General features: G+C 34.8%; 8 protein-coding genes and 4 pseudogenes across 11 annotated transcripts; 6 read left to right on the top strand and 6 right to left on the bottom strand.

The window, feature by feature from the left end:
• The first annotated feature begins 10923 nt into the window (after window positions 1–10923).
• On the top strand, window positions 10924–13068 carry LOC120216632 (26S proteasome non-ATPase regulatory subunit 14 homolog). Of its 2 annotated transcripts, XM_039213987.1 has the most exons (5): window positions 10924–11122; window positions 11371–11548; window positions 11719–11800; window positions 12666–12691; window positions 12722–13068. In XM_039213987.1, the coding sequence occupies exons 1-5, from the start codon at window positions 10981–10983 to the stop codon at window positions 12786–12788; spliced, it is 495 nt and encodes a 164-aa protein (XP_039069918.1). In that variant the 5' UTR covers window positions 10924–10980; the 3' UTR covers window positions 12789–13068. The 2 variants fall into 2 exon arrangements, with proteins under 2 accessions (XP_039069918.1, XP_039069919.1); XM_039213988.1 differs by lacking the exon at window positions 12722–13068 and having other exon boundaries at window positions 11719–11853; window positions 12666–12697.
• A 3682-nt stretch (window positions 13069–16750) lies between these two features.
• On the top strand, window positions 16751–20741 carry LOC120216654 (probable protein phosphatase 2C 12). 2 transcript variants are annotated; one of them, XM_039214007.1, is made up of 9 exons: window positions 16761–17039; window positions 17306–17477; window positions 17956–18109; window positions 18190–18253; window positions 18651–18758; window positions 18946–19071; window positions 19438–19673; window positions 19863–20065; window positions 20165–20741. In XM_039214007.1, exons 1-9 carry the CDS (start codon window positions 16839–16841, stop codon window positions 20188–20190), a joined length of 1290 nt encoding a protein of 429 aa, XP_039069938.1. In that variant the 5' UTR covers window positions 16761–16838; the 3' UTR covers window positions 20191–20741. The 2 variants fall into 2 exon arrangements, with proteins under 2 accessions (XP_039069937.1, XP_039069938.1); XM_039214006.1 differs by having other exon boundaries at window positions 16751–17039; window positions 19863–20741.
• Window positions 20742–22926: 2185 nt separating this feature from the next.
• On the top strand, window positions 22927–24146 carry LOC120216653 (BRI1 kinase inhibitor 1-like). The gene has a single exon (XM_039214005.1). It carries the CDS (start codon window positions 23066–23068, stop codon window positions 23999–24001), a length of 936 nt encoding a protein of 311 aa, XP_039069936.1. The 5' UTR covers window positions 22927–23065; the 3' UTR covers window positions 24002–24146.
• Window positions 24147–30808: 6662 nt separating this feature from the next.
• LOC120216652 (protein WEAK CHLOROPLAST MOVEMENT UNDER BLUE LIGHT 1-like) lies at window positions 30809–35219 on the top strand. Of its 2 annotated transcripts, none has more exons than XM_039214004.1 (3): window positions 30809–31111; window positions 32196–33016; window positions 33212–35219. In XM_039214004.1, exons 2-3 carry the CDS (start codon window positions 32216–32218, stop codon window positions 35072–35074), a joined length of 2664 nt encoding a protein of 887 aa, XP_039069935.1. In that variant the 5' UTR covers window positions 30809–31111; window positions 32196–32215; the 3' UTR covers window positions 35075–35219. The 2 variants fall into 2 exon arrangements, with proteins under 2 accessions (XP_039069935.1, XP_039069934.1); XM_039214003.1 differs by having other exon boundaries at window positions 30809–31120.
• Window positions 35220–37160: 1941 nt separating this feature from the next.
• LOC120216760 lies at window positions 37161–38707 on the bottom strand (annotated as a pseudogene).
• Window positions 38708–43361: 4654 nt separating this feature from the next.
• On the top strand, window positions 43362–44387 carry LOC120216759 (annotated as a pseudogene).
• A 12160-nt stretch (window positions 44388–56547) lies between these two features.
• Window positions 56548–59295, bottom strand: LOC120216651 (abscisic acid 8'-hydroxylase CYP707A1-like). The gene is made up of 9 exons (XM_039214002.1): window positions 59007–59295; window positions 58589–58910; window positions 58251–58400; window positions 57904–58152; window positions 57619–57708; window positions 57423–57501; window positions 57209–57315; window positions 56997–57115; window positions 56548–56830 (listed from the first exon to the last, which is right to left on the bottom strand). Exons 1-9 carry the CDS (start codon window positions 59204–59206, stop codon window positions 56731–56733), a joined length of 1416 nt encoding a protein of 471 aa, XP_039069933.1. The 5' UTR covers window positions 59207–59295; the 3' UTR covers window positions 56548–56730.
• A 31841-nt stretch (window positions 59296–91136) lies between these two features.
• LOC120216650 (coenzyme Q-binding protein COQ10 homolog, mitochondrial-like) lies at window positions 91137–95479 on the bottom strand. The gene is made up of 5 exons (XM_039214001.1): window positions 95382–95479; window positions 94895–95242; window positions 94584–94779; window positions 93603–93734; window positions 91137–91535 (listed from the first exon to the last, which is right to left on the bottom strand). Exons 2-5 carry the CDS (start codon window positions 95209–95211, stop codon window positions 91413–91415), a joined length of 768 nt encoding a protein of 255 aa, XP_039069932.1. The 5' UTR covers window positions 95212–95242; window positions 95382–95479; the 3' UTR covers window positions 91137–91412.
• Window positions 95480–97770: 2291 nt separating this feature from the next.
• Window positions 97771–98607, bottom strand: LOC120216758 (cold-regulated protein 28-like). The gene is made up of 3 exons (XM_039214097.1): window positions 98495–98607; window positions 98162–98356; window positions 97771–98064 (listed from the first exon to the last, which is right to left on the bottom strand). The coding sequence occupies exons 1-3, from the start codon at window positions 98603–98605 to the stop codon at window positions 97771–97773; spliced, it is 600 nt and encodes a 199-aa protein (XP_039070028.1). The 5' UTR covers window positions 98606–98607.
• A 1644-nt stretch (window positions 98608–100251) lies between these two features.
• LOC120216756 lies at window positions 100252–104305 on the bottom strand (annotated as a pseudogene).
• Window positions 104306–110976: 6671 nt separating this feature from the next.
• LOC120216649 lies at window positions 110977–113639 on the top strand (annotated as a pseudogene).
• Window positions 113640–113919: 280 nt separating this feature from the next.
• On the bottom strand, window positions 113920–118134 carry LOC120216648 (THO complex subunit 5B-like). The gene is made up of 8 exons (XM_039214000.1): window positions 117752–118134; window positions 117368–117658; window positions 116856–117192; window positions 116145–116482; window positions 115790–116046; window positions 114930–115521; window positions 114723–114851; window positions 113920–114486 (listed from the first exon to the last, which is right to left on the bottom strand). The coding sequence occupies exons 1-8, from the start codon at window positions 117977–117979 to the stop codon at window positions 114220–114222; spliced, it is 2439 nt and encodes an 812-aa protein (XP_039069931.1). The 5' UTR covers window positions 117980–118134; the 3' UTR covers window positions 113920–114219.
• Between the last annotated feature and the right edge of the window lie 26045 nt (window positions 118135–144179).

Raw genomic sequence — 144179 nt, 5'->3', positions numbered from 1 at the left:
TCTTTACAAAAGTTAACTTATGAAACTCTAATGCTACGTGTTTCAAATAAATTGAATTTAGAGCCCCTAAGTGGATTTAGGCTATCTTATCAGAGAAATGGTAAAGTTTATTTGTTAACCAACAATGAAGATGTTGAACGATTCATTGCTTACATTAGTGTTTCACAAGATGATGTTACATTGTATGTTGTTGAACCTAGAAGTAGTATTGTTGGGTCAGTAGCGGGTAGTAATCAACTAAGTTTTTCTCAAAACCCACAACCTTTCTCTAATCCAAATCCCAATCAACTTTCAGCACCAAATTCCGGTTTTCGTATTGACCAGTTAGACGATGATGAGCCAACAGAAAAAATTGTGAGTACTAGTCAGTATTCGAAATTTGGTCTTGGTCAATATCCGGACTTTGATATTGGTCAATACACGGATTTTGATGATGTTTCAGAAGAAGAAACAGACCATGTGTGTAATGATTTTAATATTGGTCAATACCCGAATTTTGATGATGAAACACCCGTTGCCGAGGAAGATGTTGTTGATGATAATGAGGAGGAAGTTACGACTGTGAATGAACATGTTGAACATCCATTCTGTAATTCATATAATCCTGAAGAAGAAAAAGAAGAAGAAAAAGTCCCCGAAGAAAAGAAAATGCCACGGGAGTATAACTGGAATATGCCAGAATTACTTCAGTTACCGGAAGAAGAGTTGGCAAAGAAAGCAGTTGATTGTTACACAAAAGTTATTCGTGTCAAGAAAGATGATTGTTTTGATACAAAGGAAGACTTGAAGATAGCTTTGTATACGAAATGTGTGGAAGATGGCTATCAACTAAAAGTTAACAAATCAAGCAAAGATCGTTTCGAAACAAGGTGTATGATTGACAAAAACTGTACGTGGCGTATGATTGCAAAGAGAATAAAAGATTGCAAAATGTTTCAAGTTAGGACTTTTATTGATAAACATACATGTTCAAGAACCCAAGTTTTTCCTCACCATAGACAGGCAAACAAAAAGGTGTTGGGTGGTTTTCTGGCTGAGTTAATGTTTTTGAATGGCAGGGTATATCGGGGACATGAAATTATGACTGACATGAATGCTCGGTTCAAGATTAGTATATCATATTCTCAAGCTTGGAGAGCCAAATGTTATGCCTTGGAATTGTTGAGGGGGTCGCCAGAAGCATCGTTTGCCCAACTGCCGGCTTATTGTCACAATTTAAAGCTGAAAAATCCTGGGTCGGTAACTCATATCAAAACAGATAGAGATGGACGCTTTGAGTTGCTGTTTATCGCCATTGGTGCTACGGTTAGTAAATCAATATAATTTTGTTGACTCATTTTTGTTAGTTACATGCATTTCACATTTAAATGATTATATTTCTTGTGTATATTATTTTGTAGATTCGTTCGTTTATTACTTGCATGCGCTCAGTTATTATAGTTGACGGAGCACATTTGAAAGGTCGATACCTTGGAGTAAACTTATTAGCAGTAGCCATGGATGCTAACAATGGGATATTGCCAATAGCTTACGGGGTTGGCAAATCTGAAACCTCTGATTCATGGACATGGTTTATGGGGCATCTTAGGGATTGCATAGGTCCTATTAGCAATCTGACAATCATATCCGATAGGGCAAACTCAATTGACAACGCTGTTAGAAGGTGTTTCCCAGATGCTTTTCATGGACTTTGTGGTGTTCATTTGTATAGAAATCTAAAATCAAGGTCTGCTGGTATAAAAAAGCACAAATGGACATACTGGAAGGCTGTAAAAGCTTATCGGGAAGTGGATTTCAATAAGCATATAAATTGTTTAAGACGTGTTTTGCCTCAGTGTGCTCAAACACTAGAAGATGTCGGGTTTGAAAGATGGTCAAGAGTACATCAACTTGGAGCAAGATATGGTTTCATGACGTCTAATAGTGCAGAATCAATCAACGCTCTAAGTCGTCATTCCCGGAAATTACCCATTACTATGTTAATGGAGTTTTTTCGAGCCTCTATTCAACAGTGGTACTACAAGAAAAGAAACCATGCATGTATTATTTCTTTGAATTCGTAACTTATCATATTTATATATTTTACTAAGTATTGTTTATTTAAATTTACAGGAACATTGGAACATCGTGTTACATCATGGACTGAAAAAAAGATAACGAAACGTGTTGTGAAGTCAACGTCATGGAGAGTTGAACCATGTTCAAACACTTTGTTTCAAGTACTGGATAATAACTTAAATGGGCTAGTCGATCTAAATGCAAAGACGTGTAGTTGTATGAAATGGCAAACATCTGGTTATCCGTGTGGCCATGTTATAAAAGTTGCTCTTCATTTAAACCAAGATGATTCAAGCGCATACGCTATGGATTGCTACACTACAGAAGTTTATCGACAGACTTATGCCGAGATTGTCTACCCTATTCCACATCCTTCTGAGTGGGACATACCAGATGACTTACAAACAGTTTTGCCACCAGCCATGGACAGAAGGCTACCTGGCCGACCAAAAAGTCACGATCGTATACCGTCTAAGGGTGAAGAGAAGAAGAGATCGACATGTAGTCGGTGCAAGGAAAGTGGTCATACAAGGTTGACATGTGGATCACCAGTGCCATCAAAATCATCTTTTCCTCTACCAAAATATGGATCCTCATCAAAATCCAAAGCTCATATGGTGTCAAGCAAAAGGCAACCATCTTCAAAATCCCAATCACAATTGGCTTCACCTTTTGGGACTGTTAACTTAGGTGATTTTTAAATGCAAACGTTGTATTATGTGGATTTTATGTGTGAACTTTTAACATTTTCAGTTGAATTAATGACTCAGGCCAACCATTTTGACTTAACCAACTCTTGTTATTCAGTTGTTATCACTATTAGGCATGCATTTGACTATCGCAACACGGAAATTACAATCGCAACGAGAGAATCGCAATGCGAAATGAAAATCGCATTGCGATTCTCTCGTTGCGATTTTCATTTCCGCATTGCGATTTTCATTTCGCATTGCGATTCTCTCGTTGCGATTTTCATTTCGCATTGCGATTTTCATTTCGCATTGCGATAGTCAATTTTGCCTTCAACATAATGCAGATTGAAATCAACAAAATCAACCATTACATTTCGCAATGCGGAAATGAAAATCGCAACGAGAGAATCGCAATGCGAAATGAAAATCGCAATGCGAAATGAAAATCGCAACGAGAGAATCGCAATGCGAAATGAAAATCGCAATGCGAAATGAAAATCGCAACGAGAGAATCGCAATGCGAAATTAAAATCGCATTGCGATTCTCTCGTTGCGATTTTCATTTCGCATTGCGATTTTCATTTCGCATTGCGATTCTCTCGTTGCGATTTTCATTTCGCATTGCGATTTTCATTTCGCATTGCGATAGTCAATTTTGCCTTCAACATAATGCAGATTGAAATCAACAAAATCAACCATTACATTTCAATCAATTAAACAAGCACAAATAAGAATTATATTTGCATCAATTACACAAATCAACTTTTACAAATCATCTTTTACAAATCAATTAAACAATCAAAAAATAAGCAATAATTCTTATTTCCGATCATCTACTATTGAATCAACTTTTACAAATCAATTAAACAATCAAAAAACAATCAATTAAACTATTGAATCAACTTTTGCAGCCATACATCATTTTCACGCAGTTCACTTCTGAGATTAACCTGCAGAAACCAAACATTTGCTCAAACAACACTTTCTACACATCTAAAACCTACAAACAGCAAATTATTGAATTCTAGGTACTTAACCAAACATTTTCAAACCAAAAGTATATAAACTTACCAATTGTTTATGGATATTTTTATAACGCGGATGCAGGTAGGCAGCGTCTCGTATATATCGATTTAGCCATATAATGCCGAAACCACAAGCCTACTGCAGCTCTATCTCTATCGGTGGGAGGTAGATACTTGATGCTTCCCGTCGTCAAACGCTCCAACGCCAAGCATACGAGAGGACCACAATCTCCTCTGGCTCCGCTCGTTTTTTGTGGCGCGGTCTCGTCTCTAATAACTGTAATATTGAGCTTCTTTGGCTTCTTGTTTCCAGAACGAGTCCAATAATTGATCGCATCCAAGAATTTAGCCAAATGAGAGCTCCATCCCTTAATAACATCTCTTAAATCAGCCAATGATATGTAATTTATCATGCTGTCATACACTATTGTCTTAAGGGATGGGAGCTGAAGCTCGACGAGAATCCAATGTTTACGTTCCAAAACAGGGATAAACACCTGCAATCATAAGTAATAATTCATTCATTTGCGCACTTATTTCATAAAACCTTTAAACTCAATCTAAAATAAATACTAACCTTATCGACCTCCCACCATGCAGGATAAAGTTTAGCTTGTCCATTGCCCAAATCAAATGATTCATTTCGTGCATTCTTCAAGTGAACGGCGTGAAAAGACGTCGGCATAATTGTATATCGTATATTTTTATTTTTCTTAAGTTTTCTTATTATTAGAAGACGTGTCACCCACGCATCGATATGCTGTTTTACAAAAAAAGACATATATTAGTGACTTACATAAATTTAAAAAAAAATTAATCAAATTGAAATATAAGAAAAATATAAGACTTACCCCCCCCATCGAAATAGCCATTGTCTTCGACCCCTAATAATACGCCCCACCAAGACCGATCAAGCAACAAATAGATATCATCGGTGAGCTTGCATATGTCAGTGAAACACCCCTGGCTCCGCTCATGTAGATAAAAATCAACAGCGGTCTTAGCCCAAAGGGTGTTATCCAGAATTGTGTCCGGTAGTTGTTCCCTCTCCTCTTCAGATACCGGTATGGTACTGGCCGGTAACTCATACAAGAGCCAACTTGAATCCATCATGTCCGGCACGTCAGAGGGTTTCTCAAGAAGCCTACATATGACGCCATGTGAATCGGGCTCTTGAATGGTGGGAGGGACCTCTTCAATGATGACAGTGGCCTCTTGAACGGTGGGAGGGGACTCTCGAGGAATGATAGGGGGGGCCTCTTCAACGATAGGAGTGGACTCTTGAGGGATGACAGGCGAGTCGGGCTTCTTCTTGCGGTGTCTTCGCACTATTGGGGTGTACGGAGACTTAATAGCACGTGCACGCTGTCTGATGCGTGAACTCCGTCGTGCAAGCATAACCCGACGTAAAGCATCCACTCTATCGGGCCGCTAAATAATTAAATACAAAAATCAGTAAATAAACAGACATGATATTTAAACAGTGAAAACAAAGACAAATATGTTTCAAACTTGCATTGTATTCACCCAAGTCATTATTCTATCATAGTTCACAAAATGCATCAGATAACAAAGAAAAATATGTTTCAAACTAATACCCTGAAGTTAGTATTTGTCTTTGTTTTGTCTTTTGGTTGAAAGTAAATTTATCCATTCAAGTTTCAATTTGCAGAAGAAGAAATAGTTTACTTTCGCAACACGAAACTTAAAATCGCAACGCGAAACCAAAATCGCAACGCGAAATGAAAATCGCAACGACAGAATCGCAATGCGAAATGAAAATCGCAACGAAAGAATCGCAACGCGAAATGAAAATCGCAATGCGATTTTGGTTTCGCGTTGCGATCTTGTCGTTGCGATTTTGGTTTCGCGTTGCGATTCTGTCGTTGCGATTTCATTTCGCGTTGCGATTTTGGTTTCGCGTTGCGATTTTAAGTTTCGTGTTGCGAAAGTAAACTATTTCTTCTTCTGCAAATTGAAACTTGAATGGATAAATTTACTTTCAACCAAAAGACAAAACAAAGACAAATACTATTTCACAGTGTTAAAGAATACACAGTTTAGCAGAATTGGCAGCAACCGAACAAATTTACTTTCAACCAAAAGACAAAACAAAGACAAATACTATTTCACAGTGTTATAGAATACACAGTTTAGCAGAATTGGCAGCAACCGAACAAATTTACTTTCAACCAAAAGACAAAACAAAGACAAATACTATTTCAGTGTTAAAGAATACACAGTTTAGCAGAATTGGCAGCAACCGAACAAATTTACTTTCAACCAAAAGACAAAACAAAGACAAATACTATTTCACAGTGTTAAAGAATACACAGTTTAGCAGAATTGGCAGCAACCGAATAAATTTACTAAGCAATCTAAGTGAAATGGCTAATCTAAGTGAAATTACGAGTAAATTTATCATTAAGTTAAATATGAAAAATCTTAAACTTACCTCGTTGCGTAGAGTATGAACCTCATTCTGCAACGATACTATCATCTCACGTAGAGCGGCAACCTCACCACGTAAAGTTGACACCTCCACACGCCATGCACCATCGTTATCGCGTAGAGTACCGATCTCCTCACGCAAGGCATTGACCTCATCACGTAACTCCCTTGACTCATCCCGTTGAGGTGGAGGTGGAGAACAGGGAGATAGGAGTCGTGGCATCTTTGCCGGTCGCCTATCATGAGGTGATGGTTGAGAAGAGGCTCGATGATGTGACGGGATAGGTGATGGCTCTCGTTCTAGAGGTGTATAGTCGGGTCGATCGGGTGATGGCTCTAGGTGAGGTGATGGCTCTCGAATTGGAGGAAGTGGATGCTGCTCATCATCCGTGCCATCAAAAAATTCTGACTAGCTTGCCACCAATCAGTGGCAAGCTCTTCCTCCGTGGGTGTCAGTCTTTGTAATGGAATGTTAGCCTCCTAAAATATAAAAACTCAAACAAAGTTAAACGTCTACTATTAATAACTTGTTTATATATTATATGAAAGTATTTGTGTTAACTTACATTATTTATTGTGGCATATGGTATTAAGTCTTCCCAATCCAACAGAGTTTTCCTCTTCCAGGAAATAGCCCTGGGAATATCATTTGACGTTTTTATTGCATATGTACGCATGCTGGGGAAAGCCTCGAATATCCAAATCTACAAACAATATAATAACAAAATTAGTAATTGTTAAATAATTAATTATAATTTTAGAAACATTATATAGAAATTCTTACCTTAAAGGCCCAAACAAAGCCTGACAAAGTGTATTTGGACCCATCGCCCCGCAAACTTTTGCGGTCATCAAAGGCAGACGACAACTTAGTCCAGGTAGCTTTCCATATATACGAACCCCACGGAAACAGATTCCATGCATTCAGGTCCTCTACCAATATTATTAGCTCCCGATGAATAGGTTGTCTGGCCTCTCTGCCTAAAAAGCCGGCATACACAAGTAGTAGAAGGCATACTCGGACAACATCGACGTCATCCATCCGAGTGAAACCAGCTTTCTTATTAAACAATTTCTTCAGGTCGTCGACATGTAGGTTCGGCTTCTCCATTGACTCATCCGGAAAAACCCGGGATAACCATGATGGGCGGGCGATATGACGAGTGTACCGGCCTACATCATCGTGTCCGAATCGTAGACCAGTGATTAAGCAGAACTCCTTCCGCCCAAAACAAGTATACGCTGGTGGAAAATGAAACCATATCTCTTCCTCACCACGTTGTATACTGTCGGGTAGATTTGATGTCATGGTCTGAAGCCACAAATGGGTCAAATTAGCATCTCCACCCGGATGCTGTACTCTCAGCCATGGCCCGAAGCAGGTTTCCTCAAACAATTGTCTTTGAGCAGGTGAAAGCTTCTTTGCAATTGTAGTGGCCAGGCTGACTTTATTTCTCAAGGTCAATTGAGCCGAAAAAAATTTCTACAAAAACAATAAACATACCAAGTTAGATATACCAAAAACTACACTGTGAAGATATACCAAAAACAATAAACATAAAAAGTAGTAGTTTATTCTTGAAACTAAAATTTGCAACACTGTTTTGTCTTTTGGTTGAAATGAAAATCGCAACGAGAGAATCGCAACGCGAGATGACAATCGCAACGAGAGAATCGCAACGCGAAATGAAAATCGCAACGAGAGAATCGCAACGCGAAATGAAAATCGCAATGCGATTTTGGTTTCGCGTTGCGATTCTCTCGTTGCGATTTTCATTTCGCGTTGCGATTCTCTCGTTGCGCTTTTCATTTCTCTCGTTGCGACAGTCATTCTCTCGTTGCGATTTTCATTTATCTCGTTGCGACTCTTCTGCAAATTGAAACTTGAATGGATTGCATTACTTCAACCAAAAGACAGAACAAAGACAAAGACAAATACTAACTTGAAAATCGGAACGAGAGAATAGCAACGCGAAATGAAAATTGCAACGACAGAATCGTAACGCGAAATGAAATCTAAGTGAAATGGTTAATCTATTATTGAAATGACCAGTAAACTTATCATCAGTTTCAATATGAAAAACCTACAATAATGCAAACATTTCAAAATAAAAATAATTAAAAAAACTAACCCTCGGAGGTTGATTTTCCATTTCTGAATATTGTGAGGGATTTCTGACCGTGAATGGTTGTGAGGGATTTCGCCGGAGATGGGGACGGAAATCTTCGGAGATGGGGACGGATTTCTTCGCCGTAGAGAGTGAGAGATGGAGATGGGACTGAGTTGTGATTTTAGGTTTTAGGTTATTAGTTGCGATTACGGGATTTTGTCTTAATATTCTTTTTGTAATTTGAAAATAAAATACGCGTAGCGATTATAATGGCGCTTTAAATATCGCGTTGCGATTTACGGATACGCGTTGCGATTTTATGTATTATCGTTGCGATTTACGGATACGCGTTGCGATATACGGATACGCATTGCGATTTACCCATACGCGTTGCGATTTACGGATACACGTTGCGATTTATGTGTTCGCGTTGCGATTTTCATATTCGCGTTGCGATTTTGGAAAATCGCAATGCGAATTTGTACTATCGCATTGCGATTTTCAAGAATCGCGTTGCGATTTTGGAAACTGATTTGCGATTCTGGGGATCGCGTTGCGATTTTTATTTCGCGTTGCGATTTTGTTGGTCATTTTGGCAAATCCAAAAAAAGTTGGTTAAAATCGTATATTATAACTTTTTTTTGGTCACTGAGGCGATTTTCTCTTTTTTTTTTGCCCCAACAGGGCAGCCCAAAAAATGCTAAATAGGGTACATACTTTTATTTTGAGATCTATGGAATTTTTATAGTGCATAAACTCATCAGGGTGAGGTAACAAATTCTAATAAAAAATATATTTTATTGAAATATGATGAGTTCTAACAAAATATATTTTTTTATTAAAATTTATCAAATCAAGATAAAATATTTGAATACAAATATTTTTATTAGAATTAATCATTTCATCGTGATAAGTTCCATAAATATTGTAAAAAAATGTTATGTATCCTAAAAAAAATTATACTTTCACTATTTTTCTAAATAATTTACCAATTTACCCTATTGGAGGAGGAAAAAAAAGAAAACTGAATTAGGTCATTTGGTATTAATTTGAAGCCAAATTTTTGATAAAATATTTCTCGCTACAAAACAATGGCGGATAATGGATATGCACTACGATTGGCTGAAAGTTTGTTTCTCTTATAACGAAGACAAAACGCCTGATGTAAAAGGTTCATGCACTGTAGGAAATATATAATTAATCAAAGATTCATGCACCGTAATAAATATTATAATTAATTTTTATAAAAAAATTCATACAGTTTGATATCGCTTAGATAACGTTTCAAGTTTGAATTTTTGAATATACAGAAAATCCTTGTTAAAGACTCACCTACTAAAATCATGTGTGCGATGCAGATTAGTCTGGATTAATCAAGGCGAAGCTCTGAAATTGAGAAGACAACTAAAAAAATATTAATTATTTATAAAAAACATTATAGTACATGACCAATTGTTTATTTCTGTAAGTATGCCGCAATAAAAAAATAAGTATATTAATGATAAGAACCTTAATTTTGAGAAAATATTAGTGAATTTTTTTTTCAACAATGTCAACTGAATTTCATTAATAAAATTGGTGGAATCAAAATTACAACGTAAAATTGGAGATAGTAGTCATCAAAAATTAATACATAAAATTAAAATATTAAGCTAAAAATACGAAGAGAATGAATCTTTCCAAACATCAAAATAATCTAGTAACCTTAATAAAACTCATTATCTCTGTCGAACGAGACATTTTATGATGTGATAAAGGAGTGGTGATCGAACCAAACAATTTGACTGACTGCTTTGTTATATAATTCTGATTATATCGGCAAACTACCATTTACAAAAGAGGGGATCTGACAAAACGTAATCACCGATAAGCCAACCAGAAAACAAATGCCGTGAGGATCTTTGTAGAAGCACCAACACGATCGCAAAAGTATGCGAAAACTTATTGAAAATCATAAGGAACGTGCCACAAGAGCAGAGAAAAAGTGTGTCACAAGGATAGAGATTCTTATTTAAAAGTGAAAAAACTCAAGGAAAAAAGCAAAGACATAATATGAAAAGGAACAAGAAAAATAAAACTCACCGGCGGTCGGCAACCAATATTAAGATTGGTGCCGCCGTCGGTTAAACAACAAACAAAGGGAGAAAAGAAGACGACACAAGAATATTGAGAGAACAAAATTAGGTTAAAGAAAATAAAGGCTAATTAGCGAATTAAGCTAAGATTGTACATGTTTAAGAAATTATTATTACTATTGTTGTTGTTATTGGAAGTATGTTTCAGAAATTAATATGGCTTGATAAGGATATATTTGTTGTTGTTGAACTAATCAAAGAAAGAAAACGTAAATAATGTGTTGATAGTTTTGGTCAGGCAGGGTGGCTTGATTCAAGTTGGTTCCAGCCCTCCCAAAATTAGGTCTAAACATTGCCGGTCAAACTCTGCCTTCAAAAACAAAGAAGAAGCCCATTAAGCCCGAACTGTATTATTAAGCCTAAAGTTATTTTAGCCTGCTTGATTGGACCATAAAATATTTCAATGGAAGCCCTTTTTTGGGCCATTTAAGTTCTCCGTTTATACACCGACGAGGATTTCATTTGTGTTTCTTCCAAAGAAAAGTTTTCCGAAAGCTCCGCCCAGACAATGTCAGGCATGGAGAGACTGCAAAGGATGTTTGCCGGTGCTGGAGGCGCTTTGGGTCATCCGCCACCTGATTCGCCGATTCTCGATTCGTCGGAGCGAGTCTATATCTCCTCTCTCGCCCTTCTCAAAATTCTCAAGCATGGTATTTCCCTCTCTCTCTTCTCAACCTCTGCTTGTGTGGAGTTCTTATTTTACTAGGGCTTTGACTTTGTTTAAAAAACTATACTGTTCTCATTCTGCATTTTTTGAGGTTTTTTATTTTTATTTATTTTATTATTCTTCTGTCGTGTACTTGTCTACAAGAACCTTTTAAGGGTTAAAGAGTTTAGCTTTTGCGGAGGCTTGTTGTAATTGCGTTTCTTTATTTGGTTGATTTGAACATTTTTTTAGGGAGAGCTGGAGTTCCCATGGAAGATATGTGTTTGATGTTGGCAGAGTTTATTGATGAGTACACTGTGCGTTTCGTGGATGTCTTTGCAATGCCACAGAGAGGTACTGGTGTTAGTGTTGAAGCCGTGGATCATGTTTTCCAAACAAATATGCTCGACATGCTCAAACAAACAGGAAGGTATTGTCTACACTCATATCTCTGTGTTCGTTGATACTAATTTATAATAGTTGTTGGAAATAACCCAAAATTTGAAGAAATTGTATTTGTACGACAAGATTAGGTGACATTGTCTTCTATGATCACGTATTTCTCCAGCTGGTTGCTGACCCTTTTGCCTGTTGCTGCAGGCCAGAGATGGTGGTGGGTTGGTACCATTCACATCCGGGATTTGGCTGTTGGCTTTCTGGTGTGGACATAAACACGCAGCTGGTTGTGGTTAACATTTTTGCTTCCTGCTGCATCACGCACATGCTAGTGAACTAGTATGTTATTGTTGCTTAGAAAAATTTCCTCTTTGTCATGGGTTTTTATGTCTCTGGTTGATGTTAATACCTTGTTTACAACTCATTATTCACATCATTCTTATACTTAAAAATGAAATGAAAAAATATTGATATGTAGCTCTTATATTAAAATTCCTTTACTTTTCAATTCTCCCTTTTGTTTTTCATTTTCGGAGAGTAGGAGAAAGTGATTGTGTTGTTGGTGGGGCGGGTGTCAAGGGTATAGGGCTGCTTGTCAACTCTGTCATTAAGGTTTCATTCATGTAAGGAATAGGGGAGGAAAGACGTCATTTTGGACAGTGCTCTATATTTATTGTGATTCATGGCTAGGTAGTCCCCACTTAAATTGATTTTTGTCAAGAATGAAATCTTATTGGAACTGCACGGTTCATCCTTAGAAATTTTTAACTTCCTTGGGGAGCCTGTTGATAATTTAGGTCCTCTAGATACTAATACATGTCCTATTAGTACCCAGAATGCTGCTATGCCATTTATTGATGCTTATTAGTAATCAGGTTTGACACAAACATGGTGTCACTTTCTGCCTAGTATCATGCCTTGTGCGATGTTTCAAAAATATTTGAGTATATAACAGCTTATAAGCATCATAAAGGCTCGAAAAATTAGTGTAGATTTCTGAATATTTTACTGGTACATATACTAGGTCCAAAAGTTTTACCTATCCTATTCCATATAGTTTATGTTTTAAATTTCAATGGTGTATATTAGATATATATTTTTAGTTAACCATTGTGATCAATGTTGGGTGGCCTGTCTGCCACTGCTTGCAGAGTTTTGAAGCATTGAATCAAAGGGCCGTTGCAGTGGCGGTGGACCCAATTCAGATTGTTAAAGGGAAGGTGGTGATTGATGCATTCCGTTTGATCAACCCACAAACCATGATGCTTGGCTAAGAGCCACGTCAGACAACATCCAATTTGGGGCATCTTAATAAGCCGTCTATCCAAGTGAGTGCCAAAGGAACATTGTATGTGTTTTTCGTAATAGATTCATTGCCATGGGGACTGATCTCAATATTTTTCATTGCCAAGCATTGATCCATGGACTAAATAGGCACTATTATTCTATAGCCATTAACTACAGAAAGAATGAACTTGAAGAAAAGATGCTGTTGAATCTTCATAAGAAGAAGTGGACAGATGGACTGACACTTCGGCATTTTGATACCCATTCGAAAACCAATGAGTAGACTGTTCAGGTCAGTGAGGGCTTTAATGTGCACTTTAGGGTGCTGAACCCTTGGTTGTTTATTTGTAAGATAGCGTATGAATTTATGCTGCCCCTCATTGATATGAGGTACTTGAAGGGAAGAGGAACCTAAGTGCAATGAATTTTTCTTACAATGAGTTCTCCATTTTGAAAAAAATGGCATTTAGAATAGTTGCTTAAAAAGTTAAACTGTGAACTCCAAATAACTAATTTCTTGTTATATTGAAAATGGTCTTCCATAAGTTATGATGGTGGTTTATTTTGACTTGTGCAGTAAATGCTGAATTTAGCTGTAAAATACAAGAAGACAGTGCAGAAGGAAGATGAATTACGCCCTGAGAAGCTGGCAATTGCAAATGTTGGTCGACAAGATGCCAAGAAGCACTTAGAGGAACATGTCTCAAACTTGATGTCCTCAAACATAGTTCAGACTTTAGGAACTATGCTTGACAGGGTCGTGTTCTAGACTGTTAGCGTCTGTATCATCTTTTCAAGTTCAGGAGTTGAATCTATATTGATATCATACATTGTCTGTCAAGTGCATTGTTTATGTATTTTTGACAATTTAAAACGACTACCTGCCCGTCTAATTATTTTTTTTGTTCATTTTTCTCATTGGCTCCCGCTTTGCGTACGTGGGAGTGAAGGGATATATTGTTTCAGCTAGTAATTTGGGTAACTGTTTGAGGTTCTGGGTCTGTACAAGATGAACAAAAGGAAGGCTCAATCCATTTGCCTCAATCCCCAACCACTGAAGTCCATGTGGTTCTTGGTGAATGTCTGTGTTCCCAACGTCGACAAGGTTGTGATTCTGTTTGGTAGGGACATGAATGATTACTTGCCTGATAGACTCTGTTCTAACATAAGCAATATGCAGTGATTTCACTGGTAAGGGCGTAAGGCTCCGAACTTGTGGTATTTATACGGACAATGAAAAATTGTTTATTGCACCGTAAAGGCCAGACATCCTGAGACTTGAAGACGTAACGTTGGACTTGCCAATAACTAATGTCGTGACATGCTTAATACAACGTCGTAACATATTTAATGCAACGTCGTGACATTCTCTATTGTTTATGCAGAACGAATAAACATTACTTCGATTTTCTTTTGGCACGAAGGGAATAATTTGCCAATAACTAACGTCATAGCTTTATTTATACAATATTGCAACATTCTCTACTGTTTGCACAAAAAACAACTAGACATTATTTTGACCATCTTTTGGCATATATGAACTACTTTTTTCGATTAAATAATTAAGAAAATAACTTCAGTGACCAAAGATGCCTTATAATATACGATTTTAATCAATTTTTTTGGATTTACTAAAATGACCAACTAAATCGCAATGCGATCGATAATTCGCAACGCGATCTCCGGTATCGCAAATCAGTTTCCAATTCGCAACGCGAACATCGACTATCGCAACGCGAACTTCGACTATCGCAATGCGATAGTCCAAGTTCGTTGCGATTTATTCCAAATTAGCGTTGCGATAGTCGAAGTTCGCGTTGCAATTTATTCCAAGTTCGTTGCGATAGTCGAAGTTCGCGTTGCGATTAATTCCAAATTCATTGCGATAGTCCAAAATCGCAACGACTGGTGGTATTGCATTTGTTTCTTAAGAATTTTCTCTAAAAATATAGTATTCGAGCGGACGTATCGAAGACACGTATTACCACGACCACGACCCGAGATTAGGAACGAGGCACTCACCTTGTCTCTTCACCCTGACTCTGTTGACATTTAACCTAGTAGCACATGGTCGCGTATTATTTAATGTAAGAGGAGATTAGGAACCCAACACCGTCTAGCTATGCTATCTTATGCACTATGAAGCACGGGGACGGCAAAAGAGCCCCGTTTCAAGTACCCAATACATTTCTGGGATACGTATCGAAGACGTACCACGGTGATAGGGTATGGCTGAACGAATTTAAGGACGGTCAAAACGTTTTGGGGACGGCTCCAAGGATTATTCGACAAAAAATAACCGTAAATGAGAGATAAAAAAGATTGAAGAAAAAAAAGTGTGAACGAGTTGTGCGGACAAGGGTCTGGTCTGGAAATAAGTAAATAACAAACAAAAATGAAGAATAATAGTTTATAAGCATGCGAAACAGTTTTTGCTGTGCAAATGGAGAAATAAAAGGAAGAAACGGTCACCTGGGGAAGAAAAAGAAGAAAAGCTGCGGGAAGAGTTAAAATAAGATTTACGAAATTTTTGATATAATTTCCAGTTGATCCTTTATCTTTCTAGGGCTTTCGAATATGGAAACAAAATTTACATTTTCAAATTGAACACTCAAATTAATTTAGTGGTTTGGGGAAAAATTCAAATGTTAGGATTTTAATTAGGTGTTACACTAATTTTCTATGAAATATTGATTTTATTTATGATTTTTTATCTATTTATAATTTTAAATTTTTTTATATGTCGTATCCTTATCATCTCTGTACCGTGTACTTTTAAAAATTATCATTTTTCGTCTCGGCCCCGTATCCGTCCGTATGAGTGCAACATAGCTTAGGCATGTGCCTGAATTTTGGGTACTTGAAGCTTCTACTAAGGTTGTTTAGCAAGAGATATACATAGTGAGTCATGTTGGATAAGGGTAGGATTGTCGTGGTCTGAATTTTGTTGACAGATAAGTGATAGCTGGAGCTTGACTGTTATCTAAATTTGGGTAGACTTGTAAAGGAATGTCTAGATTCTATTGTTTTCTTCTCGTCTACTTTACAACTTTATATTAATTTTAAACTCGAGCCATATTAATTTTAACCAATTATATTTTGACACGACCGATTATAATTTAAATAATTAAATTATTTTTCGTTTCAAAATTAATTTAAAATTTAGAGTTTTAAATTTTAAAGTTCTATATTTCAAAAGGTTTTCAAAACAATAGATTATTTTGAAGTTCTACATACTCAAATCGATTATAACTTGTTTAAAACAACAACAAAATTAAGTTTTCGAAAATGGATTTAAGTTTTTCGAATGAAATAGAAATACTTGAAGTTTTAAGACATTCCAATCAGATGAGATCAAATTATAACAAACAAATATAAAATTTGACATGCCAAATGATTTAACATTCCTGCATAATAGTTATATCACGTATGGCCTTACTGGGGTAACGAAATGATGATTTAGGTATTTGTTTCCGAAAAATAGATAAAAATTAGTAAAAATCATAATTTTATTTAAATAAATTTAATACTAATAGACATATGCTAAAACATTTATAGAAATAATTTTATGTATGTAAATTATGAAATGATTATAGATAAGATAATAAATGGAGAAATGGGTAAACGTGTGGCCCACGAATATATCCAGTTGTAGGGTGAAGTCGAGAAAAGACCCTTTCATTTTGTATCAATTGACTCTTCAGAAATATCCCGCAGCTCGTGGTATATATTTTTTTTTTCATTTTTTTCCGGTTTTGATGTAAAATTGATCGTTCAAATTTCATGTTAGTTTTATCTTCAATGTTTTGTCGAAGTTCTCGGTTGTTACCCCCGCCGTTTCCGTATGTATATCTCAAAGTTGATCATTGATCGATTCAATTCTTTGTTTTGGTTCCTTCGCAATTAGGTTTGGTTGTTGAAGCTTTCTTTGTGTGTTTTTCAGATTTGGTTAATGGAATTCATGGAAAACTAGAGACATTGCTTTAGTAGGAGTTTTAGCTACTGGAGTGGTTATTGGATTTGGAAATTTAATTACAATGTCCTCGAAAGGCGAACATCAAACGGTGCCTCTCTCGGTTCTACTGAAACGGGAATCAGAAAGCGAAAAGATCGAAGATCCCGAGATTTTACATGGACACGCGAGCCAGAGCAAGAAAGGTGAAGACTTTACATTGCTTAAAACAGAATGCCAACGAGCAATGCGACGAGATGATGTTGCCACATTCTCAGTGTTCGGGGTATGAATTTTCTGTCTCTCATACTAACTATATATTTGCTAACCTGATTCTAAATGCTCGAGCAAAATCACCTAACTTCGCAATAAAAACCTCAGTAGAACTATTCCAAAAAAAAAAACTCAGTAGAATTGCGTCTCTTAGTTGTATTGGTGTTATTATCTGTACAATTGGTTTAGTTTTGTACAAATATAATCGTCCTTCAACTTTTTGCTTTTGGAAATCCTTTTAATAGGTTAGCTTGCTAAATATGTTTTTTTCTTTTATAGCTCTTTGATGGACACAATGGGTCTGCTGCTGCTATTTACACAAAGGAGAATCTCCTTAATAATGTCCTAAATGCTATTCCTGCGGATCTTAATAGGGATGAATGGGTTGCTGCACTGCCGAGGGCTATGGTTGCAGACTTTGTCAAAACAGATAAAGATTTTCAAGAGAGAGGTATGAGTTCTTTTTTGTGTGTAAACATATCCTATTATATGTTTAATAGGATAACCTTTGGATCAAAACGTAGTATTTTTCTAGATAAAAAGTTAGTTTTATTAGATTTGTACACTTATTTGTCTCTGCATTTTGCTTTATGTGAGGTCCATGTAAGTGGGGGTTACTGGTTGGTTGTGTATTTTACATTGGAACTTTTTGCTTTCTCTTGTATGGTAAAAGACATCAAACATATTTGTAGATATTTAATTATAGATCAGTTTGTCCTATATTTGTATGATTATACTTAAGCATCTACTTTTATGTGCATAAGCACATAGTTTCTTCACCCTTTAAGTGGGAATTGAGATGAAGAGAGACATATAGTCAAGTAGGTATTTTTTTTCTTTTATTTCTTAAAATTTTGGGTAATAACTTCTTGTTGGGTTGTATTCTGCATATTTAGTAATTTATATACATGTTATGTTTCTCTTTCCAGCAAAAACTTCGGGAACTACTGTAACCTTTGTGATAATAGAAAGATGGGTTGTAACAGTTGCATCAGTTGGTGATTCCCGTTGTATATTTGAATCGGCTGAAGGTGATATATATTACTTGTCAGCTGATCATAGGCTTGAGTGCAATCAAGAGGAGTAAGTTATTAACATAGTGTTTACCGTATTTTAAGAGTTTTTCTAAATCAATATCTTACTTTCTGTTTTCATCTTTTTAGGAGGAAGCGAATCACAGCAAGTGGTGGTGAGGTTGGGCAGTTAAATACTGGTGGTGGTGCACAGGTATTTCCCCTCCCATTACAATCATGCATATTATTTTTGAGTTGATTAACAAAAACGCTCTTGATTCTTAGCCATTTCTTTCCATATGTGAAACTTATTGCCCTCAAAATATATTCAGGTGAATGGATGCACTAACACAATACTTGGAAAACAAAAGCTAGTTTCAGAGTTTACATTACTCTATAGTGAAAATGTACCATGAATAACTTATAAGATAATTGATGTGAACCATAGGACTCCTCTGTAAAACTAGTTTCAATGCAGATTTAAATATATGGTATTTATATGCCTGATAAATTGGTTCTTCATAGAGAATTTCAGTATCTGCAATCAAGGACAGAAATGTATTCAATTAATTTATGTATCAAGGTGGGTGACTGGTAACAATATTTTGTAGATTGGTCCTTTGAGATGTTGGCCAGGAGGTTTTTGTCTTTCACGTTCTATTGGCGACATGGATGTTGGGGAGTACATTGTTCCTGTTCCATATGTAAAGCAAGTAAAGGTTCGTCTTTCATATTCTGATTGCATGCTGGTTTTTCTGTTTTTTAATTTTTACCCTAACCAGTTTCCTTTGAAAAGGTGCTAGCTGTTTGACCAATCTAGTTCCACACTCCTCCCTATGAATTTAGAAAGCCTTTTGTTTAATTGTTATTCGTAATAAATTTGACGTACTGGTTTATTTTCTGCAGTTGTCTACAGCTGGTGGTAGGCTAATTATCTCTAGTGATGGTGTTTGGGATGTGTTATCAGCCAAAGTAGCTCTTGATTGTTGTCGTGGAATGCCACCAGATGCTGCAGCTGCACAGATTGTGAAAGTATACTCCTGAATTACTTTTGTTCTCACAATTGACTTGTCCAAGGGGATAGGCTTCCCATGCACCTTGGTAAACCTGACTTTATTTGGACAGGTCATTGGACAAGGGTTTTTTTATTAATAAATATTTTTATTTAATTATTTTAAAAATAAAAATTTTAAAATCTTACTTGTGGTCTGACAGGTTGTGTGGACCTCGTGCAAGGATTTTATATGTTCATCCGAGTCCAGCCTATGGGCACATCTAGTCTATACTATGCTCTTCAAATGTTGCTACTGGGAGCACAATGCCCTTCTGGTTTTGCAATATGTTTAGTATCAGTCTTCTTTCTGAACGACTTCCGATTCCTTGGTCCCCACTGAACAGGAAGCTGTACAGGCAAAGGGTCTTCGAGATGATACAACCTGCATTGTTGTTGATATCTTACCAGTGGAGAAGCCACCTCCTCCTTTGCCACCCCCAAAGAAGGCAGTAAAAGGTAAGTTGAAGTCCATGTTTCGCAAGAAGCCATCTGAATCATCGTCTCATTCTGATAAAGAATATATGGAGCCAAACATGGTGGAGGAACTATTTGAGGAGGGATCTGCTATGCTTTCAGAAAGGTTTGTGCATATAATAATTCTTTATTTGTTCAGATATGAAATTTGTTCTTTGTGTGTCAGATCAAGCTTCAGGCCTGTAGACTTCTTTCTTTTCAACCCATTCTGTGGGGAATATAGGTTGCTATGAATGAGGAGCGTATTAAGTACTTTAGAGTTTTATCTTATTAGGAACATTTCTGTTGGATGCAGGTTTAATACAAAATATCCTGTGTGCAACATGTTTAAGCTGTTCACGTGTGCAGTCTGTCAATTAGAGATGAAACCTGGAGAGGGTATTTCAATTCATGCTGGCACATCTAATTCATTAAAGTTACGTCCCTGGGATGGTCCTTTCCTCTGCACTAGTTACCAGGAGAAGAAAGAAGCCATGGAAGGGAAAAGACCTTCAGGAAGTAATGACAAAACTCTCACATTCCTCTTTTTGTTTATTGCAAACTTATGCTAAAAGCTCTTTCAACTTTTATTTTTAAAATTTTTTCTCCTGTTTTCAGATAGACATGATAGTGACATTGATTAGCTAGACCTCCCAAATTATTGTGGCGTTTTATGGATACTAACAGTTGTTTCGGAGGTGGGTGTAAATGGGAAGATATCACAATCATATACTATTGTAATTTCATTCAATTGCTTATTGGGGGTCATGGAGCATTCTGGTCCACTTGCAACTGAGGATTCATTTAGATATATATTCCAATTAAGAAGATCAGAGTTCAAACATGTGTCTAGATCTGTTTTCTGGGTTCTGAATAAGAAGAATGGTGTTTACATCGAGTGAAAATTAAAAAAAGAGAAGATATGCTGAAGATTTCATAGACTCGGCAGTGCATAGTGGCATGCTTCAGAGGTAATTCTTTTTTCATCTGTGTTTATCCCATTGTATACCGGTCGCTCCAAGTCGTAAAACTAACACTAAATGATAGTGGACTTGAAAGTGTAATTCTTATAATATATAGGGAATTGTTGAGTACTCGATACACTTTTGTCAGAAGTTAGGCAAAACTTTGCATGATTATCTTGCTGAATGAAATTTGTTCATGTTGATAATTGTTCCTTTAAAAAAATAATATTATTCTTAATCCGATTTAATGCATGATTTCTTAATATCCGTATTATTTTCCACTGTTTTGATAACTTTGATTAATTTCAGTATTATTCACAGAAGTGCACGTATTCTTAATTTATTAATTTCGGTATTATTCACAGAAGTGCACGTATGCTTAATTTATTTGTAATGGCTTGATCGTTTGTGATAAGGTTCGTATTAAGTTGTTTCTGGAAGTTGTGGTGTCTTTAGGATAGATATGATGAACACCGCAATGGAATTGCTTGTTCGTGTGTTGCAGATGGGGCCAGCATTGCTGTAGGAACGAGTAGAAAAACGCTTGGCTGGAGGGTATTTGGCTCTAGTAAGCAAACACGTGAAACTCGCTTTCAGGTTCTCGAAGAGGGCAAGTGCCCAATTCCTTTATTATTCACGTTATTAGAAGCCAAAAGCAAAACACATAACCAAAGGTTTTTTCAAACATTGGGTTTAGGATACTTTTTTAAAATATATAGAAGGTAGGTACTCTGTTAACTAAGGGGTATTGAGTGGGCAGAGGCAAAAGCAGAAAAAAGAACCGACCCAAGGAATAATGATAAAGGATCTTAATTATATGGGTTTTGAAGGTGAAATTTTTGTTTTATGCCTCGTTTTGTCCTCCCCCTTCCATTCTTATCTTTAGGGAGATGGAATGAGATTATTTTGAGTGGCAAAGATGTGTCTGTCGGGCCTCCAAAATAATGCCTCCATGATTGGGATGTTGACCTTTAAGTAAATGAACAAAAATTCCCCCATGGGCTGCTGGTTTTGGAAGGGACCATCTTTGTACGCGTGCGTGTGGGTCTACAACCATCTTACCTGTGCAAGTCTCTGCTTAATCGGACGCTTCAAACTTGTTGTCACGAGATCATCTGCAGACCTATTTGCAGATGGCCCATCTTCCTCTTAAATTGACTGATGAATAGAAGCCTTTGCCCCTAACAATGCTGCCTGCACTGCTTGCAATTTGCTTGTCACAGCTTCAACCCTCAGTCCTTGTTAGTTCATGATCAAGCATTAATGGCGGGGTCGTCATCTCTTCCTCAACAATTAAAACCATTTGCATTTATAATGATCTATTCTTAAAACAGAGAAATTCAATTCTCAACTGCAGTACATGTATCCTGGGATGGACCATGATGCCGTTGTTAAATGTTTTCCTTTTCTGTTAGCCCAAAGTGATTTGATAACAAAAAAAAAATCAAAATCAGCTTATAAATATCGAAAGCAGCATGTAAAATCTGGTCCATTCAAAGAGATTTTTTGTATCATACAAACCGGCTTTACTTGGAAGAATCCGATAGCTCATTCATCGTAGGGTCGAGATATCCCTTATCGGCTGGGAAGCTAATGGTGTCGCCGATGCACTCACCCGGATCGGTCGAACGGTGTCAACGGGGCTGTCTGAGATGACCACCCCAACAGCTGAAATCCACAGACTTCTCCAGCTTGACTTGCCTGCTTGGAGAATAAATTCTTTTAACCACTAATATAGTGGTCCTCTTTTGTAACCAAAAATGAAAAAGTTGAACCGTGGAAGTAGCAGATTCGGACTTGAAACAGTGTTGAACTCCACGGGGCATGAAATGATGGCTCAGCTAATACCTCTCAATGACATCATTTCCATGTCAAGATGACAGGTGAGCATTGTTGAAAACTCGTCTTACACAACCTAATGAACGTACTTTTTTTCTCCCCGTGGTTAACTGGCGTGCAGAAAGAGAGGATAGGTTATTTCCTGTAAAAGAAATGAAAGGATAACAGTGTTTTGTTGGTACTATATTCCAAGCCCAACTTTTTAAGATTCCTCTAGAAATGAGCGCACATATTTCTGTATGTAGTATGCACAGTAGAGTATCTCAACAAGTTTCAACTCTCCTTTTTTTTCCTTTTTGGCTCTCGCCCGTCTTATTGGCAGAACAGCTCAGAATAAAAGTTTTTGCTTTGCCATTCCACCAGCCTGTTGTGGGCAAATTTGGATGTTTGCGATCTAAATTTCCTTGTATCAGATGTTGGATTTGACAAGGACCTACCAACCCTTTTTGATGCTTAATCTGCTAAATTTTTCAATCTCAACTCACATCCAAATGGCCACCGCCGTTACCACCCTGTTTCTATCTATTGAAAAATAATGCAAAAAGGTAACCAAATATATGTCCAATTTACTCCCCCCCCCCCAAAAAAAAAAAAATCAATTGCCTCCTAATCTCCTTATCCCCTCACCCTCTCCCTCTCTATCTCTCAACTGAGAAGAATTTTATTTCATTTCAGATACTGAATCAGATATCGTGGAATTAGCTTAATTACAATCATGAATGGTTACCGGGAGCAGAAAACCAGGGAGAAAGTTGTGGACAAAGAGCAGGAAGGGTCAGCAGAAAAACAATCCCCAGCTTCACCTCCTTCAGCTTCTTCCTCTCCTTCTCATGAATTCTCCTTCACAGTCGTCTCTCTCCAGTCTTCCTCCAACACTGTCCCAGGTAAAACCAAAACCCCACCTTCAGTGGCTATCGATTTGACTCCAGCAGATGACATTTTCTTTCACGGTCATTTGCTCCCTCTCCAGCTCCTTTCTCACCTCCCGGTGTCTCCACGTTGCTCCACGAATTCATTGGATGGATGCAACGTTCCCGTAAGAGAGTTATTGGATGAACCGAAACCCAATAAACCCAGCTGCACCACTTGTAGAAGCAAAAGCGATAGCAATATCAGAAGCAGCAACAAGAACCATGGCAATGGAAAAGTTGGTAACTTCCATCACACCCATAACGTTGAAGCAAAAGCAAGGCCAAAGTCCAAGTCTTTCTCCTTATCCGGTTTAACAAGGTGGCACCACCACAAATGGCGTGGCGTTAGAGAAACAGAAGAAAAAGAGAAGCACAGGATGAAGATGAGATTCGATTTGAGACATGTTTTGAAGAGGTACGTGAGGATGGTTCGGCCATTGTTGTTCTTCAGAGGAAGGAGAGAGAACCGCCATCTTCGTGGGCAACCTCGCTCATTTTCAGGCAATTTAAGTTGGAGAAACAAAGAAAAAGAGTTGAGAGCAAGAAGAGGAGATTTTTATTCAGCGCCGGCTTCAATGAGAACATCGCCTACAAACAGTGGTCTTCTTGTTGCAACCACGGGTTACTCTTCTTCAACCAGTGACAGCACAATGGAAGAGCTGCAGGCTGCAATTCAAGCTGCGATTGCTCATTGCAAGAATTCCATTGAAGGGGAAAACAAATTTAAATGCTTGACCTAGTTTTGAATTTGCTCTCCTTATATTTATTCAACTTCTATAAGCTGTTTTACCTTTTTGTTCTTTTTCTTTTTACTGCATAGATATAATTAATATTTCCCTGTGTATAAAACGGTACATACATAAAGGAGTATGAGATTAGTTTGAAGATAAAGATGATGACTGCTTTGATAAATTTCAACATCTTAAAATGAAAAAACTGGTTCTTTTGTTGCCTTTTACCGTGCAGAGTATGTCATATGTAGTTTGATGAAAATGAGCAAATTTGAAGGTCAGATTTTGAGGATTCAGAAATCTGTTCACATGATTCGTTTGTTGCATTAAATAAACAGTTAAAGTTGTTAAATTCCAGATTCAAGAATGTCAAATATGAGATGGCATCTATGTTGTATTTGCATATTCTTAATATTGTTTAGTGCAGCATTTTATATTTCATAATCCCTGGCCTTTGATGAATTCAAACAGTGTGATTATTGACGTCCTCTGCGTGTTCCTACTGAAATGCTAATCATTGTTAGCCTCGCATTCTCAGTAAAAAGAGCCAGCCATCATCATCAAGCCTACCCTTTTCTTTCATCTGTTCATTTTGCTTGAAATTTTTTCTTTCTTTAGCATTTTCCCATGAATCAACCACTAAAAGAGCCCCCACATGAAAAAGGAAAAGTTAGCAAGGAGAGGGATGGAGTAAAGCTATAGTAGAAGAGCACAATGGGTTTTAAATTTTCAGTCCCTACAAGCGAAAAGGCAATCAAAAGGGAACAGAATACCATTTCTAGTGGCAGATGCCCTAAAAATATCAAGTGGTATCAATGTGGGACACTTACGATGACTTGACAGCTTGAGAAATTTCTCCAAAAAGCATCAAGCTCACAACTAATTGCATATGCTTTCAACAGTGTTCTTATTATCAAAGGCACGATTCGTTTGAGTGCCACAGATTTAAGATTAAAAGCCCAAGACCGTGATAATGAGGATGATGATAGGTTGTAATGATGACAGCAATTGTCTTGGTTTCTCCCCTTTTTCCACCCTTTTTCCAGGGCCATCTTGAGTTCATACACATGCTTGCATTGCTGAAACAAGTTAAAACTAATATTTTGTTGACCGAGATTTTAGATACGGGATGATTATATCCGAAAGCATGGAGTTGACCACCTGGGAATTCCTTTTTCTCAAACAGCATGAAAAACAAAGAAGCCCCACAAAAAGGTGATGCCTGCAGGGGTCATGAAAAACGATGATTGGAAATTTAAAAAATGTGCAGCAAGCACAGCTCTGTTCCATGGATTATTAGCTTATTTCTAGGACATGGTTTGTTTCACTTCAAAATTTCCAGAAGGAAGTTACTGTAACAAACAACGAACATAAAACTTTTGAGAAAATAGAAGCAGTGACACAAAAATTCATTGAATAAAGAAAGGTGAAACATATAAGAGCAAAGAATCACCTCATTGAGTGGTAAACTTTTCTCATCAATTATAAGGGAAACGAAAGAGACACTGAGAGAGTGTTTAGTCGTATGAAGTGTCTGTTTCATTGGACCAACAGGAAAATTTGCATATCTTCAAAGATCTTGTAAAAACAGATGTTGGAAAAATAGTCATGGAAGATTTTCATTTGATCAGCAGATTATTCTTTTTTTCCCCCTTATTGTACTCGAGTATTTCTAAAGATTAGAAACAAGTTTTGTCATTGTGTTGGTGTTTTCACTTGAAGGGTTTTTTTTTTTTTCCAGAAAGAGAGGAATACATTAGAAGGAATGACAAGTTTTTAACATACAGCAGTTGGAACAAAGTTCCAAAAAAATATAGGGTAGGATGGACTTAATCATTTGATTAAACATCTATCGATATAACTGCAAGGCTTGTTCATGTATGGCTAGAAAAGTTTGATTCGATTCGATTCGAAAAAATGATATTTTTCCTTTAAATTTTAAGTTTTTCAAGTTGAGTTATTCTAATCAATTTAAATTTCAAATTCAAGTTGAGTTTGAATTTGTAAAGTTTGAATAATAAAAAAATGAAAACTTATTTAGACAATTTAATAGTTTGCATTTTGATCTTTAATTTTCTTATTTCATCCTTCATTTTAAGTTTTTTTCAATCAAATTTTAATAGGGATGAAAATTTAAACCGATAACGACAGTTTCTGACTCAACCCGACCTGAGGATAATAATGTATTTTTTTGATAAAATTATTATTATTTTAATTATGTGCTTATTTTATACCGGGTTGAATTTATACTCTAAAAATTTGGGTTGAGTGGGAGTTAGGTGGAAGATATCTATTTTTTTTGGGTCGGTTCGGATGAATGATATATAATTTTCAGGTCGGATCGAGTTCGAATGGAGGATACATATTTTCGTGTTGGGTCAGGTTGACCAAAAATCTAACTCTAACCCGACTCATTCCATCCCTAAATTTGAACCACATACTCTTAAACCATTCATTGTAGAATATATAGCTTCATATTGTTTTTTACAACAAATTTCTTAGTTTTTCGATTTTTTTCCTTTAACTTTACATAACTTATTTGTTTCTTCAATTCCCCCATTTTAGATTATTTTTTTAGCAAATTTAAACCATATATTCCTCTACCACTATAGAAAACTTTTTATTATATTGAAGTTGATCTTTCGATCATAATATTTTACAAATTTTACCTTCTCATTAATTCTTTGACTCGTTTATACTCTTATCAACATTTTATCATCAAAATAACATTATAAACAATTTTATAATTTTAAATGATATTTGGTTTATTAAATAATATAATAATATCAAGAGAACATGAAAAGATATGTATGTATATCTTAAATAGTTAGAAAAAGTCATTAAAATATAGTTAATATGTATTATAATATTATATATAATTACAATTAATTTAAATTTGAATAGAAACTTGAACAACTTGACTAAATTTAAAAAAATAAAATTTGAATAATAAAATAAAATTCATCAATTTAATTAATTTAAATTTTTTTACTCGACTTGATCTCTTCAGTAGATAATAGAAACTAAAAATTAAAAACTGATAAGTTGAAGCATTGATTCCTACCCATTGCTTAGGTATTTATTAATTATTTCCTGACAATTTAGACTAAAATGCCCTTAAAACAAAAGGCTTATTTCAAAAAATATCCTTCACTTTATTTCACAAGTTATAGTACTTTACTTTCCCAAACCTGTTAAGATTTATTTTCTCATACCACAACTATAGTATCCTTGTTTTGCTATCTAAATAAGTTATACATTCTATTTATTTATTATCATCATTTTTAATATACTCATTTATCTTTTAAATGTTGTAAAAAAAATTAAAAAAATACAATAATATATTTTATATGAATTTTTATATAAATATTTTCATTTTGAATATTCATAATTCAGCTTGTTAAAAAAATATCACAAGGATAATTTGGTAAAATATACATTTCATTGATCTTTTATTCCTTTAATCAAACACTATAGTTTTACATCCCTGTCAAACAAACCAAATACAATAATATAACATTCACAGTAATATGTCAGACAATGTTACATTCTTATAATCTTATTTCCGAAAATAATATTATATTTCACGAACCAATCGTCCTTAAAGGTGAAAGTTGCATGCATTTGAGGGCCTCGCAACAATTATATCGTGGATTGGGCTTTTACAATTATTCATGCTTCTGTTTAGAGCTCAGGGAGCCAACCGCCACCTACACCTACACCTGGGCTGGACTACACATTTATCTTCTTCTCTAAGGTAGTGTCTGGTAATGGTATGATACAAAGTATTTAAATAACTTTTAATTATTTATAAAACATCAATTGTTATAACGTCAATGTGGTTGTCCAGGATGATATTTAAGCATTTTCTAAGTCAATTTCCACTCATTCCCTACACTCTCTTTAGTTGTTTTTCATTTAATTCATGTTTTTTATTTAATGGCAATTTAAGATCTTTTAATTTTTAACTCGTTTTCTTTTTCAATTTATCAATTATATTTGAGCAAGGAATTTTAAAATACTTATTGAATTAAGAAATAAGATCTAGAGAGAATGATCAAGGATTAAAATCCAACTCAGGAAAAAAAACACATAACATTAAAAGAAAATAAATAAAAGAAAATGCGTGTGAACTATTAAATTTTGAATTTTAAGGATATGAAAAATGAATAGTTTATTAATTTTAGATAAATATATAACTAGATGAATGTATATTTAATCTTTTAAAAGTAGTTGATTCTTAATAATCTAAACGATGGATAAAAACGAGAAATTATTTGATAGATTCGGCTCACCATGTTACCCATTGTCCTAGTGAATAAGAACCGCAAATTTTAAAATAACTTCAAAATAATTATCCACTTGTTATTTACATGTAGGAAAGAGATGAAGATTCACCTTAAAAAAACATGAGATGAAGAAATATTATTGGTTGGACCGGATTCATCTAATTTTTTTTTTTTGATAAAACATCTCATTCACTACAATTGAATACTAACACTTCAAATCAGAAAAAATTAAATAAATAATAAACAAAAGAAAAATGATCTCTCAAAGAAATTATTGCACAAATATATTTTATGAATAAATTATAAAAGAAACCTGTTTTAGTTAAATTAAAAAACTAATAAAATAAGCTAAATACAATAAATTTTAACTTATACATATCAATTACTACCATAAGATAAATAAATAATATCAAAATGTTTAATATGATACATGAAATATCGTTACATGTATTATTGTGACATCAGATTAATATCGTTTGAGTAATACTTAAATTATTGTTTAGTGTGTCCTATTATAACACAAATTGATAATATTGATACGTGTTGAATCAATCAATGAAATTTTATAATTATTATAATAATTTATAAAATAATAATTCAAGTATTATATTAGATAATTTGTCAAAGTATATATATCATATTAAATATTTAAAAAAGTATAAATAATTTTATTAAATAGCTTATTAAAATAAAAAATTTAAATGAGACATTATCTCATAAATTAGAATGATGTATATATACAATATAACTTGAAATTAAACAAGTTATTGTTAGGTCATGCGTTACAACACTAACAAGTGTTGCTGGATGATCGAACATTCATTGTCATATAGTTGAGAATATTTGAAACATATATCACTTTATAATCACCTTAATTTAATAAAGAACTTGAAACTAAACGAAAATATGTGGACAAAGAGGGCATTTTTACCCAAGATCACTCAAATTATATAATATTACTTGACATGTATCGTTTCTCTAAATATTACCGATCTAACACTTTTTTTTGACAAAGTGATAATAAAGTGCGTTTCAGGAAGACTTGTTGCAAAAGGCGCGCCTTCCTAGGGTTTTGTCCGAGCTAACACTACGGTGGAAATGTGTGTTTCATGAGGCGTGCTTTCGCGGGAAATTCTTACCGGTGGGGAAGACGCGGTTCAAGAGGTGCGCCTTCCATTATTCCCCTTCAATTATTGGCCCTTCTATTATTACCCCAGCTACAAGCCAATCACCAAATATCAAATTGCTTTCACATTCTTACTCATCCCTATCCCCTATATATACTTTTGAATCCAAATATCAAACCACACCAAAATTATTTTCACATTATTCCTTCTATCAATTTCTTCTATCAAGCTAAGTATATTTTGTTAGAAGGTAAAAATATTTTTTATTATATTTATTTCATATTTAATTATTTGACCAAATTTTAGTATACTAATTATTTTTATTACTTTTTGCGGTTGTAAAATGGAAGGCGGAATTATATCTCGAGACATTTTGCTGATACGGTAATAATATTAAATTGTGTTATTTAAATTATTATGAATATATTTTTTTAATTTTTTTTAGTCATAGTTTATATTTTAATTTGTATATTGTTAAGTTAATTAGGAGAATTATCATATATTAGAAAAAATTATTCGTTTTTGCATATATAAGACTTTTAATATTTCAAACTCTCAAAATGAGGCGTATTTCAACTATTGTTTATTATGATGGAGAAATTCGAGAAGATGAAACTGACGTTGTCTTCGCATCAAATCATTATGTCATGTTATCCTTCAAGAGAAACATCACTCTTGAAAAGCTAATCATTAAAATTCAACGAAGATTCATGTTGGAAGTACTAGAAGAATTTCATCACTTCAGTATAGTTTCCAACTAAACTATTTTCGTTAACTTATGCAGCGTTTGAATTCTCCAACATTAACGATGTTGTTGTAATGGTTGATGCTCAGAATCAAAATTCAGACGCTATTACACAAATGTATGCCACATTCGTTGAAGTGTTTACGGTTCGTGGTATGTCATTATGCTCCCACTATGGGTTGGCTCAACAAGCTGATCAAGTTAATAGCCCAACTCAAGTAATGTGTAATGATTTTACCTCGTTAATGAGAAATTCATATCTTGATATCATCCCATCAAGTTCAATGGGGAGACATTCATCATCAAGTTCTTACGATCTCTACCGTGGCGCTAGTTCAAACAAAACCCAGGGCGCATCTCCTGAAACACGCTTTATTATCACCATGTCAAAAAGGTGTTAGATCAGTAATATTTAAAGAAATGATGCCTAACAAGTAATATTATATAATTTGGGTATTTTTCGGTAAATTCGCCGACAAAGAGAGGAAGTACACAGTTATCTAGTCTGTAAGAAGAGGCGAGAATAGATTGGCTGGCACGTGTCTTCGTTCTGCCTTTTATTCCTTATTTTTCCCAATTTCAGGCTTCAGCTATAAAATTTCCTCATCCTTTTTTTATTAATTAATGATTTGTCTCTCCGCAAGTCTTTTTGTTTCTGGGAAATCCCGCAAGTTCCTTTCCTTTCTTTATCCTCTTTATTAAAAGAAGCTTATTAATTAGCTTTCCATTAATCTCCGTCAAATCGATGCTTTAATTATGGATTAAGCGGCGCTGCTTGGAGATAGTGTGAACAGTCGAAACTAGAGGATTCCTTTTCTTCTGTTTACCAAAAAATATATATATATGGATTAAGCAGCAGATCATTTTTTTCTTCCTTCTGCAGTGGTAATGAAGCTCTGAGAATTTTGAATTGCTGGTGTTTGAGCTGGTTGGAGTTTTTATCACAACGTTGACTTAAGTAATCAAGGTTACTTTCTTGATTTATTTTCCTTATTTTTGCTGGCAGAAACAATCTAGACTTCGAATCTAATATGACTTCTTAATTAACATCTTAGCTTCTTTATCCTGCAGCGAATTTTCCTTTACTCTTTTCTTTTCTTTTTTTAAAGTTATTCTGCAGAACTTTTAGCAATCAAATTCAAAGATTCGAGATTTTATAGATAAAAATCAGTCTCCTTATCTCATATTATTATCATGATTATCACTCTTTGGATAAGGTGCTTTACCTGCGCATGACAAAAGGAATTGGATTGAAAATGGATATGCTCTAATCTGTGAATTGGATTGGATTTTGATGTATCTTATGTGTCGGTATTGACTTGTGAAATTTTCGGGATTAAGTTTGAATTTCAGTCAAGGTAAAGGAGCTTATTTGATTTCGCAATATAAAACTTTTGTTACGTGTTCTTAGCAGATGAATGACCTAGAAAAGTTTACTTGCTGATTACGTTGCTAGTCTGTACCATTGACAGACCTTCTAATTGTGGGGCTGAACTTGGCGTACATGATTAATAGGGTCAATAGAGATTTGATTTGAAAATTGTTGTCTTTTTCCGTTTAATTGGAATGGAGCATTTGCATGAAATTAAATTTGGTGAGATGTTCAACATCTGCTCCGTTAATGTTCTTTGAAACTGTTGGTTCATTGTTTGGTGTGATTAGTTGTTTTTGAGGTATTTGCTGATTGAATCTCAAATTAAAAAATCTGTGCCTGATAAAAGACTGTATATCGATACTCTACGTGCTTGCTTAAACATAGAGGTAAAACAAGTTTGTCATGACAATCTGTTCTTGCTTCAAGTGCCAATTGATTTTTAATGCTTGTCAACTCTTGCTCCTGATTTTTTAAATTGAGGATCTATAATAGATGAATGCAGTTGCAGACATTGATTGGTTTTGCTGAAAGTTGCTTTATATGTTGAAACATATAATTGCTGATTTTCATGTCAGCTGTTTTGTCTGGAATTACATGGATTAAGCGGTGATTTCTTGTGAATTTATTTTTCCTTTCTCTTGAATGGTTTCTTTTTCCTTGATTTCAGACACCTTGTCATTTTCAAATATGGAGAATGTACAAGCAGAAGAGATGCCTCATTCAGAATCTGCTTCATCGCCTATAGATATGGACCATAATTCTGGTGAAGGTCAAACAGCTTCAATTAATTGGACAAAACAACCTGAAAGTCATTTTCCGGTATTGGAGAGTTCTAAACAAACCTCTTTACAAAATGTTTCTGATGACCAAGTTAGAGGACAAGAAGACTGTAGAGCAGATAGTGCAGCTTCAACTTCATCGGTTAAAATTGATCAAACTGAGACAGATCATCAGGGTAGACTGGTGGAAGATTCTAGGACTGGGGGAATGCATGACAGTTCTGATGAGCAACCTTCTCAAAATACTAGTTCCACTGGCACTGCACTTATCAAGGACAAAGCTGTTCCTCCTGCTTCCAATCCAAAGGTTGGAGATTCTGAAAATGACCATGTCGCACCAGCTGGAGCTACTGTTGGATCTATACATGGTGTTTCTGATGGAAGGCAATCTCAGGAAGCCAGTTCTATTGTCAGTTCTTCTGTTAACAATGACAATGGCGTCATTTCATCCTCTCCCAAGGTCAATGACTCTGTGGCAGGAGATGCTAAAATTGAGGAGCATGTAGCCAAAATTAATGATCTTACTCTGCCTCATATTATCAGTTCTGCTGCTGAATCCCCAAAATCTATTAGCCCTACACACAAAAAGCAAGTTGATTTAAATAGAGGACTTATTGATATAGCTTCACCTTTTGAATCTGTTAAAGAGGCTGTTTCCAAGTTTGGAGGAATTGTTGATTGGAAAGCTCATAGAACACAAACTTTGGAGGTATATTAGATGCTTTAATAGTAGCGTTAATGTAATCTATGCTGCTGCAATATAGTTTTGTCATGTCTAGTGAATGCTGTTCATCTTGAATTTGTTTTGTCTTTATAACTATTAATGATCATCATAAATTATTCTCTTCTCTCTGCCTACTTTGTTCTTTTCCACTAAAACTTCAAATTTATTTTTGTGCTATAGAGACGCAAGCTTGTGGAACATGAGTTTGTGAAAGTCCAGGAGGAGATGCCTGAATATAAGAAACGATCAGAGGATGCTGAAGTGGAAAAAATGAAAGTATTAGAGGAGCTTGACAGCACAAAGAGACTAATAGAAGAACTCAAGCTAAACCTGGAGAGAGCACAAACTGAAGAGAACCAGGCAAAACAAGACTCTGAACTTGCTAAGCTAAGGGTGGAGGAGATGGAACAAGGGATCGCTGATGATGCTAGTGTTGCCGCAAAGGCACAGCTTGAGGTTGCTAAAGCCAGGCATGCAGTTGCAGTTTTGGAACTTAAATCTGTTAAAGAAGAGTCGGAAGCATCAAAAAAGGAATATGCTTCTTTGATGAATGAGAGAGATATTGCTGTTAATAAAGCTGAAGAGGTTGTTTCTGCTTCAAAAGAGGTTGAGAAGACAGTGGAGGAATTGACTATTGAGCTTATTGCCACAAAGGAGTCCTTGGAGTCTGCACATGCTGCACATTTGGAGGCAGAAGAGAAAAGGATTGGAGCAGCCATGGCCCGAGACCAAGATATGCACCATTGGGAGAAGGAACTGAAACAGGTTGAAGAGGAGCTCCATAAACTCGATCAGCAAATTAATTCAGCAAAGGATATGAAATCAAAGCTAGACACTGCTTCTGCACTGCTACTTGATTTGAAAGCTGAATTAGCTGCTTATATGGATTCTAAACTTAAGGAGGAAACTGATGGACACCACAATAATGAGTCACAGGAATCAGAAACAAGAACTCACACTGATGTGCAAGCTTTCATTGCTTCATTAAAGAAGGAACTTGAAGACATAAAGGTCGATATAGAAAAAGCAACCGCGGAAGTGGATTGTTTGAAGGTGGCTTCTGTTTCATTGAAGTCAGAGATTGACAAGGAAAAGTCTGCTATCGCCAACATTAAGCAGAGAGAAGGTATGGCTTCGATTGCTGTTTCTTCTCTGGAAGCTGAGCTGGACAAGACTCGATCAGAAATATTCGTAGCCCAGATGAAGGAAAAAGAGGCCAGAGAAGAAATGGTAGAGCTGCCCAAACAACTGCAGCAGGCAGCACAAGTGGCTGATGAAGCCAAGTCACTTGCTGAAATGGCTCGTGAAGAGCTGCGCAAAGCAAAGGAAGAAGCGGCTCAATTAAAGGCCGGAGCAAGTACCATGGAGAGTCGATTACTTGCAGCTCAAAAGGAGATAGAGGCTGCCAAGGCTTCAGAGAAGTTGGCATTAGCTGCAATTAAAGCGTTGCAAGAGAGTGAATCAGCTAAAAGCACCAATGAGGTTGATTCACCAGCTGGTGTAACGCTTTCCTTAGAGGAGTACTATGATCTCAGTAAACGTGCAAACGAGGCAGAGCAACAGGCCAACATGAGGGTGGCAGCTGCCGTTTCTCAAATTGAAGTAGCTAAGCAATCTGAGTCAAGAAGCTTGGAAAACCTGAAAGAAGTAACTCGAGAGATGGCTGAAAGAAAGGAAGCACTAAAAATTGCTACGGAGAAGGCTGAGAAGGCCAAGGAAGGGAAGTTAGGCATCGAGCAGGAACTGAGAAGGTGGAGGGCTGAACATGAGCAGCGGCGAAAGGCTACTGAATTGAGTCACGGAGAAAACCCTCCAAGGGCAAGTACTGAGGGAAAGAAAGAAACGAAGAACTTTGAACCTGTACCTGCTGCTCCTGCCAACACCATAGCAAGCCCAAAGGCATATGATCAAGGGAATAACACAGAAACTGAATCATCCCCGGGACCACAAGTTGTAAAGAAAAAGTCATTGTTCCCTAAGATTTTAATGTTCTTGTCCAGGAAGAAGTTAAGTTCATCTAGTTCCCACGTAAGTCGTCAATAAAGTGTTAATAATATCTGTTGTGATTTTATCTCCCTTTTTCCTGGGTTGTCACAGTGTCCATAATTATTCGATAAGATTTGACAGACTTTTACTCGTTGAGTGTAAATTATATTGATTTATTTGATGTATGGTAAAGTTGAGAACATACTTTTGGGTTTGTATGGGTAAGGGATCTTGATTCTGGAAGTAATAGATATGGTTCTGTAGGCTTTGAGACGCTTGTAAATGATTTCTTATGATTAAGTATTTGGTTTGTTATGGTTATCACAGGAAATTGCTAACACTTCCTTTTCGAAATAAAAAAAATTGAACTAGATCAACGAAGAAATTAGATAATCAAATTATCCAGATTCAAATTGTTTAGAATTAAAATCTCAGACACACACATTAAATGCGTGTAAGGTGTAAACTAAAGATTTATGTTAAATATTCATTAACAATAATTATTTACATATTTATTATTAAAATATTATATTTACTATATATTTAGAGATATAGATAAATAGTTTAAATCTTTGTAATATTTAATATTATTATTAAAAAAGAGTTTAGAAGTAATTTGTATATTCAATATCCAACAATATAAATTTCAAATTATGTTACTTCATAAAACTCAAAAAATAAAAAAACTCTAGATTTTTTATTCCTCCTCTCTCTCTTTCTTTTTTTTTCCTTTACAATTTGTATCAATTTTATTGATCAATCAAATTTTTTCTTCTTTAATTTTGTTTAATCGGCGGCAGCACCGATTTTTATACTGGTTGTCGTCCGCCGGTTGTCTTTTTTTGTTTTTTTTGTTTTTTAATAAAAATATTTGTCTTTGTGACATGTTTTCTGTCTTTATATCACGTTTATCTCTATCTTTGTGGCACATGTTTCTTTGCCTTTTGGTAGCTTACGGTTTTTTTGTCATTATTTTCGTTTATTTTTTTTCTTAGGGTTTAATTTGAAATCGCCACAACTGATCAATATAACACTTATTTGTTATCATGCTGATCTTCCTTGCTTTGGAGCCTCAGATTGATTTGGATACACGTTTTGCATTTTTGGATAGTTTCCTCACATCGCTTGACTCTGATTTACAATTTGTCAGTGGTCTTCAGTAACTTCATCCCCTTTTGTGGTTCGTTTGCCAATGTAATTCTTTTTTTAGGTCCTTGTGTAACTTATGATATAAATGGCTAGTTTTTGTGTCAATAGTTATAAGAAAATATCTTAATTATAATTTAATTATATTTACAATTATGTTTGTAAATCTTAATTATAATTCTGGATATTTTCTATTTTTAATAAAACTAGTGGCTTTATATAAAAAACAATTTAGAAGTAAGAAAAAAATAGTAAGAAATATATAATATTGTAATTATAGTGTGAATTAATAAAATTGTTCACTTATTTAATAATTTTAAAATTTTCAGTTAAGTTTTTATATTTGTGTTAATTTAATATATTGGTTCTATTGCTTGAATATTATTGTGCACCAGAAAATATAAAATAAAAGGTTAACCTACTTCCAAAAAAACTGTTATAACATTGTTAATAAATCCTAAATCCTCTATAACAGTCACTTTTGTGAGTTAGAAGGCACTGGCAGCTTAATTTATGTAGAACTAAAACACAATGATAAAAAAATCACAAATACTAGGACCACAGGCGCGGCACCTTTAGTATATAATTAAAAAAAGATATTATTGGTTTTGTTATTATTTAAATAATAAATTCGATAAAAAAATTATCTAAAACATTATTATTTTTACATAAAACATTAATATTTTTTAATATTTCCAATAAAATGTCCAATAATAACAAAACAGGTATTACTTTACCGGTTTTGTTAACATAACTTATAAAACGTCCAATAATAACAAAACAAATAAAAATAATAATGTTTTCGATAAATTTTTACCTACAGTAGATTAAAGCTGCCGCAAATTATCATTTCCCTAAGTCTTGCAGAAAACACTTCCAAAGAAACCTAATTTAACAAGGAAAATAAAGTTAAGAGTGCGTAAATTGCAGTACAGATTTCCCCAGCAACATTTGGAAAGTAACCAAATAAAACAGAGTGGGTTATCTGAGCATGCCATCATCGCTTGCTAGATATGGTGAAGGAGCTAACTTTCAGAGGAGTGGCAATAACCAATGGAGCTTCGAGAGAATCAGTGACTGCAAACTTGTCGTGCATGAAACGACTATCGACGATGATGGAGTCATCCTTAAGGACTATCTTGTAACAGTAGCAGCTCTTCAGACCCTCCTGATTATGGTAGCATCCATGAGACCCATTCTTTCACTTGTTGGAAGTTCAAAATTACACTGAATTTGCCTACTGTTGCAACCAGATGGCGCTCTTGCTTTCCATTCTCAGTGACCTACGAAACGTAGAAGACATGGTTAAAGAATTTGTTCATGGAACTAAGAAAATCACAAAAATAGCAGTTTTTAAATCCTGAAAATGGGCAATTGATAACCTTGATCAATTATCTATTAAGCAACAATGGAATCTTTTCACATAGTTTCATCATCACCATCACTTTTAGATCCTAAACCAAGAAATTTCATGAAATGCTAGTTTTCATGATTCTACAACAAATATTTCAATAAATAATGCTAAGGAACTACATTTTGTTGGCAACGGAATAAGAAATGAAGGGATGTAAAATAACACCACTATACAAGCAATAACTCAGGTTATATTCTGCCAACTAAGGTCTTAACTCCAAATTAAGTGGTTAGTTAGTGATATATTACCCACAAGGTGCACTCTAATATGAAGTTTATCAGCTTTACCGTGAACCCCGTAAACAAAATTCTTAACAACTTGAATACATGAATCACCAACCAAAAAGCTATTATCTAATGCCCCCAAGGCCAAGCTTTGAATCCCTCCGTTAGCAGCCTCCTCAAACTCCTCCCTGAGATCCTGATTTTCCCTCAGTGTGTTTGCAGATTGACGACTGTTGAACGAAGCATCTTCAGCGTCTTCCCAAATGGAATCGTCAGCAGCTTCAGGCTTGGCCCACCCAATAAAATCTTTCCCGTATACCTTGACCTTGTTAGCATCACTCGACTCAATCCCATAGGTATTCTAAAACAAACACTCATTAAACTTGCTAACGAAGTTCGTATACTCATAGCCCAGACACCCTTAGCCACGAAGTCAACCCTACGTTGATCTCCAAAACTTTTCAACTGCATCTCCACCCCGACTTTCACTTTAATTTTGTTACTAACCTTCAAAACCCACCAAGCTTCCCCATTTTCCTCCTCGTTTTCACTATCTTCGTCATCTTCCCCTCCATTCTGATCGTTGATTTTCGATGTCTTGAAAAAAGAGTAAGTGGTAAGCTTCTCGGAAGTGACCCATTTGGCTTTAGGGGTGTTACCGCCGATGCAAAGGTACAGCTTAACGGCGTTTGTATGAGATGGGTTTTGGGAATTGGCCGATCCGTATTTGAGTTTGAGAGATTTGAGCTTAGCCTCCACTTCGTCGACAGAGGACGGCGTTTTGGGTCTCCGACCCGAGGAAGATCTTTCCGGAGTTTCATCTTTGGGATCTTCGAAATATTCTTCTTCATATTCCTCCTCGACTGAGTCTGAAATCAGATAATCGCGGCTGTGAGAGCCTCCCATTGCTATTGAAAGTGAACGTAACTGTGAATCTAGGGGGGAAAATGTTTTTTTTTATGTTTGGGGGGGGGGTTCAAAGGGGAAAAGGAAATCAGAAATGGTATATGAAAGAGCGCGAATTTCCAAAATTTGAAATTGGGGAATCGCGGTTTTTCACTCTTTAGGTCTGTCGGCTTTTCCACGTAAGTTTGTTAGGGCTTTGAATTTTGAAGAAGAAAGGCTCTAATTGATTCGTTTATAATTTAGGGTAAATTATGGATTTAGTCACCCAATTACCATTTTTATTTTATTGTTTTTATTTAATTTTTTGATTAAACTATGATGATTATAAAGTAGAACATGCTTTAAATACTCTCAACTATTTGACAATGAACGGTTAATCATTTAATTATTTATAAGTAATAAATAATGTTATATTTTAGTATCATTTTGATCATTTATCGTTTAAAAATTAATATAACTATTAATATAGTATCTTATTATTTTTTATAGTGATAACATAATATTTAACTTATGATAACAAATCATTGTCATCGTTAATTTTTTAAAAGATAGCTTATCAATCGTAACATTAGTATTACCTTTACTTTAGATAATAAAAATTGATATTATTTTCGTAAGTAAAATTTAGAGGATGTTATATTTATGAGTAATATAAAAATCAACATATATAAATAATAAAGTCAAAATTTTGCTTACCCTTTTAAATAACCAAAAAAAAAATCAAACGATTAGGGCAAGTGTTCCATCAAGTCCAGTAAAATTTTTTTTAAGTTATTTGTGTTATCAAAGCTTATTTTATAACTAAAATTTGACTTAAAATTTTTGTAGTCATGTTGTTCGAATTTATGTTTAAATATAAGATTATGGTGCTATTTAATTTTAATTTAAACAATTTTCTATAACATATATGATACATATATTTCTATTCATATTTTTTTTCATATGCGATATACATATATATCAAACAGAATCAATGGATTTTGACTCAAAATTTAAAATCAATTTACTAATTACTAAAAAACCGAGTTATTCAAATTACTATTTGAGTTTTATTTTATTGTTCGACTCAAATTTATTTATTTTTTCGAGTTGTATTTATGAAATTATAATTCAAAGTTAATTTTAACCAAAATTTTGAAGTCGAATAGAAAAGAATTAATTTTTTAAATCAAAATTTTCTCACCCTACCGGCAATAATAGTTACTCTTGAACATTTTTAAATATTTTCGAGACGATCTTTTAAATCTTTCAATCTAAATATATCACTTTTTTAAATTTAAATATCAAAGTGACGCTCATTTTTAATTATTTAACCAAATAAAAAATTGAAGTTAAATTTAGATGATCCGATGTGCTTTAGTATACATGACGTCCAATTTTAAAAAAAATGGAGCTAAATAGTACTTTTACATTAAAAAACGATTGATCGGCCACACAATATGATCCTAGAATGGATAGAGTATGGAGCTTGAAAAGCGGAAATGGTGATGGCGTGTCCGTTTCTCATTCAAAGTTTCTTCGGTTTTTTCCATAGGCAAGTCACTTCTCTTATGCCTCAACTCCCAACTGCCCTTAGGTAAGCTGGTGTTCCTTAATTCTTTTCAACTTCTTGCCAGTTCCATGTAATATGAAAAACGGTCTCCTTTGCAAACACTTGCAGTTTTAATACTCAGTTCCTTAGCTTCCGCTACCTGTTCTTACAAGTTCCAATATGTGAGGCCGGACGGACGAGTATTTGATTAACTGTACACTGATAAATACTTTACTTTGTGTCAGTGGATCCACATGTTTTCGGATGCTTTTGCTTTAGCTGAAAGTAAAAAAATTCAATAATAAATGTGGGTTTCATTGAGAAAGTGACCTACTCTATTATACCTATAGCGGCAGCTTACTATTAACTAATGAGTTATTTAATTAGTTAGGATTAGTTACTTAGTTATTATTGGCTATATATATGTTACTCAATTGTATTATTCATATCAATAGAATTCATTCATTCTTCATTCATATTTGTCTACTGTTTCTCTCTGGTTTGAGCTCCTCGCAAGGTCTCCTTCTTGTTATACGGTATCAGACGACAATACTCTACCTTCCAACCCCGGCATACCTGATTCTTTGAACGATCGCTTCGACAATGGGAGTAATCCGTACTATCTGCATCAATCGGATAACCCTGGAATGATTCTTGTCACGCAGCCGCTTTCCAATGACAAATTTCACAGTTGAAAAAAGATCGATGGTGCTTGCATTATCTGCCAAGAACAAATTAGGCTTTGTTGATGGCTTAATTACTGCTCTTGATCCTTGACAGAACAGTTCAATGTCTGGACAAAAGCCAACAATCTTGTGTATTCTTGGATCTTGAATTATGTTTCAAAGGATATAGCTGCATGTCTTTTGTACCATTCTATTGCAGCTGATATTTGGAAAGATTTGGTTGGTCATTTTCAACAATCGAATGAACCAAGTTTGTTTCAGCTAAAGAAAAATTTAAGCGACTTAGTGCAAGATCAAATGAACATCGGCACCTATTATATTCAACTCAAGATTGTTTGGGATGAGCTTTTCTCCACTATGCAGGTATGTACTTGTATAGATTGCAACTGTGGAGGAGTAAAACGAATGTTGGATGAGCAGCAGCAAGAACAAATGCAGGATTTGATGGGCTAAACGAGTCATATGCTTACATCAAAGGCCAGATTCTTTTGATGGATCCTTTGCCTTCGATTACCAAGGTTTTTTCTTTGTTTCAAGAAGAAAATCAACGTAGCGTTAAAGTGGCTAATCCTATTACTGAAACAACTTTTGCTGTCAAAACCAATAATGACAATCGCAAGAACAGATCTCAGTGCAACCACTGCAACATTTTTTGTCACACAAGGGATAAGTGTTACAAATTGCATGGATATCCTCGGGGTTATTCATCCAAGAATTGGTCTGAACTCCAAGAATTTTTAAACGCTTCATACAAATTCAGTAACCCCTTTGAGTGATGCTATTGTTAAAATCAATTAATCTTGTATGCGGAATCAATTAACATATAAGGATCTTGATAGGATAATTAAATCCACCAAATCAAGCTAATGACATAATTATTAAGAATTACAGTAAAAGAAATGAAAAACTTACTTAATAATTCCATTATGATAGTTGAATATACTAAAAGCAAGAAATAATAAATGTTATCCAATCCCAATATTGTATAATCCTCAATTCGTCTTGTGATGATAAGAAGACTTGTTTGATTCTTGATGAAAGAATCAGAACCCAAAACAGAGTTTCTTGTTTTCTTTTTAAGAGAGAAAAAAAGAGATTCTTGAAAAAAACTGTCTGCTACGTGAGTTTTTAAAAAACTGATTTCACTATATTTTTTAAATCACAAAATAACCGAAGGTCAAAAATAACCGAAAGACCCCTCTACTTTTCAGTTACACATAATACCTCTCAAACTTATATTTTCACGGTATGAGGCAGAGATATTTACACCTGATAATTACCTCCTCAATACTACACTAATCATCACCGTGTGTACAACAATAACAATTATCAATTACTTAAATTATATGAATCAATATTAGAAATCAAAATTTCTAACAGATATCTCACAAGGATCTTCTTCTCAACCTGCTAATGAAGCATTGACCCCTCAGCAGTGTCATCAGCTGATTGCAATGCTTACTTCTCAGCTACAAGTGGCATCAACTGCAGAAAATCTTTCAACGTCCAGCATCTATGCAAGGTGAAATTTCATCTCACTTTAATAATTTTTCTCTCGAGTTATCAAGATGCTGGATTATTGATTCTGGTGCATCCAGGCATGCTTGTTTCTCAAAGGATTTGCTTGATTCTTTACATCCCATCACCGGTAGTAACATTGTTTTTCCAGACAAGTCTGTTCTTTCAGTTGGTTTTGCTAGAAATGTTTGATTCTCTTCCAATCTAGTTCTGCGAGATGTGCTATATGTTCTTGAGATCAGGTTCAATATGTTGTCAGTTGAATGTTTGATAAATGATATTGATCTTTGCGTGTTGTTTTGCAAATCAAAATGCTTGATTCAGGACTTATATCAAGTGATTGGGAAGGGTGAGCTGCTTCAAGGTCTCTATCCACTGCAGATGCCATTTGCTGCAAATATAGTTGATAGCAATGATGTTTCTTGTAAAGAATTTACTAATACTTGTTTTGTTTCTTGGCATGACAAGCTTGGTCATCCTAGCAATCGTGTTTTACATTTGTTAAAGGTTATCCTTGGCTGTATATATGTTATGTAATTGTATTATTCCAGATCAATAGAATTCATTCATTCATTCTTCATATACATTTCTTTACTGTTTCTCTCTGGTTTGAGCTTTTCGCAGGGTTCCTTCTTGTTATAATACCTTCTGCTTTTGTTTATCATTCAGTTTTGGTGTTACTAAATTACTAGAGAAGCATGGATCCATGGTGGGTTATTTTCTTTAGAAATTGAGCACAACTTTTAATCTTGGAGAAAATTCTGATGGTTTATTTGTTCATAATTTCATATAGATACATAGAACTAGTCTTTTTGGTTCAACAGATTTATAGTGAACAAGGGATGCTTGAAAGACAATCTGAAACTCTTCTCTATATTCATACATTTTTTTGTGGTGGAGGAGATTGCTCTAGGAATTGTTGCAAAAGCAGAATATTCTCTACAATAATGCTTCTTTCTTTTTCAGAAAAAAATAACTAAATTATGGAATTGTCTGTGCCCTTCCGGGCTTACATAACCATCCAAGTCATGTATTTTTCGTCATTTGAGGGCCAAAATAAAATCTATGGAAATTAGCCCCACATACACATTACAATTTACAACTCAGATGCATCAAAGGTGTGGCTGATTGTAAATGTAATCAAGGGGAATTATCAGACGAAGAGGACGACTGCCCCTATGTACTGTGTTAGAGAACTTTAAACCGATGAAGAGTTCTAAAAAATTGTTGAGAAGGCCAAAGAAACTAGTTCTTTAGCTGTAGTTGATTTTTATCGAACTTCCTGCGGAAGTTGCAAGTACATAGAGCAACGATTCTCGAGATTATTCAAGGGTGCGGGCGACGAAGATGCTGACGTGATCTTCTTGAAACGTGAGCTCTTACTTATTGTATATGTTCAGTGTTGCTGTTTTAAGAATAAAGAGCAGGAATGGTGAGACATGAGCTCTTATTGTATATTTTCTTCTGCAAGGTGCCTGATAAGTATGATGAACAGTCTGCAAGTTGCTGAAAGACTTAGAATCAGGGTAATCTCTATTTGAACATAACTTTTGATAGGAACTCGAGCATCATGAAAATCTGCCTGCTGAGATGATTTTATAATAGCTGCAACCGAGTAAAAAACCAGGATGAGATTTGTGGATGCATTCTACTGTACAAAGATGATTGTCATGTGTCATTCGCTGTATATTAAGATGAATCTGAATTATTGCAGGCAGTGCCTCTTTTCCACTTCTATAAGATTGGAGTTCTCTTGGAAGCATTTTTGACCAGTGAAAAGGAGAAAATTGTTGAAGCCATACCATTAAGAAACATATGTCAACAAATCAAGATGCCTGAGCAAAGATGCCAATATTTTCAAACTTTGCTTTTGCAGTAAAATAATTACTTGGAATAAATGGGACCGGGTTATCTGGCATAGAACATGCTACTACAGTAACCATGATTTACAAGGTGTTCCTTAGTGAAACTGTTACTGCTTACCCCATTGTTCACGCTATATGATCGATAACCTTGTCTGCTTTTTTGTTGAGTTACATTATCTGCTGAAGAGTGAGAAGCCTTTTAGATATGGCATTCGTACAAATCAGTGAATCTCTCAATTAAAACTGGCATATCTAGAATTCGATGACCTGGAATGTGACACGATTCTAAAGATGGATCATATATTCCTCGGCCACTCGCCAGGCCAGTGCATGATAATGTCTTGTCTTAAAGATTTTCCCATGGCAACAGTTGAATAGTGTGTTTAAACAGGATTTAATATATATACACACATGCGCGGTATAGGTGTGAAAAAAATCTGATCCGATCCGGTGATCTTATCCGAAAATTCGGATATCCGATCCGTTTTTTTATTTTCAGATAATTCAAATCGGATATTCAAAAAAAATTATAATCAAATTGGATACAAATCAGATAAATTTTAATTTCGGACGATCTGAAAATATATTGGGCTTTTAGATGTTTGATACCCTTTAGTCCAATAAATGAGTAACACATTAACCCATTAAAGTTCTAATAAAAAAAATAGGATATTTAATTATTTATTGTATGTGAGTGATTAAATATATATATAATATAGTAGAAGTATCGAATAAGTTAAATTAAATTATAAAATTTAAAATTATTTTTTGCCAAATTAAATTTTAAATTCAGATATTCGAATTTTTCGAATCAGGTATGAATCACTATTTTAGGTATCCAAAATTTTTAGACATCTGAATTTTCGGATCATATCTGATATGATATTCAAATTTGCACTCCCCTAATGGATGGAGCTGAATTGACACCCAAAATTTTTTAAAAACTTTTTTATATATAAATTAAATATATAAAATATAAAAAAACAAAAAACAAAAATATAACACTCTTAGAAAAATTGACACCCTTTAAAATGAAATTGATCCTATAATTTTTAAAAATATTTTATAAAAAATCTAAAATTCTATTTCAATCCTACTAACACCCACTCTTCCTGAAATTTATTATTATTATTATTATTATTGTTGTTGTTGTTGTTGTTATTATTATATTCATCAATGTAACATAAAAATATTTATTAAAAAATTAAGCTTATAGAAGTATAACTAGTTAAAATGTAAAATAACCTCAGAAATATTATCATATTATAAAATATTATTTTTTAGTAAAAATATAATTTAAAATTTGAATATATTAATATTAAAATAAATTTAGAAAGGAATAATGGGAGATTTACATACTTACACTCAGGGATGGATGAAGGAACTCATAAATTTTCAAGGGGCGAATAAAATTTTAGGGAACGAAAATAGATTTTCAATAAAAAATACATAAAAAAATTCTAAATATATGGTAATTTTATATTTTTAGGGAGCGACTGCCCCCACCCGCCTCCGCTTAGGTCCATCCCTGCTTACACTAGTATAATTATATGTTTACTTTCAGGCACCATGATAGTGAAAGTGTTGTATTAATCGATCGACGGAATTAGCCAAGAAGAGGGTGAATTGGCAATTAAAAATTCGGTGGAAGCTTTTGCAGAAAATTGAAAAGATTTGCACAACGATTTAGAGTGGTTCGACTTTCTCAATCAAAGTCTACGTCCATAACCTTAGCTATCCACACTAAGGATTTTCCAACAAATTCACTAATTTGTTCTTTCTTTTGAGGCCAAAGAGATAACCTTACAACACCCTCAAGAATATACCACAATTCTTGAGAACACTCTTTTCCCAAAGAGAAGATTACAAATTTGCAAACTTACAAGGAAAACCTCACAAGGTAAGATGTTTGCACAATTCTAGAACAAGAAAAGAACACTCAAAGATAATTACAAATGAGCACAAATGGTGTTCTTGAAAGCAAAATGAATATTGAAAGGAAAATTGGCTTGATTTGCACAAACTTGATGTTTGATGCTTTATCTCTTGTTTCTCTATGATTTCTTGTTGATCAAGAGCTTCAGAACTTGTTTAAATACACCTTGAATCACTTCTGAACGTTGGGGATGATTAGTGAAGATCATATAGCCGTTTTAGTGTGAAAACAATCAATAAAACAGTTTGGAGCGTGGGGGGAATCGGTACCCCCTATGGGGAATCGGTTCCCTAAGTGTAAAATTCAAATATTTCGACCGTTGAACAGGGGGGAATCGGTTCCCTCCGAGCATTCTGGAAATCTCGGAGCCAAATCATTCAGGGGGAATCAGTACCCCCTTGGGGAGGAATCGGTTCCCTCTGAGCAATCTGGAATTTTTGGCTTTGAAATGGTTCGAAATACTTTGAAAGATTATTTTGAAATTGTTTTAAGATTAAAACTTAATTTTACACTTAAGTAAGGATTAAAAATGATTTTTGAAATATTTTGAGTAATGTTTTGATATTCGAATAATTATATCGAATATACTTAGAAAATCATTTTGGAAAATCTTAAAATTCATTTAACTTAATTTGTTATATCGAAATATCAAAATGTTTTCAACAATCTCCCCCCTTTTTGATATAACAAAACATTTTAGTAATTTTAAGATTTTGAAATCAAGTTTTGAAATTACTCCCCCTTACTTTAACACTTCTCCCATTTATCATTTTAAAAACACACTTAAAACACACTTCTCCCCCTTTTTGTTAAATAAAAAAGATTCAAATAAGCGTGAAAAATATGTAGTCAATTGATTAGGTATATGTATGCATAAGCTGCTAAGATCACAATCAAGAGAAACGTTAGCCATTAGTTCCATAATCAATATTCATAAACAATGTGATATGGTAAAATTGGTCATATTGCTAATAATGATATAAATGATGCAATAATGAATAAATCACACCAAACATATAAGTTCACACTATCCATAAATCCAAACAAATTCACAATCCACAAATTCAAACGTTCCAAAATATTCAAAATGTGAAAACAGTAAGTTTGGAAAACAAAGTAAAACATTTAATCACATATCCGGATCAGGAGGAGGAAAACGAGCTCGCATAGCGGCCATTTCGTTAGTGAGGTCATTAATACGTGCGTTGGTTGCTTCATTATTTGCACGCATTTCCCGAAGAATTTCTAATTGTTGAGCTCCCATTGTGGATAAATGAGACTCTATAGAATTAAAGCGCGAATCCATGGTCGCATATCGGTAATCAAATATCTCCATAAAAGATTGAAAATATGGAGGCATTTGAGTCGATTGTTGTGCTTGCTCTTCGGGCTGCTCCTCGTGCTGCTCAGGTTCATCTTCAGCTTTATCGATGTCTCACATTAATTGCTCAAGCTCGAGATCTTCGTCAGCTTCGGGTGGAGCTTGTGAAGAACTAGCTCCCGGAGTAGTTGCAGAAGATCGAACCCATTCCCCGGTTTCCTTATCCTTAATCCATCCCGCTCTCGTTAAGGAAAGAAGGTTAATTTGTTTCTTAAGAGGAAAAACGGCATCTAGACCGACTCTAAGCCCAACTTTGGAAAACAGATTACTCAAAATACAACCGTAAACAAGAGATGAACAAAGTTTTTTATTAGGAACAAGATTTACGGTTTCAACAATTTCAGCAAAAATAATCTGAGGTAGGTTGATTTTAATATTGTTTTCGAAACAATGTAACCACCAAAGATCTAAGGCTCTAAGAGTAGAATAACGACCTCCAGATGGTCGAAACCACCAAGAAATCATTAGATGAAGAAAACGTTCATGAAGGTCTAGGACACTTGCACTATCCCTTCTTTTATAACGAGATCCTAAAACCTGTTTTTCATTTGAAATCCCTTCATTATCTAATCCGAATGTATTTGCTATGTAAGCCGAGTCAATATATAAGAATTGTCCTAGAAGGTAGGAACGAATTCCTATGGTTTCGGTTTCAGTTTGGTCTTTAACACAAACGTCATTAGAATAGAAAATACGAACAAGTTGATGGTAAACGATGGGTTCAAGGTCAAAGAGTTTATCAAATTTCCACTCTTATAAAAGAGGAAGATATTTAAAATTGATAGCTAACATAGCTTGACGAGAAGGAATACGTTCTTCCCGGATTTTGTAAGAGTCGAAATATTGATAATACCAAAAACGATGATTTCTAGGACCAGGATGATTGAAACACGAATTTTGGATAGTCAAATTAGGATCAATAGGATTAGGATTAGAAATTGGAATAGGTGGAGGATTTGGAGGTGGATTTGGTTGACGGTGTGAACGACTAGATGAAGACCTAGCACGTTTAGGATTAGACATGATGAAGGAAATCAGAATAGATTGGATAACCTGCAATTTAAAAACAAATGCATGCAATTCAATTAATCCCAAAACTCAATTGAGTCCTCAATATTTCAAGGTTCTCTAAATCAATCCTAATGGGCAAAGTTTTTGAAAAACTTTTGAAAAATATGGTTTTGAGAAACAATATATGTATAGTTTTTATAACAACAACATAATTTAATTAAAACACAATGATTTGAAAAACAAATTTTTTTTAAAAAAAAAATTTCGAAAATTTAAAAATTTTGGAAATTTTTTGTGTTTTTGATGAAATTAGTTGTAACATCTAGTTTCTAATCACTAAACAATCAATGCTCGATCACTATTTCAACCTAGAACTAATTAAAACTAATCCTATGTTCAAAAATCAATGAAATAGAGAGTTTAGAAAAATTTACCTTGAAAGATGAAGATTGAGGGGATTTAGATGTTGTTTGCACGATTTTAATGATGATTGCAAGTTTAGGAGATGATATTTGAAGTGATTTCCGATTAAAATCAATGATTTGAGGCAAGAATAGAGATTTGAGAAATTGAGAGAGAGAATGGTGGAAGGGTTTTGGGGTTTTAGGTGTTCTGGCCCAATTTTAACAGAACCCTAGGGGGTATCGATTCCCCTGTGGGGGGAATCGGTTCCCCTTCAAAGGGCGAATCGGTTCCCTCATGGGGGGATCGATTCCCTCTGCACCAAAATGCTAAAATCCGACTTTTAAGCACATAAAATGCTAAATTTATCTTCTCTAGTGGTATAGGCAACTCATATATTGAAAAATAATTATGTTCAAACAATTAAATTAATCTTTAATCAATATTTGAACATAAAGTTAATTTTTCATCAAGAATCATAAACTCCCCCTAACTAATAGCAATGAATGCAATCAAAAATTACTATTATGAGCATTTTTCAGTATTTATTAAAAGTGCTGAATTATTTTAAACACTAAGTGAAGATAGGTCAGTTAAACCTAATTCTCTCCTAAGTGTCCAAAACCTTTCCTTATCTAAGGGTTTTGTAAAAATATCCGCTAATTGATGCAAAGTATCAACAAATTCTAGAACTACATCTTCCTTAGTGACATGATCTCTAATGAAGTGATGTCTAATTTCAATGTGTTTAGTTCTAGAGTGTTGGATGGGATTTTTAGTGAGACAAATAGCACTAGTATTGTCACACTTGATAGGAATAGTACCTACTTCAATTCCATAATCAAAAAGTTGTTGTTTCATCCATAAAACTTGTGCACAACAACTACCGGTTGAAATATATTCCGCTTCAGTGGTAGATAATGCAACACAATTTTGTTTCTTTGAAAACCAAGAAATTAGCATATTTCCAAGGAATTGACAAGTACCGGAGGTGCTTTTCCTATCTAATTTGCATCCTCCATAATCCGCATCAGAAAAAGCATGCAAGCTAAAGCTAGAGTCTCTAGAATACCAAAGTCCTAAACTAGGAGTGTCCTTAAGGTATCTAAAGATTCTCTTAACAGCTAGTAAATGTGATTCCTTAGGACATGATTGAAATCTAGCACATAAGCAAACACTAAACATAATGTCCGGTCTACTTGCAGTTAGATAAAGCAAAGAGCCAATCATTGACCTATATAATTTAACATCTACACATTTACCTCCTTCATCTAAGTCAAGCTTTGTTGAAGAGCTCATTGGAGTGTCATGAGGTTTCCCATTTTCCAGTCCAAACTTCTTGAGCATATCTTTGACGTACTTATCTTGATTAATGAAGATGCCATCTTTTCTTTGCTTGATTTGGAGTCCCAAGAAAAATGAGAGATCCCCCATCATGCTCATCTCAAACTCACTTTGCATTAGCTTAGAAAATTCTTGGCAAAGAACATCATTAGTAGAGCCAAATATTATATCATCAACATAAATTTGAACTACTAATAAATCTTTATCTTTATGCTTTAAAAACAATGTAGTGTCAACCTTTCCTTTTGAAAACCCTTTTTCAATTAAAAAATTTGACAATCTTTCATACCAAGCTCTAGGAGATTGTTTTAAACCATAAAGAGCTTTTGTCAATTTAAGAACATGATCTGGAAATTTTGAATCTTCAAAACCTGGAGGTTGTTCCACATACACTTCTTTTATAAAACCATTCAAAAATGCACTTTTAACATCCATTTGATATAATTTAAATTCATGAAAACATGCAAATGCTAATAACATTCTAATTGCTTCCATCCTAGCTACGGGAGCGTATGTTTCATCATAGTCTATGCCATCTTCTTGAGTATACCCTTGAGCAACAAGTCTAGCCTTGTTTCTCACTATATTACCACTCTCATCAAGTTTATTCCTAAATACCCATCTAGTACCTACAGTAGATTTATTACTAGGCCTTTCAACTAATGTCCATACTTTACTTCTCTCAAATTGATTTAACTCTTCTTGTATAGCCATAATTCAATGTTCATCATTTAATGCTTCTTTAATATTCTTAGGCTCTATGCATGAGATAAATGCAACATAATTACAAATATTTCTAAGAGAAGATCGAGTTGTTACCCGTTTTGATGGATCACCTATAATTTCACCATCCTTGACATAGTTGTACTCTCTTGGATAAGATACTTCCCTTTCTTCAATGGTTGGATTCTCAAGAGGATCATGAGTTTCCTCATTTTTTGTTTCTTCCTTTGATGATGGTTCTCTAACTTCATGTCTAACGTCATTTGTATTTATAACACCTACATCATCATTCACACAAGAATCCTTCCTCGGAAGGGGATTATCATCGAAAACAACATGTATAGACTCTTCTACAACTAAAGTTCTTTTATTAAATACACGATAGGCTTTAGAATTTAAGGAATAACCCAGAAAAATTCCTTCATCACTTTTAGCATCAAATTTGCCAAGGTTTTCTTTACCGTTGTTTAAAACAAAACATTTACATCCAAAAGGATGAAAATAACTAATGTTAGGCTTTTTATTTTTGAAAATTTCATATGGAGTTTTCTTTAAAATTGGCCTAATCATTACTCGATTTACAACATAACAAGCGGTATTTGTGGCTTCTGCCCAAAAATATTTTGGCAAATTATTTTCACAAAGCATGGTTCTAGCCATTTCTTCTAAAGTTCGATTTTTCCTCTCAACAACTCCATTATGTTGAGGGGTTCTAGGTGCTGAAAAATTATGGCTAATACCGTTAGAGTTACAAAATTCAGTAAATCCAAGATTTTCAAATTCAGTTCCATGATCACTCCTAACACTAGTTATAGAGTAACATTTTTCATTTTGGATTATTTTTGAAAATGTGATGAACTGTTCTAATGCTTCATCTTTAGTACTTAAAAATAGAACCCAAGTATATCTAGAATAGTCATCTACCAAGACTAATGCATATTGTTTTCCACCCAAGCTAGTAGTCCTAGTTGGCCCAAAAAGATCTATATGGATCAATTGTAATACTCTACTAGTTGATACGTCATTAATGGATTTAAAAGAAACACGCTTTTGTTTTCCTTTAGCACAAGCATCACAGATTTTATCATTATCAAATTTAAGCTTAGGCAACCCTCGAACTAAATCACCTTGAATTAGCCGTTGCAAAACACTCATACTAGCATGTCCTAGTCTCCTATGCCATAACCAACTATCATGTTCATCCTTAGCAACTAGGCATAAATTAGTCATATCAAAAGAATCTAAATAAACCATGTAAATGTTCCCTATTCTATGACCAATAAGCATAATCCGATTAGATGCAATGTCAATGACTTTACAACCATTAATTTCAAATAAGACATTGAATCCTTTATCGCATAATTGACTAATACTCAATAGATTATGCTTTAATCCATTCACATATAAAGCATTTTTAATTTGTATGGAAGAGGTATTACCTATTGTATCAATACCTTCAATGTGACCTTTTGAATTGTCTCCAAAAGTCACTTCTCCTCCATTTTTGGCGTTAAGCTCAATGAACCGGCTTTTGTCTCCGGTCATGTGTCTTGAGCATCCACTATCAAGGTACCATGAATTTGAATTTGTTTCCCGTGCCTTGTAGCAATGCTCCTTTCCCTACAAACATAGATTAATTTTTGATTTTTGGTACCCAAATTCTTTTGGGTCCATATTCATTAGTTTCCAAAATCCTAGTCCCCTTAGGTATCCATTTGTGTAGGATATTTTTATCTTTAGTAGTAATGAGTTCTTTAGGAACCCACATACTTCTAACGATTTTTCCATTAGAGGTTCTTTGGGGACCTCTATGATTGTAGTTTCTAAAACTTTTTCTAACAAAGTTGGATTTTGAATTTCCACCTTTTTCAAAATGTTTTGTTCCAACTTTATCAAAAGAAGTTTTAAGATCATCAATTTTCTTTTGATGATCATCATTGATCTTTGAAAGTAAATTTTGCAAATCTAAATTTTTCTTTTCAAACTCTTCTAGTTTGATTTGCAAATCTTTGATTTTACTTTCAAGATCGTTGTTGGTTTTGGATATGAGTTTGTTTTCATTTTTCAATTTTGAAACATCATTTTTATATTTTAAAAATAATTTCTCATAATCCGAAGCCAATCCATTATATTCCTCTAATAACTCGTCATAGGATAAATCATCAAAATCAGATGAGTTAGAGGTTACCTTAGAATCTTCCCCAAGTGCCATCAAGCACAAGTTAGCTACTTCTTGTTCCTCTTCATCGGAACTTTCTTCATCGCTCCATGTAGCCACATGAGCCTTGTGCTTATTCTTTGATTGACCCTTTTTCTTCAATTGTGGGCAATCATATTTAACATGCCCTGGCTTTTTGTATTCGTAGCAAATGATTGGGTCCTTATCTTTCGGTTCATTTTTGAGGCCTTCATTTCGTTTGAATTTTCTTCCTCGATAAGGTCTCATCATTTTTCTGAACCGTTTGGCAAACAATGCCATTTCCTCGTCATCGTCATCGTTATTCGAATCACTCTCATCTTTTGTGGATTTGAGAGCAACTCCAATGTTTTTCTTCTTCTCCTTTTCCTTTGGTGTCTCGTCAATTTTGTCGAGGTCCACTTCATCTTCGAGCATCATTTCATGAGTGAGGAGTGACCCAATTAGCTCTTCAAGAGTTAAGGACATTAAGTCCTTAGACTCGATGATTGCCGTCTTCTTTGATTGCCACGATTTTGGGAGGGAGTAGACTAGCTTCCTCACAAGCTTTTCATTTGAAATGATCTCTCCATATGATTTGAGACCATTGACAATCGTTGAAAATCTATCCGTCATAGCTTTGATATCTTCATTTGGTTTCATCCTGAAATTTTCATAGCTATGCGTTAGAATACTAATTTTAGATTTCTTTACCTCATCGGTACCTTCATGAGTGACTTGAAGTTTGTCCCATATTTCTTTGGCGGTTGTACACGATGAAACTCTTCCGTATTCATCTGGTCCAAGAGCACAAAAAATGATATGGATGGCTTTGGAGTTGAGCTGGAACATTCTTGTCTCTCCTTCACTCCACAACCTTGGATGAGTGAGAGGTTTGATGTATCCTTCTTCTACAGCATTCCATGCTCCCATGTCACTTGCTTGAATGAAGTACATCATTATATTCTTCCAATAAGCATAGTTAGCTCCATTTAAGAAAGGAGGCTTGTTGACGGGCATCGAATTGAGACCGGAGTCGAAGTTTGAAGCGGAGGCCATTGATGACTTTGATAATCGATATAACTCTTCCCGAATCGACTCAAGAGGCGATTAAACCTTCAAATGAGTTAGGCTCTGATACCAATTGTTGAGTTAATCGATCGACAGAATTAGCCAAGAGGGGGGTGAATTGGCAATTAAAAATTCGGTGGAAGCTTTTGCAGAAAATTGAAAAGATTTGCACAACGATTTAGAGTGGTTCGACTTTCTCAATCAAAGTCTACGTCCACTACCTTAGCTATCCACACTAAGGATTTTCCAACAAATTCACTAATTTGTTCTTTCTTTTGAGGCCAAAGAGATAACCTTACAACACCCTCAAGAATATACCCCAATTCTTGAGAACACTCTTTTCCCAAAGAGAAGATTACAAATTTGCAAACTTACAAGGAAAACCTCACAAGGTAAGATGTTTGCACAATTCTAGAACAAGAAAAGAACACTCAAAGATAATTACAAATGAGCACAAATGGTGTTCTTGAAAGCAAAATGAATATTGAAAGGAAAATTGGCTAGATTTGCACAAACTTGATGTTAGATGCTTTCTCTCTTATTTCTCTATGATTTCTTGTTGATCAAGAGCTTCAGAACTTGTTTAAATACACCTTGAATCACTTCTGAACGTTGGGGATGATTAGTGAAGATCATATAGCCGTTTTAGTGTGAAAACAATCAATAAAACAGTTTGGAGCGTGGGGGGAATCGGTACCCCCTATGGGGAATCGGTTCCCTAAGTGTAAAATTCAAATATTTCGACCGTTGAACAGGGGGGAATCGGTACCCCCTTGGGGAGGAATCGGTTCCCTCTGAGCAATCTGGAATTTTTGACTTTGAAATGGTTCGAAATACTTTGAAAGATTATTTTGAAATTGTTTTAAGATTAAAACTTAATTTTACACTTAAGTAAGGATTAAAAATGATTTTTGAAATATTTTGAGTAATGTTTTGATATTCGAATAATTATATCGAATATACTTAGAAAATTATTTTGGAAAATCTTAAAATTCATTTAACTTAATTTGTTATATCGAAATATCAAAATGTTTTCAACAGAAAGATATACATATTTTATTAGTGTAAGTATACATTTATTTTTAGGTACAAAGATAGTAGTAGATGTAGATACTTACATTGGTGTAAATTTTGTATTTAGAAATAAACATATAATTATTTTGGTGTAAATATGTATATCTAGATTAATGAGTTGAAATTCAAATAAAAATAATAGAGGAAGATATTATATGAATATTTTTATAAAAAAAATATTATTAATAAATAAATTAGCTTATAAACGAGTAAATAAATAAATTTGTTCATGAACATAAATGAACTAAACATACATTTGTTCGTGTTTTTTCATTTATTAAATGAATATACAATTTTTTTTTCAAATTATTTATTTAGAATTAGCTTAAACAACGAACATAAATAAACATTTTACAAACGATTCACAAACAGTAATTGAATATTCTATTCTTTTATACCCTTATTTTATCCATATTTTACATTAACTTATAGGTATTAATATTATGCATTAATTTATAACTTTATTTAAATGTTTTAATTTCATAAATTACGACACTGTAATTTAAAATTTTTAGCTAGCTCCGCCTCTCTCTCTCTCTCTATATATATTTCTGCGGTTTACTTTTGGTCACCTTCTTATGTGAGATTAGAAGGACGCAGGAGAAGAAAAAGCAGGCAAGCTTGCAACTTATGAACTTGATTGACTAAAAGCAGGGTTACGGTAATGCGCTCCCACAACAGTGAAAGATGCTTAAAAGTTACCAGGCCAACCAAAGTTGGTGCTGCCTGATATGATTAAAATGGAAATTGGATCATGGCTATGGAGCTCTGGTATCCACATCTACTGAGTAGGGTCCATAAGGGAAGACATCACAAACTGTGATATGCAACCTTGGCTGTCCTTCGGAGACATCATATATTCCAAGTTAGCTAATGGCTGTTTGACACGTGTCTCCCTGCAACCCCTGGCAGAGAGCTCCAAGGGTGCATCATAAGTGTGGTCATGGTTTATGGAAAACGGCAAGCTATGAATACCAAAGCATGATGTTTACCCCTTTCTGAAAATGATTTGCAGATAAATCCGAAACTGGGAATACTACTTGTTTGCTAATGAAAGCCTTTCGATTATCATAAATATCAATTTGGAGCTACAAATTACAAAAAGAAAAAGGCTTTGAATGGCAATGAGAATGAAATAGTATCTGAGATGGATAGGAAATAACTTGCCATCCCCAGAAGAGCTTGGAAGAGGATTTGCTATATAAATTGTAAAAACTGGAAATTGCCCAGTTAAAAGTTTTACTGTAGGGGAGCATTGCATTATCGCTGTAATTATAATCCACCCATCATTCATGCCTGCCTTTACTATGTTGTAGATTCTTTCCAAAATCTGGTGGGGAGTCCTTGCATAGGAACTGGAAATGGGCCATACTGAATTCCATTTTCGGATCCTACCACTTCCCATCTGCAAAACCCAACAAAAATGTTACCGTCTGCAGTTAATATTCGCAAACAAGTCCTCTTCCAACACCAGTTCGATTCCTTTAACAATTGACTAAGATTGGAAAATCTCAGTGAAGGGGGCCGGCAAATAGAACATTCCCTTAAAAATCGATTTAAGAAGACCATACCTGAAGTTGGAAACCAAGTGGTGGGTGACTATAAGCATCTCCAACTTTGCAAGCTCGTTTCCAGGACAGGCGTGCACTCCACTGCCAAATGGCATGAAAGTGTTGGGTTTTGGGGCAACCTACAAGAAAGGGTGAGAACAATTCATGTCATGTGTACTATAACCAACAAAACGCATTGCATACATCGAAGACACTTTAGTGTCTGTTCATACCTCAAACCTCCAAGGATCGAATTTCTGGGGATCAGTGAAGAATTCGGGATTGTGATGAATGTTTCTGAACAGAGGCATCACTTTCCAACCTCTCGGGATAAGGTAACCTGCTGGCAATTTTAGAGTTAGCAATTGCCTTATATGCCATTTTCTGGACAGTTTTATTTAATGTCTGATACGTAGTTTGTACATGATGAATTGACTTATTCTAAACCTTTGTATTCCACATCAGCGACTGCTTCTCTAAAAGTGAAGGATATGATGCTTGCCATTCTTAGTGTCTCTAATACAACCTGACCAAGTCAAATGCTTTCCACTGTCAGCCAAGATTGAAAAGGGTATCCAAATCCAACTTAGGGATTCAACAAAGGAATAAACATCAATGTTTATGATTGATGGTTCCCAGTCACCTTGTAAGTAATTGGCATTTTCCTTGTGTGTGACCAACTCAGCCGCTGATTGCTTTTTTCAATCAATCTTTTGATTGCCTTGTGTTCAGCCTACAAAGACAGGATCACCCATTAGTTTTATCAAGATTATGCTGTTGTACTGATCTGACCTGGACATGAAAATTTCAACGACAAAGGACAATCAATAAATGAGAGTATTGTGTTCATACAGAAAGACCGTTCTAGACACACCCCAAAGAAGAAAAAAATTAGAAAATGGTTAGTTTGGCTCGTTCCAGTCCCTACCTTAACTGCCTCCAGAAGTTTCGGGTTGTCATGGAGGTACTTGACAATCCATGTCATAACACTAGCCGTGGTGTCCTGAGCAGCGAAAAGAGTTCCGATGATGTTATCGGCGATTTGATCATCGGTTAAGACTTCACCCTTTTCATCCTTGGAATTCAACAGACAACCCACCAGATCCTTCTCCAGCAACTTCTTCTCCTTCCTTTCACTTATGATATCACTCAATATCTTGCTTAACCTCTTCCTTGCCTGCCGGAAGTTGGTTTGAATTTCAGTGAATATGAAAGGGCACAGTTAATTTGAGGTGTCAACTAACAGTAACAGAGATTAGGATTAATGTTTATTACCTGTAATGCCTTTCTGTATGGAGTTCCAGGGATGTTTGTAGGGAATGAATTGTAGCCTTTGTCGACTATGAAGTAGTTCTTCTTAAGCTCCTCTCTATATCGAGCCTCCAAACGGCCAAAAATCATTAGTATGCCAACTTCGAAAGAAATCTGCAATTATTTGGAGACAAAGTTAGAAGTCAGGAGATCCAAAGATAATAGGAACAAAACTTTCTTACACCGTGTATTTTAATAGGGAAAAAAGAACTGTCTGTCCCGGTACATGTTAAAGTGGAAAAAGAAGTATAAAAATATTGACCCCAATCATTTGTTTGACGATGACATTGAACCAAACAAACCTTTTTCATTTCATGAAAGGTTTTAACGACATGCCCCCCATGCCAAGAATCCATGGTAGAGGCTGTTAGGGCATCGATATCAGGCACCAGGTTCCGAATAGCCTCGATGGACAATGAGGCTTGAACCAGCTTCCTGAGACGAGTGTGGTAGTCTCCTTGGTGAAAAAACAGCGCTGCTGGACCAATGAGACGCTCCTTGCTGCTGGGGTATGTGGGCTTAAACAAGTGAGCTTTTGTTACTAACACGAAGCGAGCAGCCTCGGGGCTAGCCAGCATGACGGAAGGGCAGCCTAATATATGCGTTTTGAAAATCTCTCCATACCTGAACCAACACCACGTAATGAAGTTGAATGGGGAAAAAGGCACAAAAAACCAATAAAAGAAAAAGAAAGCATCAAAACGAAGAGAGCCTAAAAACCTCTTCTGTCTGGAAGAGAAAAACACATTGGGGTCTTGAGAATAAAGTTGGAGAGTTTCTCCTATATAAGGCCATCCCATTGATCCGGGAGGAAGCTCGGTCTCGGCTTTTCCTTGGGATATTTTCTTTTGCCTTCTTACGAATCTATACCAGACTAGAGTTAAAAGAAAGATGATAGCATATGAAAGAGTCACAGCCATTTTTTGTGTTGGGGACTCTGATCTCCTTAAGAGCTGCTATCTTCAATGCTCGTTTAGGTTTTCGGCGATTTGAATCGCTGGTGGGAGGAGAGGAGAGCGCAATGACTTATATAGAGAAATTAAAGAAGATCGAGACAAGGACGTATGTATGTATGCCATTCAATGTTTTGTCCTTTTTATACATGGTGAGATAAAGATATTCTTCATGGAAAATCCACCAGAAACCTTTGGTTATTATTTTACAGACAATTTTCACCAGGTATAAGCTAATGTTCCAAATTCAAACCTATCCGTATCTTTCTTCACTACCCTTCATTTTTGTTGCTACTAAAAAACCACACCACTCACAACGGAAAGCTGGACTTTAAATATCGAATATCACCTTTTTGAAAATAATTATTTATTCTAATTTGATTATATCTTAGCTTTATCTCGTTTACTATATCTTATTCGTGTGTAGAAATGTATCTCTGTCTCACATCAAGAATTTTAAAAGTTCTGATAGTATCAAAATACTTGATTTGTACGTATGAAATACTTTTGATGACAGAATCATAGGACTTAAAACTAGATATGCCTTAAAAAGTGGATGCAAATACTCTAATTATTATTCCTTTTTGTATAATTTCATCGAAAGTAAAATTATGGATAAACTATGCATTCAATACCTAAGCTATTATTTTTGATCCGTTTTAGTACTTAAACTTTTATTTTTTTCAAAATCATACCTGATGTTTTAGTTTTTATTTCATTTTAGTACCCCGCCGTTAAAAAATTAACGCCTTTGTACCTAAACTATCGATTTTGGCCTATTTTAGTATCTAAACTTTCAATTTATTTCAAAACATAGCATTAAGATTTTAATGAGGGTACTAAATTGAAACAAAAACTAAATATTAGATATGATTTTGAAAAATCTAAAAGTTTAGATACTAAAACAGATCAAAACTGATAGTTTAGGTACTAAATACTAAATTTGCCCTAAAATTAATGACAGTTGTCCTGTAAATGAAAAACAGGTTCTGATCTCGTGTTAGTGTTAACTGTTGTGCCAATGTGGGGCCTGGCCTCAACTAATGGAAGACAAATGAGCTCAATGGGGTATTTTTGTAATTTAACTAAAAAGTGACGTTAGAGTCCGTCCACAACTTTCCAGATCCATTGGTCTAGTCTTTCAAGACACCTCTGGTCTAAACTAGAGGAACATTAATTAATATTTTATTTTCTTGCTTGTGGTTTCTTCTTTTTCCCATCTCTAAAATAAATTGTAATTTTAAGAATAATTTCATGAATTAAATTATATTTATATTTATTTTATCATTTTAAAACTTTAAATTATATTAAATTTTTATTTTGTTTTTACTATACCTTAAAAACATGTGTCATCATTTTAATCAAATCTAAAAACTTGCATCAAATAGTTCTTATTTTATCTGATTAATTTGGAATTTTCCTTAAAAGTTCAATATAGCTAGGAAACATGGCTTCACATGTAATGTAGTTTATATATATATATAATTATGATGATGATAATTATTTTATTTTAAACATTTTAAATATACGTTGATGTTATTTTATTATCCTATGAATGTTTGTATAATTATATTTTAATGACTATGTATCGAATAATTGTAAATTAATTAATAGGATGTTAAAAATCATAACGGAGATCTTTCACGAAAGTTGCTCTCAACCTGGCGTTGAGGGTAACCTATTACCCTATTTCCCCTTACCTCATTACATATGAGAATATGATCAGTTAATTTTTTTTTGATCTTGCTAGAAAGGAAACGGTGCCTTGCATTATGAAAGGTAATGAATCCTCAGTGTTCTTACTGTGAGTATGCAAATCAAACGCATGGGATGACTTTTTTGTAAAATTCAAATACATATGAATACTTTTTTTTAAAATAATAATAATAATATCCGATCGAACACGAACCGAATGCTCTCAGGAATAAAAGAATTGTTGTTATTCCTTGATCCCAGGTTCAAGCACTAAGATCTAGGAATGCTAGGGGTGTACAAATATTGTCTTATATTTATCTCATATTAATAAAAAATTAATATTGAATCCGTAGATAAATAAAATGACTCGAAGAAATAAATCGAGATTAACTTTATGTTTATAACTGTTTCCACTTTCCAACCCATTTATAAAAATTATTTCATTTGTTTCATCACAATCTTTAAACATTTTATACCCTTCTACCTTCAGCTTGGATCATCATAATCTAAATTATCCAACTTTTCAAAGGAATCAATTTTTTTGATAAGTTTAAAAAAATACACAACCATGGTGCACAGAGAACAAATGAGTTCAATCATATTTCTCAAGCATCCAGAACCATATTTATATGCTTACAACATTCTTAATAAATTTCGTCTTTATGAGAAAATAATTTTAAATAAACTTTTCTAAATTATACAAATGATCACTGTTTAAAATAAAAAGTAGGGCAAAAGTACCCAGATAACGCTATAGGGAGTGTTTAATTCCCAAATTAACGTGTTCATCCGATTAATTCCTCAAATGAGGTGTTTTCTACAGTAGATTTGGGATTTTTCGGCGTCTTCAGGGTTGAATCAGATTTTTTTGGCGTATTGCTTGGGATCTCCCGACGTCTTGAGGGTGTTGGATTGTTTATGGAGATCTCCAGGCGTCTTTAAGTTATCAAGGGAAAATTTTGGCATTTTTACACAAATATCACCTTAACATAAATTAATTACTTGTTAGACACTGTTTAAGAATATTTTACGGATCTAACAAAATTTTAAGAATACTATTCTATAAAATTTTTATAAACTTTATATAAATTTACTCAGTATATAATTCACCTAAAATATCAGTGGCACACCACTTAATGATGTTTCCATTGTAGCCCATTCTCTCTTCTTTTTACAATAATATTTTAACACTAAAAAGTATCGGTAAAAAATATACCGAAACTTTAATATAATTTATAAAAAAATATATAAGTTTTTAGTTTTGTACGATTTAATATTAAATTTCAATTTAATTTAATATTTATAAATCATTAAATCGTTATTGACATGCTATTATTTTATGGGTGTCTAGGAAAAAAGAAAAAATATATCAAAACTATATACAACTTAAGTTAAAAATAAATAAATAATAGTTAACATATATTTACATATAATATATCGAGAAGTGTATTTTACACATTTAATAAAAAAATATGCTTTATCATGAATCTCGTACGTTGTAAGATCGAAGTTTATAAGTTCATCCTAAAAGATGTGTATGTCTTTTGTTATATTTTAAAATAATATTTTTTAAAATATTTTATAATTAAATAAATTTATAAAATATCAAAACTTTTCATATTATTTAAAATGATATTTTTAAAATTTTGTTAGATCCATAAAATATTCTTAAACAGTACCTAACAAGTAATTAATTTATGTTAAGGTCATATTTGTGTAAAAATGCCAAAAAATTTTATTGATAACTTAAAGACGCATGGAGAACCCATAAATAATACAACACCCTCAAGACGCCGGAAGATCCCAAACAAGACGTCTAAAGATGCCGGGAGATCCCAAGCAAGACGTCAAAAAAATATGATTCAACTCTGAAGACGTCGACAGATCCCAAATCTACTGTAGAAAACACCATATTTAAAAAATTAATCGAATAAACACGTTACTTTGAGAATTAAACACTTCTTGTAACTTTATTTGGGCATTTTTGCCTAAAAAGTAGAGTGAGTTCCATCGCTGTTGGTTGAAAACTAAATAGGTTATTAATATATATTTTTTGGCTTATTATGCTTCAACTTTTTGAATGCTTCATATATTTAAATTTAGTCACCCTACTGAAAACACTAATCTATCTATTTGTGTCGTTTAAAAGTAAATAATTTAATAAATCCAATCGTTTGTTCGTTTTACGCATGTTGCAAGGGAAACCTTGAAAGAAAATAGAAAAAAAATGTAAAATCGAATTAAAAAAAGAAAAAATAATCGACCGAAAATTCCTTATAATATACTATTTTAACAAACTTTTTTACGATTTGTCAAAATGACCAATAAAATCGCAATGTGATCTCTAAATCGCAACGCAATCTCCATTATCGCAATTCAGTTTCCAGATTCGCAACGCGATTTTGACCATCGCATTGCGATTTTCAAAATCCGCGTTGCGATTTTAGATAATCGCAATTCGAATATGTAAATCGCAATGCGAATATGTAAATCGCAACGCGATAACACTTAATCGCAACACGATTCTGACTATCGCAACGCGATTCGGACTATCGCAACGCGATAATACGTGATCGCAACGCGATTCTGACTATCGCAACGAGATTCTGACTATCGCATTGCGTTAATATAAAATCGCAATGCGATTTTCAAAGCGCCATTAGTATCGCAACGCGTATTTTATTTTCAAATTCCAAACACGAATATTTACCCGTAATCGCAACTCTTAACCTAAAACCCTAAATCACAACTCAATCCCATCTCCATCTCTCACTCTCTACGGCGACATCCGTCCCCATCTCTGACGAAATCCGTCCCCATTTCCGACGAAATCCGTCCCCATCTCCGGCAAAATCCGTCTATCTCCATCTCTCAGAGCCACCCTCACAATCATTCACGATCAGAAATGGAAAATCAACCAAATCAACCACCGAGGGTTAGTTTTTTTAATTATTTTAATTTTGAAATTTTTGCATTATTATTAGGTTTTTCATATTGAAATTAATGATAAGTTTACTGGTAATTTCAATAATAGATTACTGCCAATACTGCTACTGTTTAGTCTTTAACCCTGTGAAGTTAGTATTTGTCTTTGTTTTGTCTTTTGGTTGAAGTAATGCAATTCATTCAAGTTTCAATTTTAGACAATGACCATTTGAAACCGAGAATAGCAACGCGAAATGAAAATCGCAACGACAATTCGCGTTGCGATTATCTCGTTGCGATAGCCATTTCGCGTTGCGATAGTCAAATTCGCGTTGCGATAATCATTTTCGTGTTGCGGTTTTCATTTTCGTGTTGCGATTTTAAGTTTCAGAAACTATTCTTCTTCTGCAAATTGAAACTTGAATGAATTGCATTACTTCAACCAAAAAACAAAGACAAATACGAAATTCACAGTGTTGCAAAATTAAGTTTGAAGAATAAACTACTACGCTTTATGTTTATTATTGTTTTTGGTATATCTTCACAGTGTAGTTTTTGGTATATCTAACTTGGTATGTTTATTGTTTTTGTATAACTTTTTTTCGGCTCAATTGACCTTAAAGAATAAAATAAGCCTAGTCACTACAATTGCGTCGAAGCTTTCACCTGTACAAAGACAATTGTTTGAGGATACTTGCTTCGGACCATGGCTGAAAGTACAACATCCGGGTGGAGATGCTATGTTGACCCATTTGTGGCTTCAGACCATGACACGCGATCTACCCGAGAGTATAGAACGTGGTAATGAAGAGATATGGTTTCATTTTCCACCGGCGTATACGTGTTTTGGGCGGGAGGAGTTTTGCTTAATCACTGGTCTACGCTTCGGACACGATGATGTAGGTCGATACACTAGTCATATTACCCACCCATCATGGTTATCCTGGGTTTTTCCTGAGCTGTCAATGGAGAATCCGAATTTACACGTCGACGACTTGACGAGATTATTTAATAAGAAAGATGATTTTACTCGGATGGATGACGTCGATATTGTCCGAGTATGCCTTTTAGTACTTTTGCATGCCGACTTTTTAGGCAGAGAGGGCAGACAACCTATTCCTAAGGACCTAATATTATTGGTAGAGGACCTAAATGCATGGAACCTATTTTCGTGGGGTTCGTATCTATGGAAAGCTACCTTGAATAAGTTGTCGTCTGCCTTTGATGACCTCAAAAGTTTGAGTGGCGATGGTTCCAAATACACTTTGTCAGGTTTTATTTGGGTCTTTAAGGTAAGAATTTCTATATAATGTTTCCAAAATTATAATTAATTATTTTAACAATTACTAATGTTTGTGTATTATATTGTTTGTAGATTTGGATATTTGAGGCTTTTCCCGATATGCAGACATATGCATTCAAAACTTCAAATGATATTCCTAGGGCTATTTCCTGGAAGAGGAAACGACGGCTGTTGATTTGGGAAGAGTTACTAAGGTATACGACAATAAATGATGTAAGTTAACACAAATACTACCATATATAAACAAGTTATTACTAGTACACGTTTAACTTTATTTGAGCTTTTATATTGTTAGAAGGCCAACACTCCATTACAGAGGCTGACACCCACGGAGGTTGAGCTTGCCACTGATTGATGGCAAGCTAGTAAGCGTTTTTTTGATGGCACAGATGATGAGCAGCCTCCACTTCGAGAGCCATCACCTCACCCAGAGCCATCACCTGATCGACCACACTATACACCTCTACAACGAGAGCCATCACCTATTCTGTCACATCATCGAGCCTCTTCTCCATCATCACCTCATGATAGGCGACCGGCAAAGATGCCACGATATTTATCTCCCTGTTCTCCACCTCCACCTCCACAGGATGAGTTAGGAGAGTTACATGATGAGGTCAATGTCTTGCGTGATGAGGTCAGTACTTTACGCGATGACAATGGTGAATGGCGTGAGGAGGTATCTACTTTATGTGGTGAGGTAGCGGCTCTACGTGAGATGGTAGCATCGTTGCAGAATGAGGTTCATACTCTACGCAATGAGGTAAGTTTAAAATTTTTCATTTAACTTGATTTACTCGTAATTTCACTTAGATTAACCATTTCACTTGGATTGCTTAGTAAATTCATTCGGTTGCTGCTAATACTGCTAAACAGTTCTAAAATAACTTAGTATTTGTCTTTGTTTTGTCTTTTGGTTGAAGTTAGTAAATTCATATTTGTCTTTTGGATTGCTTAGTAAATTCATTCGGTAGTAGTTTATTCTTCAAACTTAAATTTGTAACACTGTGAAGTTAGTATTTGTATTTGTCTTTTGGTTGAAGTAATGCAATCCATTCAAGTTTCAATTTGCAGAAGAAGAATAGTCACAATACAAAAATGATTATCGCAACACGAATTTGACTATCGTAACGGGATAATCGCAATGCGAAAACGACTATCGCAACGCGGAAATGACTATCGCAATGCGAATTTGACTATTGTAACGGGATAATTGCAATGCGAAAATGACTATCGCAACGTGAATTTAGTTTCGCGTTGCGATTTTGGTTTCGCGTTGCGATTTTCTCGTTGCGATAGTCATTTCCCGTTGCGATAGTCAAATTTGCGTTGCGATAGTCAAATTCGCATTGCGATAATCATTTTCGAGTTGCGATTTTAAGTTTCAGAAACTATTCTTCTTCTGCAAATTGAAACTTGAATGGATTGCATTACTTCAACCAAAAGACAAAGACAAATTCTAACTTCACAGTGTTGCAAATTTAAGTTTGAAGAATAAACTACTACTTTTTATGTTGTCCTTGAACATGCACTAAACATATATGTTGTCTTTTTAAATGTTTATATAAGTGCTTACTTCCGGAATGTTATCTGATGCATTTTGTGAACTATGATAGAATAATGACTTGGGTGAATACCGTGCAAGTTTGAAACATATTTGTCTTTGTTTTCACTGTTTAATATCATATATGTTTATTTACTGATTTTATGTATTAATTTATTTTTAGCGGCCCGATAAGGTGGATGCTTTACGTCGGGTTTTTCTTACACGACGGGGTTCACGCATCAGACGGTGTGCACGTGCCATTAAGTCTCCGTTCACCCCAATAGTGCGAAGACTCCGTAAGAAGAAGCTCGACTCACCTGTCATCGTTCAAGAGACCTCTTCTATCGTTCAAGAGGCCCCTATCATCCCTCAAGAGTCCCCTCTCACCGTTCAAGAGGCCCCTGTCATCGTTGAAGAGGTCCCTCCTAACATTCTAGAGCCCGATTCACACGGTATATTATATTGAATTATTGAGAAACCCCCTCCCGTGCCAGACATGATGGATGACTATTGGCTTTCGTATAAGTTATCGGCCAGTACCATTCCGGCAGATGAAGTGGAGAGGAAAAAACTACCGGAAACAATTCTGGATAATACCCTTTGGGCTAAGACCGCAGTTGATTTTTATCTACATGAGCGGAGCCAGGGGTGTTACGCTGACATATACAAACTCAACGATGATATGCATTTGTTGATTGATCGGTCTTGGTGGAGTGTGTTATTAGGGGTTGAAGACAATGGCTATTTCGATGGGGGGTAAGTCTTATATTTTTCTTCTTATAATTAATTTTGATTAATTTTTTTTAAATTTATGTAATTCACTAATATATGTCTTTTTTTTTTGTAAACAATATATTGATGCATGGGTGTCACTTCTTCTAATAATAAGGAAAATCAAGAAAAATAAAAAAAAAATACGCGATATACAATTATGCCGACGTCTTTTCACGTAGTTCACATGAAGAATCAACGACATGAATCATATGTGTTGGCTAATGGACAAGCTAAACTTTATCCTGTATGGTGGGAGGTCGATAAGGTTAGTATTTATTTTTTAAATATTTTAAAGGTGTTTATAAATATGTGCGCAATTGAATTATTACTTATGATTGTAGGTGTTTAGCCCTGTTTTGGAACGTACTCATTGGCTTCTTGTCGAGCTTCAGCTTCTATCCCTGAAGACAATATTATATGACAGCATGATAAATTACATATCATTGTCTGATTTGAGAGATATTTTTAAGGAATGGAGCTCTCATTTGGCTAAATTCTTGGATGCGATTAATTATTGGACTTATTATGGAAACAAGAAGCCAAAGAAGTTCAATATTACAGTTATCAGAGACGAGACCGTGCCACAACAAACGCAAGAAGCCAGAGGGGATTGTGGTCCTCTCGTATGCATGTGCTTGGAGCGTTTGACGACAGGAAGTACAGAGTTTCTACCTCACACCGATAGAGATAGAGGTGCAGTAGGCTTGTGGTTTCGGTATTTTATGGCTAGAACGATATATGCGAGACGCTGCCTACCTGCATCCGCGTTATGAAAGTGTCCATAAACAATTGGTAAGTCAAATGCAAGTGTTGTTAAGTACCTAAAATTCAATATAATTTGTTGTTTGTTGGTTTTAGATGTGTAGAAAGTGTTGTTTGAGCAAATGTTTGGTTTCTGCAAGTTAATCCTGAAGTGAGCTGCGTGAAATTGATGTGCATAAACAACTGTCTGAGGTACACTTTTTTTTATTGTAATTAATTCTTAAAAGTCTGACTTGTTTAATTAATAAGAAAAATAATATAATAAGAGTTGATTTGTTTAATTGATGTGTAAATAATTCTTATTTGTTTAATTGATGTGTAAATAATTCTTATTTGTGCTTGTTTAATTGATTAAAAGTTGATTATTGATGTGTAAATAATTCTTATTTGTGCTTGTTTAATTGATTGAAATGTAAAAGTTGATTTGTTGATTTCAATCTGCATCATATTCGCGTTGCGATAGTCTAATACACTTTGCGATTTTCTCGTTGCGATAATCAAATTCCCGTTGCGATAATCAAATTCGCGTTGCGATAGTCATTTCGCGTTGCGATTATCTCGTTGCGATAGTCAAATTCACGTTGCGATAGTTAAATTCGCGTTGCGATAGTCATTTTCGCATTGCGATAGTTAAATTCGCGTTGCGATAGTTATTTTCGCATTGCGATTATCCCGTTGCGATATTCAAATTCACGTTGCGATAGTCATATTCGCGTTGCGATAGTCAAATGAATGTGTAATAAGTGATAACAACTGAACAAATTATAGCAATGTTCAAACTCAAGTTACTAATATACATGGGCCTAACTGAAAATGTTAAAAGTTTACACATAAAATACACATAATACAACATTTGCATTTAAAAATCACCTAAGTTAATAGTCTCAAAAGGTGAAGCCGGTTGTGATTGGGATTTTGATTTTGATTGCGATTTTGATTGTCTTTTGCTTGACACCATATGAGCTTTGGATTTTGATGATGATCCATATTTTGGTAGAGGAAAAGATGATTGTGATGGCACTGGTGATCCACATGTCAACCTTGTATGACCACTTTCCTTGCACCGACTACATGTCGATCTCTTCTTCTCTTCACCCTTAGACGATATACGATCGTGACTTTTTGGTCGGCCAAGTAGCCTTCTGTCCATGGCTAGTGGCAAAACTGTTTGTAAGTCATTTGGTATGTCTCACTCAGAAGGATGTAGAATAGGGTAGATAATCTCAGCATAAGTCCGTCGATATACTTCTGTAGTTTAGCAATCCATAGCATATGCGCTTGAATCATCTTGGTTTAGATGAAGAACAACTTTTATAACATGGCCACATGGATAACCAGATGTTTGCCATTTCATACAACTACACGTCTTTGCATTTAGATCGACAAGCCTATTTAAGTTATTATCCAGTACTTCAAACAAAGTGTTTGAACATGGTTCAACTCTCTATGACGTTGACTTCACAACACGTTTTGATATCTTTTTTTCAGTCCATGGTGTAACACGATGTTCCAATGTTCATGTAAATTTAAATAAATAATACTTAGTAAATTATATGATAAGTTACGAATTTAAAGAAATAATATTTGCATGGTTTCTTTTCTTGTAGTACCACTGTTGAATAGAGGCTCGAAAAAACTCCATTAACATAGTAATGGGTAATTTCCGGGAATGACGACTTAGAGCGTTGATTGATTCTGCACTATTAGACGTCATGAAACCATATCTTGCTCCAAGTTGATGTACTCTTGACCATCTTTCAAACCCGACATCTTCTAGTGTTTGAGCACACTGATGCAAAACACGTCTTAAACAATTTATATACTTATTAAAATCCACTTCCCGATAAGCTTTTACAGCCTTCCAGTATGTCCATTTGTGATTTTTTATACCAGCAGACCTTGATTTTAGATTTCTATATAAATGAACACCACAAAGTCCATGAAAAGCATATGGGAAACACCTTCTAACAGCGTTGTCAATTGAGTTTGCCCTATCGGATATGATTGTCAGATTGCTAATAGGACCTATGCAATCCCTAAGATGCCCCATAAACCATGTCCATGAATCAGAGGTTTCAGATTTGCCAACCCCGTAAGCTATTGACAGTATCTCATTGTTAGCATCCATGGCTATTGCTAATAAGTTTACTCCAAGGTATCGACCTTTTAAATGTGCTCCGTCAACTATAATAACTGGGCGCATGCAAGTAATAAACGAACGAATCTACAAAATCATATACACAAGAAATATAATCATTTAAATGTGAAATGCATGTAACTAACAAAAATGAGTCAACAAAATTATATTGATTTACTAACCGCAGTACCAATGACGATAAACAACAACTCAAAGCGTCCATCTCTATCTGTTTTGATATGAGTTACCGACCCAGGATTTTTTAGCTTTAAATTGTGACAATAAGCCGTCAGTTGGGCAAACGATGCTTCTGGCGACCCCCTCAACAATTCCAAGGCATAACATTTGGCTCTCCAAGCTTGAGAATATGAGATACTAATCTTGAACCGAGCATTCATGTCAGTCATAATTTCATGTCCCCGATATACCCTGCCATTCAAAAACATTAACTCAGCCAGAAAACCACCCAACACCTTTTTGTTTGCCTGTCTATGGTGAGGAAAAACTTGGGTTCTTGAACATGTATGTTTATCAATAAAATTCCTAACTTGAAACATTTCGCAATCTTTTATCCTCTTTGCAATCATACGCCACGTACAGTTTTTGTCAATCATACACCTTGTTTCGAAACGATCTTTGCTTGATTTGTTAACTTTTAGTTGATAGACATCTTCCACACATTTCGTATACAAAGCTATCTTCAATTCTTCCTTTGTATCAAAACAATAATCTTTCTTGATACGAATAATTTTTGTGTAACAATCAATTGCTATTTTTACCAACTCTTCTTCCGGTATCTGAAGTAATTCTGGCATATTCCAATTATACTCCCGTGGTATTTTCTTCGGGGACTTTTATTCGGGGATTTCTTCTTCTTCTTTTTCTTCTTCAGGGTTATATGAATTACAGAATGGATGTTCAACATGTTCATTCACAGTCGTAACTTCCTCCTCATTATCATCAACAACATCTTCCTCGACAGCGGCTGTTTCATCATCAAAATTCGGGTATTGACCAATATCAAAATCATTACACGCAGGGTCTGTTTCTTCTTCTGAAACATCATCAAAATCCGAGTATTGACCAAGATCAAAGTCCGGGTATTGACCAAGATCAAAATTCGAATACCGACTAGTACTCACAATTTTTTCTGTTGGCTCATCATCGTCTAACTGGTTAATACGAAAATCAGAATTTGGTGCTGAAAGTTGATTGGGATTTGGATTAGGGAAAGGTTGTGGGTTTTGAGATTGTGTTTGGTATTGGAAATGTAATGAAACAAAATTTGCTTGGTGATGAAATTGTGGTGGAACCATTAAATTTTGAGCACCATAAACTGGGGTTGAAAAACTTAGTTGATTACTGCCCGCTACTGACCCAACTTCACTACTTCTAGGTTCAACAACATACAATGTAACATCATCTTGCGAAACACTAATGTAAGCAATGAATCGTTCAACATCTTCATTGTCGGTTAACAAATAAACTTTACCTTTTCTCTGATAAGATAGCCTAAATTCACTTAAGGACTCTAAATTCAATTTATTTGCAACACGTAACATTAGAGTTTCATAAGTTAACTTTTTTAATGACAACTTTAGTTGAAGATTCATGGGTAAAGTCATATATTGTAAAACACCATGAACATTCTCCCATGACCCTCCAAAACACAAATCTATCCAAACATGATCAACATTAGATGATTTCATTATTGTAAATTAATTTACTAAACAAACGAGCTGCGAAACTAAAACCTGTTGCCGGATGGGGAAGGATGTCGTTGGATATAGGAACGGATGTCGCTGGAGAGAGTGATAGATGGAGATGAAATGAGTTGCGATTTAGGGATTTAGGTTATGAGTTGATGCTGCTGCGTAGTAGTTATATACCCATTTGTGTTGCGAAACTAAAACCTGTTGCGAATTTGAAATTCAGTGATGCGTTAGTCAGAATCGCGTTGCGATCACGTATTATCGCGTTGCGATAGTCAGAATCGCGTTGCGATCACGTATTATCGTGTTGCGATCAAGTGTTATCGCTTTGCGATTTACATATTCGCATTGCGAATCTAAAATCGTAACGCAGATTTCGAAAATCGCAATGCGATGGTCAAAATCGCGTTGCGAATCTGAAAACTGAATTGCGATAATGGAGATCGAGTTGCGATTTAGAGATCACATTGCGATTTTGTTGGTCATTTTGGCAAATCGTAAAAAAGTTGGTTAAAATCATTTATTATAAGGAATTTTCGGTCACTAGAGTTATTTTCTCTTAAAAATGAAAAACTAAAAGGCAGGGGGAGTGGCATCCAGCTCAACAGGTGGAGCCGATGTAAGAAATGAATTCTTAGGATATCCGACTCCCACTTCGCAGTCCCAAAATCACAATCATAATCTGGTTTGGCCCCCACACTAAAACACATTCGGTGGGCCCCAACCCTTGTCGGTGATACCGGACATAAATCTCACCCATACTAACAAAAATGTTTGCCGGAGTGGAACTCTTGATGCGGTATTGGACCGCAAACTTTTCTCTCACACAACACCACTACTGCTCTAAGACAAATGTGGAATGGCCAAGGCCCAAGGGGTTCTCTTCGTGTCCTCAGGTGGTGCTCGTCACCATCACGGCTAGCTGGATCTTTGACACGTGTCTCAATCTGTGTGGGCTCTTTCCAGAGCCTTCCAATTCCACAAGGGCTTCCTCCCCAGATGAACCTAACCTCACTCCTTTTATCCTCATCGAGATATTATTCATTGACCATAAAAGGATAACAAGTAAGAACAAATTACTTGAAATGAAGTTCCAGCTTATAAAATGATAAATGATACCTGGCATAACCAAATCAATACAAGTAGATCCTGTGGCAGAACCGAATCATAGTAAACATGGCTTCAACCCTTTGATAAGTAAATTTTAATTGTATTAACTTATTCAGAGGCTATATGAAAAGTTGCCTAAAAAGGAATAAATTAATACATCATTATAATAATATTTAGATTGTTTTAAACTGAGTTAATTCCTAATTAACTGATGACATCAACTTAATAGATGATAATTTTTTAGAAATGATACTTAAACTTATATTATCTTAAATTGATACCTAAATTTGAATTTTTTTCAATTTGATACTCGAATCGACGAGCACTCAACCATTAATTAAGTTCTCAATATACAATTGATATGATGTTGGCATCGTTAACTATCATGTATCACAATTTAATTAATTGTTGAAACATCATATTAGAAATTAGTATCAATTTATTATTTTTTTTCAAATTCACCTATCAAATTTTAGAAAAAATCATGTGATAATTTAAGAATAAATTTAAATATAAATTTATATAATAAACGATTTTAATATCCAAACTAATACAAAACAGGATAAAATATGCATTTAGTGCATAAATGATCAGTTTTGGTTTATTTTCATACATACTCTTTCAATTTTTTTAAAATCATACATAATATTTAGTTTTTGTTTCATTTTAGTACCTAGCCGTTAAAAATTTAACGCATATAGTACATAAACTATCGATGTTGTTCCATTTTAGTAACTAAACTTTTAGATTTTTTTCGAAACTTAAAGTTAAGTGTTTAGGGTACTAAAATGAAACAAAAATAAAATTTTCGTATTATTTTAAAAATTTTAAAATTTTAAATACTAAAACAAACTAAAACTTATAATTTAGATACTCAATACTAGTTTGTCTAAAAAATAATATCTTATAATCATAAAAATTCAATTCCTTTTACATATATCCCGACGGTATTCCAAACGTAAATATGTTTCAATCCCGACGTGTTTTCCTATGAAAAGATTGATCTGATATTTGAGAACGTTGCGTTATTCAAGGGTTTGACTGTTTATATTGTTTGTAAAATTATTTTTGTAGTTATACTAAGTGGTGGATGCATGAGATTATATAGTGAGTACTTGCATATTTATTATTTTGAGAAAAAGAAAAAAATTTGTACATCCAAATATTATTTAAAATAAAATATTATAATTTGAGATTTTTATATTTTAACTTCTAGATCCGCCACCGATTACATTAAATACATTCCCTTGGACAGCGTTGACGAGAGTCCCACCATTTATAAAGCGTATTCTCTTTAGAAGACAGAACCTTAATCCATGCCTACAAATGATGGATCTGCGGATAAATATTTGCGTACGTCATCGATGTTTTTTCTCAAAACTTGAAAATGCTGAACAACTGGATTAAGCATAAATTGCAAAATCGTTGACGAAAAACCTTTTGCCCCTACTTGCCTAAATTTGGAAACCGAGCTGTTATAGTGTTATCAAAAGTAGAATGTACTAAGATACGGATCATTTGCACGTGTCGAATTGTGAGTTACACCTTCCCTTTGGTTTCTACGCGTAGTTGGAATTGATTGATTTACGTAATCTCCAAATGACAAGGAAATCTGCCCTTCTATCAATCATTATGCAGGTGTCCGCTTCTCACAAGGTTCCAGGTACGGCGGCTCACCTTGCCATGCTACCGTCTTTTGGTTGATGTCTGAATAAATGTTAGTGTAGAGATCCGGTGGCTGTCTTTAAAACGGTGAAATAGGATTTTTGGTTCATTTATTACGGATTGTTTAACGTGCTTATGTATAAATCCACATTTAAATGCATTTATGTGTTAAAACTTGCTATTAAAAAATGTGTTAGAATCATATATTCAAGTAAGGAGAAGACGTGTAAATATATATGATAATTGGGTGCACATACACTAAAAAGCAAGGGTGCCTTTGCAGTATAACTTTATGTCAAATCTTAGTGAACTAGTGTGCAAAGAAATAAAATCTTCAACAGTTAATGGTGATGATTGGAATAACTCCAATTCATTTATTACTATTAAATAAAACCCCCGACTCCATTATTGTAACAATTGGCTAGAATTTTTATGATTCTATGTCGAGTTAAAATTAAAGTTGTCTCTGTCTTTTTATTTGAAGTACTGCGTTTGAGAAATTTTTATTTTGCTTGAAGTTTAAGAATTGAGGATGAGGTTTGAATTTGACCGATAATATAATTTGAGTTGACAGGGGTCGGGGTTTGTTGGAGAGTCCGAATTCAAGTCGGAGTGCACGTTCCTGGGTGGTGAAATAAATTGTTGGAGAGGATAATCGAGTGAGGTTTTGGTATTTAAGCCGATCTTTATATAAAAAAACACTCTAAATATTATTATCTATTAAAATATATTAGAGGGAATCATTTGTAGCACGTGGAATGGACGGTTGTTGGTACCAAGTTGTTATTAACTTTTGCTGAGCTGTTGAGGAACCAGTTATAGTCGGTTAGGGTTAACAACTTCGGTTAGAGCAAATTGTTAGAGTAAACTATTGCTAAGCTGACTGTATATAAGCATTGCTTATCTGTGTAGTTATATTCATTCATTGATTCAATCAAATAATGCATATATTTTAGTAGAAATATAATATGGTATCAATCACTGGTGGTCATGGTCTCCGTTGCTTGGCTTCTGTTGCGTAAGATTTGTGGCTATGGAGTTTCCCGCGCAGAATTCAAAGACTTTCTCACATAAGAAAGTCAATGTTATGCTCGATGAAATGAATTTCTTGCTTTGGAAGCAGCAGGTGTTGTTGACTGTTCGCAGTCATCGGTTGGAACGAGTGCTTACTGGCGCAATTTCCACGCCACCAGAAATGATTGTTAATGATAACGGTGCCGTTCGGGTTAATGAAGATTATGAGGAGTTTGTTGCACAAGATAATACACTTGCTTCTTGGCTCCTTTCCACCATCCGTGCTCATCTCCTTCCTCAATTTGTTGGTGTTGAGTCTGCATCAGCAGTCTGGAACACTGTTTTGCAGTTCTTCTCTGCTCGTTCAACGACTGCTGTCATGAGCCTCCATTATAAATTGTGGTCCTTAAAGAAAGGCGGTGACACGATGAGGGTTTATCTTATGCGTGTTAAAGAAGTTTGTGATGCCTTTGAGTCATGTGACAGTCCAGTTCCTTCTGTTGAGCGTATTGCTAGTGTTCTTAAGGGTCTTCCACGTGAGTATCAGTTCCTTGTAGCTGTTATAACTACTATGAGAGAAACCCTAACTCTTGATAACATATATACTATGTTACTTGATGTTAAAATGCAGCTTACAGGCTTTGATGAGCAAAATGAGGTGTTATCGATGAGTGCTCATATTGTTCAGGGAGAAGAACGTAGCTCTTCATTCTCAAATGCTTGTACGGATCAACGATTCAATTACTATCTCAAGGTGGTGGCAGAGGTAGAGGTTGATCGCGTGTCCAATTTCAATTATATGGCAAGATCAGACATCTAGTGGATCGTTGCTGGTATAGGTTTGATAAGGAGTTCTCTTGTGTTACACCTGATAATCAGGTTACTTATAGAGGTGACTTGTATACCTCCTCTGCCAATGCATGTGACCGTTGTGGTAAAAGACAGTCTGCCTCCTCGTGACTGCCTCAAGCAAATACTGTTAATGTTGCTAGTAGTTATGATCGGTGGGTGGTGGATTCTGGTGCAACACATCATGTTACCTCTGAAGCGTCGAATGTTCTAAATCCATCTGAGTTCCATGGTCCAGGTAAATTGATTTTTGGCAATGGTATGCCTCCTGGTGTTAATATGATTGGACAGTCTTTTGTTTCTTCTTCTTCTCGAGTTCTTTTACTGAATGATTTATTTCATGTACCTCGAATCACTAAGAACTTGCTTTCGGTCTCGAAGCTTGCTAGGGAAAATGATGTGTTTCTAGAGTTTCATGCTAACCGGTGTTGTGTTTGTGATGAGAATACTGGTAGTATGTTACTTCAAGGTGAATAAAATGGTGGTCTTTATTCCTTTGCAATGAATAACAATGATTATGATGTTCATATGGCTGAGGTGCATACTGTCTCCATGAAAGGTTCCCTAGATGAGCTTTGGCACAAGCGCCTTGGACATCGTACTTCTCGAATTTTAGCTAGTTTGTCTCATGAACTTGGTGTCAAGTTTAAATTTGATGTAAATAAAGAAAGTACTGCCTGTTACATGGGTAAAAGCCACAGGTTGCCTTTTGTTGAATCCAATACTGTGTTTTCTTCTCCATTTGAACTTATGTTTACTGATTTGTGAGGGCATCCTCATATTGCTTCAAATGGCTTTCGGTATTATGTGTCCTTTGTTGATGCGTTTACTAGACATACTTGGCTTTATCCCTTGAAGAGTAAGGATGAGGTTGTTTAGCCTTTGATTTGTTCCAATGGATTGTTAATAGACAATTTGGTTGTTCGATCAAGGCAGTTCAGAGTGATTGGGGAGGTGAATTTCGCAGTCTATCTTTCTTCTTGGCCAAGCGTGGTATTGTTTATCGGTTGAGTTATCCACATACCTCTGAGCAAAACAGTGTAGTTGAAAGAAAGCATCATCATGTTGTCGGGCTTGCTCTTGTGTTACTTGCTCAAGCTGCTCTGCCAATTAAATATTGGTCTTATGCAGTTGTATCTACAGTTTACTTGATTAATAGGTTACCTACCAAGGTTATTCAAGGAATATCTCCTTTTGAAAAGCTCATGCAAAAAAATGAAAGTTTTTGGCTGCCAATTTTTTCCTCATCTAAGAGTTTTCAGAATCATAAACTTGCATTTCGTTCTCAAGCATTCGTGTTTCTGGGTGTTAGTCCACAACATAAGGGCTATCAATGCTTAGCTCTAGATGGTCGAGTATATATTTCTCGTCATGTGGTTTTTAATGAGTATATGTTTCCTTTTTTAGGTGCTGACAATAATGATGGGCATGTTTCGAATATATCTTCTACTTTGTCGCCATCTCTGAGTATAGTGGCTAACCCCAAGTAGCCTTTATTCCAGTCCTTATCCGAACCAATGCATGAATCTTTACCAAATGTTGTGAGAAATGATGATGAGGCATCAGTGTCCTTAGAATCCTCGAACAATACTGCCTCTCGTGCTTCTCAGCCGCCTGAGTCTTCATCTCAGTCTGGAAATGGAGTTTCTAGTCTTGTTCATAATAAGGACAATATGGTCATTACTGAGTTGAATTCAGCACCTGAAGTTATTGTGCTTACGTCTGATACTATATCTTCTGCTCCTCAGAGTGTTTATCACATGATGACTCGTAGTCGATGTGGTGTGTTCAAACCAAAATCATATGTTGTTATATGCATAGATGATGTTCCTGGTTCAATTTATGATGCATTTCAGATGGCACACTGGAAGCAGGCAGCTCAAGATGAATATGATGCCTTGTTGAAAAATGAAACTTGGACTTTAGTTAATCTTCCTGAAGATCGAATTCTAGTTGGGTTCAAGTGGCTTTTTAAAGTAAAACGTAATCCAGATGGTTCTGTGCAGCGATATAAGATGTGTTTAGTTGCAAAAGTGTTTCCACAAATACCTAGATATGACTTCAAAGAGACATTCAATCATGTTGTTTGATTCTCAACTTTTAATACGATCCTTGCTATTGCTGTCCATAATGACTGGGCACTAAGACATGTAGATATAAATAATGCCTTTCTCAACGGGGATCTGCTCAAGGATGTATACATGCAACAACCTCCAGGCTTTGAAAAGGTGGATGAGCATGGAAAACTGTTTGTATGTAAACTTCAGAAAGCTCTATATGGGCTTAAACAAGCACCCAGGAATTGGCATGAGAAATTAAAAGAAAATCTGTTGCAAATGGATTTTGCTAGTTCTCGAGCTGATCCCTCATTGTTTCATAAGCACTCAACGCATGGATTCATATACATACCGGTGTATGTTGATGACATAGTTATTACAGGCTAGTCCTTATCTAATGTTGAAGAAGTTGTGTTCATGCTCATGGACAGATTCTCACTGTAAGATCTGCGGGAGTTAAGCTAGTTTTTGGGTATTGAGGTAAAACGTTATGAGAATGTTGTTATCTTAAGTTAAAGGAAATTTGTTTTGGAACTTTGAAAAAAACTGGTATGCAGAATGTTGTTGGCTGCAGTACCCCGATGATCATTTCCTCTAAGCTCTCACATGAGGAGGGTGCCCTAATTCAAAATGCAACTGAATACCGCAATATTGTTGGTTCACTGCTTTATGCTGTCACATAAGGCCTGACATCTCCTTCAGTGTTGGACAAGTTGCACAATTCATAAGCTCTCCTAGAGAATCTCAGTTATATTTCTTTAGTGTTGGACAAGTTGCACAATTCATGAACTCTCCTAGAGAATCTCATTTTATAGTTGTTAAAAGAATTCTTAGGTATTTGGTTGTTACTCTAGATTTTGGTCATGTTTTTTCTTTTTTTGTAGCTAGTTTAGATGAGGTTGCCTTTGCTGATGCTGATTGGGGTTCCAGTCTTGATGACCGTCGATCCATCTCAGGATATGGAGTATTTTTAGGATCGTGTTTAATTGCTTGGTCATCAAAGAAACAAAGAACAGTCTCAAGATCTACTATGGAAGCTGAGTACAAGACTGTTGCATATGCCACTATAGATATAACATGGGTGACTGCACTGTTAAATGATCTTGGTGTTCAACAAAGTTGTACTCTGATTATCTGTTATGATAACACCAGTACAGTGGCCATGAGTGCCAACCCTGTGTATCATGCTCAATCGAAGCATGTTGAGCTTAACATACACTTCATCCAAGAGAATGTTGCAGCTGGTCAACTCTGTGTTAATTATGTACCAGCCACGCACCAAGTGGCTGATGGCTTCACAAAGCCCTTGTCTAAAGTTGCCTTTGAAGATTTTAGAGCTAAAGTTTATGTGCAGCAGTGTTAAAAAACAATAGAAAAAGAAACGGGAAGAATATTAGAGGGAATCATTTGTGCAACGTGGAATGGACGGTTGTTGGTACCAAGCTGTTACTAACTGTTGCTGAGATGTTGAGGAAGCAGTTATAGTCGGTCAGCGTTAACAACTTTTATTAGAGCAAATTGTTAGAGCAAACTCCTACTGAGCTGATTGTATATAAGCATGGCTTATATGTGTAGTTGTATTCATTCATTGATTCAATAAAATACTACATATTTTTTTAGTAGAAATTTAATAAAATATCATCTTCTAATCTATATTTATTAAAAGATCATCCTTCCATATTACACGACGATAAGACACATTCTATAAAACACATTTTACATGCATGATATCCCACTCAACAAAAGCATGTTTTACAAAATGCGTCTTATGCATACATGTAAAAAACGCTTTTTAAAAAATTACCTTTTGTTATTTGACAACACACGTGTAAAACACATTTAATATAATGCACTTCTATTAATAACAAGATATAATGCACTTTAAAAAATTTTAAAAAATAAAATTACAAGGACAATAGATGTAATTTGATATATTTTGACTTCATGACTTAGAAAGTAAATATCGGTTAGTTTATATAGGCATAGCTGGAGTGGTAGGCTTTATTTGTAAACATTACGAGATAAAGAAGAAAAGAGTATACCAATGGGGTTAGTTCAAGTGGTAAACAACTTGATATAGTTTAAGCAAGACCTCAGGTTTGAGTCCTTGTATATGCAGAAAATCTCTGATGGAAGACTCACCCACCAATATTAAGTGTATGACCAGGGTCGGTTTAGATTAGTCATGAGAAAACTTTGGAACTGGAGGACAACAAGAAAAGTATTTTTAACTTTTTTTTTCAAATTATCTTTTTTTCTTCATATTTACAATATATCATATACACTATTTGTTAAATTTCATTATGCTAATATTTACTATTAAAATATAAAGTACGGTTTATATTAATTAAAATTAAACATTTTTTATAAGTTAAAATATTTAAGTACTTAATGTTTTAATTCTGAAATATACTTTTTATGAAATATTTTGATGATAATATTTAAATTTAAATCAAATAAATAATTATATATTTTATAATATTTTTTACAAAATATTATTAAATTGATTTTGAGATTAAAAAGTTATATTTATAATAATTTGAGTCTTACATAAAAATATATGAATTATTATATTGACACAACAAACATAAAGAAAAAATAATTTTTAATAAAAATAAGTTTATTAAAATCTAAATTCATTAGATCAAAGATTTTTTTTCAATATTATTCTTAATATAGGAGATTATAACAATTAATTTTTTTTATAATTTTTTTAATAAAATTCATTTTATAATATATAAGATTAATTGTTTAATATTTTATAGTATTAAAATATTAAATTTTAGTTTATATATAATTTAATAATAAAATTTATACATAATAGTAGATAAGTGAAATTACCACAGTATATTTCAAACGTGAAAAATAAAAGGCAAAAGGGTACTTAAGGCCCTTGTACTTTAAAAAAAATCAATGAGGCCCTCCACTTTTTTTTGCACCTAATGTGACTTTTCAAGTCAGAAAAAAAAACTCAATGTGGTTCTTTGACCAACATTTTCCATCATTGACTAACAGTTTCGTTACTTTATGCTGATATGGCACGTTTAATAGGCCAACATCTTATTTTTCTCTCAATTTGGCCCTTCAACTCAAGAAAAAACTCAATTTTGCCCTCCTATTTTCTCTCTATTCTATTTTGGACACTAAACTTTAAATGTTTTCAATTTAATCACTAACCTTTTGAATTTCTCATATTTTAATCATCATGATTTATTTTATTAATATTTATGCATGATGTGGCATTTATGTATGATGTGTCATTTTTTCTTTTCAACCAAAGATTTCTTTTTTTTTCTTTCATTACCAGATTTAGTGAACCCATATTGGACTTGTAAAAATATTGAAAACTGGAAATGAGCTACTTGACCAGATGATAAAAGAAAAAAATCTTTGGTTGAAAAGGAAGAAAAATGAAATGAGAGGATAAATGAGGAGAGTGGAGATTTGGAAATATATAAAGTAGAGGGAATATTTTTAATTTAATTAAAACTTTGGAAATATATTTTTAATATAATTTTAAATTTAATTAATATTATTTTGATCACATATTAATAAAATAAGAATAATGAATGCCACATCATACATAAATATTAATAAAATAAATCATGATGATCAAAACATGAGTAATTCAAAAGTTGAGTGATTAAATTGAAAACTTTTAAAGTTTAGTGAATAAAAAAGAAGAGAGAAGATAATTGAGTGATTAATGGTATAATTTTCTTATTTATAACATCATTAAACAAATGGTAAAGGGTCAGTTTTTGTTATTTTTTTAGTTGGAGGGCCAAATTGAGAGAAAAATAAGATGTTGGCTTGCTTAACGTGTCACGTCAGCACAAAGTAACGGAGCCATTGGTCAAAGGACCACATTGAGTTCTTTTTCTGACTTGGAGGGTCACATTGGATGCAAAAAAAGTTAAGGGTCACATTGGTTTTTTTAAGTACAAAGGCCTTAGGTACCCTTTTGCCAAAATAAAAATAATATGAAAAAATGTTAAAGGAATATTTTTTTTGTTCTTTATCCCACATTGTTTACAAACAAAGTCTGACACTTCAATTTTTTTTATTAATCTGTGTAAGTACAAGGTAAAATTTGTTCTCAGATAACTCTCAACCATTTGATATTGAACACTCACACCCCTGCCATTTCTGGTGCTCAAACCTAGAATCTTAAGGAATAACAATAATTTCTTTACCACTAAGGTCGCTTGGTTAATGTTGAACTTATATTTATTCAGAGGTATCGTTCATAGTTTCGAAACTTGTAAGAGTTCGGAAACTTTTGTAAGGGTTTCAAAACTTTACCCTGAAACTGTTTTAACGGCTCGATTTTCTTCAACGGTCATATTTTTAAGTAAGAGTTTCAAAACTTTCAACAAAGTTTCGAAACTTTCAAAAATAATATGTTTAAAAGTTTTGAAACTTTCTCCAAAGTTTCGAAACTACACGTGCATATGGCCTTTATTTCATGTTTTTAAAGCTTCGAACGGCTATAACTCATCCCCAACGGTCATAAACAGTTAGCAACTCATTCCACACAATAAAAACACTCCAAGGACACTTGAAGAAGGTGACTACACCTATCCAAGCTTAGAGATCAAGAGAAAAGAGTTTTCAATCTCATTTCTTTCATTTTTCTCTTGTACATAAATGTATAGAGCTTAATTTCACATCCTTTGTTTTTATTCTTGGGAGCTTAATCATTGTAAACACCTATCTAGAGAGCTCTTCTTGTTTGCACAAATCAAACATTGCAAAAGGGGAGTGGTTCTAGTTTAGCCTTAGAAAAACTAGAGTGGTTATATCTTAGCCATTGAAAAGATAAAGTTGTAAGGTTACACCTTATCCTTAAAGATAAGAACAAATTAGTGAATTTGTAGAAATCCTTAGTGGTGGAAAACTAAGGTAGTGGATGTAGACTTTGGTAGAGAAAGTCGAACCACTATAAATCGATTTGTGCCAAAAGTTTTATTTTTATTCAAGTTTCCACCAAACTCCATGAAAGCCAATTCACTCCCTCTTAGTGTTTTTTGGTTGATCAATCGAGCCTAATAGTTTGTGCCCTAACACTTCACTTATGCCTATATAAATTAATCCCACTGACTTTCTAATTCATAGAGTCAAAATGTATCAAATTTCTTATTTGGCCCATTATAGTTTTATTTTTTCAAAAGTTTCTTAAAATGCATTTTATTAAATGTACTTTTAGGGATGGCAACGGGCCTGGTTCGGGCCGGGTATTGGTTCCCTCGTCCCCGTTTAAAAAATTTGTACCCGTCCCCGCTTAAAAAACCTTGGGGATTTAAACGGGGATCCCCATCGGGTAATCGGGAAAAACCGCGGGGAAACGGGTATCTCCGTTTAGCATAAACGGTTATTTAAATGGGTATCGGGTCGGGTATATATATTTAAATTAAATATATAAATATTATATATATATTTTTTAATTTAAATTAAATTTATTAGTATTATATATATATATATATATAATTATTATTTTTAATATTTATCGGGGTGGGGATTACCAAACCCGTCCCCGTTTATCATCCCCGAACCCGACCCGTTTAATTCGGTTTTCGATTTTTTCCGTCGAGTTCGGGTTTTTTTGCCATCCTTATATACTTTACATGCATGGTTGCCAAATCATCATAAGGCGCTTTCTATAGAAAGTGTCTTTGCCATGTATGCATAAGGTATTCTTTGTAGAACGCGTTTTCACTGAGTGGAATGTCACGTGTGTAAAGTGTATTATGTAGAACGTGCTTTATTGCCATGTAATACGAAAGGGTGATATTTTGATAAATATTAATGTATTAGTGAAAGGACGACATTTTGATAGATAATGATTTTTGGGTGATTTTTAAATGAAATTATCATTTGAGCTCGAGTCTAATATTATTATTTTGGGTTTGAGTTTGATGAGCTTGATCATGAGCCAAGCATGTAGGTGGTCATGATAAAAATCGATGTTAATAATTAAAAATTAAATTTTGATCACGTGAAATGAGTTTAAAGTTTAAATTCGAATTTAGAGAATAGAACAAACTTGATAATCAAGTGTCACTTACATACATCCATAATATTCGATTAATATAAATATATTTATATTTTCAAGGACAATTTTAAATATTAAATCTTGCACCTTTGTCCGTTTTCATGTTATAAATTTACAATATATAATTCGATTGAAGGGTCATGAAACTTGACTTTGAATATAGGTTTATTTTTTTTTCTTAAAAAAGGATTTGATTTGAATTTCTGTCTTTTGGTGTTGATATTGATTTTGGATGGCTGTGGTTGGTCCTTGTATTGACAAAAACATATTGTGAGAGTTATAATCCAAAGGTTCATTTTGGATGGGTGGTGAGATTGTAAACAACAATAGTGAATACATTGACCACTATAATGATGAGATTAGAAAAATAGAATAAATGGATCATGGAATATAAAAAAGCGTGAAAGGGAAGTGGGATCGACTTTCAAATATAATTAGTAGAAATGGTGAAAACCTATAAGCATAACATCGCATAAATTACTGTTCAAAAAGAGTTTAAAATAATTCACATGCACTTAAACATTAGAGTTGGTAACTTTCTAATTAAATATCATCTATATATTACCACATATGGCTTCTTAGGTCAGATGGTTAGCTACCTTGTTACCTAGCTAATTAGGCACTCGAAACTTTCACTGGTTTTGCATGCTTTCAACATCCACACGTTTATATGTAATGTCGATTGAGGGACATATCGAGCACTAAAATTGCTAGATAATTATCATTTTCTAGTAATATATATATATATATATATATAAAGGGGTTTTGTATTGTATTCGAATTCAATACTCATATGAAACGGGACAAAGACTAAGGTCTCGCTAAAAAACTTTTCGAAACCTAAATGGAAGAAAAAGAATGTCTTAAGTCGATGTTCAATTTATCAAACTTACAGGCGACAGGACCGATAAATCTTTGTGGAGTGCACACTAAGTCTCAAGTACATTCTCATAAAACTTTTATTCTCACATCATTCCCTATATACACACTATCCTGAGAACAACTAAGTTGTTCTCTATCCCCTCCTCTTGTCTTCAAATTCTGATCTCCTATCCACGTTAAGGTGTTCTGAAATAGCATTCTCATAACTAACGCTTTGTGCTTTAACTCGAAATACAACAGCACAATACCACCAAATTCCTTACCATGGCAAGAGCGAGAGCTCTTCCACGGTTCAGATTCATCCGAATGAGACAAAGGCCTTCGCCTGCTACGGAAGAAATTGAGAAAGTAAAACACACTACAGTTCAAGAGTTTAACAGATCATATACCCGAACACAATCCTATGTAGCTTCTAAATTTGCTCGTTCATTTCAAACCCAGGCTACATAAGAAATTGGCATGGCATTAAACAAACCATCCTTTCTCTTCCATGACAATTTTAGTGTCACGTGTATTTGTAAAAATCCAATCCTTCATTCTCGTATGAAGCATCTTGCACTCGATTATTTCTTTGTTTATGACTTAGTTGTTGCGAGCTCACTGTCGGTTCAACTCATTCCATCCAAAGCTCAAATTGCGAACACCTCATCAAATCGCTTGGATGGAATCTCTTCCTTTATTTTCAGTCTAAGATTGGTGTTTCCGATGATCCTCTATCTTGTGAAGGCATATCAAAGATAAAGATTAGATTATCCAATCAAATCTAATCTCATTAAATCCAATTATACCTTATATAAACCTTACTTCGTGCAAAGCTTTGACTTTCCTTATCTTTGTATAATTAGATTTCCTTTTAATCTCATATGTACTTATCACTTGTAAATGTTACAATTATCAAACATACAAATTTCTTTACGGTGAAATAAATTCATGAAAATAAATTAACTACGTACTTTGTATCATCCATAAAAATTATTGACTATACTGTGCTCTACTAGATGTACTATATACTTATCTAAGTGTGAATCCAATGAGGAAAACTTTCAATTTTCATTTTCATAAGATCTGCGGCTTTTCAGAGCTGCGATGAAAACGTCAGAATCTATTATTAGCATCAAATGGTCGTCTATAATGAACCTATTCACGCATGATTATTTATGGAACAACTTATATATAATGGATAAATCAGTCGTTAAATTAAATATTAAATATATAAATAAATTTCTAATTAAATAAATAATGTATTATATAAATTTAAGTTTAATATAATATATATAAAATTTTGAATTTGATTGAAACTTCATAAAATCTAAATAATGATACAAATTTATACTTGCTACTAAACCAAATCCCTGTTAGTAGTAACAAATTTATTAACAATTTAGTTTAATCAAATCACATAAAAATGGTGAAATAAGGAGTCAATCTCATGAAAAGTAGACAATTGCGAAGCCCAAGAAAGAATACATTGATGAGTACAGCTGGAGAGGGGGATCCACGACCACATTATGTGGGGGACGTACAAAAATCAGGCATTCCTGATATTTTTCGTAGGAAGATGACTGCTTAATTGATTTATGTGGTTGTAAATGAGATGAGATAGATAGTGAGTTATTCGATATTAATTCGATTAAAATTTGATAAATATTCAACTCAAATGGACTCGACTCAAGCTTCAGCTTAAGCTCGAATCAAGTTCTTAAGAAGCCGAAACGAGCTACTTGATACTCAACTCGAAAATCTCACAAACAACTCGAAAAATATAATATATTAAGATTTTTTTCTTTCTAAAAATAAAATTATTAATAATATTAATATTTATGTGATGATTTTTTTAAATGCATTATAAGATTTTCATGTATATAAGGTTTAAGCTCGAGTTTAAGTTTAGGGTTTTAATCGAATTAAGTTTAAGATTTTTTTTTCATTTTAAGCTTTTACGAGCTTCAAATTTATGGTTTCGATTTTAAGTCGAGTTTGAAAAATTTAGGCTCGCAAATTTTCAAACTAAGTCAGGCTATATTTTAAAGTTTTTTAAGTCGAGTTGAGCTCAACAATACTCGAATTGTTTACGACTCTATTCCACGTGTCGCGGCATCATTATATAAACCAAAAAATGGGCCGCTTTCCCCTTCAAACCCCCAAGATATTGTTTTTTAAAGGGTTGATTAGTGGAACAAAAGATATTGAAGCATGAAAAAGAGTAGAATGCTAGAGTATAAAGAAGATAACATTTTTGGATGCCTTTTATTTATTTTCTTAAAAAATGTTTTTTTATTTTATTTTTCAAAAATTATAAAAAAACCATATGATAAATAATGAACACAAAAATATTCAATGCGTCACTGCATGTAAACATTTTGAAGAAAATCCTTTCATTATTTTGTTTATGTGATGATTTCATTATTTTAAAGATGATTTATTGAAATAATTAATTTAGATTTAATTTATAGATCATAATCTAATTATCTAATACATTAACCTTAAATTTTAATCAGCTCTTCATTAATTAAATATTTGGATATTTAAGATATGTGTCGTATATTACTAGAGTCCAATTAATTTTATTTGTGTTATATTAATATATTATTATAAATTAATCATTTTATAGTAGTAAGTAACTTAATTTATATATGTAATATCGATATAAATTCAACCATAGTTACTAGAATTAGTTATATTTATACTTGTCATTTTTCGAATTTGACTTTTCTAAATGCATGGTATATATAACGTTACTTGTCTGTCTCCTCCAAAAACCTAAGGAGATATCTCAGTGAAAAGTTTTTCAATTCAGTGTCGGATTTAGAAATTTAACAATAGAGTTCAAAATTTTAATTTTCTTTTTTTAAAAGGATTAGATATGTAAAAAAATTTAATTTTTTTGCTTTTTTCGACACATTATGCTAAATTTAATCACTTTTTCAAAATAATGGGATGTACTAGAGCGTATAGGCTTAGCGCATCCGCCAATTCCATGGCAAGCCTCCTACAATTTTGTTACCAATTATCGACTACCTATTACTCTGTCTGATTACATCTTTACACAACACACTATAATTTTATCACTAACCCTAAACGATAAGACAATTATCCAATGAATCCCACTCCCAGTTCACCACCTATATAAAGGCCTTGCTCACCAATTGAAGAAGGGGAAACTTGTGCATACTCTTCTCCAACATCCTCAGAGCTCCAAAGCATAGCAAAAATCATCACCGACTCGATGTGAATTGGCTCTTAGCTTAAACTTTGAAACAGCAGCAAAATCTTTACATTTGTTGCTAATGCATTTGGTTTAGAAAGTAGATGAGATAAAGAGAAAAAGAAAAGGATGAAGAAAAAGAGGAGATATTGTATAGCTGTTAGTCATATTTGGTATGGAAAGGCGGGGAATATTGCTTAATACGCATATCTAGTCATCCCATCAGGATCTTTGACAGGTCCCATTGCGAATGTTTGAAGCAGCCATACAATGAAGACACCGGTTCCAGCTGGAGAGTATCTGAATTATTGATTACCTTTGGCTTTGGGGTAAATTCGGAATCTCAAAACTCCAAATCAAATAGGACCGACTCTCACTTACAGCCTCCAACTTTGCTTTTAAAATCAGTACATTTGTGCCTATAATTGGATGGTCAATAATATGTGGGGATCACTCTCGTCATCCTCTCTGTTCTTTTACTCTAAGACGCTCTTATCAACATTGATAAAGCACTCTCTGTTGTTCCGTGGCAAAAGTAACTCTTACTTTATAGGATTAAAGCTTAAATCTTTGATTAATTGATGTGGGGTGGTTTTTATTTTTACGATGGGTCATTTTCATGAGTTTGGTATAACTGTCATCCATTACCGCAATCTGTCTTATCTTCCAGAGCCCCGCCTCCGTTCTCTTGTCTTCTTCATCCACACCCTTTATTAATGCTACAAGGGAGAAGAGGGTCAAATATCAATGATTGATTGGCATTAACTGTTTTGATCCCACTCGCGGCAATTGTTAACGTCGGCAATGTGTTTTTTTCCCATTAATAAAAAAGTAGAAACTGCTTTATTTAATATCGATTTCCAGACATTGATTAGTCGAATGTTTTTTCTTACGAAAATGTTGCCAATGTTTTCACATCAATGATTCTAACAACTATATTGAAAGTGACTTGTATGAATATCCTCTCTTGTTTTTTGATATTATTATACTCAAAACGGTGCGTGAGGGTTTGTTTTGGCTTTCTTTTATTTGTACCAAGAAACTCTTTTTTGCAGGCACGCATCCGAAAGGCTATGATGAGGTAATGCTTTCCAAAGATATATCGTGACATGTATAATACTTGTTTTCTCAGTAGAACGAGCATTTTGCTCTAATGTGAGTTGAACTCTTCTAAATGACATAATGAAGAGATAAGATGAGATAAACTTTTTGGAGAATATATGATGATGTTTCGTCTGCTGAACACTCGTTCATTGGGAATATACTGCCCAAAAGCAAAAGTTCCACCATCATCCCTCAAGACAAAGAGACTTAAATTCGTTGAACATTTCGAGTTAAATTTATAGTAATACAGTGTTCAAATAATGATTTTTTTAGAATTATTAAAATAAAACTTTATTTTATTAAACTAAAGTGATTACAAAGTAATAAATGTTCTAAAAAATAAAATCTTTTAAAGTAAAGCAGAGAAACCATAATAAATTAGTAATCAATAGTAAACGATTAGCATATGAGAATAAATTATTCATAACGCGTTATGATTTGTATAATACCAAAGTGTAATTTTATGAATATGTTGTTTCTTAATGTGTAACTTGTAGGTGTTGGAAATTTTAAGGGTATGGTATGGAATGGCGGCATCAAAGGTTTCATTTCAGCAGGCAGCCATATGACGGCACCAAAGTATCTTCACTAAAAATGTAGGCCGTAACAAAATGTAGCGGCATTGTTAGAAAAAAAATTGGGCAATAGGCATGGGCCTATAAAGTTTTTAACCTACCAAAATGGTGGTGGAATTTTAGAAAGCAAGCAAAGGCTATATGCATCTTCAATGGGAAAGTCTTAGGTGGGGTAATCTTAATATACAACTAAAGAAAGACATTACCGAAAATATTATTATATTTTTAACATTTCCGGTAAAAAATTACCTAAAATATTATTATATCCAACAGAAATGTTAATATCTGACACTTTACTATAAATATTAAAAACATTAATGTTTTAGGTAAAAAAATTAATGTTTTAGGTAATTTTTTACCGAAAATGTTTAAAAAAATTTAACATTTCGATAACGTCTTACCTTAGCCTTATATTAAGGTTGTACCCATCTTCAATGCTTTCCGACTAAGTTGTTGAAGTGAAAATATCATGCTATTATTAGATTATTGTGTGCAACACCACAAATGCATGGTTGACAGACAACAGCTATCAATTGCAAATCTGTAAAATATCGACATAACTAGTGTAAAAAACGAGGCAAAAGCTGAAATTGGTTGAATGCCATATCGATTAATCTTTGTGAAAATTGGACGAGGGCAAACGAATACCTATCAAGGTTAAGGCGAACCTATAATGGGCGGGCAGTACTGAAAACAAACACGGCAACGTGAGAGTGTCTTTATAAATAATAATAATAATAATTCCAGATGCTGCCCTTAAATGCTCTACACAGCACTTCAAACCGGCTTCCGGAAACAAACGTTCATGTCCTTCCTACATAAGAGTTCTCAAGGACCGGAACCCCAGGTCCATATATCAATCGGCAACGTTCACTAAATGAGCTGATCATTCGGGACACTACTTCCTTAAAGAACATGGATGCGACCTGTCAGACGCAACAAAAGATTAGGATGATTCGAGATGATTCAAGCTTACCCCAAATAAAAATTCATTTCAAATCCCAAAAAATCACAAGCGAAAAGTTCTAGTTTTTTAAAGCAACATACAAATCCCTTGAATCCAAAAGACTTGATGAAATCTATTCGTCCTTGAATTTTATTTTATTTACTTATTTGTAAACTACGCATTTAATAGCTAAATTATCAGTTTTGGTCCATTTTAATACCTAAACTTTCAATTATTTTCAAAATCATACCTAACGTTTAGTTTTTGTTTCATTTTAGTACCTCGCCGTCAAGTTAACGCGTTTAGTACCTAAACTATCAGTTTTGGTCTGTTATAGTATCTAAACTTTCAAAAAAAATTCAAACTTAATGTTAAATTTTGAACAAGGGTACTAAAATGAAACAAAAACTAAACTTTAGTTATGGTTTTGAAAAATTGAAAGTTTAGGTACTAAAACATATCAAAATTGATAGTTTAGGTACTAAACGCGTAATGTACCCTATTTTAATTTGGCTAAAAGTTTTCACAAGCAAAAGTATCCACTCGCAGGTAGGGCTGGCAATGGATCGGAGATGGGTCGGGTGGAGCTTCATCCGCCCCATCACCCGCGGGTCTAAATCTCCATCCACACCATCCATCACCCACCAAAATTTTCATCCATATCCGCTCCATCCATCATCCGCAGGTGGAGCAGGTGATAAATGGATGATACTATTAGGGGTGTAAACGAAAAACTTTAAAAGTAAGCTCGACTCGACTCGAAAACTCACGAGCCTAAAATTTTCAAGCTCAACTCAAAAGATAATATTAAAACTCGACTCAAACTCGAAAAGGCTCGAACTCAAAAAAATTCAAGAGCTCAATTGAAACTTGATTGAAGCTCGATTTTGAGCTCGAACTCACCTCATTGCAAACTGAATCACCTGGTCGTATACATGGATCTGCCTCTATTGAGTCCTTCGACTCGAAATGGTATTTATCAATACTCTTTTTTATATTTTTAGCTCGTGTTCTTTAATGTTAGAGTTGAATCATACGCATTTTCAACTCGACGAAGCAAGTGTAGACTGAACATAATCGATTTCACCATGAATCATTCAGTTGGAAATAATTGTTTGCATATGTGTAATTGGGTTTAGGGTAACAACAATTTAAAAAATTAGTTATTAAAATTTTTATAAATTAATTTCATTAATTTATCAAATTAACTCCTATCACACAATCGGATTTATGGTTTGGGGTTAATGGTTTTAAGTTTAGGTTTAGTGTTTAGGTTTAAGATTTATGGTTTAGGTTTTAGGGTTAGGGTTCATTACAAATACATTAATTAATCGATTTGGTACCGATTTATGAGGTAAGTACAATATAGTATATTGATATTAAATGCTAAAATTAAAATTTGAGGGTAGTTGTATACTTGTATTATAGAATTTTTAATATATTTTTAAAATTTTATAATTATCAATAGTGCATTTTTAATATATTTTTAATAATGTAATTTTAAAAAATCTAAAATTATAATATAACATTTTAGTATCAATAGGGATAAACCAATATTAAAAAATTAGACATATTTTTAATGGGATAATATATATATAAGGATGGATGGATATATTAATGGGTGGATGGATGATGCGGGTGATGGGTCAAAAAAATTTCATCCATATCCGACCCGACCCATCACCCGATCCATCCATCACCCGCCAATCATCCGTTTCACCGCGGGTTATCTTCCATTTATTCGGGGCGGATGGATGGATAATCCACTCACCCGTGGATAATTGCCAGCCCTACTCACAGTCAATAACTAGCTTTAAAAAGGCATCTAGCTGACAACATTGATAGCAGTTATATGAAAAAGAACAAAAGGACATAAGGATCAGGTGATGAACAAAAATACAAAAGCAAAGAACTAGGCATCAAAGGAGAAACGAAACAACACTTCAAATGATAAACAGCAGAGAGATTGTTATATGCATACCATGAGAGGGGAAGTCAAAGAATTGGTAATGATCTATAAACCCCCTACGGCCTATGGGGTCATTACCTGCCGGTAGAGTGGTGACTGGAATTTAAAGTCCACTAGAAAGTAAAGGTTGCAAGTTCCTGGCACTGGTCCGGGATTGAATTCCCAAATGTTTATCAAATGATCAAAAAGGCTACTTTCGGAAGCAGTTGACTGCAAGGATATGATATAGGGTCAGATCATCAATAAGAGTTGAGGGGAAAAAATTAAATTACATGGACAAAATAAAGGTCATCTATGCAGAGGCAAGCCAAGCAATATCCTTTTTGTAAATCACAAGTAGAACATAGTATCCCACAAGATGGTATAGACAGAGAGTAGGATTTTTTAAATTTATCCAGCCATAGACTAGGAAAATATTTATTTATTTTTAAATTTATCCAGCCAAGAGAAAACCCCAGTTAAATATAATCAACATGAAGAAGCATGGCCATTACAATCTTATGTTTAAAACATTAAATACTGCATCTCAATCATGTCCATTTCAACCTAATCCAAAATTTAATATCTGAGCCCCCTTGAACGTATTGTATAGAATCCACATAAGTTGCTGCAAAACATGCTCAGACAGTTAATGTTTTATAGCTTTCAAATCCGTGGTTGGCAACCAATCTACATTTACAACTAATCTATTCCCTAAATATCAGGATAATGAAAGCCTTAACAATTTGCATTGCAAGCAGCACATCCAGGGATAGATAGACAATAACTTACTCAATATAAACAATCTCACTCATCGTTTCATGAAATTGCAAAGCATGCAAAAAGGTATACAATTAAACAGCTTATTGAAATTCAACTTCATTCCCAAAGTAACTGCCAGATAAAAGGTCTTATATTTTGCATAATGCAATATTTCCAAGCATCAAATATGCAAATATCATAATACAACAATCAACAATGAACAGAACTAAGTAGATGCCAGCAACTTGCAGAAAACACACTAAAGCCAAGCAAAGAAAAGCAGCAGTTTAATTATAAGGATAAATGCACTGCTATTACCTTCACAAACTTCGGTCTGCTTAATTCCACATGAGAAACGTAACTCTCGACAAGGAACTTAAAACCAATCTCTAATTCAGCATCAAATGATCCATCTCGATACCGTTTAGTTATATCAGACCGCTGACACCAAGGAACAAATCCATGATACAAATCAACTGCAGCTACCACATCAAACAATTGCTCCGGCGAATACCTAATCATCAACAAAAGCATCTTAACCCAATAAGAAATCTTATACTAATACTAGCTTAAATCTTTTAACAATAATATATCAAGCTACATGAAATAGAAGATTTTGATAGATTTACCCCATGACGATCCTTTCCTCGTAAACTTTTGACAAAACGCCGCCTTCCTCTCCGTCGCCACATCCTAAAAATTGTCTCCTTTGTAGAGTGTAATGATTGAAAAAATTGTTTAATGAAACAATAGAAGCCTCCTTGCGTGAACCGAGTGACGGGTGGACCCAAGGCGTTTGGGAGCCGGAAATGCTAGTAACCCATCGGATTTGATCGAAGTTCCCGGACCGCTGACCGTTCTTGGCGCGCCTAACAAACTGGCTAATCACATTTCTACGGGATATTACCGATCCGACCGCCTTTGAGGTCGGAAAAAACGGCAGCATTGCAATTTTATGATTTGGACACGAATTGAAACTGCTAGGTGTAAAAATTGGGGGAAATGAATGATGAAAAATAATATGGAGAAGACGAGAAAATCTTATTAAAATAATTGGAAAATTGGAAACCCTAGGTTGACAGGGGAAGAGGGAACGATAAGAGACGTCTTGTTTACCATATAAATTTCTTTGTTTGGGACAACGGAGCGAGCTTCTTGGATATTCCTTCTGTTTCAACTTCCAATTTAAGGTTGAGTTCTTGCGTGACTAATTTCTATATCATTATTATCCTTGGTAAATTACAAAAATATCACTTAACTTTCATTATTTTCCTATTTTCCTCACTGAATTTTAAACATTTTTAATTTACTAACTAAACTTTGAAGATTGAATTTTTTAGTCACTGTTATGTTATCTCTCTTACATTGTGATGACATGTATTTTTTTTTTATTTTTTTGAATTTTCATGTATACTTTTATTAATATTTTATTAATACATTTTTTATGGTTTCTTATTAAATTTGATATTCCATCGATCATCTATTGTCGGTCGTCTTCATCTCTGCTTCGTCGCATGTCCATCCAAAATAATCATTTTCTTTTGTACTCAAAGCAAATCTTCAACCCATAACCAATTCCCTAAATCAAGAACAACCCAACTGAACCTCACCACAACCACCACTATTGAATTCTCACTTAAGAACCATTTCATTCCCTCAACAAACACTCATCGTTAAACCAAACATAAACCCTAATTTTATCCCACCACCACTAACCATCACAAAACACTATGCCTAATAAACCTAAATCAAGAACAACCCAACTAAACCTCACCATCACCATTATTGAATCCTCACTCGAAAATCATTTCATTTCCCTTAACAACCCTCACTAACAATCCCTCACTGTTAAACTAAACACAACTCCCCATTTTATCCTACCACCATTAACCACCATAAAAATTAATACCCAGTAAACTAGTACATATTGCTTAAACTATAACTTAAGCCAAATTTTGAACTAAACACAATAATGTATCCATCAACCATAGTTAAAAAGAGTAAAAAAGAGGGAAAGAACGAAAGAAAGAGATGGATACTCTTTTTGATTCAACTTTTAGCCAAGGAATAACTTTCGACTAAAAAAATAGAAATCTCATAAACAACGTAGTGAAATGATGGACGACGATGAAAAAAACTACCAAGCAGTGGATGAAGATGATAAAAAAATAGAGAAAGTCGAGGAATTTTAGCCTAGATCTGTCGATTTTGGTTTTTTTGGTCAAAATGATGTTAGATTCATGCTCAGGAGGCGAAAATGAATATATAAGAGACATTTGGGGTTCAACGGTCACCATCAACAGCGATGGGTGGTGGCCGGTGTGAAAAATGCTATGGTTGTTGGCGGTGGTAACTGGTCTCTTACGAGTAAAGAGAGAGAGAACGTGACGTAGGAAAAGAAAAGAAATAAATGAAAAGAGGTTTCATAAATATTCAAAATAATGTCGTTTTGGTGTATATTTGACTTTTTAAAACGACGTCGTTTTGATGCTAACGCCATGTAATTCCGTTAAATAGCTAATGACAGATTGACCGAAATATGAGCAATTAGAAAGTTTAGTTAGTAAATTAAAAGTTTTTAAAGTTCAATGAACAAAATAAGAAATTAATGAAAGTTCAATGATTATTTATGTAACTTTCCCTTTGGAAAAATAAGGGAAGTTCTACGGTTCAACAACTTAATATAAGATTAAGAGAAGGCGTGATCGAAAATGTTATAAATAAATATAACATTTTCGGTTGGATGCAACCTAAATTGTTAATTTTTTTCTTAATATTTTTTAGATGCAAACCTTCTTCTTAACATTTTAGATTTTAGTTTGGCAACCGAAAATGTTACGTTTTTCATAATATTTACTGAAAATGTTAAAAAGTTAACATTTTAGACTACAGTCAACTGAAAATGTTATGTTTGTTTATAATATTTTCGATCACATCTTTTCTTAACCTTATATTAAATTGTTGTATTGTAGAACTATCGAAAAAATAATCCTCCGCATCGAAAAGAAACTACTGAGATCAACGAACTAAAATAAAAAAAAAATCTCCTCACTTTGTCAGTAAATCAATATATATATATATATATTATATAAAAATATTTATCAAAATTAATTCAATAATTTAAGAAATAATTTAAGTATAAATTTATTAATTTACCATTGAAATATTGATTTCTTTAGTTGATTTTAATTTATATGTTATTTAGTATTTTACTAACTCGTACACTTTTTATAATATTAATTCATTTAAAACAACTATAAAAGTAATGTTTGTTTGAAAATAATATATTTTTTTCAATAATGCTGCCCATTAATATTTTCGTATCTATAATCTCTCTCTCTCTATAAGCTTATTGAATTATTAACATTTATTTAAATTTATTTTTATATATTGTTAATTATTATTTCAAAATATATAACGTTAGATAAATAAATAATCAAGAATACAAAATTTTGCGTTAAGATTTCCATCGCCATTGTATATTTTCTTGAATAAAATAATACAATTATAGCATGATTTTGACTGTTGCAACTTGCGAGATCATATAGAGGGAATAAAAATAAACAATATTTATTCCTAATTTTCTTATCAAAACATCTAAATTGTTTGCATTTTTAACTCTTGATGAAGCACTGACTTGAAGAGTACAAGAGGCTAAAACACTTGACTTAGATCCAGATCTAAAGTGCTGGATCCAAGGGCTTGCCACAAGAGAATGAGAGTCATTTGTTTTCTGAAGTTGAACTCCAGGTCTTTGGAAATCGACCTTCTTCCAGCAGCCATCTCGAAGAACTTTAAACTACAATACAGATTGGGGACAAATCAGCAAATAAGATTTTGCTTAGGGAGCGTAGAGGAAAACCATCAGTACGAAGAAATATCTAATAGCCTTGGACCTGGCCAGAAGAGGTACAATGTTTTTGCCTTGATGACTCAGGCCTTGGTAACTTCTCCTTTTGTGTGTTCGAGCCAAGAAGATTCACAGAGTCATAAAACTGGTTAACAAAGGATGTTTCCATGGATTTAAGGTATAACCTGTGCTTTCCATCAGTCCATTTAGTAAAGGTAGCGGACTCTGTCACCAGAGAATCCTGTTGTATTATCATTAACACACATGATCAGGATTTTTTTAAAGACAAAAAAGCACAGAAATTAAAATATATAATTCTTACGACTCAAATCCAATGATGCATAAATCAACAACCGTAAGGAAGAAGAAGAGGGTGTACCATTCTTGGATTTTGTTCTTGATGAGCAACCCCGGGTGACATCTGAGGATTCAACTCAGGTGCAGACGCGTCTAAACTTGTCCTAGTCTCGGTTCTCCAGATACCCTCCATGCAAACAACACCGTGAAAAACAGATCCCCGAGTGTAAGAAGATTAGAAGAGGAGGGGCTATCGGCAGGTGAAGAGCAAGGTCTTCCCTGAACATGGGCAGGAGAGGCACCTGCCCAGGTCCAAAATTATAAATTTATATATAATTAAAAATAATAAATTATCTATTTGGTCATCCATCTATTATTTTATTTCTATTTGATCATCTAATATTTTTTAAACCATACTTAATATTACATATTGTTTTTTTCTTCTTCTTATATATTGTTTCTTTTTTTCGTTACCCATTATTAAAAAGTTAACGGTGATGCTAATATAATATTTTAAAATTATTTTTTCACTTTCTACTTGAATATTTTTTTGACAAGTTGAAGTAAGTTAAAATCTAACTAGGATCCTCTTAAAATAGAATCGTGATTGTTTTGTGTGAGTTTAATGTTTAATAAATTTGTTTGATATTTTTTATTTAAAATGAATGTATTTGTTAGAAAATTTATTAAACATACTAAAAAATCATTTACAAATAAATTTATTTACTTTTACTTGTTTTTATGATCTATTTTTTTATATTTATTATTATAGATCTAATTTTTTATATTTATCTTATGCCACTAAATTCTCATAAACGAGTTTGGTGAAGCGGTGTGTCGAGGAATGAGGAGACTGACAAAACAAATTTCACAGCTCTCGTCACTTTTATACGTGTCATTGAACCTCCAAATTGCAAAGCATTCCCTAAACTTTGAGAAAGCTCTAGATATTGGTTGGAGTGTTAAAAAATCTCTGGGTCTCGCCCATATATAAGGTCACGACAGATACCAAGTTTAAGGATTACGTGCTGGACAGATACTAGGTAAATTACCATTGTATATGATACAATTATGTAAAGAGATTACATTTTTTACACAAAAGATTACGATTCATACAGAAAATACGCACAACATTACTAATGCGCATCAAAATACTATTAAATTTGTATTTTTACGTAATTATCAATAATTTGTTATCATTAAAATTGTATATTTACGTAATTATCAATAATTTGTTGTCTTTAATTTTATTTTATTTATAAAGTTGATAATATTTAGTCACCACGTAAAAGATTATAATGTTATGATAAAATATTATTCAACTCATCATATTTATTGTTATTATGCAGAAATTTGTATATCTATTAGCTTCCATTTCTTGTGTTTTCCTAGCATGGAAAGCACCATACTAGTTGAATTCGAGATGCTAATCCAAATTTACATGTGTGCAGAAAAAGGTAAACCAACTTGGATAAAGTAATCTTATCTTTTTCTATATTTCTATATTTGTACTTTTAAAACAGTTTGGATCACTTGTATGTTTCTGTTTAAAGTTTGGATTGTCTCTCCTTTTAGCTTGTCAAAGTCCTGTGAGGCGAAATTTGAAAATCCACAGGTCAGTGTGAAATTTATAAGTTTTGTGGTTATCAAAACAGAGAAGGGTATAATTTCATTTACACTGAAGTCATGAATGGTATGGTTGTAAGAGTGTAGGAACATCTCTTGGTCATCAACAGGTTCTGACATTGCATTTGTTGATTTCAAACAACAACACGAGAACAGAAAGTGAGAAACCGTAGAAATTCATCCTTGTAGACATTGCTTCACAGAGATGATAATTCATGTCATTAGAATGTTGCCTTGACTATTTGTTTGATCGATGGGATTTCCCTGGAAGAAGCGTAATGTGACAATTCGGCTACATTCACCGAGAAATGTAAATGCCCACCCCCGCATTCCGTTTAGTTTGGCCCGTACAAAATGGTCGTGCCTTCTTACCAGGCGCACACTAGCGACTACGAAAGCAAAGACCGAGATTCCACCTGATACAAAAAACAGGCCAGCGAATGGGCGAGGGCCTAAGCCTGAGCTTGAGCCTCCGCTTATGGCAGTAGAAGACGAATATATGTTGTAAGAGTTGAGCAAGTATTCTTCCAATCGCGGCATTTCTCCATTTTCTACACTTTGAGGATTGCCTCTGAAAACTCAAATGTCAAAGCAGAACCTTTCGGAAACACCTATAGCAGAGAAAAAATATATATTTTACAAAAGATTTGTCCATGGAAAATCGATAGCTAATATCTTTTAATAAAGAAAAAATATTTAAAAGTGCTAAGAATTACAAAGCCAAAACCACCAAGCTTGAAGGTAGGTCCTGCCATGGTGAACCCTTTACGGTACTTAGCGAGAAAGACTTTTGCATGAGGAACAACAAAGAAAGCTGCTTGAATATCTCCATTTCCAAAAGGAATCCGTGTAGTCATTAATGGAACCGATTTTCTTGATCTTATTTGGCTTAAAACCCGAGACACTGATCAAATACCTAACAATAAAGGAATTCCCATTACATCCAACAGTTGCATTTGTTCTCAAAAGTGTGTCGATGTCTGGAACAGATGGTTGGAGTTGCGAGATTGTCAACATGGAGGTAAGACTTGCAGTGAAACTTGCTGATATGATTAGAATTGCGAACAATCATGGTGCCAGCACAAATCTGGATAAATTGCTCCTTAGTGGTTTCTCCTGCATGTCATCGTTTTTCAAAGTTCTCTTATGGAGATTGATGGAACATATGGAACACTTACATTAATTTCGACTGAGCTTACTTTGTGCAAAGGATAAAATAGTGACAGAGAACCAAAGCTCTTGAGATCAGGGTTCTCTGCATGTTCAATCAGCCAAATTACAAATCCTATGAAAGTGTGCATTGCTATAGTTACCAGCCACATTCTCCTTGAAAATGTCTCCAAGAACATCCACCATTCTATTTACTTATCCGGTTTTACAGTCGCTACCATGATGCTACCATGATAAGTCCGGATTCTAGGTATGGCTGCGAAAACTCTGCATACTGATATCGATATGACATTATTTCTGTATCTCCAACTGCTGCATCTAACCTCTACGTACAAAGTTCACATGAATCTATCTGTGCTTCACCAATCACTGTTGATGATGATAGATAACTATAACATGGTGAAACATTTGACATATAGCAAGAAGAAACCTGACCTTGCTATAGACTACTTCCACCATGTCATCATAAGATCCATAAAACGGAACAAGTTTGTAAGTGATAAGGAAGGCGTTCAAGAATGGCTTCGAACACTTCAACTGAAAATCCTGTGACATATGAGCCATTAACGCTTTGGTCGTAGCTCACTTTAACAAACAGGTAAAAAGCTCCCCTGGCAGGAACCCCAATTTTCAGTACCTTGTCCTTTCCAAAAGAAGTCCATCCCTTTGGAACAGTTTGTAAGCCGCCAGGCCAATAAAAACGGGCCTAATTCATTCATGGTCATGTTTCCAATTCTAGAGTGATCTTCATGTTTATCGGAGGTGCCTGTGAATCCGAAATACGGTGACAAATTGCTACCTCTCTGTAGCTACCCACCACATTAATGATCCCAAAGGTTAGGTGTTGCAATAATGTGTTGCTTCTGAATCTTATTCTTCCGCTTAGACCTCCAAAATTACTTGATAATAGTTGTTTAAATAATTCTTTGGGTGTGGCATTGGCCTGTGTTTTGTGCATGGCTTCTGCAATTGTCCAAGCTGCATCATAAGCTCGCAGGGCATAAATACTTGGCTAGAATACTCTTCTTCTTCTTCGGCATATCTTGTACGGTAGCTCTTTCGGAATTTTGTTTTGAAGCGTCTAAAAGACTCAGTAGAGTCGGCAAAATTGATTCCGCAACCAAGTACACCCTGCATGTTATAAAGAGCTGAAATATCAACAGAATCAAGAAGGCTGGCAATTTCATCACTGACGATCCATACATATCCTTTTTCCATCATTCCTATTTGCTTAGCCTTCTCGAAAAGTGAGATAGCGAACTCTATAGAGGATTGTGCCAGTATGAAGACCCTGTTGCTCTTGCTCCTCCGCTTCCTAAGCCATCGTCTGATGGTATCATCTTGCTCTGAGACAGATGATTGAGGCGGGAAAGCTGTATGATCATCAATCTCTGAACCAAGCCATTTGGACGAAAAAGGGCAACTGATTTTTCAATAATGTTGAAGCTGTCGCAGGTGATGAAGTTAGTGATATTATAGGAATATCCCTGCCGGACTTTCTGATCTCGGATACTATCATTGCTTCTTGCGGAGTAATCGTTCCGATGATTGCTTGCACTTCTTCACTACCGATGAGCTCCAATACTGCAGTAGATGTTCTAGCGTTGAAATTGCGTTAGAGTATTAGATCCAAGTTGAGCAACTCCATGGAAAAATATTGAATAAGAAACCTATGTTGCACTGATACAGATACGGATACGGATACGGATACGGGAACGGGGACTGGGACATAAAACGGTAATTTCTAAAATTACATGGTACAGGGACTGCAAGGGTACGTCATATAAAATAATTTTAAAATTATAAATAGATGTAAAAAATTATAAATAAAGTCAAATATCAAGACTCAACCACAATATTAATTTAGAACAATAAATCCATAAGCAAATCACAATATTAAAATGTCAAATCTCAAGATTCAAACCATAATGTTACTCTAAAATAATAAATCCATAATTAAACCATAATATTAAAGTGTCAAATCTTAAGACTGAACCAAATATTAAGTATAAAAAATATTAAACGCCGTTAACTATTTAATGGTCAAATGACAAAACCACTCAATATAATACTTAAGTGAGAAACTGTAAAACTTAAAGTACAATGATTAAATATGGAGAGAGTAAAATATAATTACCAAATTTATAATTTACCCTTATTTTTTAAATAATTGTTGATGATCTAATATTTATTTCACATCAAATAAATAAACCCTAAAAAGGTTATATATCCACCATCTTCCTCCCATAGTATTTATCTACAAGTCTCCATTTGTTCTCTTTCTTCTTTCCTGCAACTTTCTGGTTTCTCTTTAATTTCCTCATAATCTTGCACAAGTCATCGCCCTTTTAATTAGTCTGTTGCTGTTCTTGGCCATGACTGGCCGTTCAAGTAAGTTCTTTGGATTTTCCTGTTAAAGATTTCCGAGAAAACTCACAGATGGCATCTTAATGATCGATTTTTTGCTTGGGGTTTTTGTTTAGGTGCTACTTATTGCTTATGTAAAGATGGAGTTGGTGATCAAATGCTTCAGAAGACATTGGATTACGCGTGGAGCTGGAGCTGTTTGTTCTGCGATTCTCCAGAAAGATGGTTGCTTTAACCCGACACGGTGAAAGATCACTGCAACTACGCCGTCAATAGCTATTTCCAGAGGACCGAAACGTCTCCAGCGAGCACCGAAACGTTCCCCGTATCGTTCGGCCGTACCCTGCCACCGTGGCACGTCCCCAGTACGTATCCTGGCCGTCCCCGTGCCAGGGACGTTTCGGGTACTTGAAACGCCCTTCCTCTGCCGTCCCCGTGCAACGTAGTAAGAAACTATTTACCAGAAGAAGCTGCTCGAGCTGAGCTTCCCTGTGAATCTTTGAAGCGTAAAACCAGCTGGATCAAGCAAGTTGAACGATGGAAATCCTGGCGTCATTTCCATTGCAACTCCCTGCTCCCTCCCAACACGAGAGCTGTAGTCGATAACGCCGCCTATTATCCTGGTTCTGTAATGTTTCATTGCACAGTCGTCCCCATCCTTTCAGTTGGATTGAGCTATTGTTGTCATTATTAATGGCAAAACCAGAAAGAAAAATGAGATTTGAGACATTCTGTTTTAATCCGAAGATAATGAGAAATACTACTTCAAATGGGATACAAGAAGTATAAGAATATGTAATAATCTGACATATGTATCTCAATTTATCGTATGCTGAACAGTGATTCAACGCTTGATAGAAGTAGAATTGGTTTTATTTTCTACAGATATGACTTGAAATGGAAGTTCAGAGCTTCTCCTATGATAACCACAACTTATCTCTTACTTTGACATTGATGCAGTAGGTGAAGTTACACGATAATTCTGCATTTCATATATACCGGAAAACTTAAGAAAGTCGTGTATACACTAGCCTAGTCAAAACCCAATAAAGCTGAAGAATTCTCAACCGGAGATAGTAGACTAATACTAATAGTATTATTTTCAACTGTTTATTGCGATACACAACGAAAAAGATTCCTTAATAAAATCCGAGTTGCAATACGGAGTTTTTCATAAAATCAATTTTCCGATTATCATATAGGAGACTTTGAGTTGTTGGTAATAGTTTATCACTAAAATCACCGATCAATCATACGTGAAGTTGTAATAAGAAAAAAAAATAATCAGAAATACGTTTAGTTCCTTCGAGATAGAATAAACGATGGTTACTAGTATTACTTCTCCCGCTACGGCAGGGTTTTCATTTCAGAAGCTTCACGGTATTTTTCTTATTTAATTAAGAATAAAATTTAAAAATCAATCCTATTTTGTTACTACAATAAATTCCTCTGCTTTTTGCCTTTTTCATTTGTTCATAAGATGACGACTGGTAGAAATGTGTTTACTGGATGTGATGGTGGGCTGGGTAACATGTAGCGAATCTAATCAAATCTATACATACTAGGGTTATGCCTTTTGATGATATTGATTTGCAAGGGGTCCATTCACTAGTTCTCTTGTGTGTTTGGGCCAGAAGACTTGTGTTTAGAAATGCGGAAGTTTTGCAATCAAAATTGCTTATGTAGCATGCGTGGGACAAACCTACTCCGCATTGGTATATTTTTATTAACTTCTGAATGGAAATGCAGACATCTTCATTCTCACATGGCGTTGATGGAGGGTAATACTCTGAACCTGTTTATATAATGTTGTTTTTAGTTTTTTCCCCCTTCTAGAAAAGCATATTCCGGACATATTATAAGTGAATAGATTGAGATGCTTAATTGATTCATCCATTATGTAACACCTTAAACTCGATTGAACCTAAAGTGTCATATTGGGTTGTCGAGACAACCACTAAAATTTCAAATATCTTTTTCGTTTCCATTTAAAACCCATAAATTCATTAAAAAAACATTAACAATGGTTATAAAATACTTTACAAACCGGAGCTCCGTGACACATAATTTAAATCAAGTAACACAACTCAAAGTTTGATAATCCAAAAACATAATTAAGGTTCAATGAATACACGAGTCCACTAAAGCTATAGTACAATACTTTGGAAGACATGTTGAAAGTCCTATTGTGACGGTGCTCTTCGAACGACTCGAGCTAATAACATGCGAACGAAAAAATCCGAACATTGAGCTTACAAATCCAACAATATAATCGTTAATCTAGAGCAACATTATGAGTCTCATAAAACATAAACATGATAGAAGGCATGTTACTAAGCAATATGTACATGCATGATCATAATCAAGTGCTACCTACTTAAGGTTCAACTATTCTATCACTAAAGTAGGAGTCTCATGCTTCTATTAATCCTCTGCTAAGGGCCTCGCCATGAGTTCACCTCTCTACAATGATTGAAACTGTTGTGCATCCTCTAAATACAACACATGGCACACTACTAGTATCTGGTATCACATAGCATTTTATACTAGACAAATGAGGGAATCCCGATATCACATAACATCAGTAAAATTTTCACTAAACTGTTGAATGATGTCTTATTCTCACATAGCGTCAGATAGATCATGAAGGGGGAACCCAGTATCACATATCATCAGTAAAATTCCTGCTCCACTGAAGCATCGACTCCATCTCACATAGAATCGAACCAAGCTTTAAGGATACTTGTTGTCATGTACTAATACAACCATACATGCATGATTAAGGGCCTCAAAGGCCACAAATCACTGGCAATGCCCCACTAAGGTAAAATGAGGTTATCCCCTCACTAGTTACTATCTCGCTCATTCTGTCATCTAGAAAGTTGTACAAGAGTTTATTAGTTTGTTACAAATATTGGTCTATTAAGATACTCTATTATGGTCATTTAACACTAAAGGGTGTTTTACGCATTTATGTCTCTAAGGAGGTCTCTATGCTTTTCATGATTTTACAAAAATTATTGTTTCTGTTGTTCACTTGTTGTATTATTTGTTAGCCTAAAACATGACTCGGTTTCATTTCTTAGTAGCGATACTCTAGTCGCTCTCATCAAGCTCTCCCTCAATTCACCCTTGAATTGGAGGGACGGCTAATACATTCTTAATTCATTGATGTTCTCGTAATATATGTTTTCTCTATTATGTAATCTGATTAGTTCATCACACCACTTGTTAATACATCTTCTGCAACAATATTTCATTCTTAGTTACTCGATACGTACTCGAATGAAGATGCTTGGACGTATTATGCCTAATATGGTTACTTCAATTGTAACACATTCATATGTGTATTTCTAGGCACCTTTTTCCATTTATGTCCATCACAGACTAAGTCTCATCATTACAGGTTATCTTTAACTCTTATGGGTCTTAACAAAGTCTAATTTAATCATCCAAAATGGGTAGTATATGTACCTTACATGAAGTATCGATAACCCCTACTCAAGTATTGATACCCCTATGAGTATTGGTACCAAAAACAACTTTTGCGTGCTAAAAATTTACCCAATATCGATACTAGATACCCTCAATATCGATACCATAAGGGCATCATCGATACTCCTCCCCTCAGTATCAATATTCCATGTTAAAACTACCCAAAAATCATCTAGTATCGATACTAAAACCTAGAACTGTCTTATTTAAGCTCGGGAAACACTCAAGAATCGTCCCAAAGGTCTTAGTTTGGTCCCAAATAATGTGCTAAAGCTTATAAAAGTTACTTAGGGTCACAAAGTACCATAAAAATACACGTTTTACACAAAAAAAAAATCCATCTAATCTTGAAATCAAACAAAACCCCCAAATATGCTTAACACCCCCACCAAAACATCATGATTATGAAAGCCTTAGCATCACAAAGGATTAGAAATGCACTATCTTGATATTAGAAACCCAAAATAAAGCTCATTTCTCAACAACCTTTTCTTACTCATTCTCTTCTTGAACTAAAATATTTTCCACCCACTTTCTCTAGGCAATAAGGTAAATTATGACTTTAATCATAAAGGATGGTGCCTTAGCTGAACCTCTGACATATTCTGACAATACGAAGATCGTCATCTGCGTCTTAGAATTTTAAAAAATATATATACTTTAAAAAAATTAAAAAATAAAACTATAGAGACTAACATCATAATTTAGTACATATTAGTTCCATGAGTTGAATTTATACATGCATATTAGAGTGTTTAAGTTATGTTTCTTGACAATGTTTAGAAAATGTAAAGCAGAGATCAATGCTCCTTATTTACTATTCATAAACATTACATGTATATATACAAATATAAAGATCTATAATATGTAAAGTAATATCCTATATTAATTATATTTTATTCTACATTAAATACAATATATATCAATCTATAAGATTTAAGCTGCAAATCCCTAAAACTCTCCTCAAGTTAGAGCGTAGATATTAATCATGTTTAACTTGTTTTATAGATAATCAATCATGTTTAACTTGTTTTATAGATAATCAATTCAAATCTTGTTAAGGTCTTTATGAAATGTCTCATAACTTGTTATATATTATGTATAATATATGTTTTTTTTATTTTTATTTTTGAATAATTTATTATTTATCATTTTAGATAGTGTTTTTAGTATTTTATTTTTAATATATTTATTTATATTTTGAATATTTGAATTAACACATTGTCAAGAAATGCACCTTTTACCTTTTATCTCACATTGTCAAGAAACATAATCTAAATATTACAATATGCCTATATAAGCTAACCTCATTAAGTTATTCAACTCATAGAACTAATATGTATTAAATTACGATGTTAGTCCCTATATTTTTATTTTTTTAAAGCATATTTTTTTAAAATGCTAAGGCACAGATGACGATTCGCGCCTTGTCAGAATATGTTAGAGTTTCAGCTAAGGCATGGTGTCTGAAGGATACTTTTTCCCGATATATCACCCTTTGACTTTATATTTCTCTGTCAGACACCCTTCAGACTATTTTTCTCGATCTAACACCATTTGCAGTAAGGCGTGACGGCGCGCCTTAGGTTTAATTACCCACCTACCCCTTTCGTTCACACCCCACCCCCTCCATATAAATACCCTCATTTACAATCACTTTCATCACACCAAATCCTCTCAACTTCTCTCAAATATTCTTATATTATATTTTAACTGTTTAAGGTATATTTTATTATATTTAATATTTTGTTTTTAATTTATTTAAGTATTTAAATTTTTTAATATTTTATTTAATTAAAATTTTGTATATATAAAATGGAAGGAGATCTACTTCGCTTGGATGGAAATCATATATCGCAACATTTTGCTGATACAGTAACATTTTAACGTTTTAATATAATTTAAAGTTTTAATATATCGCTTGTATGATACGGAAATCATACATGTGTGCTAGAGGGTTAGCTTGTGCCACATTTGAGGGAACTTCATCTACATCATCATCGAAGTTGAATTACGGTGATTCTGGGTGAATGAATAGTCCAGTCTCAGCACCATCCGCACCAGGTTCACGAAGCGATTCTTCTGGTGGAGATGTGGTTCCTCCATGCTCTCCACATTTAGGTGGAAGAACCTACTACTTGCATGTCTTCCCCTTGAACTAGAAGGCATATCGATATTGAGATCGAAAAAGCTCGCAGTGGAATGCCTCTCCCTGGAGCTTGAAGCCATCGTGTCAAATGGAAACTGCATAGATTGTTATAGATTGTTACGTCGATGACATCTCCATATTAAGGTCAAAGAAATTTGCAGATGAATGTCTTCCCCTTGAACTGGACGCGATGTTGTCATACAGATTGTTCGTTGACCTACCTCGATACATATCGTAAGGAGTTGCAGATGAATGTCTCCCCATTGAAGTTGATGTGACGACACCATGATGCGAGTTTCATATTATGGCGTTAAAATCATTACACATTACTATAGTCGGGATGTCAACTTGATCAACTTATTCAGCCAGCCCATTGTGGGAGATTAATGACTGACCCCGAACAGCACGTACTTGAACAAACTTTGCATACATCTCAATATTGGCGTCTGAATAATTACTTTGAGAATTAGCCATCATTTCAACATCATCATTGTTCGATAGTTCGAAAGCTGTATAAGTTAATGGAAACAATGATGTTGGAAATCTGTACTGCAACGACAACATTCTTCTACTACTTCCAACATGAACCTTAATCAAAATCTTCGTTATCAGTTCCTCAAGAGTTATATTTCTCTTGAATGATATTTTAACACGCTCATTTGATACGAAAACAACGCCGGTTTCATCTTCTCGAATTTCTTCATCATAATAAACAATAACTAAAAGTCGCGCCATTCTTAGAGTTTCAAAGTGCGACAATATTATATCTGCAAAAAAATAATTGAAACAAACTTGATTAAATAAATAATATATGAACGAAAATATAACACAATAAAAATTTTACACATTAACGTAAATAATTTAAATAATATAATTTTATATTATTATCTGCACCGCAAAAATATTTCGACGTATGCTTCCGCTTTCCAATTTTACAAACACATAAATTAATTGAAAACAATTAGTATAATATTTTTTTTCAAATAATCATATATAATTATAAAAAAATAATATAACAAAATTACCTTATAACGAAAAATCGAACGAACTTCTGAATCAAATATAAGAGGATTGTCGGGTGTTATTTATTGGTTGAAAGGATTGTTGGTGAGAGAGTTTACGGGGAGAGGGTTATTTATAGTCGAGAGAGGATGTTTTAAAGCCAAGAAGTTCGGGTAAATCATGTCTGATAATTGAGCATGTGATAATTGAAAAGCACGGCCCCTGCACCGCGCTATAGCACTACGTAGAGTAAGGCGTGCTTCAGGGGCCGCGCTATGGAAATATAAAGTCAAATGGTGATATATCGGGAAAAATACCCCAAAAAAATGAAAAATATTTTTTTTTTAATATATCTCTCTCTAACTTCAGTGCTTTGCTTGCTCCTCTCTCTAGCTCCTGCCCATTCTTCTCTTTGCTGTGTTTGTTTTCACTTGTTTTAAAAAAAGGGTATTTTTTTGGGATAATTAATCAACTAATTTGTATGATCTGATTTTGTTCTCTCATCAATTATCTATCCGGCCTGTTAAATTTTAATGCCTTTTTACCCCGGAGAAAAAGCTTACGTTTTCCTTAGCTCAGATCTTCGGCTTTCTGATTGTTGAGAACTTGTATATTCTTTTGCACATTTAAATGATAGGTGTTACTAGCAAAAAAGAAAGAGTTGATTTTTTACATCCATTTTTATCTTAGCTTCTTTGTTCTATGTTTATGCTTTTGATTGTTTTCCTTAGTTAAAAAGTCCCTGTATAGATCTTGATTTTTGGTGGTTTTATTTCTTTCTTTTTTTCAAACGAGAACTTAAAAAACATAGAAATATACAAACCTTCAAATTGTGTGGATCTTATCTGTTTTGCTTTCTTTGAAGTGGTAGCAAATATTTTTAGAACCCAAGTTTTTTTTACACTGTTTTATACAGATTTTAATGGGGACTAACATGAACTTCAAGTACTTTGGAAGTAACCTTGGCGGCGGCGAAAATAAACTGCCGGGGAATAACCAGTTAACTAGACAGTCAACAATCTATTCTCTAACCTTTGATGAGTTTCAAAGCACCATGGGTGGAATAGGAAAAGATTTCGGTTCAATGAACATGGATGAGCTGTTGAAGAACATTTGGAGTGCTGAAGAAACTCAAACAATGGCGTCTTCCGGTGGCGCTCTAGAAGGAAATGGAGGGTTACAAAGGCAAGGGTCTTTGACTTTGCCAAGAACACTTAGCCAGAAAACTGTTGATGAAGTTTGGAAAGATATTTAAAGGGAGTATTCGTTAGGGAAAGACGGTATTGGAACCGGAGGCACTAAGAATATGCCACAAAGGCAGCAGACTTTAGGAGAGATGACTTTGGAGGAGTTCTTGGTGAGGGCTGGTGTGGTAAGAGAAGATGCTCAATTGGCTGGGAATTTTAACAATGGGGGATTCTTTGGTGGGAATAATACTTGTTTTGAAATTGGGTTTCAACAAGGTGGCAAAGGTCCAAATTTGATGGGGAATAGGATTCCTGAAGGTGGTAATCATATTGGTATCCAGGCTTCCAATTTGCCTTCCAATGTTACTGGAGTTAGATCAAACCAACACCCGTTGGCTCAGCAGCAACAACAACAACCAATTTTTCCTAAGCAAACTGGTGTAGGGTATGGAGCTTAGATGCCTTTACAAAGTGGTGGTCAGTTGGGGAGTCCTGGAATTCGGGGTGGAAATCATGGGATTGGGGATCAGGGAATAAGTAATGGTCTGATTCAGGCTGGTGGAGGGATGGGGATGGTTGGTTTAGGAGGGCCACTCAGTGTTGTGACCGGATCGCCTGCGAACCAGCTTTTGTTTTGGGAAGAGCAGTGGAGATACTTCCTCAGTTTCCCCAGTTCCTTACGTGTTTAATGGAAGATTGAGGGGTAGGAAATACAGTGCGGTGGAAAAGGTTGTTGAGAGGAGGCAAAAGAGAATGATAAAGAACAGAGAATCAGCGGCAAGATCGCGGGCACGCAAGCAGGTGAATATACTTTTTGATTTACTCAAATTTGTTTAATCTTCCTTCTTAGCTGTTAGTTCCTCAAAGTGCAAAGTTCAATATATATGCATTGTTATCCGTCTGCTCATTTGATATTTTCTCATGGCCACTGAGTGAAACTTAGACTTTTTACACTGTTTTTTGATGAGCCTTTTAAGGAACACCTTCCCACCCGGTTTCCTCTTGGTGTGGTCTGATGAGTTTTATCAGCCATTGACCTTCTGTTAATATTATGTGTGACTTGGTTCATTCCCAAACTGCGTGGAAGTTCTATGCTGCAGTATGGTAATTTTGATAATAATCTGATATAACAAGAGATGAAAGATTTTGGTAAGTTGAGGTCATGAGAATTTATAAAGATCCTTGTCACCAGGTAATGGAGCACTTGTTAAACACGATGAGAAGTTTGAAGTTGTGCATCGTATAAGAATCTATAAAACCATTGATTGAGTTTTACATTCTTGACCTTGTGGATTTGGTTATAACTATATCAACCAAAACAGTTCTATCCCATGGTAAAAGTATGGTTCGTCACAAAATACATGCTCCGAAGTTTCTTATGGTTTATGCTTCTCTGCTAGGCTTATACAATGGAACTGGAAGCAGAAGTTGCAAAGCTAAAAGAGGAGAATCAAGAATTGCGGAAGAGACATGTATGTTCTCCATCTTCGTTTGTACACCATTTTTCTTATTGTTTGCTTATGGCAAACAGCTGCTCACATTCTCATTGTCTGTACATTGGTTGCTGCAGGCATAACTCATGGAAATGCAGAAAAATCAGGTAAAGAGTAGTAGTCTCTCTCTTTTCTTATTTATTTGCTAAGAGCTTGATTTATTACCTCCTCGAACATCACGAGGCATCATCATATGGCATGCATTTTCCAGTGTTTTATAAACCTCATTTTCTAGAAATTTAGAGTTGTGCCCTCATGTCTAGAATTCACTAAGTTTTTCTGTTTCTATTCCATCTGAGCATGGGGACAGGCTCGGGGACTCTTTAATCTGGTTACTTTTGCATGAAAAGTTTGAGGGTGTTCCAAGTTCATTTTTGGTAACCCTTTTTAACGTTTGACTTGCGCCATGTACTCTCTAGTTGGCTACTTTCGTATTACGAGCGTTGTTTAATCTGCACTGTGCAACTCCATTTTTTTTCTTTTGACCTATTCTCTGTTACACTTTTCTTTATTTATTTTTAGAAACTTGCTTAAAACTTGGCATCTTTGAAATTTCTATATTCTAAATCAAGATTCAATTGATTGATTGTCGCAGGTCATCGAGAGGATGAACACGCAAGAAGGAACTATGAAGCGATGCTTACGTAGAACTCAGACTGGTCAATGGTGAACGTGGAACTTCAACTTCTGATTCTTAGTTAAAATTATGCACGGCAGGCGGTTGCACATAGTTAGATGTCGATGATAGTTGCTCCCTTTAGCTAAAACTAGAGCAATGTAGAATTATAATCTTGCAATATTTGTAATTTCATTCTATGAAGATGGCTCATATAGTTGCACCATGTGTAAATTTTTTAGGCCGCTAATCGAATTTGGTTTTGTTGGTTCATTTAGTCAATGCTATTCTCGTAGCAACTTGATATTTTGCTTACTTAAATCAGAGGATAGGACTATGCATATATGCATAAGCTCTTTGCCCTTAAACCATCAGTCACTTAGTAAACATAACCAACGAAAATGCCCAATCTTAATATTTTAAGCCATTGTTTGTTCAACGCAGAGATGCATGCCAGGAAAAATAAATAAATGAAGACGTAAATCAGCATACAGCTTCGGTAACACAAGGCAGCCGCTCCCAAGGCCATCATCATTTGATCTTAATGCAACTCCATGAATCAAAGACTGAGCCACTTGCCCTCTTCATTATCTTCACTGGTAGAATCACTGTTTTTGCTGCACAAAAGGATTATTTCAGACCCCCTCTTGGTCGAAGATCCATCTCCATGTTCCTGCAAAAATAATATCAAAAGCTCCATTCCTAAAAAGGATAGCCAGTAGTGCACTCCATGTCCTTCCAGGATATCAATTTCCGACGATCCCTCCCTCTGTATGATCTGGCGAGAAGCCTACCACTAACAGGTTTACACAATCCAACATCTATCACAGAACTAGTCTTCCTCTTGTCCGAGGATGGAGTTGCCTCATCCATATAATAGTCAAACAACATAGCAAGACAGTATATTTGATGTGATAATGTATAGTTTTCATCATCCGGGGGTACCATCTTTAACATGTGGAGATTTACCTGCACGATGCAACCATAGAATGAGAATTTAAAAAGGTGGACCTCAACCAACAGCTCATCATTGTTACCGCTCAAACAAAAGGGCTAAAACTACTCTACAGCATTTAATAAACCTTTTATCATTTCCCATTGTCCATGCTTCATGTAATGTATAACATTGACTATTCCTGGAGAAAATTCAACAAATCACCATCCATTATTGTGAGATAGCTACTTCAGAAATACCAGTGGCATACCTCAGCCTCCATAGCACGAACTTCGTTGTGCCACCCAGAATAGTCATTCTCAGAAGAATTTTCTCCAAGTGAGTAAAGATTCATTGTAAACAAAGGAGGTCTAAGAGGGTATTCCATACTGATCTTAATCTGCAACAGTTCAATTTGGCGTGTCAGGTTTCCATCTTTAATGAACATAAGAAAACAAAACAAAGTAATTGTCGACACCTTGGCTTCTAGTTTCATATTCAGCCCACTTGTGGGCATTTTCCTTGTTAAATGAAGAACAAATTCCTTGTTACCATAGTCAACCCATGATTTTTCAACTATTTCATAGCACTGAACAGAAGAGTTTTCAGTCTCTGTCTCTAGGGGCTCATCCAGTTCACTATCCGTCTCTAGCATGAAGACATAATCATCGTCATGCTTTTTGAAACTCGGTAATTTTCCCTTACTGGCTGGGGACAAAATGCTCTTTGAAATCAAAGCCAATTGCTTGGAATGGTCAAGACCAGATCCCTTCAGTAGAGTAAGTTTAGTATCAATTGTCGCAGATGGGACTGAAAGCAAAGATGGAAGCTCCCCATCTTCCCTAAAACCCTCCAGCTCTTCCTTCGTGATACCAGATCTTCCATCCATATCATCCGTAGGTTCTTGAACTGGTGCCGTGTCAATAACAGGTTGGGATGAATCCTCATTGCCTTTGGATCCTACAGATGACCAACTATGCAAATTGCACAAGGGAGCATGCAAGGCCCATGGAACACTTTTACAATTCAAAGCAGGCCATTTAAGCTTCATAAGTGAATCAAGCTGTTTCCTGTAATTCAATGAAATAATTCCAGATTTTCAACAAAAAAAAATACCAAACTGAAGACAAAACAAGCTAAGAACAATCCAACATGGAAAAAAACAAATATATTCCAACACACAAGTTGCGGCTAAGGCAAAGAGATTTTTTTAACTAAAACCAAAAATTAGGAACTTTATATCATAAAGATTTGACCACATAGTGGAATTCACTCCTATTTGCTTTCTTATTGTTTTCTTCAAGATCCAAACTCCAAACATACAGGACAGTGACTCACGTAAGAGCCAGTTCTGCTTTTATCCGTGCTCGGATTCTCTCGATGACTGTCTGCACTCGGTTCTGCTGTCGGTACAATGCAAGACCAGAGATAACAGCATCGCTTTTGGTTTCACTGTTTGGAGCTTCATGGCTACTAAGCAATGGTGAAACCTCAGGTAAGAAATCAATTCCTGCCAAATGCTGGGCCCACTTGTACGGACGTGAAATTCTCTTTTCATCAAATGAAGCACCCTCACCAATGAACAGCTTGGCTGACTGCAATATAACTCAGAACAGTTATCATTACATGAAAAGGAAAACATGACAAAAAAGGCCAAGGTCAAGGTGGAGCAATGCACATAATAGACACAAACCTGGTGAGGCAGATCCAGGCCAGTGTCATCAGGAAACAAATTGCAGAGGATGTTACACTCAGGTCCTTCAGTTGATCCATCAATCCCAACACAAACAACATTCATCTTTAACAGGTATTCAAACTTCAAAGTGACAAGTTTTGCTGATTCAGGATCAGATGCCTCATCATCATATATGCGAAGGATAATTTTCAGAGGATGAACTTGATAGACTCCTGCGTTGTCAATAGCCTCCATACTAGGAACCCTCTTTGGCCGTTTTCTCCTTCTCTGTCCATCATCTTCCTCATCTGGTACATCATCCTCCAACCTTGAGCTCTCAACGCTGGTAGATAAACCTGGCAACAATTGAATATCAGTACTCACTTCAATTTTTTTGTGAAAAGAAAAAAAAGATTTAAGTAGTTGCTAGCCCAGAGCAGGTTAGAGGCCAAGTTAAGAAGATAAAGTGAAATAAAATACAAATAAAAAACATAATAGAGAAAATTCTTTACAGAAATAAATAGGTTTAGTTACACTCACCTAACACAACAAAGTTCATTTCACTAGCAACCATAGTTTTCAACTTGAATGTTTATGTGCATTTGTACTAGCCTACTTGTCCATTATCTTGTAATAAAGAGTATAGCAGTAAAGTAACATCTGAAGAACTATCAACTATTGCACTATGCACAGATGCACACAACCAAAAGGAAGACCAGCATAACTCACCATTTTCTTTATTTGCTTCCTGGCGGGCAAACGCCTGAGCATCCTTCATACTTCCAATGATCTCCAGATCAATATCTTCACCAAATGCTTCCTTCTGTGCCATGAACTGTGAGTAAATCACATAGAGTGGAGGTGGAAGAAGCTCAGCCGAATGATGCTGCTTCAGTTTCTTTGTATGCAAAACACCCAATTGATTCTGAACAGGCAACGATGCTTTCTTAAGGGATTTGAGGTGTGATGGCAGACTTGATAGAAACTTCTTCCTATTAGCTATTGTCTCCAGAAGATTTTTCTTTCGTTGTTCCAACTTTTCTAGAAGTTTGCATAGCTCTTTCCTCTGAGACAAATCATATGCAAACATAGGCTTAGCTATGCATTTTTATCCTAAACACAATATATGTTGTCCTAAACACAAATAAGGTGTATAAAAGATTCAATTCCCATAAAATTTAAAATTATATAAAGAAAATACTATGTTTATCTATTCAACTTATATTTGGTTAGTAATTTACCTGGAATAACTCATAATTAAGCCTCTTAAGCATCAAATTATGCGAGCTATCCTCAGACAAATTCGAACCCTTAATATCTTCAGGAGCGTCGCGAAAAAACTCCTCCTCGGGCACAAGCTCGATATCAGGATACTTAGATTTGAAATCCTTGCAAGTTTTTATAGCTTTCAAATAATGACTCTTCTCGTACATTAAATTGTGATGCTGCAGCGTCGTAAAATCCACAGGTGCCTTCGCACGTTCCGTCTCCGATTTCACTTTGTCTTCCTCCAACAGTATGTTACGATTCACCTGAAAGAAGAAAAAAAATAAAATTAAAACACGAGATTTCTATTTCAATTTGTTTCCCCTTTTCGATTGATAAATAGTTTTCCGAAAGAGAACCTGGCGGAGATTGACGAAGTTGAGTAACATTTGCGTGACTTGTTCTCTGAGTTCAGATTTTGGTTTGTTTTCCTTTTTGGCTGAGAGGATTTTGGCGACGACCTCTTCGACCGAGGCTTTGGTTTCTTTAAGCATGTCGTTAGGAGATTTCTCGGGCTTGGGCGGCGGAGCTGGTGACTGTGATCTCACATCCACCACCATTTCCTCCTGTATCTCTCCGTCCTCCATCTTCTTGCCACCTCTATATGTTTCGGACCAAGCTACAACAACGAACCCCCAACTAAGTTCAGCTCCAACTTCGATTTGGATGAAACGGCGACCCTTTAAGCTGTCTCGGCCTTTCTTTCTTTCATTGCGTTAGGGTTTGGGTATGTTAAAATAGGGTTTTTTTTTTGCCCAATACCCTCATGCGGGTAAAAATTTTGATAAAAAATTTGGGGTATTGGGCTTACTAAAATTTTATTTAGCAAATTACGATATTTGTTACATTGTGTTGAATCTCGTTATCTTGAGAAGATGATTTTCTCGGATATTATTTTTTAATGCTCCCCACATAGTGGGTTGACGTGATAAGTTTGTTAATTATTTTTTTTAAATTTTTTAACAAATAATATTTATAAAATAAAATAAAAATCGATATAACTCGTCACGTTGAGGTGACGAGTTCCTTCGAATTAAAAAAAAATTGTTGACTAGCCTTTGTTCAACTAGTAGAGGGGTAGCAACGGTCAATGAAACCAACCATTTTGAAAAACTAGTCGTTGGTGTAATACCCCTATCTCATATACAGTCCCATATATGAGGTAGAATTATCACATCAATCATATACGACATATATTATTTAAAAATTGGTAAAATTTTATTTCATTTAAAATCGCCATTAAAAATAAATAATTGCATTTAAAACTATAACGTAAAATATATATAAAATAATATTCATTCATCATATGATCAAAAGAGTTCAGACATATTTGAATCAGAGCATTATAACAAAAGTATATACATGACAACTATGAATATTAAAAACATCAGAAAGATGTCGTATTGATTCTGGATGTCTAAAGTGGTCTCTCAAAATGTAGGATATTTCGCCTGGCTCCCTACTCTGCTGACTTCGTTTTTCCTACGTGTGAATTATCACACGCTAAGTATTTCACTTAATGAGGCAACTTTTAAAATAAATGACATATAAAATAAACATTTGTATATAAAAATATTAATTAAATAAATCATGCGCAAAATAAAAGTAAAAACAATTATTAAAATTCTTTACTTTAAACTATGTATTAAATCGGTACTTTTCTATTTTAATTTGTATTGTTGTCCACTGTACTATAATGAGAAATCTATAGTACATGAGTCACATGAGTGAAAATTCACTATTAACTATATTAGGTTATTCTACTTCGGCACCACTAAGGTACACGAGTTATATGAGTATCAATATCATATCATACAACATATAAAATATCTGTAGATTGCATCGATTACTCTACCTCGATACTATTAAAGCACATGAGTCATATGAGTAATCTATACTGGTGCAACTCGTAAGTTTGTAACTGTTGACTTCACCTCTTGGCATGTCAATTGTACCATTAACTCTTACTCCCATACAATGGGCTTACTTAAAATCATGTATTATTTCACATATAAAAGCATTCATGTATCCAAATAAAATAAATTTCATAGATACGATCTTGGGCAGTTCATACCCAAAATAATCATACACTATAAAAATAAAACAATTTGATAATATATATGTTCAATTACTACTTTAAAAAAAACCTTTTAAATAAAAACAATCGAGGTTGACTCATCGCAATTCTTTCTCGTATTATTTCGTTAAAAAGTTAATTGCACTCACATGTGACCTCACTAGCTTATTTGATACTATCGATTTATTCTCGAATTTTATTCATTCCTTTTATCTCGCTTTGAACTTGAGTATGATCACGATCTACACAAATGTCGATTATACCGACATCACAATTCCGAATACGAATTAGTATTTTAACTAATGTAATAAACTCGAATTCAAATAAAAATTCCAAAAATTATCCTCAATGCATATTCGATATAATTTTTCCTTCCACCTAATTACAGTTAACCTTAATTTTTTTTAACCAAAACAGAACATCATCATTTAACTCAATTGAGCATCATATTCAATATTACTTGGACTGTGCCAAACTCAAACATGATTATGTCTACATCACAGAGACGTTCGATTTTCAAAGCTTTTCCACAACTACAGCACAGGAACTTGTTTATGGCTTTATGCCATACGAATACAAATATAGTTTTGCATTTTATTTTAATAAACAAGGGTAATCTTATACTCTGTTCTCTCCACTTTCTTTCATCCCATTGCCAGAACATGAAATTTATTAAGTCACAATAACACTTAAATAATAATGCAACAATCGACTTTTATGTACTCAACCATGGCCGAATACTCATATTCCATTTTCTAATGGTCTTCAATTTATTTTCAAGCTTAAATCCTTATCTATAATTCATTTTCAATCATTTCCAATGAATTCCATATCATAACAATCAAAATTAACATTTCTCCATAAAACTCCATAATAACCGAATTTTTTCGAACAAGTCCTTCCAAATGCTTCCTATAAATTTTAATGCTTAATTATAACTCCACAACACTCCTAAGATCCAACTTCAACCTTAACTCAATCAAAATCAACTTCCCCTTCATTCACATAAATCACTTCGTTCCACCATTCAAGCATGAAACAAAGAAATATTTACACCAAATCGTAGAGAATTTAATGGGGATTATTTTCTTGTTTCACACTTTAGACCAAAATCTTACTAAATTTGATCAAAAATGGAAAAGAAAAGAAATTGCTTACCTTGACTATGAGTTTCAGCAACCTGCTAGCGAAGAAGAGACTTCCAAAATTTATGAAAAAACAATCCCCCAATTTTGACTTTTAAAATCAATAAAATAATTTTTTTATTCATTTTGGCCAAAAAAACCAAATTGCCATTAATGAATTCCCTAAATTACAACTATACCACTCCATTATCTCTAATTTAGTATTATTAAATAGCTATAAAAATCTCATCTCTCAATTTTTCTTTTTGACCATCCAATTTTTCAAAAATCCATTTTAGTCATTAAATTATACTATCTCATTTTATAGTGCAATTCTCACCAAATTTCACCATATCCAGCTTAAATTTCACTATTTAAAAATATCCATTTAATTTTTACAACCCAAATATACCTTCATTCAAATTTTTACAAACTTCTGATTCAAGTCGATAATTCGAATAATATACTGAACTTTGTCCTTTAATAGGCTTTTATGCAAACTCCATATCAAAATTTTGAAATACACTAAAATAATTTTCTTGGGATAAACTACTAATTTACAAATCCAAAATTTAACTTTCAAAAATGTACACTTTTAGTCCTTAAACTTTTACAACTTTATATTAATCCCCAAACTTTCAAAATTTACATTCCAATTACCAGTCTAAATTTTGGGATATTACAATTGGGGTAAGGCTATAAATAGGGGTTTAGAGTTTTGGTGTTTTTCCAAACCTTGAATCCAAAAAATTGAAAAAACATATGTTGTGCGAAAATCTCGAAAAATGGCAACCCAATAACACATGTTGCGCCTGGATAACGTCCATGTTTCGTTGATCCAACGCAGGCCGGACGACGAATGAAGTATTTGTAGTCGGGGGATGACAACTAGAGAGCTGCATCAGCGGATGATAGTATATCTGCATTAATCTGGTTTATTTCTGACCATATTTTTACGTGGCTTCAAGGTGTACCCGACATTGATCGAGGCACTGATTGAACGTTGGTGACTTGAGACGCACACATTCCATTTCCCGAGTGGTGAAGCGATGATTACTCTGAAAGACATCGCTTACCAACTCCAACTCGGTGTTTCGGTGAAAGGAGCCCCCGTCGTGAGTCATAACTCTTACGACCCCGCGATGTTCATCCTCCAAGTCTTGGGAAAATGGCCACCATCTGACTTCATGAGGGGCTATCGGGTAATGATAACATGGATGAAGTCTGAATTCCAAGTCACAGACGAGTCTACCGAGGAGGATGTTTTTTTCACTTTCCAAGCATTTATTCTCCAAGTGATTGGAGGGATATTATTACCGGATAAATCCTATATTTTGGCTCTCAGTATCTATAATATTTGGAAGACTTCGTTGTGTACCGGAATACCAGTTGAGGCTCGACGATTTTGGCCTTTCTTTGCCTAAAGATTTGCAAGGCTGCAACTGTCAAACTTGGTCAAAATCCGATGAAGTAGGCTATCTGTTACGGCTACAGTTCTAAGCCTGGTATCAGTTGCCCTTTTTTATGCCGATTACAGATGCCCCGGTCGAGTTTTCGTTGGCTACAAGGTAATTGTTTAACTTCATTTATTTAACTTTTTTTAATCTTAAAATTATATATAATATATATATATATATATATATTTTAGATAGCATCGTAAAATAACAAAGATGAAGTTGATAGGTGTCGATGCACGAGACATATGGATGAGGATCAATATTGTCGGTCGATTTGCGGTATGATATACCCTATTTTTATTATTTTTTTGAATCTTTTTAACTTTATATATACTAACTTTGATATTTAATATTTATAGTTCTCTTGACTTCTGTATGTCAACGAGAAGATATACCATGTACTGCCGGCAGGATTTTTAGAGGGGTCCCACTTATGGTGTATCGTGACGTTGTTATTACACCAAACGATTGTTGAGTGGCACGCGACTGATAGAGTGATGCGTCAATTTGTGGCACACCAGTCGATTTCTACAGAAATCGTGGTTGTTATAGACGTGCTCCATACAATTGATACGCGTGGGAAACATGATGAAAATTGGCCGACGCGACATGCTTACTACATCGACCTATGGAATCAGCGTGAACTATCCCTCCCCCATCGTCAGGACATTATACTGTTGGACTTAGATTTCAACCATTCCCATTATCTCCGGCTTTACGAACAAAATGGCAAATCATATCTCACGACACCAGAAGAGTTGACAGAATGACAATATCATCAGGCCAAAAGCGCCAATTCTAAGTCCAAGTTAAATAAGAAAGCATCGTCGTCGTCGTATTCTTCTTCCACTTCAGCATCTATGGCTGAATAGTACTATTACGCATCTCAGGCTAGTTTTGGTCTCAATCCTCCATTTCATACTTTAGCTGAGACTCGATCGAATTGGGTTGGAGGTTCATGGGATGCACCGCAATACACTCAAGCATCTTCAACAAAACATGAGGTTTGTGGGTGAGTGGAACCATGTCCTATATGGTCACCAAAGTCCAGTCGAAGCAGTTAAGACGATGATGGCATCAAATATCATAAATCCATCACCGTGTTTCGAATGTGGATAGCATAATGTGATGGGTACACCTCCTCAGCACGATAATGACGACGATGATTAAGGCCTACAACCTTGGCGTACTCGACGTGTAACACCCCCAACCCGTATCCGACCCGGATACGAGTCCAAAGTGTCACATTGACTTTTCAAACATTTATTCGTATAAAATAGTGAGTAATTTAAAAACTTTGATAACATTTAAATTATTTCAAAACGTTTACAACAGATATCAGAGTTCATACCATTTATATCTTTAGACTACATGCCAACTACACTCTGTAAACAGTACATACATTTTCTGATCTGACATTTGGTAAGGAAAACTGACCTGTCTTGCTCCGCATTACTCTTTACTCTTCTCGAAACCTACGTGTGAAACAATCACACGCTAAGTCGAAGACTTAGTGAGGCATAACGACTTATAATGCACTTCATAACATATATCAATACATGCATGTTCTGTTCTATCAGGTTATACCAATTCCATGCATTCTTCGTATCATATAAAATCATATCAGATTAATTACAATAAATACATACAGACATATAATTCATCATTAACAGTTTATCATGTAATCACATACTTTTATTGTTAACCTTTTCAATCAAACGCTATACACACACAACATCATATGGTTCACGTAACACATTTCAAACCACTTATAAACCCATCGTATACATATCACATTCAGTATGCTTGTTTAATCACTTTATTAGCCCATGTACACTAGTGAGAACTTAAGGTATGTGAGTACATTGAGGTTGTGCACACATATGCTGTCACCATAGCTCGATCAATGTCCCGAAGGACCAGTCCATAGATTCCGAAGAACCTAGGTAATCAGTCCATATGTCCCGAAGGACATAGGTAAACAGTCCGTATGTTCCGAAGAACATAGGTAAACAGTCCATATGTCCCGAAGAACATAGGTAAACAGTCCATATGTCCGAAGAACATAGGTAAACCCTCGACCCTTGGCATGCCAACTATACCCCTAGCTCTCATATCACATAACATGGGCATTATCATTTATAACAGTTCACATTACTTATTCATATTCTTTCTCTTAACCACATATTTTTTCTTTTCAGTCACGTATCACATGTACGTGTAAACATATATCTAATATCATATGTTGCATGTAATCACATAGATCTTATCTCATACATATACTTGTTTTCACATATATTTCATATCATTTCACATATACACTTTCATATCACATGCCATATAAGCTCATAGCTTCTTTCACATATACATGTAGTCACATAGCTTCTTTTCATATTCTCATAGGATCACATAGTTCATATCTTATACTTTGTTTTCTCATGTTCACATATCATGTCGTATGGCTCATATCTTTCTCATGCAGTCACATAGTTCAGTTTCACATATGTTCATATATATACATTACATAGCACATACTTTCGTAACATTACATTCAAAAGCATGTTAACACATATAATCATGCATACATACAATTCATGTCATTCATATACGTATAATCATATATGCATTCTAACAGAGGAAAATAGACTTGTCGCAAGTCTTGTTTCCATTTAGCACCATAAACTAATTAATATGCACTCACCTGGCCTCACTAGTCAATTCCAATCTCTTATCTTTCCCCCTTGATCGATCTTACTTGCCAAACGTTCCGGAATTCTTTATGCGTAGAATCTACATAAATGTACATTTCGAGGTAATCATTAGATACCTACACCTTGTAATTGAATACTAGCAACTTAAACAAACTTATTAAATCCATATTCCCAATTTTCCTTTAGGGGGAATCGGTTCCCCCCTATGGGGGTATCGATTCCCTCCAGACATTCTGGAATTCTGTCGTTTGAAGGGGTATCGGTTCCCCTTGAATGGGTACCGATTCCCCTTGCCCAGAAATCATATTTCAACCCGAAATTCCTTCATTTTCACTCAAACACTTCATATATCATCTCCTTTTCATTCTTAACTCTAGTACACATACTTAAACCAATCTATTCATTTATTTCATCTTAAACCTCAAATCCTATCTTCCATATATAATTCAAAAATCATATCAAATTTTCTATATGTTCAAAATCAAATTCTATCATTCCAAATCTCTTAATTTAACCATTGACAAGTCAAATTTAACTTCAAATTCTACTTATCAATTCTTTTCCAAAGTTTCATATAAAAACTCCAAATCTTTAATCTCTCATAACCCCTCCATCATTTGTTTTTAAGATGATTTAAGCTTTCCTTAAGCTTATTTAATACCCAAAGAATCAAAACTAAGCTTAAAACTTAAGAATTAACCAACTGAAATTAACTTACCTTTTGTAGCTAGCCCCACGTGAAGAAGAGAAAGCAAGAAGAAGAAAGCTTCCAGATAGCTCTCTTCCCACGTTTTTCACTCTTATAAAAGGGGGAAGAATATCTTTTAAAGGAAAAGACCATACTACCCTTAATTTCCTTTAATAATTACCAAATAACCTTTAATATAAATTCAAATAATCATTGAATTCTTTCATTCTTATACTTTAGTCACCAAATTCTGAAACTCTACAATTTGGTCACTAACCCGGTATTGCGGATGTTACACGACGAGCCCCGCGATATTATCATTTGACCACTCCGCTACATCGTCAAGAACTTAGAAGACATAGATAAAATGGTTTTTACTTTGCAGTTTTCATGTATTTTTTTACATTTATTTATTTACTTTGTATTTCGTAAAATTTAAATAAATTGATTTTTCTGTTAATTTATTTTTTTTAAAATTATACATGGTCACCTCGAGAGTTCACTTGGTCGTTACTACGTATTGTCTAACGACTATTTTTTTTTTGAATTCGAATGAACTCATCACCTCGATGTGATGAGTTTCATTAAATTTTTTTATTTTATAAATATTATTACTTAAAAAATAAAAAAAAATTAATAGACTCATCACGTCGACGTTACGAGTAATTATGACCCAAATTAAATAACGGTCCACGTGGGAACCACTACACCAAGACTATTAAAAAATAATATCCAAGGGAGTACTGTAGCAAATGTTGTAGTTTACTAAATAAAATTCGGATAGGCCCAATACCCTAATTTTTTTTACCAGTATGGGGGTATTGGGCAAAAAACCTTAAAAAAGTCCCACGTAGCCCAATAATCCAAAAACGATAGGGTGAATTACACAATTGACAACTGGACTTTCTTCTCTCTCATACTTTGATCATTGTACCCTAAAAGTTTTTAATTTAATAATTAAACTTTATGCATTGAAATTTTTTTGGACACCCCCGTTTTTTCTTAACTCTATTATCACATAACATTTTTATATTTTTTTATTCGAACACATTTTCCCTTGCATCCTCTGCAACTCCATCCCCTTGACGAATTTATTCCTTCGGTTGTCCATATCCACCACTTGTTAAAGCTTTACGGTCTTCTCTTTTCGTTCGTTTTGTCGAACTGTAACATCGCCTGAGTCAGTTCCCAGATCGAGTTCCCCCATTTTCTTCGTTTTTTCACCTAAATTTGCACCATTATGAACGACCCTTGTTACATTTTTTTTCACGTCGGAGGTATTGCTAAACTATCAAATGAATCCGCATCGTCATCCTCCCCGTCATCAGAATCCATATCTATCGGACCTTATTTCCTGTGATTCTTCAATACAACCATTCTCAGTTGCTTTTGTTGTTGGTGTAGTCGTTGTCGTCTTTCTTGAAAACTGGAAAAATATTTAGCACTTCCACTACTACCATCGACAGAGTCGGGGGAGGTCGTATTAGCAGGAAATTTCGCCAAGGGTCCTATAAGTTACCCAATTTCTCAAAAAGTACCCATTTACTCGTCCCACTTTCGGCGGATGGAATCTTTTTCACATTCAAATGTGAGCTCAACAGCGAGAGCGGTGGTTCGCAAGAATTCGCACTAAGCCTTGCAAGAGATATTGATCGTCCCAAGCTCTCATCTTGATTCATCAGGGAACCGGGTTCAATGTTTTAGGAGTTGAACAAAAATCTTCTTCAAATGCCTCTTCGAGAGCTTCCTTGAACATGCTTTCATGGAGTTGAGTTTAAGGATTTTGCTTAGTTTCAGCTGCAGATTTAGACCCATTCCTTGTCATATTCTTCTTGTCTAAAATCAGAAAATAATGTTGGTAATGCTCAATCCCACATAGAGTTGGAAATGTTAGTGGGAATGGTATTTAAGGTTTACATTCTCGATTCCCTTGTTGAGTGATAGAGAACAAGGCGTGATAATACGTGTCTTTGACACGTCCACACGGATGCTATCTTTTAAGAGAAAATTCGTAAGGAATTTTTCTCTGAAAGATTAAATGAAAAATATGAAAGATTCATATGATATTTATAGGCTATTGAGACTGTTAAAGTTCAAATATTTCAGATGATAACAGCTAATTATTAGTTGTCTGAAATTAAATAAATTAAACAGTTATTTTTCTAAATTAAATCAGAATTTAAGATGTATCTGGACTGATTTCTAGCTTTGTTCATGGGAGGGACAAACTGTTAATATCAAGAGTTACAGGAGTTATATGATTTAATTTCAGGAGTTATAACTGTTTAATTTTTATGCAATGAACATTGACTCTTTTTTGAGCCAGATTCATCAAGAGGAGTTACAAAAAGGGTTTAAATTCATAATTAAAATCACATTTAATTTGATTTTCTTGTTGGACGAATTTACCCTTATTTCTAGCCTATAAATAGAGAGCTAAATTCAGCTTCTCAACACACACTCTCTACAATTAGAATTCACTCTCAAATTGTTTTCTAAAGTTGTTCTCTTCGTGCTTTCCGATCAGAAGTGTAATACCACCAACAGTCAACTCAGGTTTCGGGTGTACGAAATTTGGAGCGACCGTGTTAACCTCGGGGGACGATCCACCTATTGGAACGATTACACACATCGGGGCGAATTAGTTTCTAAGGCAGTGGTTATACCACAACACGGTTTACGAATCTATTCCTTTTCAATTATTGTTTATCTTTCATGTCAGTGCTAACGGTGTGGTTTTGCAGTCTATTTTACCAACAATTTAGAAACGAATTCTATACTGATGCTACAAACTGTCGAAACGATTTTTAACTCACTGGGCGAGCGAGATTTTGGAAAACCGCGTCATTTTTAATTATTCTCTTTTCAATTGAATTTTTAATTAAAAACAGTGCGATTTTAGAAAATCTCTCGTTTCGAAAAATTGGAAATTCCTTTATGATAAAAATATAAGGTTCGAGGAGTCGCCACCAATCTTTGATTAGGGTGTGATCTCTCACACCTACGTTTTTAAACTGGGGAGCGAGATTTTGGAAAACCGCGTCATTTTTATTATTCTCTTTTCAATTGAATTTTTAATTAAAAACAGTGCGATTTTAGAAAATCTCTCGTTTCGAAAAATTGGAAATTCCTTTATGATAAAAATATAAGGTTCGAGGAGTCGCCACCAATCTTTGATTAGGGTGTGATTGGGCACCCAAAAACGTTGTCATTTTAAACAAAAATTAATTTTAATTAAAACGACAAATTTACGGTCTACGTTACCAAAATCCAAGTTCGGGAGTCGGTTACGTGTGGGGAAGGATTAGCACCCCCACTACGCCCTAAATCGGTACCTGATCGATTAATTAATGTCTTTGGAACGAATTTCACAAGTTCGAGTTTAATTAATTAATGATCCCTTTAAACAACAAAATGCAAATTTGTAATATTGAAAAGCAACAAAATATGTTAATTTAAAATTACCAAGTCATTAGAAAGATAAAGGATATTCGATTATTTAAAAATATCGAGACCAGATCTTTAGGTGAGTTCTAACGATCTTTTCTCAAATAATTTAAATGGCCGAATATTTCTTTTTCTTTCACTCCCAAATTTTAAAGTGAAGAATCAATTTTTTTGTGACACTGTTGGGATACACTTTTAATTTAAAATCGTCAAAACGACCCTCTGGTAAGTTAAGAGAAGCCATTCCGATAGTTTTAAGTTAAAAGAGTATTACCCTTAATCGATTATGTAATGGTATGAAATCATGCTTATGAGGATATCTACACATAATGATATGAAATGCCAAAACTTATATGCATCCTAATAAAAGGTAAATACCAATATTCACAATGTTAATTTATTCGACATTAATAAAATGAAGCAAGGCACAAAGTTATCCTTTATTACTTAGTATATGCAAATATAAGCATGCAAAAGACCATATTAACATTAATAATTAAATTACACATATATTTACATGTAATCATGAAAACATAAAAAACAACATAATAACTTAAATGAATAACACTTAACTCTTAATGCTAAATTCATAGATTAAACAATGATCAAGTCATAGAACACTAATAATAATATTTCATGTACTAAAATCAGAATAAAACCATGAATATATGCAGGACTAAACTGTAATCTTCCAAAGAAATATATCACATGTATAAACAAATAAAATATCAAAGGGGGTGAATCCCGAAACTAAAATGAAACATGCAACAACATGAGATTCAAATGTTTAAAGAGACGAAACTAAGTACATTACCACTCAGGACTAAAATGCAACATGCAGAACACGAGGGTCAAGTGTTTAAAACAGAAAAGAGTAAATATATACTAACACTTGGGACTAAGATTAACCCTGCGTAAAATACAAAGACCAAATTAGAACATAAAAAACGAATTTAGGACTAAAATGAGTTACAAGTAAAACCTAAATGACTCGGAAAATGAATAAACCAAATGCCCAAAACGGATGCCCTAAACTGCTCAACTACGTCGTTTTGATAATCCGATATATGTTATATTAGGTAAAATTGAACCCTAATTCCCATTTCATTTTCAGCAGCCGCAACGCCTTCTTCTTCCTCTCAACTTCTCCTTTCTCCTATGGCCACCCTTCGAGAGCTTCAAAGCTCTCATCTCGTAAATCACCGCTAGTAAGCTTGGAAAAGAAGAACGAACGCCTAAACGCCACCACCTTTCATCACAATCTCCCAACACGTTACTCTAACCTCCCTAAACTAACATGCAAGCACTTGGTCGACCTAAGGACGCAACCCCCGGCAGCTCTAGTCCTGATCAACGACTCCGAATCACGGTAAAGCAAGGTAAGTGAGACATTTCTCTCATATTTGCTATAGTTTGTGTGTATTTTTGCTTGGAAAACCGAAAGGTAGCTGCTGATGGATTTATGACTTTTTCGAAATGGGTTTTAATGAAGGATGATGAGTTCCTCTTTTTTAGTCTTTTGATTCGAATGAAAAATAGAAAGAAACACAAATTTTGTAAAATCAGATTTAGGAAACAACCTTGTAACTTGATTCTGATTTCGTTTGTCTCATATTTTTTTCTTTATTTTCGAGAAAAGTAGAAATTATGGGAAGAGCTTTTATTACCTTTGTTTTCTGCTGCTGATGAACCCCTCTGTTTTAGTTATCTTCTTTTTGTTACAATCGATCCCCCTCAATACTGACGGTTACGCGTCTGAGCCAACTGACCCCATGGATGCGTGTGTTCCTTCAGGTAACTCGATCCTCTCTCTAATCTGGTTTTTATTCGAAATGACACAAGCAAACACAAAGAGGAACTCTGTTGCTTCAAAAATGAAGAGATCAAAACGTTTAATTTTTGTTTCCAATATATATTTATCTAAAATCGAAGGGGAAAACCCTCGGTTTACAAAGTATTTTCTGCGAAAATGGGTGAAGAAAACCCCCAGTACATTGCTTTCAAAATAAAAATTAAAAACGAAGCCCTCTATTCTCCAATCTTTTTGAATCGAATGATCAGACCCCCCGTTTCCCTCCTTCCTTTCTCCCCTGTTGATGGTCTCCTTTTCAATTGATATCCCCCCGTCATTCTCCATTGACTGTTGTCTTTCCTATTGGTTTCTAGTCCTGTTGAATGCCCTCGTTCTTCGCGTGTTGTAGGTCACGGGTGATGGGGAGCCGAGCTTGTCTGCTCGGGTATGGTCCTGGCAGGAGCTTCTGGGAGTCTCGTTCAGTGGAGCCTGGGCACAGGGTCTTCACGTGTGGAACGTGGTAGCACGGGTTGTTTTATGGTTCCCAATGTCTTCACGTGGGCAGCAATAGCATCGTGTTAGAGCTGGAAATAGTGCCAAATGGATCGAGTCTGGTGTAATGGGTTTTTATTTTGAGACTGCTGTTGGACTTGAATCTCGAACTTGCATTTAATTTGGCTTGTAAGTGGACTTCAAAGACGTAAATGGTCTTTAGACACTTAAATTTGTATTTGGGATTAAATTTCAAACTGTGCCTTAATTTCCAAAATGAACCTATACGACTTAGTCCAATTAAACACCTCAAGCTTTCAAACGTAAACTTTCATGATTTATCTTTTGAAATAATTCATCATCGAGCACAAACATCTTCAACTTAACTCTCGATCGTCTTCAAATGAATTTAAATGGCCCGGACAAAATTAGGGTATTACAGCTGCCCCTCTTTGCTCGTTGTTGTGAACACAAGAACGTGGCAAAGATAAAAAATAACCTAATTTTGTCTGACCGCACCGTCTATTTCCCTTCTTTAGTCTTATTCTTGACTTTCGCCTCCATCTCACGTGCACAAACCCGAGAATATTCGACTTTTTTTTATCTGATGGTTTGCTCCAACACTCTTCTGAGAAAGCTTAAAATGGCTCGGACGACTCATATTGTACTTGGGTGTTTTTTGTCCAATTCCATCTCTTGCTTCAAAATTTGATGGGATATGCTCCACTCCTCCCCCGGGGTGAGACTTGAAAAATCCTTGGAAAACATGTTCATCCCTATTCCTTCAGGAGTAGAAACTCGTACAATCTTTTGCCTACGGGTTCGCTCCCTCTTTCTTCAGGGAGTATAGAACTTGAAAATCTTCTGCAAACGGGTTCGCTCCCTCTTTCTTCAGGGAGTATAGAACTCGAAAATCTTTTGAAAACGTGTCTGCTCCCTATTCCTTCAGAGAGTATGAGACTCGAACAATCTTTAACAATCGTGTCTACTCCCTATTCTTTCAGAGAGTATGAGACTCGAATAATCTTCAACAATCGTGTCTGCTCCCTATTCTTTCAGAGAGTATAAGACTCGAACAAACTTCAACAATCGGGTTCGTTCCCTCTTTCTCTAGGGATTATGGAACTCGAATATCTTCTGCAAACAAGTTCGCTCTCTCTTTCTCTAGGGAGTATAAAACTCGAACAATTTTCGAACGGGTTCGCTCCCTCTTTCTCTAGGGAGTATAGAACTCGGATATTTTCTTCAAACGGGTTCGCTCCCTCTTTCTCTAGGGAGTATGGAACTCAGACATCTTCTTCAAACGGGTTCGCTCCCTCTTTCTCTAGGGAGTATGGAACTCGGACATCTCTCCCTCTTTCTCTAGGGAGTATGGAACTCGAACATTTTCTTCAAACGGGTTCGCTCCCTCTTTCTTCAGGGAGTATGGAACTCGAACATCTTCTTCAAACAGGTTCGCTCCCTCTTTCTATAGGGAGTATGGAACTCGAAAATCTTCTTATTACGGGTTCTCTCCTTCTTTCTTTAAGGAGTATGGAACTCGAACATCTCTTCAAACGGGTTCGCTCCTTCTTTCTTTAAGGAGTATGGAACTCGAACATCTTCAAACGGGTTCGCTCCCTCTTTCTCTAGGGAGTATAGAACTCGAACATCTTCAAACGGGTTCGTTCCCTCTTTCTAGGGAGTATGGAACTCGAACAATCTTCAAACGGGTTCGCTCTCTCTTTCTATAGGAGTATGGAACTCAGATATCTTCTTCAAATATCGAACCTGAAAATCAAACATTATCAATCATTAATGTATGCTTGAAGATTCGAAAAACATTATACTCAAAAATTTAGAATTTAAGAGAATCTTTTCGAATTCATTTCTATTGTGAGAGCTTGTCTCGCCACAATTAAATGTGAGAGTCTTCCTTGATTAAACTGCCATTTGAACCTCTCCCTTTTTGGGACCTTGAATCAGTTAATGACTCCTCGCGCGCGTTTCCTTTTAATCACTTGATCAGCTTCTTTGTACTCAAAAACTTTTTCCTTTTCTCCTACATCCGATGGACGGATGGTTTGTTCCAAAACTCTTCTGAGAAGGCTTAAAATGGATATGCTTCACTACTTTTTGGTGAAGACTTAAGATGGTTTGCTTCACTACTCTCAGGTGAAGGCTTCAGATTGATTACTTCACTATTCTCCGGTGAAGGCTTCAGATGGTTTGCTTCACTATTCTCCGGTGAAGGCTTAGGATGGTTTGCTTCACTATTCTCCAGTGAAGGATTCAGATGGTTTGCTTCACTCCTCTTTAGTAAAGGCTTAAGATTGACTTTGCTCCAATCTCATGTGTGCAAGTCTTTCTTCATACACGAAAATCTTCATTTTTCTTCTACATCTGATGACCTTCACTTCAAAGCAATGCTCATTCTGTGGATTAGACCTCTCTGTTTTCAGGGTATGCCTCTTTAAACACAACTCTTTGTATTTGAGGTTTGAAATCTTTCTTTTAATCCTCAGGATTTTAACATTATGCATCTTCTTTTTGCGCCGGAAGATCTGTCAAAATCATGTATTTATGCAAGAAACACGAATGCAATTCAATGTATCAGTGTAATGCATTTTTTATGTAGATGATGTTCTCATGAATGCATAAATGTTGAATCAATCTTTGTTTGGCTCCAGAGTGGTGAGCTCGGTCTTTTTTTTTATCATTCTTTTCTAGGGTTTGCTTTAGACACCCATGCAACGACTCATAATTTCCAACTGGAATTTTTGAAGAGCCCTCTGATCTTCTTCTATTGCCTTTGTCTCCTTTCTTCATTTTGAATAAAGTGTTTTATCTCTCAACTTCTTGCTATGGTCATAAATATGACTGTGTTGCCCCATTTTTGGAGACTATGTATACGACTGCGCCAAACTCCACAAAGATCAAAGGGAGAGATGTATCTATTCTGATTTAACTCTTGCAGTACATCCAAGGAGGATCTACCCCAATTATTCATGTCACCAAATCATTTAATCAAATATCAAACAATACTCATTTATACCATATCAGGTCGAGAGGTTTAACAATAACCCATCATTCAACCTTAGTTGGTTCCATTAGTTTCTTATTGATAAAATTCCATCGTCTCTTCCGTGGGAAGAAATCTTCATCATTTCTCATTTTTAACCTTGGCGTTGTAGAAGGCAAACTTCATCTAGGGTAATGGAAACAACCCATGAATGCAACACTGATCCATCACCATACTCACTGGTTCGTAAAACATTTGACCACACATTCATCTTTTTCCTGTGACTTCTGCCAATATCTTTCGACTGGAGAAGCTCTTTGCACAGCGTTCAGAGTTTTTGTATGGTATTACAAGGATACCAAAACTCAGTGGAAATTAAAGTGGGATACCAGCTCGCCACATTAATGCATATGGAATTACAAGAGTAATGCAACCAATAAATGGACAAAATGATCATATACAATAAACTCCACTGTCGTTGCTTCACCATTTTCACTCTTCATACATTTATATCACATTGGAACTATTTGTTCAACTCAATGATCGTTCCACATGTCTTCACATGTTTCCCAAAGATGCCCCATATTAATACATATAGCTGAAACTAGTGCCACAACATTATCTTATACTGGTACGAGCCTTCAAAATGCCCCATCACCTCAAATTGTAAAGCTCGTTCTTAATACCTCCTTAGTCTGAATCTTTTCATCTCAACATGATGTGGGTTCAGTCGTGCCCCAATATATCACAACTTGAATGTTCTCATTCTGGTGTCACTACACAGTAGTGTTGTCAAATAGCTTAAGGGCTTTTCTTCATGTTGCCACAAACACTTAAGAAGTGATCAATTTTTCCAACCAAATGTCTTGCATTTAATACAAGTCGTAATATGTGCCCCTTCTGAACAATGAGGTCATCTCCTTCTTGGGAGGTTACTGACAACGTCATCTGGAAATGCTAAAAGCTTTTATTCTTCATTCATTCTGATCTCTTTAGACCATCTACTGCAAAAACACAGAATGCTTCATGTTCTGACACTGCTTCTTCTCTTTCTTCCAATAGAGGCATAATGAGCCTCACCCACTGCAAGGACCTTCTTGTTTGAAACTTGTCCTATTTGAAAATGTTTTTATCCCTTCTCTTATTTTTAGGGAATGTGAAAAATTTATGAATAAATTTCAAAAATATTGTCATTTTCTTCAGACTCACAATCAAAACAAATTGTAAAACAAGAGTTCAATGAATATCAAATAAGTCAAATTTTCTTTTAATCCTTCAAAAATTATATACATTTGAAAAGAGTAAAAATTTATGTTGACAAAAGGCTTAGGCTAACTTGGGAGGGAAATGTGTTACAGGTTAGCTTCTTGCATCCTTGATTCTGGCGTTTTATTGATCTGATAAGGCAACTATTTTGCTTCTCTTCTGGAAATGTTCATTGGTTCTCAGTCTTCGTGAGCGCCTTTGGACTGTGGGATGCTTTATCAAGAGATGTATAAGATCACCCTTCTGTACAGTGGTTGACGATCTTTATATTCGAGCAGCCTTCTCAGGTTTTCAACTCGAATTCTCCTTTGGTTTCAAGACGTCATCTAAAATTTTACGTCTTGAACCCTCCTTTTATTCTTCTTCCTATCATGCATTAAATTTTTTTCAAAAACTATTTACAAATAAAATTAACCCTGAGGGGCAGAATGAAGTCTGAAGATAGCCTCTCCACTTAGAAATCCATGTATGATTAGAAGGGACTTTTCAGGCACGTAATGTGGGCCAGGGATCATGGTTATGAAAGAAAAGGATGAATAGGCCCAAACAAGTGTTTAAGGGTTATCGAACCAAGGATCAATTTGTTCTGTTGTCTTCAACCTTGCTCTGCCTAATTTGAATCTGCTCGTGCATCTTCTCTTCTTCTTTTTTACCTTCAATGTTTCACGACCTTCGGTGAATAAAATTGAAATGTTTGAACCACTCGTCTTGAGGTGTTTGATCAATTTTCTTTCATTTTCTTTCATTTTCCTCATTTTCAATTTTTTCTTTTCTTTTCCTTTTCTCTTTCTACATTTCTCTTCTTTCTCTTCATGATGACAACTCAATTTGATCTTAGAGCGCATTGTATTTGGTCTGCCTCATAGTGTCATGACTTACTTCTGTAGCGAAATCCGGATTGATAATCTTCACTCGTGCGAGCAGATGTTCTTTACCTTTGCCCTCCAGTGTGGAGGGTGATCCTTGGTTTGGGTTGAATCATAAAAAAAAACTATAGGCTCAAAAGGGGACCACAAGGGATATATATATATATATATAAGGATAAATGAAACAAAGCCGTTCATCATCTCATACATGGAAGTCTTCGTAAAAGAAGTATCCCCAAGGGGACGTATATTCAGGATTAACCTTATTACGTGAAAACAATATAATTAATGCATGATAGAATTATTTCAATGATTTTATTTATTTCTTCCTCTTCTTTGTGGTCCTAGCATGCCTTTGATATGTTGCGCTCCACCTCGTCTTTCTTGCAGGAAAGGTCCTCGTCATGCCCATGGGATTTATCGAGGCTGGGGAATTGATGTCAATGATTAGTCTCTGTGTTATTTCGGGTAAGGAATCCACCAATGGTTCTTTCGGTTTTGGATGGGATATGAAAGGTCTAATCTTGCCTCTTGTCAAAAGCATATAATTAATGAAGTAGTAAAACAACCTTTAACTCAAAAAAAAAAAAATCAAGATCAAAACTTGATTCATTGCTCATGACCTTTGGAAAATGACATAAGTTCATTAAAAAATCCTTTTAAAAGGTTGAGAAAAATGACAAAAACATGTTCAAACAAGATGTTGCAAATGACAAAAAATTTCATGATGAACAAAATGGTTTATGCACAGTCAGGATGCCCCATTATTCTTCTGATGCTGTGGTGTTTGATTCGATCGAGTACTACACATTGTGCTCTGGTACTCCACTCAAGCTCGTCATCCATTGTTTCACCAATTCCTGAGTCAATGTCCCCTTTTCCACGAGCATCTCTATCTCCTTGAACAATGGCATGTCTTGCATAACTTTTACCAATCTTCCTCTTCTCGGAACCTTAGCCTTGTTTTGATTCGATCCTAATCCTTTGATTATTATGGAACTTGTTTAGGCTCAATATCCATAATTTGGGATGTTACACTTTCACTGGCCTTGGTGTGAGGTATCGACCTTTAACCAAATGGGGATACAGATCCGAGATAGAAGTTTGGAATATTTTCAATGCATTTTTAGATCTTGGGACTTTCTTTGGACGACTCGAGTAACTTGCCACCCCTTTTCTTTTGCGGTTGTGAGATCTCTGGATGTGGCATTCATTCACCTCATCAGTCTTTTCTTTTGATCGGTTGGATGTTTGGAAATGACTTTCAAGTTTCCTTTGTTGATTGCATCTTCAATTGACTCTCCAGCCACCATAAGATCCTTGAAATCCTTCGTCGAATTTCCCAACATTAACTCAAAGAAAGGAGCTGGAAGAGAATCGTGAAACATATGTGATATTTCCTCTTTTACCAAAGGAGGTTGAACTTGCGCTACCATTCCTCTCCATCTTAGGGCATATTCTTTAAAGCTCTCAGTAGCTTTCATCCTTATCTTTTGAAGGTGATGACGTTTTGGGGCTAAGCCTTTAACATATTGATATTGCCCCAGAAAAGCATCAGCTAGGTTGACCCATGTCTTGATCTGCTATTTGTTCAAACGATTATACCATACTACAACTGGACCAGCAAGACTGTCATGGAAGAAATGAATCAACAACTTATCATCATCTAAATACCCTTCCATCTTTCTGCAAAACATTTTTCAGATGAATTAGGGGGCAATTGGTGCCATCATATTTCTCAAAATTAGGCACGTTAAATTCATGCGGGATGACCAAATCTGGGACCAAAATGAGTTCTCTGGCTTCTAATTCCTTGTGAGAGGCATTAACAACCTTCATATTTTTTAACGGCTTCATTCAACCACTTGAATTCTTTTTCAAATTGCACATAATTGATGAGGCTCTTCCCTTGGCTTGAGTTAGATGCTCCGGGGCAAACTATCACTCTTGATGGATTAGCATGATGACATTGATTTCCTTTATCATCCATCCTTCCTGTACCAACAGCTCGTGGTGCCAACACCTAGATCATTTGATTCGATGTGCCTTGCAGAGAACCCGATGTTTGATTTCTTGTACCGTGTTGTAACTCAACCGACTTCTCTTGCAACTGATCTTACGATTCCTTATTATATTACTCCATTGCTTCCATTTGTTTGTCCATGATGATGAGGAAGTAGTATGAATGAATGATCTTGTTATTACTGTTACATAATCTTCCATAAGTTATTCCATGTTTTCATAATTAATGTATGTAAAATGCTTAAATAAATACATGCAATGCAAATGCAAAATGCAAATGCACGAGGTGCTAATCCCGAAAGTGACCACTTATAGAACAACCGTTCACTTAGACAACAAGAATCAGTAAGTACACCATGTAGTCAAAATACAATTGTGAGTCTCATCTCTTCATTTCCTTGAGTCGTACTCTTCATGGTTCTGATATTGCACCTCCAAATCGTCGGCGTATTCCATCACCGTTGATGACGTCGAATGTCTTGAATCTTGAAATCTTCATTCTTACCTCCCATGTGATGTAGTCTTCATGTCTTATGAAGGGTCTTCATGTCTCTATGAATGGTCTTCTCATCTTTATGAACGGTCTTCTCTTCTTTATGAACGGTCTTCTCATCTTTGGTACGACTATATCTATCCCTTGAGTCAACATCTTCACCTTTGCACTTTAAAGGAATTCTTCAATCAGCTTCAATCTCTTCATTCATCGGGTGTCCTTCTTCATGGATCGTTTGAATCTCTGGATCTCTTGGTTTTGACTACATGGTGGAGAATTTCTTGCCTCAATATGGTCAGCCTTTTGTTAGTCAATCACTTGTGAATTAACACCCTCGATGACATGAGGATGCAAAATCAAAATAAATACACTAAAATGGGCACAACAAAAATGGGTTAGTACATAAATAAACAACAAGATGGTAGATACCGTAAACATCAAATAAAACCTACCCTCACATGCTGACTACCCAATCATGCTTTAGTAGATCCTACCCGACATGATATCTACCCACATGTTTTGTCATTCATAAAAGATCCTAACCGCATTGTATCTAATTCACATGATTCGTACGAAAATATAAAGCCTAACCGCATGCTTTTCTAGTTCTCATACTTATTGTAAAAATGAATTCGAGGAAAAGGTTAGAATGAGTCTCCCCTTTATATCTGCAGACAAAAATTCAACATAAAATGGGCAAAGTTTAGATATCACTAAAAAGGGTCCTCGAATTGTCCTGTGCTGGTGCCCACTTGGGCTTGCCAGACCCTCGATCCTCACCCATATAGGCTTAAAACGGATCAAGTTCAATTCAAGAGGATACATTTCCTACGTCCATGCGAGGAAACTCAATGTTTCACTCGTAAACATAAGGCATGTACCCCAGAGGTTACTTGCTAAAGCCCATGCGGAGAAAAGTAATTTTTCTCACGTAAGCGTAGCGTTCACCCCTACCTAACGGGACAAAGCACAGTTAGAAGGCTCTAAATATCAAAATGGTTGTTGCAACAGTAAAGGAGAAACCCATAATCCTTTCCCTCGATCCAAGAAACACAACAAACTAAAGTGAAGGTCAAAAAACTGAAACATGTAAATCACACGTTAGTACAACTATTTATTTGTTAATTAAAACGCAAATTAAAATGCAAACAACAATTTAAAACAAATCAGGGATCAAAAATCAAATTAAAGTGAACTTACGACTTTCGTTTGCAAAGACAATTAATTAATCGACTATAGGCCTGACTCTCTAAAAGTCCCCAGCGGAGTCGCCAAGCTGTCGAAACGATTTTTAACTCACTGGGCGAGCGAGATTTTGGAAAACCGCGTCATTTTTAATTATTCTCTTTTCAATTGAATTTTTAATTAAAAACAGTGCGATTTTAGAAAATCTCTCGTTTCGAAAAATTGGAAATTCCTTTATGATAAAAATATAAGGTTCGAGGAGTCGCCACCAATCTTTGATTAAGGTGTGATTGGGCACCCAAAAACGTTGTCATTTTAAACAAAAATTAATTTTAATTAAAACGACAAATTTACCGTCTACGTTACCAAAATCCAAGTTCGGGAGTCGGTTACGTGTGGGGAAGGATTAGCACCCCCACTACGCCCTAAATCGGTACCTGATCGATTAATTAATGTCTTTGGAACGAATTTCACAAGTTCGAGTTTAATTTAATTAATGATCCCTTTAAACAACAAAAATGCAAATTTGTAATATTGAAAAGCAACAAAATATGTTAATTTAAAATTACCAAGTCATTAGAAAGATAAAGGATATTCGATTATTTAAAAATATCGAGACCAGATCTTTAGGTGAGTTCTAACGATCTTTTCTCAAATAATTTAAATGGCCGAATATTTCTTTTTCTTTCACTCCCAAATTTAAAGTGAAGAATCAATTTTTTTGTGACACTGTTGGGATACACTTTTAATTTAAAATCGTCTATTTCTTTTTCTTTCACTCCCAAATTTAAAGTGAAGAATCAATTTTTTTGTGCACTGTTGGGATACACTTTTAATTTAAAATCGTCAAAACGACCCTCTGGTAAGTTAAGAGAAGCCATTCCGATAGTTTTAAGTTAAAAGAGTATTACCCTTAATCCGATTATGTAATGGTATGGAATCATGCTTATGAGGATATCATACACATAATGATATGAAAATGCCAAAACTTATATGCATCCTAATAAAAGGTAAATACCAATATTCACAATGTTAATTTATTCGACATATTAAATAAAATGAAGCAAGGCACAAAGTATCCTTTATACTTAGTATATGCAATATAAGCATGCAAAAGACCATATTAACATTAATAATTAAATTACACATAATATTACATGTAATCATGAAAACATAAAAACAACAATAACTTAAATGAATAAACACTTAACTCTTAATGCTAAATTCATAGATTAAACATGATCAAGTCATAGAACACTAATAATATATTTCATGTACTAAAATCAGAATAAACCATGAATATATGCAGGACTAAACTGTATCTTCGATGCCCTAAACTGCTCAAACTACGTCGTTTTGATAATCCGATATATATGTTATATTAGGTAAAATTGAACCCTAATTCCATTTCATTTTCCAGCAGCCGCAACCTTCTTCTTCCCTCAACTCTCTCCTCTTCTCTTATGGCCACCCTTCGAGAGCTTCAAAGCTCTCATCTCGTAATCACCGCTAGTAAGCTTGGAAAAGAAGAACGAACGCCTAAAACGCCACCACCTTTCATCACAATCTCCCAACACGTTACTCTAACCTCCCTAAACTAACATGCAAGCACTTGGTCGACCTAAGGACGCAACCCCCGGCAGCTCTAGTCCTGATCAACGACTCCGAATCACGGTAAAGCAAGGTAAGTGAGACATTTCTCTCATATTTGCTATAGTTTGTGTGTATTTTTGCTTGGAAAACCGAAAGGTAGCTGCTGATGGATTTATGACTTTTTCGAAATGGGTTTTAATGAAGGATGATGAGTTCCTCTTTTTTAGTCTTTTGATTCGATGAAAAACAGAAAGAAAACACAAATTTGTAAAATCAGATTTAGGAAACAACCTGTAACTTGATTCTGATTTCGTTTGTCTATTTTTTTCTTTATTTTCGAGAAAAGTAGAAATTATGGGAAGAGCTTTTATTACCTTTGTTTTCTGCTGCTGATGAACCCCTCTGTTTTAGTTATCTTTCTTTTTTGTTACAATCGATCCCCCCTCAATACTGACGGTTACGCGTCTGAGCCAACTGACCCCATGGATGCGTGTGTTCCTTCAGGTAACTCGATCCTCTCTCTAATCTGGTTTTTTATTCGAAATGACACAAGCAAACACACAAAGAGGAACTCTGTTGCTTCAAAAATGAAGAGATCAAAAACGTTTTAATTTTTGTTCCAATATATTTATCTAAAATCGAAGGGGAAAACCCTCGGTTTACAAAGTATTTTCTGCGAAAATGGGTGAAGAAAACCCCCAGTACATTGCTTTCAAAATAAAAATTAAAAACGATGCCCTCTATTCTCCAATCTTTTTTGAATCGAAAGGATCAGACCCCCCGTTTCCCTCCTTCCTTTCTCCCCTGTTGATGGTCTCCTTTTCAATTGATATCCCCCCGTCATTCTCCATTGATTGTTGTCTTTCCTATTGGTTTCTAGTCCTGTTGAATGCCCTCGTTCTTCGCGTGTTGTAGGTCACGGGTGATGGGGAGCCGAGCTTGTCTGCTCGGGTATGGTCCTGGCAGGAGCTTCTGGGAGTCTCGTTCAGTGGAGCCTGGGCACAGGGTCTTCACGTGTGGAACGTGGGTAGCACGGGTTGCTGGGGTGTCGACAGGCATGGGAAACAGCTTGCTGTTCGGTGCTGTTGATAGCCTCGAGGACTTCTCGTTGGGGGTGCTCGGGCTATTGGCTGACATGTATGGTATTCCATGGGAACCAAGATATTGGGTATTTCATGTGGGCAGCTTGGTTTTATGGTTCCCAATGTCTTCACGTGGGCAGCAATAGCATCGTGTTAGAGCTGGAAATAGTGCCAAATGGATCGAGTCTGGTGTAATGGGTTTTTATTTTGAGACTGCTGTTGGACTTGAATCTCGAACTTGCATTTAATTTGGCTTGTAATTGGACTTCAAAGACGTAAATGGTCTTTAGACACTTAAATTTGTATTTGGGATTAAATTTCAAACTGTGCCTTAATTTCCAAAATGAACCTATACGACTTAGTCCAATTAAACACCTCAAGCTTTCAAACGTAAACTTTCATGATTTATCTTTTGAAATAATTCATCATCGAGCACAAACATCTTCAACTTAACTCTCGATCGTCTTCAAATGAATTTAAATGGCCCGGACAAAATTAGGGTATTACACAAACGACAACAGTACGATCTAATGGGCATATGCTTTTGCATCGATTACCATAATATCTAAATAAAGGAAATTGAGGCTATCGATTCCGGTTAGTCTCTTGATTTATCATGTTTTCTCAGTAATCTTGCTATCAAAAGGACTTAGATAGTGCCATGATCAGAAATATGGTAACAAACTTGTGGTTGCTAATGTTTAGAAATTTGTCATGCTTGAATTTCATGATTAATTTATAATTATTAAGAGCAACAGTAAACATGCATGACAAGGTTGTTTTCCTGCATTTAAATATTGGAAACATTAGTATTATAGCTGTTAAATACTTCTTAAAAGTCGTTTGTAATCCATTAATATTTGAATATTTACAAATTTTATATTATAATAAGCATTAATAGTATTATGATTTCATAATAAGCATTAATGGTATTAAAAGGTCTTATGGACTAAAGGAACAAAAAAAAAAGTTTTAGTTTTCAAAATAATTTTTTAATGAATTGTCTTTATATTGCAAAACTGAAAAGATAATGGAGACGTGTGTTTATTGCTTTCGAATGGTATTAGGCTATTATCAATATATACTAGTCAAATAGTATAATAAAAGCAATATTTATTGATAATTCATTGGGGATTTTAATGCATAATAATGCATGAAATGTTGGTATGAATATTATTTCGGTTCCTTTCATGTATAAAGCAATTAGCTTTATACTATATTAGCATTCATTGTGCTTACTGCTTTAAAATGCATTTATTGCTTTTAACGTGTATACATAGCTATATTGGTGAATTAGCTATTTTCTCATTTTAATGAATATATATTGCTATTATACGTGGGTATATATTGCTAATATTTGTGCAATAAAGATTATGATTTAATGACTCCATTATAATGGAAATTGATTCTCTTAGAGAATAACAACCTTTGGTTCACGTGGAGATGTGTAACAATTTATTTTCATGTGGGGTAAGATTATTCAGTTTTTGA

Source organism: Hibiscus syriacus, unplaced genomic scaffold (genome assembly GCF_006381635.1).
Source record: "Hibiscus syriacus cultivar Baekdansim isolate YM2019G1 unplaced genomic scaffold, ASM638163v2 tig00110163_pilon, whole genome shotgun sequence".
NCBI lineage: Eukaryota > Viridiplantae > Streptophyta > Magnoliopsida > Malvales > Malvaceae > Hibiscus > Hibiscus syriacus.
This window is presented reverse-complemented; position numbering and strand designations above follow the sequence as displayed.

Coding starts and splice junctions, on each gene's coding strand:
- LOC120216650 (XM_039214001.1), bottom strand. CDS start 95,211: ATGCTGCCGTTTTTTCCGACCTCAAAGGCGGTCGGATCGGTAATATCC. Junction 93,735..94,583: donor GCAGACCGAAGTTTGTGAAG/GTAATAGCAGTG, acceptor ATATCCTTGCAG/TCAACTGCTTCCGAAAGTAG. Junction 91,536..93,602: donor AGTCACCACTCTACCGGCAG/GTAATGACCCCA, acceptor TGCGTCTGACAG/GTCGCATCCATGTTCTTTAA.
- LOC120216632 (XM_039213987.1), top strand. CDS start 10,981: ATGTCAGGCATGGAGAGACTGCAAAGGATGTTTGCCGGTGCTGGAGGC. Junction 11,801..12,665: donor TGGACATAAACACGCAGCTG/GTTGTGGTTAAC, acceptor CACTGCTTGCAG/AGTTTTGAAGCATTGAATCA. Junction 12,692..12,721: donor GAAGCATTGAATCAAAGGGC/CGTTGCAGTGGC, acceptor CCCAATTCAGAT/TGTTAAAGGGAAGGTGGTGA.
- LOC120216653 (XM_039214005.1), top strand. CDS start 23,066: ATGAATGGTTACCGGGAGCAGAAAACCAGGGAGAAAGTTGTGGACAAA.
- LOC120216654 (XM_039214006.1), top strand. CDS start 16,839: ATGTCCTCGAAAGGCGAACATCAAACGGTGCCTCTCTCGGTTCTACTG. Junction 18,254..18,650: donor ATACTGGTGGTGGTGCACAG/GTATTTCCCCTC, acceptor AATATTTTGTAG/ATTGGTCCTTTGAGATGTTG. Junction 19,072..19,437: donor CAGCTGCACAGATTGTGAAA/GTATACTCCTGA, acceptor CCCACTGAACAG/GAAGCTGTACAGGCAAAGGG.
- LOC120216652 (XM_039214004.1), top strand. CDS start 32,216: ATGGAGAATGTACAAGCAGAAGAGATGCCTCATTCAGAATCTGCTTCA. Junction 33,017..33,211: donor ATAGAACACAAACTTTGGAG/GTATATTAGATG, acceptor TTTGTGCTATAG/AGACGCAAGCTTGTGGAACA.
- LOC120216648 (XM_039214000.1), bottom strand. CDS start 117,979: ATGGAGGACGGAGAGATACAGGAGGAAATGGTGGTGGATGTGAGATCA. Junction 114,852..114,929: donor ATATGAAACTAGAAGCCAAG/GTGTCGACAATT, acceptor GAACTGTTGCAG/ATTAAGATCAGTATGGAATA. Junction 114,487..114,722: donor TTCGTGCTATGGAGGCTGAG/GTATGCCACTGG, acceptor TGCATCGTGCAG/GTAAATCTCCACATGTTAAA.
- LOC120216651 (XM_039214002.1), bottom strand. CDS start 59,206: ATGGCTGTGACTCTTTCATATGCTATCATCTTTCTTTTAACTCTAGTC. Junction 57,502..57,618: donor AAATGCCAATTACTTACAAG/GTGACTGGGAAC, acceptor TGACTTGGTCAG/GTTGTATTAGAGACACTAAG. Junction 57,116..57,208: donor TCGATCCTTGGAGGTTTGAG/GTATGAACAGAC, acceptor CCTTTCTTGTAG/GTTGCCCCAAAACCCAACAC.
- LOC120216758 (XM_039214097.1), bottom strand. CDS start 98,605: ATGGAGGGTATCTGGAGAACCGAGACTAGGACAAGTTTAGACGCGTCT. Junction 98,357..98,494: donor AAGAACAAAATCCAAGAATG/GTACACCCTCTT, acceptor ATAATACAACAG/GATTCTCTGGTGACAGAGTC. Junction 98,065..98,161: donor ATTGTACCTCTTCTGGCCAG/GTCCAAGGCTAT, acceptor TCTGTATTGTAG/TTTAAAGTTCTTCGAGATGG.